The following is a 144,179-nucleotide window of genomic DNA, read 5'->3' on the forward strand; positions in this document are numbered from 1 at the left end:
GGTTTGTTTTCTTCTGCACATGTGATATGCCGTGAGGATGCAGATGTGGCCCGCGGCCTGTTTGCACACTGTAAACACACACGCAGATAAATCCGGCCCCTCTCGTGATGAGTACCAGACCGGTCTCTATGGCAACCGCTCTCCTACGGCGGCTCGGCTGCAGTGAGGGGAGCCACGCCCACTCTCGCCTCAGACCTGAGGGCGGAGTTTGTAGCTCGAGTGATTCATCTTGAGAAACGGAGACGATCTGTGCGCACGGCGCCGTGTTTACAGCGGACACGGGCAGACTGCAGACCGTGCGTGTTACCTGTGCATTCATCCACGGCTCTGCGACCCGCTCACGCTGCCTGTGCATCGACGGAGGGGGCATTAGATCCAAGGAGCCAAGCGACCCTCCGGAGCAACAAGGTCAAACACTCCGATCCCCCCCCCCCCCCCGGTTGATACGAAGGTGCATTACAGCCACCACAACAACGCGGTGCGTGTGTGCATGATTCGAGGCTGAGCAGGAGGAGGAGGAGGAGGCTGCTGCGGTCTGAACCCAGATTTTTATCCCTGGATATTTTCGACTCAGGCGTCGTGCCGTTCGCGTACACGGGCTGCGCGTGTGTGTGTTTTAATATGACACCGTGTGCTCCCCGCCGCCTCTTCCCATCCCGCGTCTGAGGGGGGGGGGTCTCACCCGTTCTCTGCCTCCCGAGGACCCTCCAGCAGCGGGACGTTGAGCGTTTTTTCTTCCAGCCATGGAGAGTGAAGATGCGGATTACAGAGGAATCCCCGCCGCTGCGGTAGCCGCATCGTACACCCCGACACGGCACTGTTTTCGGCAGGACTAAGCGACACTATGAATACGCATTTTCAGCCTAGAGGAATAAATCGGTGAATTTAGTCCGGAGCACGGTTGGACTCTCCCCACTAGGAAACGTGTGAGAGAGAGAGAGGGCGCTATCCCCGCTAGCCTGTGTGTAGTAACGCTAGCTTCTAGCTCCTTTAGCCGGCTAACTGCTAAAAGGTGCTGCCTGGGGGATTGAAAAGCGGTTTAATAATTCCGGCCGGGCTTCGCCGAGCCTTTCCCTGCCTCAACATTTTTATTCACAGGGTCTCAGGGGATTCACTCATTCCAGGAATGAGGTCTCGAACAGAAAGGAACCGCTTGACCTTGTTTTGGGGTCTGATGCTGGGTCTGTCGTCCTGCCTCCGGCCCGCCACCGCAGAGAGTAAGTAACGCTGCTCCACATGACCCGACCTGGTGCTCAGTCCTCAGGCTTCAGTACCGTTCACACATGTGGACTGAGGTCACTGTTCGTTACAGGGAAAACACAATATCTTAGGCTTTTTATGTTTCTTATATAGTATTGCACTGTAAATAGAGAAACAAATCTTTTTCTTGTGAATTTTTACATAAATTTTATAGCCAAATATCAGTAATATTAGGAATTTCTTAATATAGAAAAAATATGTTGTATCACAGTGTAATTATGTGGTTATAGGATAATATAATAATCATATGTATCAAGATTTAAACCGAAAATATTTGCATGTAAGAAATTAAATTTCATCTTAAATGGAAAAAACTGTTCAATATGAATTTTTTTTGATTGTACAATTTACGTGTGGTTAATTTCATGTTTGGTAAATGCTGTGTGTTTTCACAAAGTCACCTCGCAGTGCTGTAACTTAGTTTTAAAACAGACTGCCCAGATAAATCTGTTTTTAAGTGTGTTGGTATATACATGATACCGGGAGTCAGCCAAGGCCAGTCAAGCTTTATTTACACCACATTGTCAACTCTGAGTCATGGTGTGAGGAGGAAGACTCAAAACAAGCAGATGAAGAAAATAGGGACACAAATTCGAATTGAGAAATAAAAGAAACTTGGTGATTAAGTTCGGTTGGTCTCCTGCCCTACATCGAGCAAGATTGGTATTTATACTTTCACGCTGAAAACATTCATTAAAAATGTCGGCAAACATTAGACTGTGGTCGCTGGATCTGTTTGTACCAATAACTTTGACAAATTCATCTCTTTGGACGTTAAATTAGATAAAGAACTATAACACATACAAAATGTGAACGCATAGATAGATTTTCTATATACATGTTCTCATTTTTGGGAGGGAGAACTTGCTATAGAAGGATGGGGAAACCCAGTATTGATGTTTTCATGGTTTTAGAATTTTGAGGGACAGTTGAGTCTTGATTGGGCACTCTAGATGAATTTTCATTTAACTTTGAACTTTTCAAAGTTTCTGATGAGACAACCAGTTCTATGTATTCTTCAGTATGTAGGTGTTCTTTACCCAGGAATGTTCATGTCAATATTACTCCCTCAAGATTTAAAGAAACCAATGCACAATATTTGTCAAATGGCATCACTGTGCTTCTTCCTGGCAGTGCACCCCTCAATTATCCTCCTTAGCTAAACAAACCTGGGAACACCTTGGAAAAAAAAGCTCACAGCGTCTCTCAGCATGTAAACCTTCAGATTTAACAAATGTAAAGCTTCCATAGCATTGTGTAACCATCTGGATGGGTAGCCATGTTTCCAGCTATACTGTAAACTAAAACTAGGCTTCCTGATTCATCCCATTCACCGTGACATGTTGGGGAGGGGCGGGTGGGTCAGGGGGTTGAACCAGGGTCTGGGTTTTTAAATAGTACAAGCCAAAGTACATTCACAGGCAAAACAGACTAAGTTCTGTTGATTGGAAAGAGTGAGGAGCTTGTGAACTGTGTCTTATGGGGTTTACTGTTAGCCCAAGTGGTCACAGGACAAACCTGGGAAAAGCAGAGGTGTTCCCATCGAAATCCTACATTTATTCTCAATGCGATGTGGAGCTGTCTAAAGGTCCCTTGTGTGGCTAAACTTTGAGCATTCCTGCTGGTTTACTGTATCAGTTGGGACGAAAGAGCAGCTGGCAGGATCGGGTTAACCAGGTTCAGCTTGGCTACTGCACACACAACTTTGCAGATGTACCAAACAAGTTTGATCTGTCAGGAAGGATCTGGTTCTCATGCTTCCCTGTGCATTGCTTCTCACCTTGCCTCTCATGTGTAAAAGTATTTTTGAATATGTTCCCCCTCAGGCAGTCTGTCTCTAAGAGGATGGAAATGAGTAAACAGACTCGCTGCAGTCTAGTGGCAGTGAATGAAGCACCAGCTTAGAGGCATATTGCTTCCTATTTCTTGTCATATTGGGCTTCTGGTGGATTTCCTGCAATTGTCTGCGGACAGTCTGGGATCCGCAGTCAGCGGGGAAAGGTTATCAAAAGTAAACATATGGTCTAGAGGCTCATCAAAGCGGCAGAGATAAGCTTGTGTACTCAGCTGTTTTAAATGTGTCGTCGTTGTGGTAGTGCGATACCTGCTATTGATATTTTCATGTAGCCAGTGCACAAGATGAAATTTGATCAGAAGCTTTTGTTTGGGATTTTCACAAGCTTGGTAAGGAGCAGTTCCCATGAAAGATGGCCATGCTGGCGTTGCAGTGAGGCCACAGAGGGTGAAGCGTAGAGGCTGCGGTGATGTAACATCACTAGGCACTGTGTCTTTTTTACAGGCCTGGGTGTCGGGATTGTATTAACAGGTATGCAACTCACTCAGGGCTGCGGACGGTGTGCACTGACAAGTAGATTATAGAGAAAGACATGACCGCCATACCAGCACACTGCCTGCTTTAAATCACACCAAAGGAATTTTATAATGGCAAACACCAAAGGCTCTCACATCCTGTCTGGAGAAGATTTAAACACCTAAAGCCAATTAACATGCCAAATAAAAATAAAGGCCATACAACTTCAATGCATTTTCAGCAGTACACTGGTACACTACAAGCAACTAGCCACAGCTCTAGTGTGCTTTGAAACTTCTGCCACGAGCAGGGTTTAAGGAGGCCAACTTTGGGAAAGTTTATATACTGGTTCTATGCAGAGTTTACTGGGCTAAAACCTTCCCAAATTACAGAACACACTTAAATTGTTTTAGCCGCTTTTAGCCACTACTAACTGGATTTTCACAAATGTGTCTGGCTTTAATTTGAAATAGTTATCTCCATTTGCCCTTTTTCAGAGTGCTGCTGCCAAAGATATTGATATGTGCAGTGGCATTTAACTGGATAATATGTATAATATATGGATGTGGATAAGGAATTTCACATTTTCTCCCCGTGTTATGGAATGTTATATAACTGCCAGTTTTGATTTTTCCAAAACATATTAAGTATGAACTATAAGTCAATTTATGACCTCTATCCAGATTCCCCCCCCCCAATTCTAGTAAACATGAATTTAACATAGAATCAGCTTGTTTGGTATTTTGTCACTATTCATTAGCTGAGGACTTTGAGTTTCATGGACATCAGCATTCAGCAGATACTTGGTCTCTACGCTGGTCACAACCTGTGTGGCCCGTGCTGCAGGCGCCTGAACCTGTTGCTTCATAATTTGTGTGTAGATTTTATAACTTTATTCCCCAAAAAGGTTTGCAAAGCCCTGAGTCATAATGACAATCTTAAAGTTCATCTTCCCTTTCTCTGAGCTGTGTCCAGATCTGCTGTGATGTCAGATATATTTAATTTACTTTTCATACGAGAGATGCTGGTTTGACTTGCCACAGCTGAGCTGGGTTGTAATACATCGTCCCTGGTGTCATGTTTCAGAGCAGCTCCCTTGTACAGAAAAACCCAACATGTGCAATTACAATATGTTTCCTAAAGAAGAAGACTGCTGAACAGTGACTACTGATTACTCTTAAATTAGTTTTATCACTTACCTGCAGTTTATATGTGGGCACTGCCATACAACCGTAGTAGTGTAGAACAGTCACAGTTGAGTCTTTCCTATATGAGCGGAAAAATGTGAATATTGACCACAACAGAAGTGTTTAATTTAGTTAAAAAGTGTTAATGAATCATGGTCCAGCAGTAAGAAAAAAATGTAAAATCTGAACAATGTTTATGGAAAATATAGAATGGTGATAATGGTGTGTAGCTGATAAGTCATAGACCTGTGTCGTGTTAAACTACGCTTTCAGAAACTTGCCGGGAAAAACTTTCATTGCCAGCAGAAAGGTTCAGCGTGTTCTTTCGGAAATTGAATTAAACAGTTCCAACTCTGTGGCGTCTGAAAAAACAATATTTATGTTTTTGGAGAACTACAGATGTTCATATCGGCAGAACTGTCCGTGACTGATTTCCTACCATTTAGTCCTGCGACATTCACAGATTTGTACAATATTCACGTTCAACATCAGTCTGTACAGCATTCTTTGTTTCACGTCATTCCATTGCTTAAACTTTGGCATGTTAAATATTACACTATTAATTTAAAAGTGATGTGCCCATCCCTGGGACATGGCAGCTAGTGTAGGATTATGTACAGCCAGGAGTACAATGCTCTAGATTACGCTCATTAAACCTGCAACACCAGCCCTAATGTTTGACAATGAAAACTTAGAATTTGTATCCTGAGAATTAATCATCTTTCCTAAACCTTTTAGGGCCACATTTGTAAAGTAGAACTTTAGACCAGCATTAAAGTGGTAGTGTGACAACCTGTTAGCTGATTCGTATGAGTTTTCCATGACTCACTGCCCTGCAGCTTTGAAGTGTAAATCCTCCTCACTGTGATGTGCGATAATGGCCTCCATATTTCTGTGGGTGCTGCTGGGGCTTCAGGCTAAGTGTTGTTTAGAGTACACCACAAAAGTGGGAGTAAAGGCTGAAGAGGCAAACACTCCACCGATCATATCTATCATGCCGCACCAGACTTTTTCTGATGAGGGTCAGGATTATTTAAAGGCAAAAAAAGGGAGAGCAGTTTTTAATACATTTTTCTTTATGGTGGTTTTGGATTGGTTCATTTCTTCATCAAAATAGAGTCGGACTCTACTGATTGTCAAATTCAAGAAGTTCAAACTAATTTCAAGGGAGGATCAATGAATAAAGGTGGGGGGAAAAAGACTTGTATAAATGAACAGACCGTTCAGAGATACAGTGGTTTTGGAGAATTTTGAGTTTTTCCCATTGGATGTATCATACAAACTTGCATTACTTTTGTTTAGTGCAACCAACCGATTGAAGTTTTTCACTTGAACTGTAAAATGTTTCAACATCTGTGACTAAATGTGGTATTGCCATTCATGGTTCCAAGGTGCTATATTCTATTGACTAAAGTCATCATCTGAGTTTTCCTCCAGCATCAAAACATCTGTGGTGTTGTGACAACTTGAAGATGTGTTGTCAGTTCGAAATTTAAAGTTGTCCATAACTCTGGTTTACGTGACTTGAACACATTTACAACAGCCCTAGTGCTAAATAACATGCTAAAATAGGATTATGAAACATACAAAACTATATATTGTATACACAAGACATGAACACTATAGTTGTGAGTATTTAAACATGATTTTAGCATTAAGCACAAAGCTTCACACAGCTCTTACCAGGACTCTTTTTTTTTCATGAAAAATGTATTTGTTGGGACACTCCTCCACGATTCTTTCTGCTCTTTGTTTAACTTCTTTTCAACTCTTTTTTTTTTATTAAATCATATACTCTGTATTTAATCAACTTACAGTGTGTACATATTTTATGGATGATGTTTTTATGACAGCGTAGGCCTTTACTGGAATTATATTCTGATGGCTTCATAAAAGCCGATAATAAAACAAAAAAAGTGGGTCATGTTCGGTAGACACAAAACAACAACAGCCTGAAAGCCGAGCAAATGAACCTTTTTGCATTGTTAAAATACACTTGAATAGAGCACGACCCAAGTATTTACTTTGTCACACAATGTTAAGTTGGCATTGAAACAAGAACAGATAGGCAAACATGTTCTGTCAACAATAGCTGGGCTCAAGTGTACTGTCAATATTTAAGAAAGCTATTGGCTAAATACTTCTTTGTAAATATCAATATTTCTGAAATGGAGAATGTTTTGTGTATATTGTTACATTTAACAGTTATTTATTTATAGTGGGTCAGTATATGTTGAGGAATTAAGATAATTTGTGAGAAGGTGTTCTCATGCATCGCTTAAAAAGAAAAGATGTTGTGATGAGGAGACATATATATCAAAGAAACAAATATGAATGAAGGAAGTGGGTGGTTGGATGTTTATGTTACTCATCTTACCCTCTCCTTTTGTTTTTCCCTGCAGTCTGTGGTCCAAGCATCGACATTGGCAATGATATCAGTGAATTCAGGCGTTTAGAGAACTGCACAGTGGTGGAGGGCTACCTGCAGATCCTCCTCATCGGTGACAAAAACAACAATAATATCAACCTGGAACACTTCCGCTCCCTCAGCTTCCCCAAGTTGACCATGATCACTGACTACCTGCTGCTATTCCGGGTGTCGGGCCTGGACAGTCTAAGTGCGCTCTTTCCCAACCTTGCCGTCATCCGAGGACGTAACCTATTCTACAACTACGCCCTTGTAATATTTGAGATGACCAGCCTGAAAGACATCGGCCTGTACAACCTGCGTAACATCACCCGTGGTGCCATCCGCATTGAGAAGAACCCTGAGCTGTGCTACCTGGACTCTGTAGACTGGTCACTCATCTTGGACGCAGAGTTCAACAATTACATTGCCGGGAACAAGCAGTCCAAGGAGTGCAGCGATGTTTGTCCAGGCATCATGGAGAATAGTCCGCAGTGCAGAAAGACCATGTTCAACAACAACTACAACTACCGCTGCTGGAATTCCAATCACTGCCAGAAAGGTAAGCAGACTGTCACACATGAAAGCTCATTAGGGATTTGAATTGCAAATAGATTGTGGAGACAGTCTAACCTTTGGCCTGTTTTTGTAACTTTGGGATTGTAATGAACAACCCAGTGTCCATAACGGTGGCCTGCCAACGGTCACTTCAGTAGCTGTGTTTGTGCTGCAAGGAAGGAGGAGCGCAGAGGAATGTTGTTATATATAGCTCAGGTGTTTAAATCCTAGTTAAGAAGACATGAATAAAGAGCTAATCAAAGGTATCAGTGCTGACAACGGTTATGCCTCTGCCAATGTTGTTGTTAGTGTTCTGAGTATTAGCAATGACACTCATTGCCAGCATCTGTTTAATTAAATACAAAATTACTTATATTCTAGGTTGGTTACCTGAGGGAACACTATGTGCTGCAATTCTTTCAAAAGAGGCTGTATAGATCAGGTGTATAGAGACAGTTATTTTAAGCTATTTGGTTTAATAGAAATCTTCTCACCTGCATTCCCTAAGCAAACCGATTTTAAAGGAGCAAGTTGTTTGGTTTATAATTAAACCACTCAAGGCATAGTGAGTTTGAGGTATCCCTTCAATTCAGTGTTTACGACTGCAGTGTTTTCGATGACTTGTTTTGCTGGTGCTTTTCAGACGATGTGTTTTGGCTGACTGTGTGTGCGTGTGTGTGTGTGTCGGAATTGTTTCCCTGGTGACTGCGCCTTGCTGCAGACTCAGCATGATGATGTTTTCAAACTTGTGACATGAAACTGTCGCAGGACTGGCCTCGGTCGCATGCATGTACACACACATGCACGCCCGCACCGTCGTCATAATTTAAACGTAGTTGAAGCAAATACAATGATGCAGGCAGGCAAACGTAAACATTCAAATTACGGAGATGCAAATATCTCTAATGTACACGCATACACCTGGCCTGCTTTGTGCGTTGTTGCAGTGGCAGTGTGAGCATGCTGGGAACGAAATCCCGGGATGGAATATGGATGAAGGGATGTTAGAATGATGGAGGTGTCTTGAGGATGATCCAGGCGGGGTCAAGTGGAGGAGCAAAAGTTGGTACTATTTATTATTTCACTTGTCAACAGGAAAAAATGGAGACCTCTCCTCTTTTTCGTTATTTGTGGAAACTTTAATGCAACTCACTTAGAAACCTGTTTAGGTCGGTATGTAATGAGAGACTGGGAAGGGCAACTTAGACTATGCCGGGTCACCACAGTCTTGGTAATTATTGGGAAACACTGGACACAGTATAGTTCCAGATCATGTAACTAATCATCATAGGGCTGCTCGATTATGGAAAAAATCATAATCACGATTATTTTGGACAATATCAAAATCACGATTATTTAAACGATTATTAACATGTGCCCTTATTCTGAAGTCTATGCTTTATTTTTCTAATCACTTCCGGTTCCGGTAAACACCGATGACGGCTGCTTGTCTTATTCATCCGTGAAACCAGGATATCGGTGCCCGGTTATTCAAACCCTTAATGATGGCAACCCTACCACTCTCTGACTGACTGACCGGCGCAGAGAAATGCGGGTCCGGTCTGACCTGTCTGAACAGCCAGGCGGGAGCGCGCTTGAGAATAGCGGTGCGCGCCGCGGCCGCTACATGGTCTGCTGCTGCCCTCCCTGCTTTTCCACTCGCGCTGTTTTTTTCACCGCCGATCACCACACACACACAACTCGCCTCCTTCACTTTACAGCTGCTTGAGAGTGAGTGCCAGACAGCTGGGCCGCTGAATGCTTTGGGGGAAGGACTGAATTGCGCATGCGCGTGCGTCTCTTTCGAAAAAAATGCCAAATAATCGTTTCAACTCGATTATAGTAGTTTGGAGATCGTTTGATCCCATAATCGTAATCACGATAAAATTTTGATTAATCGAGCAGCCCTGAATCATTATATGGTTGATGACCTAGCGTGTCTACTATAAGTCCTGTCAACAGTTGTCTTCACAGCTACCTAATTATTGATGTGACTGTTGGTGTCTTCTTTCAGCATCAACCAAATGAGCTGGAATTCCTATATCGTCAACATTAAAGGTGAAGTGATAATGTGAGGAGTGAAAGTTGATCAAATATAATATTTGTATTAGCATTTTAGGCATTTTGTCTACGTATCTTTGTTGTACAATTGGTTAGGAGCTCAAGTGTAACAGTGTGGTGCCGTTTCCCCTGGTTGGAGGACATCTTTCTGTCTCCACGCTGTTGAGACTAGACTGAAACATATTGTTTTTCACAGTGCGGGGGTTTTGAAGGACAGGAAATAGATTTCAATATTATTTTTAAATAGCCAACTACTCACACTGAATACCTTGGGTGGAAGAACTTCTATTACCAGTGCTACTGCAACAGCTGCTGCTACTACTGTTTCCATTACCTCTGCCTTAACTAGTAAGCCATCTGCCAATTCTGCTACAACTAATTATATTACTACAACTACTACGTCTCCATCTTAGACTTCTAACAGTTACTTCTACCACTTGGTGCCACTACAACCACGGTTGACACCACTAGGCATGAATGCTGGGGCCACTGCTCTCATTCACAGTTGTTGTGATGTCCAAAAGACATTGCTACACTCAAGCTTCATCCATACTACTAAGAGTTTTTGAGCTCCTAAAACTAAGACATTTGGAAATGCTGTTGGCCCCATTTTAGATTGAAAACTTCAGGGCTTCATTGTAGTCTGGACGGGCAGAAACATTGCTTTCGCAAATGAGCTAGCATAGGTTACAAATAGGCGGAACACGGGCCGGGCCGGACCCAGATGCTTTTATTAGATCTTTAGTAGCATTTCTATTTTAACCTGCACACTTTCTCTTGTAATTATGGTAGTCTTATTTTAACCTGCACGGCTTTTTCGTCTTTACGGTAGTGAATCCTTGCAGCACATGTTAGTTTACTTCTGTCAGTGATCCATAGAAAGTAGGAACAACGTAAAAGGGTTAAAGCTGTTTAGTTGAGATTGTCTATATGTGATATGTAGTTACATATTAGGAAAAAAGAAGAAAAGGAGAAACTCTAACTACATCTTTCTATTTATTTTTTCTAAAATCAAGCCCTTTATTTTTAGATGATTTGTTTTTTATGCAAACCTTATTTTACTTGAAACAAGAAAATAATATTTATTTCATTTTTAGAGGTCACTTCAGTTCATCCGGAGTCAAGTAACTACAAGGCTACTTCAAGACAATTTCTTGATAGACTGTTAAACTTGAATTCACAACGTTTAGATATTCCTCGAAAGTTCCTTGAATTTTACCTTGGTTATCATTCATTTTATTGAAGGACAGCTTAATGTGAATTGATAGATTCCCTTTTACCTGAATGGAACAAGCTCTTGCACAAATTTTATTTAGGAGAGTTATGGGACTGTAAAAGGCAGATTAACAGTTCAAACTGGGCTGTTTTTAATTGGGAATTAATGCCTTGCAATGCATACTTTGTTTTTTGTCAGATTTGTTTGTATTTAAGAGAAGATTATTATATAAATGACTCAAACTTTTTTTTTTGGTGCAGCCTTATTTCTCACCCAGACATGTAACAATGCTGTAAGAACTGAATCAGAATCAAACACCAGACATACACGAGTACTCAGTTTTTACTTGCAAGGGAAATCCGCACCTCTGAGTAGGTCGCAGCCAACTTCAACAGAACTTCCCTACACAGTGTTTTTATTTGCACAGCTCAAAATTACAACACATCATTTGGGAGGGGTTTTAATTTCTTGATAACTCCTTCTCTTCGGGGTGTTGCTTTATCTGGTAATACCCCATTCTACATATAATGGATAAATAACCTTTATGGCTTCATTTACCATAACAGACAGTTCCTTAAAAATCAACTTTAGGCAAGGCGCAGCAGTGGTTAGTCAGGTGTAAGCATGTCGCACTGAATAACAACTCCTACACCAGGTCATATTCAGTTCATGCAGGTCATATTCAGTTCATGATAACTTATATACAATTATTCCAACAGAGATCATTTTAGTTTGGAAACATTGTTTCAAAATAAAAATATTGTATTATGGACCTAGGCTCTTGACTTACTGCTGCCAGGACAATTTCAGAAATGTATTCTTAGTTTTGAAAAAGAAAACTCGGCAGTTGAATGTTAATTGGGGAATTTATCTGCACCCACTATCCTGAGAGATGGGGTGCAGATAAATTCCCCACTCAGTCTCCTGGTAGCAGTTTGTTCCCAGTCATATCTCAGAACCTGACTAACTGGATGGGATAGTTGCAGGCAGGCATGGCTAATTTGTTTGTTTTCAGTTGGCATCCTTTTATCCGTGAGGTTGTCTTGTTAAGTCAGTTTAAATGGTCTAAATATAGAAGAAGTAGAGAATGATCCCGTGAAGATACATAAGCAGTCTACCAAGCTCCAGAGGGAGTGTGTCAGCCGGGGCAAATGGGCCATCGGTTGCCACTGCCGCCGCCTTAAAACAGAATTGATCTCAGACAACATGAGCTCCACTGCTGTCTGCACTGCAGAGACTACATTGTTGGGCTATTTATTAGGCACTTTATTGGGGAGGTCTGGTGGTAGTAAAGCCAGGCTTCATTAAAGTGACGAAGGCCGATAGCAGAGTTGTTGTGAGGGCTGACCACACAGTGCTGATTTCCTCAAGTTGTTGTCTGGCAGCTCTAGCCCCTGTAGATCAGAGGTTGTCTACACATACTTACTGTACAATCCTTTGTTAGTAGAACGTATCTTCAAAACAAGTAAAGCCTGTTGCTGCTTTTCTTTGAATTTTTGGTTATTTGATATTGTCGAGGGAATTTCACCCAGACATGTAACAATGCTGTAACAACTGAATCAGAATCAAACACCAGACATACACAAGTACTCAGTTTTTACTTGCAAGGGAAGTCTGCACCTCTGAGTAGGTCGCAGCCAACTTCAACAGAACTTCCCAAACACAGTGTTTTTATTTGCACAGCTCAAAATTACAAAACATCATTTGGGTGGGGTTTTAATTTCTTGATAACTCCTTCTCTTCGGGGTGTTGCTTTATCTGGTAATACCCCATTCTACACATAATGGAAAAATAACCTTTATGGTTTCATAACCATAACAGACAGTTCCTTAAAAATCAACTTTAGGCAAGGCACAGCAGTGGTTAGTCAGGTGTAAGAATGTCGCCTACAGCTTAGAAGCTTACTTCAGCATTTTCGAGACAGCACTGAAGAACAACTCCTACACCAGGTCATATTCAGTTCATGCATGTCATATTCAGTTCATGATAACTTATATACAATTATTCCAACAGATATTGTATGAATAGCAGCAAAAACTGTGACCACAGTTAAGCATATTATCACAATTGTCATCTGTGACCTCTGATAAGGCCCCCTGTTGAGCTTCAGTAGTCTTATATGTTATCTATTGTTTAAATGTGTGCATTGCTCTCTGCCTGAATGCCGTGCTAACATGAGAGTCAACTCAGAGGCATTTTATTTTCAGGCTCGGTCATTCGTCAGATCAATAAATGACATGGAGGGAAAAGTGCTAGGCCTGTTTTTGTAGAGTTGACACAAAGGACATGCTTTCAGCCTGAGCGCATTCATAAAACTGTTACAGGCAAAAGAGGGTTCAAGGCCTGTTTCCTTCTCCAGGAAAGTGTTGTGTTTTTCAGTTCTAGTGGCATTCTCCAGTGTTTACTTCCCTCATTTGTTGTTTGGAATCTGGTTTGGGTGTTTTGTCTCGTTCATAACTCAAAGGCTTCTTCCAAAAAAGCGCCATGTCTGTGCATGCTGGGACACAAACACACTGTCTCTTCACACACTCACACGCACACACATGCTCTCACATTGAGCAGCATGGGGGATGTTTTTCCGGTGCTTTGTATGGTCTGAGGAGATGAGAGCACATCATTAAAGTACAAAGTAGGTCTTCTGGGATTTACTGGAAGGAATTTTTGTCTTTTGTTAACCCCTGACAGAAGGGATTACACATTAAACTAGAAGGATTGTCTCCGGGGTTGTTTTTTAGCCTGCCACTATATTAATTGACCATACTTGACATGTCAGTGTTTGCTCATTTGTAGTCATTTAGCTTACGTATCTTCCTGGTGAGACAGTGGACCCCCTGCATTGATATTCTGGGTACACAAAAGTAACTTCGAGTCTACTTCATGTTTGAATGATTTATTTTTGTATCCTTGTTTTAATTCATTTTTCTATTACAACATGTATAAAATTGTATGTAGGCAAACAAATTATTAAACTGAATGCCTTTTAGCTTGTGGGGATTTAATGTTTCTTGGTTACTTACAGTGGTAGAATCCAAAAAACAGACAGACAGACAAAAGCATACACTACCACTGAGTAGGGATGGACATTCGATTAAATTGTCTCAATTGATCGTCGGCAGAATTAACGATCGATTTTCGATTAATCATTTATATTTTTATATTAAATTTCACTATTTATAGGCTATATTAAAATGCAGTGAAAATAGAAAAAACACAGCTTGCTTCCTCATTGAGATCTTTATTACAAGATGAACAACTCTTGTTGAAGTTAAACAGGATCCGTGCACTGGTTACACTTGAAAATATGCGCTGCTGTACTCTTAAGCCCCAATGAGAGAGCAGCAGCTAGCCGCTGAGAGCTAGCTCGATTTGACGGTTCTCGACCTCTCAGTCCGGTTGTTGTCACGTCCTAACTCCCGGCAGCCCTCACCCAGACCCGGGTCTGTCCGGGTTCCCTTCCCCGTGGACTGGACTCATGTGTGCCGACATGAAGCCGAGTAGCGGAGGCTAGCACCGGGCTTCTTCCTCCAGCTGCTAACATCCTCACTGTGCTGCGTTCCAGGCAACTCGAAAAAAATAATATCAACGAAATTCTTAATGATCAATAATCGATTAATTATGCCCATCCCTTACACTGAGTTTTAAATAGTAAACCAATCTCTGCTGTGTATTAAGCTTAAACCTGGTTCTAGGGATGCATGAACTTATTTCAGTGCCTCCGGAACCAGTTATCGAAACCCGCTTGGTTAATTGATGCTTCTTTCAGCTACACTTTCCTCATGCACTTTATACAACCAAAAGTCTGCAATGGAAATGTGCTCTATAATTTAACTCATTATTTTTCCTCTGTGACAGAGATTCAGGTGTAGTAGGGATTAGATATCAGCATTGAGTGTAACACACAGTATTGGTCCACCAGTAATTGAGATCCAACCAGGTTCAGGTCAAAATTCTACTCAGTCTAATTGGGTCAGGTGGGGTCTTGTTTTACTGCCCCAAATCCCATGTCTATGTGGTCAATATGTTTAGTATCTGTAAAGGTTCAAATGGACCTTAATTAATCAAATCAAAGAACTGGTGTATAGAATTTAAGGGAAGCTACATGTCCTTACCTCAGATTCTTACTTGCTGAAATCATCTTACCCAATGATGTCTCTCACCCAAGCCTTAGCCAACTCACCTTTCTGAGGTTCATTGTTTGAACCATGACGTACAATATGCTTTCTAGGCTAAGACAGGGTTCCCACGGTACCTGGAAACCATGGAAAACATGGAATTTATTTTTTCATTTTCCAGGTTTGGAAAAGTCATGGAAACTGAGCAAAAGTTAACACTCACATTGAAATTGAAACAGTTGTCCTGGAAAATGTTATCGATGTGTAAAATAGTAATATGATTAAACTATTGAGCACAGAATTAAGATGAATTTATTAAAACCCTTTACATGTGAACAGCTTTTCACTGTAGATAGAAATGGATGATCCCATGTTGTAGAACATGCTCTTGGCATCCTATCTGGTATATTTGATGTTGGAATTCGATGCAGGAAACCTGGTGATATGGACTTTAAAAGTATAGTTTCGGATTGGTGGACTTCGGGAATAATAACCGAGAAACATTACTCGCAATCTTAATAGAAGGGTCAAATACATGCATTTCCAGCCAACACGGGAGCCTTGACATCTACAGTGAAACTTCTTATGCAAGTTTATCCTCAAAATGTAAGTAGCTGTGTTTTAACTGTGTGGTAAACCTGGGTTTATCAACGTTAGTTAGTAAGCAGTGCAATCTTCCTAACTAGCTAACTGCAACTTGCTAGCTAGCAGCTTACACTATAATTGTTTAGGTAATTTTTACCTTGCTTTTAAAATACTAGAAGTATGTTTGATCCCCATCTGTATTTCACTCATTGACTTTTCCTAAAACCGTGTTATTCACCACATTTAGGGGAGCTTGTTTTGAATTTGGATTCATTAATGATGGTTAGCAAGCACATGCAGTGCAATCTTCGTAGTTGGTATTGGTAGTTAGCTTGCATTGCTAGCTAACTACCAATACATTTTCACATTAGGCTGTGACATTACTTCTATACTAGTTGACATGACCAGTCTAGTCTTGATACATTTTTTAACATTCAATCTTATATCTACTTTTAGCTATTTTGTGATTTTTCTTTTTTTTCTTTAAAAAAAATGATACTACTAAATAGGAACATTTGGGGTGAGAAAGCTTCAGGGGCCTATAGATCATCACTTAATATGGTACCTGGAAAACCAGGAGGTAGCATGGCATTTTTTTTCAAGGCAAGCGTGGGAACCCTGTAAGAAAACTGAAATGCTAGCATGAAACCATGGTTCAGCTTCATCCGGATCAAGGAGGGAGGCAAAGGACTGATGCAGCTGTAATGTAATACAACAAGATGAGTGATGTTAATAAATTATTTGTTATTCAAGTAAAATCTTTTTCAAGAAGCTGGAAGTCAGATCCATTCTTTTTGTATGCAATCAGTGAAATGGCATTAAGATCTTGTCCTTAGAGGATTGTAAAAACAGCTTTCCTGTATTAAGCTACAGCAACCAATCCCCAAAGAAGTTATTGATCATCACAACTAAAATCACAACAACTAGTCAACAACTTACCCTCACCAAGAGCCCAGAGGCTGTCAGGGCTGGTAATTATAGGGGCTGCTAGTAAACCAGGCACATCCATGACTACTTTTAGTGAACAGTCACACCCATCCCTGGAATTCCTGGAAGTGAACATTACTGGTTTGGCTGCGTCAAAGTGCCTACTGTAATTATGTGACCTTTAATTGTGCTCTGTTAACACCGTCAGGTCGGGATGAGCTGCGACCGGGGAATGAGATGATTCTCTTGTCTGTGGATTCGAGGTTGGTTGGAATTTGCCGGGAATAGTTTTTTTCCCCTTTTTTTCATCATTTCGCTCTGACGTGATCATAGGAGAAAAACAATAAAAGAGATGAAAAACAGAACATTTTGGCCCTGTTGGAGATTTTTTAGTTCTTTACTTAAGGGCTGTTTTCATCGTCTGTATTAATCAGAGATATAATAAGCTCCATATACTATCACAAATAACAAAAGCATGAACAGATGGCAATTTTATTCATTGATAATACTGTTCTTTCTCTTGTTTCTTACCCACAATATAGAGGGGTGTCCTGGAAAACCCAAATGCAGGTTTCGGATTTGAGTTTTTGTTCTAGTAACATAACAGAGAATCCTCCAGTTTAAGGAAAATTATCTTGAAGAGGTGTGGTACATTAGAACACAATAGTTTTGGAAATCTCACAAAAATGTGAATATAAAAAACTTCCAGTTTGTTGAATTCTGGTTGAAATTATAGCCTTCAAGGTGAGGGGAATCTTAACCTCTACCTCCTTCATCCTTTCCATCAAATTCCAGGGATATTTCTGCCTTCCCACACCAAGAAAACACTCTAACACAAAGACTATGGAATGTGGACAACTCATTCTGATGTCTGTGTTTGTGTGTGTCTGTGTGATTTGAGTCAACAAAATGTGGAATTCATCATAAAGCAATTGAGCTGTATATATTGTTCTAGAAATATGTATTCCATAAACATGTGTTATGTATGTGTAACTTGTAGCAATTAAAATGTTGGCAGTTGAACACCTTATAAAAAATATTTAATAATTAATGAGATCAAATAATGGATTTAATTTTAGCTTACAATTTCAACAGTTTACCCATAATGTTATTTATTTATTGAATCATTTAATGTGTACCTTTAGCTAAATATTTAAGCGTTTATTGCACTTTGTTTGCTAACCCACCCTCTACACATGGTGTTCATGAGGTACAGAGGACTCGATATTATACATTTACTTTTGATTCACATTGTAATTAACACTTCGGTGAACTAACCCTTTAAGCTACTTAGTTGAGGTACAATCTGTCCACATATCTCTAAGGACCTTTAAGTACCCCCGTGTTGGAAATCCCTACTCTAATCACCACTCTCAGACGCCAAAGAAATTGACCAGCATTCATGCTGCCTCATCACTCAAAAGGTATTAAAGGGAGATTTGATCTACAGTCTCACTAACTACAGTCCATCTTGATTTGATGTGACGAGGTGACAGGCAGAAGGATCTTGTGTGAAGTTTTATTGAGGAAGAGTCAGGGAGAGACACATGTCCAGCTCATCATCGCCAACAGGACTGATGTTCAGCAAGTGCTTCACCTGTGTTAGTGTTTTTTTTTTCTCTCCCAATGACCCCACTGTAATTATGCACAGGAAGCTTTAGACCACACATCTCCGGTGGGATGGCTCCTTACACTTGGAGCAGCGAGGGGGGATGAAGAAGAGGAGGGAAACCCAGAACACCGTATGATATTCTTGTCACTAACCGTGTGCAAATTACAGCTCTTTTCCTGAACTGAACAGCAGCTGCTTCATGTGATCACTTTACTTGTTCCAAGTATCTCATTGTAAAACCAATCTCAATATCTGATTCTGTTGAAAAGTGAAACCCCCCAACTACCCCTCCCCCTTTTTTTCTAGTTATTAATTCATTAATTTAATTGCAACAAGACCCAATGAAGCGGTCTCTGAGTCATCTAATTAGAATCCTAAAAGAAACGGGTTTGCACCAGCCAATGAAAACTATACCTCATTTTCCCGTTTCCAAGAATACTTATTGTTTCCATCCATATGCTGTGCAGGTTATTTAAACAACTTCTAATGGACACAATGTGATACAGTGGTACATTGTGTAATTTTGTTTGAATGTAGTGATTTTCATTGGTCATGGATTTTGGCTGCCCAGACACGGTCTGTTACGGTCGATGATGTGCTCACTCTTTGTGGCGGTCTGTGATGCCCAGAGCATTTTATGAGCCGTCTGTGTGTCAGGCCCAACTGATTGGTAGGTTTTGATGTCTCGGATCTGCTGGGAGGCTCAGGAGATGAACCGGACAGCACTGCTCAGCCATGTAGAGCTGTGAATGGACCGAATGAATGGAGATCCTTGTTCTGCTGAGGCGAATCAGCCTGTAGACACTAAGCACGCTACTGACTGACTGGTTTTCTGAACGACTGATTCACTGACTAAACCTTCACACTGACAGACTGTCTGCTTGTCACAGAACATGCTTTGTCCGGGACTGGAAACACTGAAATATTGTTGTGTTTTCTGTCCATCATCAACTTCTTGTTCTGCATCAGGATACTGTGTTGGTGTTGTTTCCCAAACGGGCCCGAGTACTAAAACACACTGGGAGGGCACAGAGTGCGTGGAGTCGGAAAAAGGGCAGGGATAACTCCACACTCGCTTGATCACACAGTCAGTCACACACATACACCAAACTTTGAAAAAAATAGGAAAAAGAAAGTAAGTCTGGAAACATCCATTACCCAATGTTTTCATCTGTTCTGAGTGGATTCTGTACGTTTAGACAGATTTGGATATTTCTGGGTGAACAGGGCAGCACACTAGTTAAAAAATAAAATGTTTGTTTGAGACGTTAGACTAGGGCCGAGGCGCATTTCAGTTCGGGCCTGTAGTGCACATACAGTGAGTAAGAGCTGAATGCTGATGAATGAAATGGTGCAGATCGATATTCTTTTGTTGGCCGCTCAGTTGTAACAGACTGTTTCATGGCCCTGGTTATTCTTTGTTAGTGGTGAGGGAGGGTCAGGGTCTAATCTCACAAAGTTGAGATTAAATATTTTCCTTTAAATTTAAGTGACATGGTAAATGTCTGACTTCAAATGTTTTACTTAGGTCTCCGTTATTATTACCTGCACCTAGGAGGTTCTGTTTTTATCTGCATTTGCTTCGTTGGATGAGGAAAGAATACAATACGTTTTGGATCAGATCTGGATCAGGGGGAGCCAGAAATGTTTTTGACTTTCTTTAAAATTCTTGTGAAATATGAAAACGTTTTCATTTAGTTTCAACATTTTGTTGTCTAAATAATCTCCTCAAACCTTGACTCAACAATTAGAAACGATGGGTTCCTCTCAGCAGTGTTGTCAAAGGCCAATGAGCCAAGTCCTGGAAGGCACATGCATGCGACATGTGCACTTTGTATACCTTTACCTGTTTTCATTCAGAGAGTACGGTTATGATGCGTTGTACCTGCCTGCTGAGAACTGCTGAACATTGCAGGAACACACACACACACACACACACACACACACACACACACACACACACACACACATACACAAACACACACAAACACACACAGAGACAGCTAAAACAGAAAATACCTGTGTTATGCTGAGTTCTGGCTGCCTGGCAAGGACAGTAAAACCTTATCAAGTCACCAGTCTGGCATGTTTTTTCTTGATGCTCCCAACGGCCAGTGCAACTGGTACACTGTGAATGTGTTTTGGACAGATGGAGAGATAGGAGAGGCGGAGTAGATCCATACACTGGCAACTAATTACCTAGACTTGAGATCAATAATCGAAAACACTGCTATACCCGGTATTTACGATGGAATACATTTCTGGTTAGGGCTGTTGGAATAGGAAACCAATACAGATTCCTATCTGTTCAGACATCCGACTCTCCCTGTTAACGTGGCACTGTCTCAGCCACCGAGTCGTTCTTGTGCTAAAGCCTGGAGCGTCATCAAAGCAACCCAAGTCTGTGTGGTACATCCTGTTCTTATCACCTCAAGGAGGGGGGCTGCAAATAAGGATTAACAATCGGAAAGGCTTTTAATTCTTATTCCATCAGCTGATCTCGGTGAGAGAGAGAGAGAGTGAGAGAAACAGCTACCTGCCACATCCACTGTTTAACCAGCTGGCAAGATATTTAGATCAAATCGGAAGTTCTCTTAATTTAGTTTTTCTTCATATTTGTGTGGGCTACTCTTTCAAGGCTGCTAGAATAAATAAGTTTAGAAAAGACACAGACGTTTTCCCGCCATCCAGCTGGTGACTGGTGTGAGTTTCTCAGCCGACCTTCCTACTGGGCTGGTATGTCTGTTTCCCTGAACGCCTCGTATTGGCTTCTTGACCCACAGCAGTGATCTTTATCCCACAGTCGAGTGAGTGCCCTGTAATGACAGAATGGACTGCAAAATGTACAAAAACTTTTTTACATCCAACCCTTAAGTTTCTCGTAACCCTTTCTGACTGAAGCAACAACACAGGAAATAAGCTTCACTTGTGTGGACGGATACATTCATAGATTTGCAGAACTCAAACATCCAAATATCTTGTGTTTTTTAATGATAAACTTTTCTGTTTGTGTTCATTTGGGCTGTCTGGCTCCCCCAGCTGGCAGTTGTGCGTGTGCGGATGTGTGTGTGTGTGTGTGAGTCTGTTTGTGTGTTTTCCTTTCAGAAAAATGTAATGCGTGAAATGGTGTTTTTAGTTTCCTCCTCTTCTACCATCTCCATCCTTAACTATCCTTCTCTATTCTTCCTCTTCTGTCCTCCTTACCACATCTAATTCCTCCTTCCATAGTTCATTCTATTCCTCATCCATGTACATTCTCCTCCTCTGCCCCTTCCTTTTCCTCTTAATCCTTCACCTCCTCCCCTTGAGCTGTAGCTTTGCATTAACCTCTCTCTTAAAGTGTAGCAGGGAGGAGACAGAGGATAAATGCTGGGATCTATTATGTAGGCGATGTACACTGTGTACCCATCTACCCCTCCACCTCCTCCCACCCAATACTGGTCACACAGGGAGGAGGCTTAAGATTAGCGGTTCCCAAACCGAAGACAGGGAAGATCTCCCTCCCCAACCCCTCTCAGCTCTCTACAGGCATATTGCAAAATTGCACCTTTCCAGCACAGCTTCCATCACCCCATGCAGGGGTCAGAGGGCGCGATTGGAGTCGGTGGGCGCCGGGCGGTGGGGGCTTCAAGCAAAGAAAGAACATTCTGTACCAGAGAAATGCAGCACTGGTTTTGTCCCGCTGGGCACAAACAGCCTGCTGAATGGTTGGTGGGACCACACAGTCTGAAGGGCCTGATTGGCTTCCGTGTCAGTCGGGAGGGAGCCCGGAAGGTCATCTCATGGTCACTGCCTGATGGTCAATCTTTGTCCAATGGGAAGCACAGTAGATTTCTTCTTCCTGAGTTCAGATCCAGTCACCCACTTTTCTAAATGGGAAAGAGATGTTACTGCTCAGTCACTGTATCAGATTTTTTAACCATGCATATTAGGTACTTCCAAGCAGGTGTGCTGAATTCAAGGTAGTTAGTGTTTGGTTAGAATTAGTATTTGGTCATATAAGTGTGGACAAACAGTAAAAAAAATCAATCATTTTTTCACTGTGGTATTGTTGCTCAAAATGGCTACTTTCATTTTCCCTGTCGGCCAACAAAACACATGAACGTGCACTGCCTGACAACTGCTAGAAGCTGACTTATTTCTACGACTCGCTCTCGAACTTCTGGCGATCATCTCTGCTTCAGTTGTGTTTGTCTCTTCACCTTATGCGCTGTCGGAACATGGGCCTGGGGCAGGCAGGTCGTTAAGTGACAGACGGGTACGCCAGCCAATCATTTTAATTTGGTCTGAATGAAACGATCGGTAGTGAGGGCCACAGACACCAGTATTTTAACCTTTTTTTTCTGACAATATACTAACCCTACCTCTACCAACACGTATCTTCATGAATGCATAATATGATGCACATCAGCAATTCGGCCAGAATCCATTCAATCCATGGCAGTAACGGTGGTACACGTTCATGCGCACAAAGATCACTCACACGCAACAGATCAGAGTGACAGACTAGTTCTCCGGTGAGACAAAGCACTGAACTGCAGCTGAAACTATGAGGTCTGACTGTCTGCTTGTATGGTAAAATTGTTATGGACCGTAACGCAAGCTGGCAGCAGCGCTGTACACTCCAAGTTAGAGAACTCTTATCAAAATATAAGAGGAAAACGTATGCCCAAAAATAATGGCATGAAGAATCCAATGCAAGAGAACTCTTATGTTATTATAAGAAGTGTAACAATGTTTTGGTTCATTCTCATGCAGGTTGAAGGACAAATTAGAATATGGCAGGCCGCCAGTCTAGATAATGGGAAACACTGGAAAACAACACCCATTGTTTTCCAGTGTGGAAATGCTGGTAATGTCCTAATGTGTTTAAAACGCCATATAAACAAAGTTTATTGTTATACATGAGAGCTGCAACAATTAGTAAATAAGTGGGAAGTATATTCCTGTAGGATGAGCTGATGGCACGCAGCTGTAAAGACATGTTTCCCCAAAACCACACTTCCTTTGAGTGTTGGGTTCCAAGTTATAGAGGTAAAAGATCAACCAGATGGTTGGAACTTTTCTTTTGTGTCTTAGGCCCTGGGAATGACTTCCTATTCCAATTTGACATCTGTTTTCTTTTTTCTGTTTTTGAAGAGGCTGTTCTTCAAAGGGCTTTACAGTCGGGCGTTCAGCTCTTTCAGTTCATGTTCATGCAAAACAAGAATAAGTTGCAGGTTCGACGACTAAAACACAGATTCTGGAGTCATTATGGATCAGTGAAATTGACTGTTGTTATTACAGTAACAGTAGACAAACCCTTTGGCCCTGGTGTCTTCCGTTTCTTCGACACAGCTAATAGAGGCAACATGTGGAAACGTGTCTCTGTGATTTTATCTCTCAGCATCCGACATGATTTGCCATAACTTATTTGCCTGGTTTCTCTATAAACACAGCCTCTGGTTAACCTAAGCAGATGACATCATGCAAATTACAGTCTTTTGTTCGTGGAGTTGTTTTTCATTCAGATATGCCTGCCCCTTTGTTTATGCCCTGCACTTTAATAACACACAAACTAAATTTCAAAAAGTGAGTTTCTGTTATTCCTTAGCAGTTGGTGTTTGTCTCTGTGGCAGTAGCAAAAGTGCTTTGAAAGAAACTTTACGCTCTGTGGATTCTTTCTCCGTTTCTGTGGTGGTAAGGGGCTAAATGGAACCTCTATCGTTGGGAGGAACTGCAGTTGAGTTCAGTGAGGCCAGCTCTGACCCAAACATAGAATAATTTACTTCCCTGCTCTCTCAGTTAAGGTGACAACTTGGGAAAGGAGCTGTTGTTGTGTCTGCTTGCTCACTGTCTGCATCATACTTGATTCAAATTCCTCTACTATCAAGACAAAGGCAGCCAGGAGGTGTGGCTCTGTTCCATACGTGGGTCAGTCCAGTGTTTTCCCTCTGTAGCTTCCAATCAGTTTTTCCTGTCATCAGTTACAGTATCCTCTTATTTAGAGGGACACCACAGCAACTAGAGGAGTTATTTGTAGCTGTGCTGGTTGGAAAACCCGTACCGGAGGGGCTTTCTCCCTGTGGATCTGGGATGAGCCTAGCACTGCACTACTGGGCTCAACACCAGCAACTGAGTTGGACGAAAGCTCTGACTCGCTGTTTGTTGAATTTGGTTTTGTTGGCTGGATTTTTCTTACACATACAGAGTTGTCGGTTGCCTATGAAGCAGTTTGCACGACTTCCTTTTGATTGTCGGTTTTTATGTGGTGCTTTACAAGCTCTATTCTGAGCTGGTACACATGTGTGTACACACTCATTGTCAGTCATTCTCTAGTAAGTCTAAATCATTTGTTCAGGACTGTAGCCAGCAGTGTCGTGCCTGGGGATAATGCATCTTTACTCTGTGTTGTTGTTGTTGGATTTAGATCACACGAACAGGGAGACTCAGGCAGGTTATCTGTAATACATTAAGCAGATGTGTATTTTAACTAGGGCTGCTTTTTTATTGTCATGATTAATTGAAAGTCTAAAGGATGATGAAAAATATCCATCAGCGACAAGTGCGACGTCTGTAGTTGTCTTGTTTCGTCCGACCGAAAATCCCAAACCCCAAGGAAAAGCCCATCCTTCCTGCTACAATAGATCTAGATCAACACTCTGAACTGATATTACAAAAAAAACATGGAGCTTCTAGCCTATCAATATTTATATAGCCTATTAACTGTGTTCTGGACAACAGTGATATGCTAATACTGCATGAAAAGCTGCCTCCCTAAGTGTACCATGGAGTAGTATCGAATGGATGTCCTAAAGTGTCTTACTGTCATTTATGATTTGTAGGGAAAAACATTAACTGATATATGTTTTTAGTAAATAACTCCCATTGTCTCTGTCTCCCTACCAGAATGCCCTGAGAAGTGTGTGCAGCGAGCGTGCACAGCGGACGGCGAGTGCTGCCACCCTCAGTGTCTAGGCAGCTGCACAGTCCCCCTTAACGACACAGCATGTGCCGCATGCTTGCATTACTACCACCAAGGACGCTGTGTGGCCAACTGCCCTCCCGGCACCTACAAGTTCGAGGGCTGGCGCTGCATCAGTGCCGAGCTTTGCTCCAAAGTCCACCTCCCAGAGTTCGACAGCTTCATCATCCACGGTGGAGAGTGCATGCCTGAATGCCCGTCTGGGTACACGCGCACTACACTCAACAGGTGAGCCGTAGTCTACCCTGAGCTAGGCTGGAATGGAGCCACTGGGTGGAGGTACTCTGAATGTTGGTCTGACATTGGCACCAGTTCCACACCCTGTCATTAGTCTTCATTCTTAAGTTTGATCAGGGCAAGAATAGAGTTTAATTCAACAGCTATGATAAAAAGATGCTATTTTGTTTATTAGAAGTTTCTGGTTAAATCTTGTAATCAACTGGCTGGTCCTGTGAAACACTCGACATAAACTTTTTCAGGGACAGAAATAAAAAGTAAAAGGTCATGAGAGACTTTAAAGACTGAAGTCAAGCAACGTGTGTCAGTGAACTGACGTACTGCACATTTAGCACCTCCTGTCTCTCACTATCACTCTCTGTCTGTCTCCAGTATGACCTGTACAGCATGTGATGGTCTGTGTGATAAAGTGTGTGAGGAGAAGGTCATTGACTCCATGGACGCTGCTCAGTCTCTCAAAGGCTGCACTGTTATTAAAGGCAACCTGCATATCAACATCCGCCGAGGCCGTAAGTACCGCAGCACGATACCACAACAACACAACACCTAACATTCCCAGTGTTGGTATGATAATGATGAAGACGTTATTCATCAGTTTCCTCTTGCATTTTAAAATGAATTGGGGTCTAAATCCCTTTTTGTATTTGTATTATCAAACTGCTAATCTAGAAATCTCCATATATGGTTCAAATATCTTTTGAACCATTCATCCTATAGGCTTCACACTTGTGAAGCCTATTGTTAAGCACTTTGTTGAATGTGGTGCGATTTGGACTTGAGATACATTCAAAATTAATACAATTTTAATAAACATACAAACAGCGCTCTCTAGCAGTGGCGGCTGGGACTGCACTCATAACTGTAAGTGACGTTGGTGATCACAACATTGTCTTCTGAGTAATGTGCGCTCTCTCGACAATGCCAACGACAGCCGATTCTGCAGTTCGCGGAGTTCGGTTCTGTGTACTGAGTCGAGCTTCACCGAACTCTTAACAAGCAGGTGAACAGCTCTTCTTGTTGCAGCAAGGGCACTTTCGTGTTCTGTGCTAGTAGAGGCAACGCCAGGATTAGCCCAGAAAGACTAGGAAGTCAAAGATGACTGCTTCAGGTTTTCTCAGTGGCTGATGCCCAGGTTTAGAGGGCAGGGCATTTATAGGGTAAATACAATTTAATAATATAAAAAAAGGGTGTAACACAAAATTGCTGCATTTAAATGAAGATTTATTCAACCCTAATATACTATCCCCTTTAGCAAATAAAAGTGTTTGAAGATTAAGTATGTGTTTGCCTAAGTAGATTGTGTTGGTTAAGTTGTTTTATTTTTTTTTAATCAAAAAACTAATAGGGCAACAAACAACTGAAGGGAAAAAACTGTAGCAGATAGAAGATGTAAATCAGATGAAGAGGTTTTCAGTATGTCTCTCAACAAATGCCTCAAATATGCAAGATCTATTTACCTCAAACATAATGGTGTCATCAACCGAGTTAAGTCAGTGATAAAAACTGAGTGTGTAAATTAGACCATATAAATAAGATGCGTGTATACACAATTAATAACAGGAGTTTGTCTGTTTGTATGTTTTAGACAACATGGTGGCAGAGCTGGAGAGTTTCACTGGTTTAATTCAGAGGGTGACGGGATACGTGCGGATCCGACACTCTCACACTCTGAGCTCCCTGGCCTTCCTCCGCAGCCTCAGATACATCGACGGAGAAGACCTTCTGGATGAGTACGAACATGCAGACACACACAGATGTTAATATATGGTCACACTCCTAAGTTACTCCTCTTTCACATTCATAAATTAATGAAAGAGGATTCCCTTGAAAGGGTGCTTACTCTAAACCACTTTCAGACATGAACATCTGAAAAACTCTAACAGTGGAGTCCATATCTTTTCCGAAGTTTGCCTTTCACATATTAACAAAGAAGCAGAAGATTATCCTTGTCAGACACCCTCAAAACAACAGGCAGGATGTGATATGTTAATTCCACTGCGGCGATCACTTGTTGTTAACAACACTTCAACTCTGGCTCTTGAATCTTTTTCTCATATCAAGTTTACTTCTTCATCTTTTGTTTTGTTAAATTTTGCGTCCGTCACAACGTGAGAAACATTATCATCGCTCACAATGAATCCTCCGGATAATTTCTGGCTGTATTCTAGCATGGGCTTATTCTGACATTATCCAGAGTTTTTGCTGGGGGATGGCAGGAAGAACTTGAGAAAATGTCCACAGCCTTTGTCAAGGACATTTTCCTTCTCCCATCCAACCCATCTGGATAATTTCAGCAGGGGCCGTATGGGAAAGCAGCTCTAGTGACTATTCTCAGCATCAGTCAGACTTAAAAACTGATGTTTTGTTGCAATACTCTAACAAATGTGAGGAAAGAACCTTGTGTTTGTTTTATAATGTGGTTGGTCAAGGCCATCACTGAAATGTTATTTTGTCTGTGAGGGTGCAGACTGGATCGAAGACAGACTTCCATGTTTTGGTTTGAATAACTATTCTGTCACCAAAGTATATAAAAAAAAACTCACTCAAGAATCTTGTTTTTAACTTGAACGATTATCAACTGCATATCCCCCTTTTTATATAAGACCTTGGATGCAGCTTTACTTAGAACCGTCTACAGAAAGGCTCTCTCAGGGTCATGGAGTGGCCATCACTCCCCTCTCTGTCTGCTTCTCCTTGAGCTCACAGGAATCTTAGCATCCCAAGGCACACATTACAGTCATTCCTGGATGTCTGGGTGTTACCCAATGACTCATACAAGCTCCTCTCCCCTTTTCTCCTCTATACCCCTGTATCCCCTCTTCTCATTTCCTCTGTAAACCCCCCCTTTCTTAGACACCTCATTGTGCATTTTTTCAATTAAGCACTGAAAATAAGGCATTGTTCATGGTGGGAAAATTGGTCCACAGCTTGGCACGAATTCCGATACACACATAACCTTAAGCAGAAACAGTACACAGTGAGTATAGAACTAAGAGACTCATTGTTGACTATCTTTCATTCATCCTCTCCTCTTTCCACCCTCCAGCATGTACGCCTTCCATGCGTTTGACAACCAGCAGCTCCAGTATCTTTGGGACTGGAAACAGCACAATCTCACTATCAAAACAGGAAAGCTCTACTTCAGAGCCAACCCGAAGCTGTGCAGGTCTGAGATCCGCAACATGTGGAACAAAACGGGTATCCATGGCCGCTTTGATGAGAGCGATTTCCGAAACAACGGCGACCGAGCCAGCTGTAAGAGTCAAATGAGCATTAGTCTTATAACCACAAACATGTGAATTGCTATGTCCAGTACATGTGCAGGAGATAATCTACTGTTTCCAAACACCTCCTGAGTCTGATGTTGCTCTGCACCATGTGTCAGTATTTACTGCATTACTCTGTCAACATCACTAATTGCTGCACATTTGAACAGAAACATATTGAAGTACTTGATTTTAACTGTGTTCCCACTCCCTCCTAGGTGAAAGCACTATCCTGACGTTTAAGTCCAACACCACCAGCAGCACACGGATCAAACTGATCTGGCAGCGGTACCGGCCTCCTGACTACAGGAACCTCATCAGCTTTATTGTCTACTACAAGGAGGCGTAAGTGTTTCAGAGTAGCCCCAGTCATTGGCTTCTGATCGTAGCAGTGATAGGAACTGCAACTCAATTTCCCCAGCTTATTTTTACACTGGTCAACAGGATTTCAAATGCACTGAGCAATAAATAAAATAAACAAGATAAACAGTGGGTGGCACAAAGTCTTAAGTTCATGTGCCATCACATTATTCGAGGAGAATATTACATAAAAGCACCTTAGTTCAATTTTTAATGAACCAAAGGAATATGGCAAACACGAAATTTCTCCTAATTTGAGCAAGATTTTTTTTCCTAATTGAACCAACTTTCTTTTCAATCAAAATTTAAAGTGCAAATAAAAAAACATGTGATGGAAACACCTGGTGTTTTATTTAATGCTGTTTAGGGTTAGATTGTCTCAGTTTTATACATAAACACAAGAATAAATATCAAAAAATTACGATACAATAACTACACAAACATTCATTGCCCTTTACATTCCAACACCTGGAAGTTGAATGCGCATCATGATGTCACTAAGAAAAGTGCAGCATCAGCTGTTAGACTGCCAAAGTAAAGACAAAAGAAAATTGGTCACCAGTTTATTTTTCGTCACTAAGGATTGGAGCCAATAATAACTTGTGTTAACTGCAGAGTCATTTGACAGTTAATGCTGATTATATCCATTCTTATTGCCGAAAAAAGATTCATGTTAGCAGTGGTCCGTGGTTTTTTTTATCTCTGGAAAAGGGGCTTATATTACATAAATGTAACTGATATTAACAAATTTAAAAGGTTCATGATTATCTATTAACCTAATTTCTTCTTCTTTCCAGGCCATTCCAGAACATCACAGAGTTCGAGGGGCAGGACGGCTGTGGCTCCAACAGCTGGAACATGGTGGACGTGGAGCTGAGGCAGGACAAGAACTCTGACCCTGGCGTTCTGCTGTCTGGTCTGAAACCCTGGACGCAGTATGCCGTCTTCGTCAAGGCTATCACACTGATGGTGGAGGACAAACATATGCCAAGTGCCAAGAGCAAGGTTGTCTACATCCGCACAAGCCCCTCAGGTAAACATAGACTGAGAGTAGAGAAAACACAGTACTATGTAAATATGATCCTAGAATGGCTGCAAATGATCTAGCGGCGCTAAAATAGTGAAACACTTTTTAACTAAACCTCCATTAAATCTCTCAAACTTTCATCGGGCATGAGTGTTGGGGGAAGGTCAGACCATTAGTAGTGTTAGGACGTTTTAAAATACAATTATATACTAATGGACATTATATTTCCCTTGTTGAACTGTGATATTAACAGACTATACACATGGGATTTTTGCGATAACATTCCTGGGTATAATCCAGATGTACTGTAAGGAGATGAGGAAGAGAGTTTTTAAATAAACACAGCTGCAACCCAAAGAGATGGAGAAAACCCCATTTACAAAAACTATAATACAATTAGGGTGCTTTAAACAAATCCAGCTGCAGTGGAAAGATGTAGCAGTGCTGTGATGTCAGTGAATCACATCTGCACCAACCCTGAAGGAGAGCGGTTTCCTAAAAGCTGTTTGAAGTCAGGTTTCTCAAGCAGCCACATGGTGACGACACTGAGGTCAGAATAATTTAAACTTTTATCTCTCTCAGCGCCCTCCATGCCTCAGGATGTGCGGGCATACTCTAACTCCTCGACGCAGCTGCTTGTGCGTTGGTCGCCCCCCATCGCACCAAATGGAAACCAGACATATTACCTGGTCAGATGGCAGCAACAAACCGAAGACAGAGAGCTCTACCAACACAACTACTGCTCTAAAGGTGCGCACATAGATAAACACAGAACTTCATCACTCAACTCTACTGCTCGCTGTGTACATTGGTCATGAAACACATCCTCCTACTCCTCCTGCAGATCTGAAGATTCCCATAAGGATTGCTGCCATAGGTGTGGGAGACCAGGAAGAGGACACCAAGCCCACTAAATCGGATCCTGAGGGGGGAGATAAAGGTCCATGTTGCCCCTGCCCCAAGTCAGTGGAGGACCTGGAGGCAGAAGCCGCTGACGCCTCCTACCGAAAGGTCTTTGAAAACTTCCTGCACAACTCAATTTTTACACCAAGGTAAGCTACACATCATCATTATCTCATTGATTAGCTAAGCCTTTTTTGTCTAAAAAAGTGATAACCTCATTTTGTTAACTAATTTTATGCTGTGTTGCTCACACACGTTTTTGTGCAATATCCCTATAAATTCAGTTAGCCATCAAGAGCTGTCTTTTGCCATGATATAATAATGTTAAGTGTTTAAAAAACAGAAACAAAAAGGGAGAAGGGTCCACCATAACCCTAACCAAAACTTTGAAAGGGCCATTCATTCAGATACAAAGCATGGTCCATGTGGAGATAATACGAATAATTAACTCCTTTTCTATTTAAGTACAAAAAAATGTAGCACACATGCTCCTGGAACAATTTGGTAAACGTTCTTTGCACTCTAGTCAAGTTTGGATGTTGTGGAAGTGGTCTGATGTCACGTTAGCATAAACTTTGCTAGTGTAAGTTCCAGTGTGACAAGATCAGTTGGATCTGTACGGTCATTTTATTCATGCCTAAGTATAACAAGTTTCACCCCAGCTTCTGAAATTAAGGCCAACTGGTGATGACAAAGGGAATATACCTCAGACACTCTGAGCTGAGGGATGATTTTTAGTAACTGTGACATCGACATTGAAATAAAACGCAGTAAACAGTCAAAACCTTCTCCCCTTGTATCTCCACCATTCTCTTCCAGGCCTCCAGATCGTCGGCGCAGAGATCTCTTTGGCATCGCCAACTCCACTCACTCCCGCCGCAACCGTCTGCACACCAACAGTAGCAATGTCCCTCCTCTCCAAGCCGCTGTTAACAGCAGCACCCTGGCTGAGGTGGAGCCAGCTGACAGAGAGTTTTCTTTCAGGGAGCAAGCTGTGACAGAGCGCAGGCTGCAGATCTCTGGCCTGCAGCCGTTCACTGTGTACCGCATTGACATTCACGCCTGCAATCGACAGGTCCAGCGTTGCAGCGCGGCAGAGTTCGTCTTCTCCAGAACCAAGCCTGCAGGTTAGAGAAGTGTAGCTCAACCACTGTGTGGTTAACAGTGTTGTTGTTTTTGTCATTTGGCCACAATACTAACCTTTTTTCCTGTGTTTTCCAGAAAAGGCTGACGACATTCCGGGCCAGGTGACCTTGGAGGGCCATGAGGACTGGGTGTTTCTGCACTGGCCAGAGCCGCCTCGACCCAATGGACTCATCCTCATGTATGAGATCAAGCTTAAGCTGGCTGCTGAGGTAAAACAACATCTCCACATCGTCACTCGCATCCTGTTTGAGGAACATTTATTTAAAATAAACCAAAATTTATCAAAGTGAAGAATTCATTTATTTATCAGATGGGTCCACATTTGAATAAAATATTGTTGGACCCATCTGTTTGACCAGTCATTTACTTAATGGATTAGGACGAATCAAAACTATCCTCTTGAACTTGAAAGACTTGTCTGCATTAACTGTATTTATATTTTTTATATAAGATGTCATTTTGATAGATATGATTTGTTGTGGATTCTAAATGAATGTATGCTTAAAGAAAAAGACATTTGATATATGTATCCAGTTAACAGGAGTGATATGTTTATACCTAAGAAACTTTCTTAGGTGACAACAGCAGGTTTGCGTAAATATTAACCAAGCAAATGGCCCAATGAACAAAGATGAGTCTATTATTCATCAGTCAGAGTTTACACCTGAGAACACTCTTAATTGTCATTGCCCATTAAAAATTTAAAACAGCAGGGCATGGATTCTCTTTTGGATTAGTCCAATAATTCTGTGCATGTAAGTTTAATTGTTTCTCTCTTTTCCTAACTGTGTGTGTGTGTGTGGGTGTATGTGCTTGTGTCAGACTGAGAAACACGAGTGTGTCTCTGGTCAGATGTATCAGGCCCAGCGTGGCGTTCGGCTTTCCAACCTCAGTCCAGGAAACTACTCGGTCAGAGTGAGAGCCACGTCGCTGGCTGGCAACGGCTCCTGGACACATGTTGTTGATCTCTTTGTAGCTGAACGTAAGACACACACTCCCTGCATCTGCACACTGCGATTCTCCCTCCCAATTTTTTCCCAGTTTTCTAATAACACACACTATGTGTAACACTTTAAACAGAAACAACAACAGTAATTAAAATGTTCGATCCAACAGGATATGAAAACGTCCTCTATGCTATGATCTTCATTCCCATCGCCATCATCCTCTTCATCTGCCTGCTGGTCACAATGCTGGTGGCCTTCAACAGGAAAAGGTGTGTGATTCTGTGTATTGTAGTAATATGTGTATAGAGCATAGTGATTGTTTCTTCACCCATAAATATCTTAATACAAAATGCATTCAAAGAAAACCTGTTGAAGCTGAGTGACCTCGCCAAGCCGAACCAAAGCAGCAGTCCTATAATAATATATATAATAATATAATAATATAAACACCAATATAATGTATATAACATAATGATATTTTTTAATAGATTGTTTTAGGTCCAGAAGATATTTTGGGTAGTCTCTCTTAACATCTATCTGCATATTCGGTTTATACAGATCAAACTGTAATAGACACCAAAGAAATAAACTGTAATCTTTTTCTTATTGAATCAATTACTGCTAAATTCAATTCCTACAGCCCCTGTAGCTTTTAAACTGAAATGATTCTGTACTATGTTCTTTTGGAAACGGATATCTCTGATGGTACTCAATGCAGATCCCAAAAGTATATAAGTATATTGTGTGAGTGTAAAGTTAAATGCAAGTGTGTATATTGCCAAAGCTTCTGTTTTTTTATTTGGTCAGGAATAGCGACCGTCTTGGAAACGGAGTCCTGTATGCCTCAGTCAATCCAGAGTACTTCAGTGCTGCAGAAAGTGAGTGAAATGTTAATGTGAATAATGTAGTGCACAGTGTTATTGTGTATTGTGAGTTTTAATACATGAATCTTTTCACCTTGTGTTCAGTGTATGTACCAGATGAGTGGGAGGTGGCGCGGGAGAAGATCGCCCTGAGTCGAGAGCTTGGCCAGGGCTCGTTTGGCATGGTGTATGAAGGCCTGGCGAAGGGCGTGGTCAAAGACGAGCCAGAGACACGAGTCGCCATCAAGACTGTCAACGAGTCCGCCAGCATGAGGGAGAGAATAGAGTTTCTCAATGAAGCCTCCGTCATGAAGGAGTTCAACTGTCACCATGTGGTACGTACACACCCAAGCACAGACATCCAATGACATGACATGCACACATACACACACACACAGATCACCCACAGGGATCCTTTAACATTAGGCCAGTGGATGTTCCTCCTCTTTGTCCTGAGACTTTTAAACCATTAGAGAATAAACAAATGTTTGAATCCACACATTAGTGTATTGAAGAATAAACATCAGTTTCTTCAGGGGACAAGATTGTGAGTCCTCATTGCGATGTGTTGTGTTTATTGCAGGTTCGTCTCCTGGGAGTGGTCTCTCAGGGTCAGCCCACTCTGGTCATCATGGAGCTGATGACACGAGGAGACCTTAAGAGTTACTTGCGCTCCCTCCGACCTAAAGAGGTACTGTCTGACTTATTAACTGCTTCTTCCAACTAGAGCCTCAATTACATTTCTGTGTCACAAGGGTTTAATAATTACATTTTAGGAACCATTGCCAATTTAGATTTTGTATTCTAAGACTGACCTTGTTCTTCACGTACAACTTACTCTTCTCTCTGTCTGTCTTTCTGTCTGCAGCAGCAGTGGACGAGCCTGTCTCTCCCTCCTCTGAAGAAGATGCTTCAGATGGCAGGGCAGATCGCTGATGGCATGGCATACCTCAACGCCAACAAGTTTGTCCACAGAGATCTGGCAGCCAGGAACTGCATGGTGGCTGAGGACTTCATCGTTAAGATTGGAGGTAGAGAACTGTAGGGGCATCAGAGGTCACCGTCACCTGAGAAACTGAAGAGGGAGGGAGTTCAAAGCAGGCCCATTAAGTGGAAATTAAATGGGGGCTACTTGACAACCAGACTATCAAGGGAACATTAATCCCAGATAGAGTATTTCATGGTTACAAAAGTGTGCCCCCGAACACAAAAAGACCTGGGGGAATTCTGCCAGAACTCTTCTATCATTTGAAAGTTGAGACCAGGACAGAAGTGAGAAAATGCTGGACCAATCCCAGTCGGGAGAAACAGACCCTATCTGCACAGATTTCACATCTGATGCTTTAAAAAGTTTACGTTTCACCTAATGTATTGTTGGCAGATTTCTCCCCTGTGCCTGGCTGTGATGCAATATAATCCATCCTCAAGGAAAGTTTCAAATTATAAACAAAAACATGATGTGAAACAGACCTGGAAATATAATATGGATCTGAACCCGTACAGGTCCTGGGTTGTACATCTAATCTTAGAGGTGAAGTGAACCTTCTAAAACCAGTGGTGTACATGTGTCCACACCTTTTCATCGTGTGTGACTTTAATACCAGCACAGAGTGATCTGTAAAGGATCATGCTTACAGTAATATGCCTTGGTTAATTACCTTAGTAAATGTCGCCCTCCAATGTAATATGGACCACACAACAGACAACATGTAGAATAACATGGAGATATTTACATCCAGTGTCTGGTTTGTTATGTGGCCAGATTTGCCTTTGTTCCAGTTTTTCACTTTTGTCTTTTTCACTTCTGTTTGTGTGTAATGTTAGATTTTGGCATGACCAGAGACATATATGAGACGGATTACTACCGCAAAGGTGGTAAGGGTCTGCTCCCTGTCCGCTGGATGTCACCAGAGTCCCTGAAGGATGGAGTCTTCACGATTAACTCTGATATTTGGTGAGCAGACACATACACACACACACACACACAGACACATATATACACAGACACATGGCTGCTTCTTTTTCTGTGTTAACTGCTTTCAAATCATATGATCTGATCATAACTGTGATAATGGAAGTCACACTCCTTTACCCCCTCCTCCCTCTGTCCCCCTGTGTAGGTCGTTTGGGGTTGTTCTGTGGGAGATTTCCACTCTGTCTGAGCAGCCGTACCAGGGTCTCACAAATGAGCAGGTGCTCCGCTTTGTCATGGACGGAGGGCTGCTGGAGAAACCACAAAGCTGTCCTGACATGCTGTAAGACACAAACACACACACTTCTCTGCAGAGAAACACATCAACACACGACTGACCTACAAACTACCATCTGGGCATCTTGTTTTCTTCTTCTCCACTAGTTCAATCATACATGACTTCTATTCATTCTCACAAACAGTTAAGCTTTTCTGCTGCTCCACCTCAGCCTGCGGGTCATTGGGATTTCCACACCACAGCCCTTCTGTTTGTCACTGTGCACTCTTGTGTTTTCCATGATGTGTTTGTACTTAATATGAAAGAGCCTGAGTATAAACCCACATCAAAAGAGCTGTGAACGTTGCAGATAAATTTGGCCACCAACCACAAAAACATTGAGGGTGGTGGAGTCATGAGGAGAACAAATGTGAAGCCACAGGGTTTGTTGTGAGAATAATGATGAGGGCTTGCTTTCAAAATCCACTCTCTGTTCATTTGAGGGTTCTCTAACAGCAATCACACACATATACGCTTCTAAACGACATCATGTTGTATGGCATAGTTTGTAATAGCGTACACAGTATCCACTTAAAGGCACAGTTTAACAATTCTGAAAATAAACTTCCTTCATTAAAATAATTGTAAGATAGTACCATATATAAAGTGCTTTACTATTTCAATTGTTGTGAACGTTGTGAGAAATTAATAGCTGAACGATGAATACAACTTTGTTACGTCACATTGTGTCAAACTAATAACAGCCGTTACTGAGCTGTCCCAAGTCAGTAGATTACATATTGTGATTGAACAGGGGGTCCAGTCCTGGAACTCACATGCAGCATGCTCTCCTGTAGGATATAACAGCAAGAGGAACTTGTTTTTTAGATTGGCCCACCTATGCAGGATTTCTCAGTGATCGTCAGTGTGACTATTACTGATGGAACCATCGTCAATGTGCTTGTGTGTACTATTTGAAATAAACACCCTATATATGGCCATCAATATTGATACTGTGTTAAGCTTTCACAAATAAATGATTATATAGTTAACACTGTAAGTTCACTGAAAGTAAAACTTTTAACCACAGATTCAATACTCTATCACAGAAGACAGGCTAAACCTAAAGAAGGTTTAGCATGTTGGTAAGAGGAGCTAATGTTTGTGTGTGTGTGTGCGATTGTGTGTGCCTAGGTTCGAACTGATGCGAATGTGTTGGCAGTTCAATCCTAAGATGCGTCCAGCCTTTGTGGAGATCATCAGCAGCATCAAGGATGAACTGGAGCCGTCGTTCAAAGAGGTTAGTTTCTTCTACAGCGCTGACAACAAGCCGACCGAGGAGCAGCAGGTCCACCTGGACAAAATGGACAGCATTGAAGATGTTCCTCTGGACCAACCTTCGTCCACACAGCCACAGCAATCCCTAGTCCCCCAACAGACCCCGCCCTCCCCGAGCTCAGAGGCTCCACCTGCCCCCTCACTGAGCCCATGCTCCCCTTCCTCTCCCTGTACATCAACCGCTGCCATGGACAAGCAGGCGACAGGCCAGCAGGCGGCCAACGGGCTGTCGGGTCCAAGCCTTGCAGCAGGGTCAGAGCTCGGGACAGGCGCGGGCGCCACAATGCGGCCATCTCTTGAGGATCTGCCGCCGTATGCACACATGAACGGTGGACGCAAAAACGAAAGGGCCATGCCCCTCCCGCAGTCTTCTGCTTGCTGATGGGATAGACACACCAACCAGACTGCCCCCTGCTGCTCTGCAGAACCTGATGTCACAGTGGGTGTGATCTTTTAAAAAAAATATTGATAATATAGATAAACACCAAAACCATCCCTACTATCTGGGCGTGGTTACTCAGAGAGGAGCAAAGACTCACAGGAAGTCGGAGGAACTGTTTCTGTTACTGTTAGTTCATGCTCTGCTGTAACTCCATTCACTCTTTTCAGATTATTCTACTTGAGGTTTCTACCAGCTGGCTGTCAGATGTGACACTGCCCTCGCTGCTGAGTGGAAAGACCAAAAAAAGAAAGAAAAAAAAAAGAAAAAAGACAGGAAAATATAAAAATAATTGGGGGAGATCCCTCTGTCTCTCTCTCTCTCTTTATGGATCATCTTATTTTATAAATCGGTGTTTGCTACTTTTTATATGTATTTCCAAACAGAAAGACAAAATGTATAGGCCTTTATAAACAACTGGTGTTTTGATCACTTTTGGGCGGGCATTATGGTGAAACTGTTAAGCATATCAAATGAAAAAAAAGATCAGCGTCTTCGTCTGTCGTTCAGTAGACTTGTTGCGGCAGGATGGGTCTCAGCATAATGCCAGGTCGACAGCCATTCTGCTGAATCTTAAACAACCAAGGGGAGAAAGGTCAAACCTGCCAAATTTGTTGCCAAAATTGTACTTTTTGTCAAAGGATCTCCTCTGCAGTCTTGCCCTGCAACACACCAGATGGAAAATGGAAGAAAATCAAAAGCACTTGGATTTGTTACCACACTGTTAGTTCATTTTTGATGACATGTCCCTCTACAGTCCTACACCACTCCTCTATTGCTGTTTGATACACACACACACATACTGTACTATATCAGATTGAAGTCATAGACAGAGGTTACATCAATTTATCTGAAATTCAGCCACATCCTGTGGCAAGTGCTGTTTCGTTACAGTTTAACTGCCAATACAGTCAATAAGTCAAAATAATTCAATAAAGAGGTGAGGACTGCAAAGGGAATGAAGCATAAAGAAGAAGATAAATATAAACACTAGATCTATAAAGGCGTTAGCTCCTTGTTCAAAGACGTCCTTGCTGTATACAAACAGGTATTTTTTTAGACTAGCCATTAGTCTCCAACATTTACAACATCTTTACGTGGGCAGATCATTTATGTACACACCAGTTGTTTTTGTCACTTTTCTAACTTTTGTATGGTAGGAGACATTTATCATGTACAGAACAAAGCTGCTATTCCTTATTTCTCTTGTGGTTGTAATATAGTTAATATCTATATATAAAAAGAGAACTCCTTCAGGTTGGATCTACGAACGTTTCCACTACAGTCCATTTTTTAATGCTTGTAACTGTATAAAGTGTATCTGACCCAGTTTCTTTTCTGTGTTTGCGTAAAAAAGGTATGACAATTGAAATTGTGTGTTTTCAAAACACCTGTAATGTCCCCTCCCATCTTACGATAGGACAGCGATGGTGCCAGCGGCACTCAAAGTTCTCATGTTCTCATGTTCTATGGGACACATTCGAGCTCGGTCCTCTAAGGTTTGGACTAGCCCACCTCAACCCATCATCATACTCGGAGATTAAATCGTCACTGCTGAGTCCCAACTAAATCTCAGGTCAGAGAGAAAAGTAAAATCCTTTTCTACGTTCTTTTTTGTGCTGTCATACCCAGAGACATTGTGTGTCTCATTCTATGTCCCTCTGACTGGGTTATTGCATTTTCTCTCATCATTAGGCAAGAGCAATCTTTCTTACATCAGCCTGACACCAGAATAGGGTTTCCATGGGTCCTTGCACTTCAATGAGTCTAAATACACCTGAATATATTAATAAATAATACTGTTAGTTATATAATCGAAATGGATCAACGAATTTTTTTTTTTATTTACTTTATTTTAATGACCCGTCATTAACAAGAAACTTTTAATGTTTGTTTTATAGTTCATATATATATCACTCAGTGGATAAATTAATTCAAACTTAGCTTAACCTTATTTTACACAAGCTCTGTTTTATATTTTTCAACTCCTTGTTTTCCTTTTTCATGGTCTCCCTTCAAAATATATTCTTTATATGTCCCTTGTTTTTTTCGCGTGTATCATTATTTGACGCTAAAGCATTTTAGCCAACACACAAATGTCAACAGAGTTAGCTAGCTAACTCTGTTGACATTTAAAATAAACATGTAAAATAAAAAGCTTTTTTTATTTTACTTGGTTTATTTCGATACATGCGTCATTAAATGACGAACAAAATTGAAGGAGACATGAAACACAAATTAAGAGATTAAGAGAATTTATGAAAACAAATGCACGATGCCTTCTTGCTAGTGTTAGCTAGCTAATTAGGCACATTTAGCTGCAGCTGGTTTGCTAGCTGAAAGCGGCTCTTTGTGTTTAGCTAGCAGTACTTTTAGGCAAGCTAGGCAGATGCTAGGCACACATAGAAATGCTGGACTTTATTATACATGGACACAGCAGTGTTGTCGTCATATCAGCATTGTTAAGTATTGTTAATATAGATGATTAAAAGTGTGCAAACTTAAAAAAGGAAAACTGACGTACTGGAGAATATAATGAGCAAGAGAAAGCTAAATAGGAGTAAAATGAATCATACTGAGAAAGGATTTGTATTTTCCTTTTACTTTCCATTGTGATTATTTAGATAACAGTATTATTGATGAGTTCATTGGTTCTAATAATATTTCATAAATTTGTTTGGACCTTTCAGGCTTCATAAAATGTTTGCTGCGTAAAAGAAACTGTGTTGAAGATACAGACTAAATTCAAAATGGAATTGAATCAGTTCAGAAGCAAGTGTGGACATCTTGTTTTTCTGAAGGCAAGTGCAAAAAACAAAAGAAGAAAAAACCCTGTCTGTTTGGATAATTTCACTTCCTGCTAATCAATGTTTCTCTTGAATCAAGGGTGCTGCTGGAGTAATCCATATTATTTATCTGTTTTCAACATATTAGCATGTTTGTAGAAGATTGCTGAAGTAAAGGTGGTTTGAGAAATGGGTGGAACTGAGAATTTCTTTGAAAATTGCTTTAGTAAAAACAAGATTTCGCACCCGAGGATGATGCTAAACCTATTAAACAAATCCTGGACATGTTCTGTTATTAGACAACTCAACCTGAATTCGACAAGAGAGCTAACTGAAGGTCCTATGTGCTGAACATCTAAGAGTGTATCAGATTTTATGAAGAGGTGTATAATCAGAGAGGACCACATGGAGTAGATTTGTCTCATTAACTTCAAAACGTTGTTTTTGGATTTTCCCAGCCCAGATGTTTTTGGTTATTTATGTTACTTTTCATTTGAAGTGTTAAATCACTGTACAAATTCCCCACAAGTTGTTTTTTCCTTCTAGTATTTGTATTTTTTTTTGCTATTTCGGGGGAAGGTTTCGTTGTTATTCCTTCAACCATCCATCTACCTCACTGTTTTGTTTTTTTCCTTTTTCAATCTATATAAATGTACAGAAAAAAAAACATTTCATCTCCGTTGTTTGGCTACAACGGTCGTCTTAGTAAGAGCTGTTGATAAGGTCAAATTTAAACCACAAACCAAACCATTCTCAGATCATTCCTAATAGAGAAGAAAAGAGTTCTGTAACTTTTTTGGTGGGGGGGGCTTATACTAGACTTAAAGGCTGGCTTTATTTCTCGGATGCTCGCCTGTGAGAGGCGGTGGCGTGTTCCTCCCTTGCAGTTAAAGCCTCCTCACCTCCTCCCTTTCTCCACACTCCCCTCTCCCTCTGCTCCTCCCACTACTTTGAAGTGTAGTTCCAGTTAGGGGCTCTCGTGCGTTGCTGTTACCTTATTACATGCATCGGTTTTCTGGTGGGTCCTTTGCTTGACGAGAAAATAGGTCTATTCTTTCTTTTTTAACAACAAAATGTAAACATGTTATTTTGCAATGAAACACAACTGAACTTAAATATAAACAAGCAAAACTGATACTTAAACTTTCAATTTAGTTTTTGTGTTGCACAAATTCAAGTAAGTCATTTCTGGCTACCATATGTTTGGATCAGGTGTGACTTGAGAAACACCTCAAGTGTGAGGAGCTGGATAAAGATGTTGTATTTGTTTTTGTTTTTATTACCACCATTACAGGAATTACAGGTACTGTTCCTTGTGCCTAGACCTGTTGCCGTGGTGATCATAATCCCAGAAAAAAACATCCTGACTATTCTCTTCTCCTTTTTTTCTTCTTTTTTCACGAGTCTTCTTCCCACCCTCATTGGAATCATTGTAATTTCAGGCTGGGAGTCTCAGTGATATGAGTCCTCCGGTCCAGTCCGCCCACAAAAGCAGACTGTGGTGGTCGCGTGGCGGTTTGAACTGACGTGAATGGGTATTTCACTGTTTGTGGTCTGATTTCACTTAAACCACTGGAACACCTCACAGAGCGGACTTCAAATCGAACAAATTTCTTCTCTTAGTTTTTTTTGTTACACCGATGGCCAATTTGTCACCAAGATTTTGATGTGTGTAAATTATTCATAGCCTTCCAGCTCTTGTGTTTCAACTGCAATGATCTGTTAGACAAAAGTCCAATTTTTGGTTTTCTTTTGTACATGCTGTTGTAAGAATTTTTCCTGTTATCAATATAATCTGAGTACTGGGGAAATGATTGGCTGAAGGAAAAGAGAATGTCTGTTTCTCTGATTCTTTTTTTTCTACATGAGATTTAAGATGAATAAAAATGTATGCAAACTGTTTCGCTGCTCATGTTTTTGTGAACTGTGTCTTCTCTGCACCAATGTTGCTACATTTCAACTAATGCTAGTGAGGGTAAAATATCCAATCCTTCATATTCAGTTTATCTGGTAGAGTTTGTGCAGTGCATTAAGGTCGCAGGGCAGAAACTTTCAGAGGCTGTGCAATGAACACACAGGGTGTACTTGAACCGCTCAAAAATCCCAGGCATCCAACGTTTGTCATCCCTAAAAACAATTTACAAGCTACCCATCTAAAATTCCATTTTGAGAAGTAGCTGCATGTTAGTGGTGTGCAGGTGTAGAATTTCTAATGCAATTCAGCTAAGTGACTTCCAAACGAGAGTACTGAGTCAATTGGATTACCAGCACAGCCCAATAGTGGCAGAGCTAAATATAAAACTGGATCTCCAACAGAAAGGTGTAGAAAGATGCAGAGAGATCCTATTCCAACTATGACTTAACATAATTAAGTAACTAAATATGAGTTTGATTCATTCACTTTGTAGCTTTTAGATCACATACTACAAGGTATTTCTTATACATTAATACGTTAACTATTTTGGTATGCAAATACAACTTGCCTATGCAAACATACTTATCTGAATGTAGGACTTACAAAACAATATGTCTCAAAAGGGGGAAAAAAGTATATTTCAAGCAAGTACATTGTAAAGATTGAGTCATAGATAGACATGTGTTTAAATTTTATCTTGAAATCCGAATTTTCTTATTAGTATTATCAATAAGATAATACATCAAAAAGAAAAAATTATGAAAATTTAAAAGAATTGAATCAAACAATAAGTTAATATAGTAGCTTGTCTGTGAGCTCATTTCAACAACTTTATTTAGTATGTTGGGTAGTTTCATCTACAAGCAAGCGTCATATTTTACATATTGTTTGTTTTGTACTAAATAAAGATATCAGTGAGGTGAAAGCACAACATTAAATTGCGTGAAACTGCACTTGAATACTTTTTCTATATAAATACGATGCATTCTAACGTTCTACCAGCGGGTTACAGCGAAGCACTATTTAGGAGAAAAGAGAAGAAGAAGAAGAAGAGTGACGTCACACGTTGTTGCTGCTCTACGACCCTTTACGTCTCGAGCTTCATGTCTTCTTAAAAGTACACGTCTAAATACAGGCAGGTCCCGAGTGTGTGTGGGGATTAAAATGAAATAAACACACTCCTACACAGTTAAGGTAAATAACTTCCTTCCTGTTGTTGAAAGCAAACGACTACTAGCAGCCTCTTAGCTAGCATGCTAACGGTGATGGGTATGGAACATGTCAGCTAACAGCCGACGCTAGCTACAGGCTACAGGCTGTTGGTGCTGCTGCTGCTGACGCTCACGTCAGCTCCTGAATCCGCTGTTAACTCCTGTAGCCACACAGATTGTGAGCTAAGCACAGGCCTGAGTTTAGTTTAACCTTTGCTCCGTTGTCTCTGCTGTGTGACGATGCTCCTGCTCTGTTCTCCTCTCAGTGATGCCATAGACGAAAGTGTCAGAGCCCAGGCTTCTCCATCAGGGAGGACAGAGGTCTCCTCAGCAATGGCAACTGAACTCCAGGAGACCATATTCATGGCCAAACAGGAACGCCACAAGAACCTGTTCCTCAACTACAGGAGCCTGAACGTCTTTCCCGTGGAGCTGCTGAAAGATGAAGGCCTACAGTATCTGGAGAGACTGTACATGAAGATGAACTCGCTCACTACACTGGTACGCACCCAGCAGGACGTGATGGTTTCACTATGTCAGACATCAGCAGCAAACGTTTTACCCAAAGTACAAATGAATAGACACAAATGTGCTTCAGAAACTTTTTTAAGTGAGGTAATGCAAGTACGTACTTGATTTTAAATATACTTTAATTACTAAAGGTAAAAGTATTGTTAAGTGCAGCCTATTCCATAATGCATTGTTAAAATGTAGTGCAGTCGAAAGTACAGATATCTGCTTATATATGTAGTGGAGTACAAGGGAAAAGTGCCTGGTAATAAACCTGCCTATGTAAAGTAGAGATACATGGGAAATGTACTGAAGTTCAGTAATGAAGTAACTCTTGTATTCACTGAGTATTTCTGCTCTTTCTCTCCCTCTCTCTCTCTCTCTCTTCCATTCAGCCTGACAATCTGGCTCAGAAGCTCCCCAACCTAATTGAACTGTGAGTGCTCGGCTCAGCTGTGTTTTTTGTGGAAATAATCTAAATAATTTTGTATTTTATTTTACTCCAAAGTGTTGCTACGTCCCTTCAAAGGCGTCCTTTGTGTTGTGTTGTTATTGTTGGCTGGTATAATATGAAAGGTGCATTGTAAATTTTGCCGGTCCCATACAGATGCAGATGTCAATTGAGAAGTCTTTGTAATTGCATCTGCTGAAATGATATATTTTACCTGGCTCACCTCACAGACATGATAACGAAAGACCTCACACTATTGTTGAACTTTAACCTATGAGATATGAAATTGCTAAGTCTAATTTACTGCCCATCCTAATCAGCAGTCCCTGGTATAAGAGATATTGTATCTTAATGGGACCTTTCCTCTTAATTGCATGATGAAACAGATAAACTGAATGGAAATCAGTTTGTATAGTAACAATTTTTTTTCTTTTCAAGGTATTTGCACTCAAACAACATAATGATTATTCCTGAAGGTAAGCACACCACACGTCATAATAACATTCCTGAGTCTACACTTATTTGTGTCATCTTTCTTTGTCACTTAGTTTTCTTCAAACAGCAGGTGACACTGATTTATTCATACTGACATGACACGATAGATATTTAAACTAGAGAAGATTATATTTGACTATTTTTATCTACATGTGTGAGAGAAGTTAGAAGAAGTTTGTCTGCTGGACATCATTTAGGTGACTGTGGTTTGATCCTCAGCTATTGGAAACCTGGCTAGGCTGCAGTCCTTGGATCTGAGCAGTAACGCCCTCCAGCTCCTCTGTCCAGAGATTGGCCGACTGAGGTCCCTGCGACACCTGAGACTGTCCAATAACCAGCTGAAGTACCTTCCTCCAGGTGAAAACCAGCAGTTGTCTGCCTTGTTTGTTTATTTCGGTTATGTCTTCTTCAACTGTACCAAATTTTACCTTTCTATTATCAGTATTGACTTGAAGAAGTATTCAGAAATAGTCTCATAGAAATTAATGATATCAGTTTGTATAATAAAAGCATTAAGACAAAAACATGACACATTTCAAGTGTCAAAAAAAACAACTGAATAAAAATGTAATGAACATGACATAACAGATGAATAAGATAAAAGCCGACATATAAACTTAAAGAAAACCATCTTTGTGTGTAGGTGAGTTGTATCTTGTCGGCCAGCAGGGGGCGACAGCGACACCAAAATTAAATGAGGTCACTGTCCTCAAGAGCAAGGTGCTGATAATATAATCTGTGAGAGAAGCAAATATTAACGGAAAGATTACAATTTTACCCATCTACCTTGAAACACTTCATCTCAAATGACAAGTTGTGTTGATCTTTGTGGTTTCATTACCATGAAAAGTCTAGTTTACAGATGTGTTCACAACTGTCTCTGTCAACATTTCTTTTAAATTGACTGAATCTTCTCACTCACTGTAAGTAAGTGTCTCTAGAACAGGACATTTTACTCAGAAACATCCACGTGTCGGCCTGGTTATCAGAATGTTCTTTCTGGGTTCCAGACTATTTAGCGAGGTTAGATGAAGTGAACTGATGAGCTGATACTCAGCTTATAAATGACAAAAGGCTTGAATGATCAAAGACTATTAAGGGTAATTCATATTCTAACTTTTTTGTATAAAAACTTCACTCCACTCAAGTTTCAAGCTGTTTTATTTAATTGTTTTAGATTTTTTTTCGATGTAGGAATCAGGTTTGTTAAGGTTGATTCAGTCTTTCTCTCTTGGGTTTGCCTGATGTCTCCAGAGATCGGTGATCTGCACGAACTGGAGACTCTGGACGTGTCCATGAATCAGCTGATGTCTCTACCACATCGTCTGCATCGCTGTTTGTCTCTACAGAATCTGACAGCCGACCACAACCTGCTGTGCCATGTTCCCCGGCAGCTCTGCTGGCTCCACCGCCTCAACCAGCTCTCCATGGCCGCCAACCGGCTGACCTTTCTACCGCTGGGTCCGTATAACCTGTTATCTGTCTGTTGCCATAGTGATGTAGATGAAATAAGCAGGGAAATGTGAATATACTGTATGTATGTTTCAGATCTGGGCAGATCGCGGGAGCTGCAGTTTGTTTTTGTGGACAATAACATGGACCTGAAAGGCCTCCCCTCATACTTGTATAACAAGGTCATCGGCTGCAGCGGGTAAGAGCTAACCTGGAAAACTGCACACATGCACTGGTTGAATGAAGGAGGTAGATTACAGAAAAGAGAAAAATGTGATGGAAAGGTCACGTGTTGCTTCTGTGCAGGTGCGGAGTGTCGTCGCAGGTGTTGGAGAGCGACCTGAGAGAGGTGCCGGGTAACGCGCTGAGTCAAGCTCTGGTTGGGTTATCGGCTGAGGTGAAGGTGGTTGGCTCAGAGACGGAGAACGTGGTTCCCCTGGAGGAGCTCGCCATGAGGACACTGCACCGCATCTACCACCACCGGCCAACAGGTGAGGTGTAAAGTCACAGTGTAGCTGTGCCTCAATTCTGGGGCCACATCTTTCAGGGACTTGAAGACCGCTTGTGTTACAGCGGCGCAACAAGACTGTCCCACAAATGTCTCCTACACATGCGGCCTTTCATACCCGAGAAACAAAGGCTTCAACGGGTGGATCCTTCTCGGGCCAACCCATCCAGGGGTTTATTGCGCCTTGGTGAAGTAATGACATTGGCAAGTTAATGTTTGAGTATCAATGCAGTCTATGTAGACTGCATTCTATGAAGGAGGCATCCCCTGATATTGGACACAGCTTCTGTTACCTGTGTGTTCACCGTACTGGCTTTTATAGAAAGAAGAAACATAAGCAATAAAATGACAGATTCCTTTAAGTATATATTCACTAAGTAAATTCCTGTGTTGTTGTTTTATAGACCTGAACTTGCTGCCTCCCATCGCCCTCCCAAAGAGCCTCCTGGACCTGCTGCAGTTCCCCCTGGGTCACTGTCACCGCTGCAGCCAGGCCATGTTCACCATCATCTACCCCAAACTATTCCCCCTCCGTGACACCGCCCTGGCAGGAGTGCACCGCAGGTTAGAACAAACATACCTCTGTTCCCCATTTGGATTTTCTACCAAAACAGTATGAATCTTGTTTTATATTTGCAAATTAATTCCTCTAAACTAACCTATCACACTCGGTTTCCTCACTTTTCTCTCTTCAGGACGACCGTGAGCTTTGTGGCCTATTGCTGCTCCAGTCACTGCCTCCGGACATTTGACCTCCAGGGTTAAAATCCCCTCATTCACCCGTTTACACATTCGATGAAGAAGGTGTTGACTGGGTGTCCAGCAGGTGCCAGATAAAGAGCTTGTTGTTTGTGTGGATCTTGAATCTATCTGTGTGCTGCATCAGGGCAGGAAGTCTGTGCTTGAAACAAAGAACCGCAGATTTGCAGCGTCTGGTGATGTTTGATGGATCAGATCATGGACACAGGACTCGTTCTGCAGCGTTTCAACACGGTAGACGAAGACTCAATCCGAGATGGAGCTTCTGTCGGGAGTCAAACTCGAACGATTGCACCGCTGTGTGTGTGTGGTGAGGGTCAAAATAATAACTACTGTGTGAACGCTGTGCACCACTGGGCTTCTGTCTAAAAACTAACAGTATTAAACTTAAGTTAACTCAGTAATTGGCACTTTTTAAGAACAAGCACTGTTTGATATTTGTGAAATCAGTAAATTCTCACACAGACGCATCCCATTGATTGGGGAGTCAATTCATATTATTAATATGGATTATTTGACTGATTACCAAGGACTATTTGAAGGCTTGTAATTTAAAATAATATGTATCTGTGTGATGTGTGTAATTTACAGCAGCGGAGAAGAACCTACCACATTAACTTTCCTCGAGAAGCCATGTGTCTTTGAGCATGTGACACTCGTCTCACAGTGACGTCTGAATTTATACACTCTGTCAACATGACACATTTCATGAGATCAGACTTATGGTCGTCAGTGTGACTTTATTTCTAAAATCTTGTCTCCAGTCAATAAGATGAGCCAAGGATTGGTTTGACATATTTGTTAAACGGATACCTGAATGTTGTCAAGTCTCTTCTAAGGCAGGTATCGATTTTTAAATGATGGCTGGTTTTGGAGCAAAAGTAAATATGAAATTTATATTTTAAAAACAAATTTTTCCATTACCAGCATTTAAATTTAATATCAGTGTAAAATTTCAGGATCCTACAAAGATTCCTCAGAGGCACCGTTCGATTCTCTCGTCGGACTGACGCCTGTGTGTTGATATTCATGATTGTACAGTGTAAGTTATCATTTGTTTTGATTGTGTTGCTTTTGGCAATAAATGTTGACTGTTGTTTGAGCTTTGTGAGTTTTTTACACTACAGACACAGTTTGTCAGGGAAGCTGCATGGAGAGGCGTTAGTGTGGCTGCTTTTGTATCACTTGCTCAATGTTAAAATACACTTACAAAAAAACCCTTGTGACACTTTCATTTCAATACATTGTTTTGTTTTCCACTCTGTAGCTAAATATCACATTCTAAAACTGGCCGTAAATAATTTTTGGCTTTTTTTAAGTTGCTAAAAGCTGATTATAGCAAGGTTTAAATGCATCCAGCCTTCGTCTATGTAACATTTATCTAGTTTACTTTTTCAATACTTCCTTTGACAAGTATTCTGATGATTACAAGCAGGTTTAGTTTGTAGCTCCCCTGAGAACCACTGGAAATGGTGTTGTAGGAGGAGGATGTGTGGGGTTGCAGGTCATGTAGCTGAGTCAACTAAGAAGTGCATGTTGCCTGAACTACTCTAAACCAACAGGTTAGTCGTTTACAGTTAAACTGGATATTTCAAGTTCACCCAACATTTCACTTAAATGAGCTGAGGTAATAAACCTCAAATCTCCTGGCAGTCCCACAGTGATTCAAACTTACAACCGCTTCAGTGTCAACTCGCTAGTGTCCCTGTAAACTGTCAGATATGTAAGTAACTGTAATTAAAGTGGATTGTTATGCGTCTGGTCAGGTTATCAGATCTACAAATTAGTGTTGATCGGTGTCAGTAGATCAGCACTAATCAGGGAATCTGTCCCCGAACATTCAGATTCAGATTCAGATACACCCCTTTAGAAAAACAACAATGTGTTTGTACCCAAACACTCAGCTGCACTTGCAGGTGGGTCTTTGCTTCAGCCCCTGACTCAGTCTTGTCTGCTGCTCCATTCGTCCTCTTCAGTTAGAAACACTCCTCTGTGCAGCCTCACCTGACTCGTGTCCTCAGTGTTGTTAATCGTCTACAGCAGCTTCTTGAGATTCAGGATGAAACATGAATGATGCATCTGAGGGGAGAGTGACACTAAACGAATACAAAGACCAAAGTGAGGTGAGACGCCTTGTAAACTTTAAGAGTCTAAATTTAGCACATAAGCCATAATTAACTGTGAAATTAAAACGTTCTGTGGTCAATAAATAAATCTAAAGGTCATGTTGTACATAGCTTTCTGGTGTTTTTTAATATTTCTGTACTGTTCCCTATTTTATATTTATGTTTATGCACAAACATACCACAGCAAATGTATTGTATGTGTAAATAAACCCCCAATTCAGATTCCCATCCTAAATGATCAAATTTAATATAAATGGATTGAAATTTTGACTTGGTGACACACAAGGGCTGCAAATTACAATGCTTCCATGGCATCCATGTTAAATGTGTCCAAACTGTAGAAGTCAGCTAAGGACAGAACCATTCAGTGCCGTGAAAAAGATCGAGCACTTGAAATATGTATGTCAGTGATAATGGAGGGCGCAGCAGAAAGGCGAGCGGCTCATTTCCCAAGATCGATGTGGCTTTCAGATGAGTGCGAGGCCGTGATCCGCTCTAGCTGCTTCTTCAGCTTCCCGCCCTCCCTCTGGGACTATCACATCTCCGCTGACTGCACGTCTGAAACAACACATGAGCATGTTCATATGAACACACACGCAATACATGATGGAGGTGTACATAAACACACAGGAGAGACGTACTTATTAAAGAGGAACACAACATGACCAACCTGTAACCTCCGCTGATACTATTCAGGGAAACATGATATTGTTCATCAGGAAGCCAAATGAAATTCTGTGCAATATACCAGCACCATGTGATCCCGTGAGTCCGAGGGACATGTTTACAATCCACTGAACACATGAAGGAAAGGAATCAAAGAAATAGAGATAAAGGTGTTTGTTCTCTGCAGTGGTTTCTTCCATATATTACTTATATTACCGACCATACCTCTATCATGTGTATATTCTATTGTATATTATCTAGTTGGGGCTCTCATTTAAAATTAGTCAGTACAATACATCATCCAGTAACTACATCACCTCAGATTTCCCCTATGTTTGCGGTGGTGGCAGAACTGCCTTCTGTTTTTCTGTTATTCTACACATTTCTAATGGAATGAGCTACAATCTGTCCCACAGCTGCATTTCTCCATCCCCCCCTGGTGATGTTTTTCATGATTCATATTATTGTTCTAAGTAGGTCATGTGTTGAGTTGTATTTATTTGCTGATTGTAAATGTCTCCTGTTCTCTGAAATCTCGGAGACTGCCTGATTAAATAATGAGTACTCTAGATATTATTTCTTAGGTCACACTGGTTTCAGTTTAAACATGTATGTTAATAAGGTCAATGAACTATGTGCACTCTACATGCTCTGCTTCACTGACACATTATGAAGCACCGTGTGACATTTGGATGCATCATGCAGTCCTGAAGTAATTTCCTGTGGTGAGTCAGGCCGGGTGAAGAGCGAAGGGGGCGGGGGGGCAATGGGCGAAGCAACAGACGCCAGTGGTGTTCAGTCTATTGTAGATAATGTGGACTGTGAAATGTCACAACATGAATACAAGATTCCAATTTCGTTTGTAGTTTAGTGAATTCCATTAGCACCTTCATTTCCCCACATTGATGTTTGATAGGACATGTGTGGCTTTCATTCCAGTCCCTGAGTGTGAGTCTGAATCCAAGTCACAAAAGAAGAGTGCGACTACAGTCCCCCTGTCCCAAGTCTATGTCCATTATGAATAATGCTACCGTATTAATTAATTAAGCTTTCAATAAAAAATCTTTATTGTCTGTTACAAACTAGGTAACACTCAGTAGGACAACTCAACAGTCCCGTTAGATTCAATCAGACTGTACATTCTCATAAATCCATGAATTATTCTTTGGGAAAACAGTGAAAGTGTCAAACGACGCCCTGTCTCACAATGTCTGGGTCCATGTCTGATGGAGGAGACAACCAAGACGTTAACCAAACACTCAGGTGCTGGAGCTTCCACACGTTTGTCCTTTATGAATATAAGCTACACATCAACCTCACCTAGCCTGGTTGAACAGCTTCTGTCTTATCATACATGAACCAGATGACGGACACGTGTATTCGAAAGTCGTGGTTGAGAGGCAAAGTACAACAGGCCAGCAGAGACATGTGTCTGGTCCGTGGGCGGCTCAACACTCAACTAACCTGATGAGGCTGCTGTTGTCTCTAGGCAACACTGTATGTTTTAAAGCAGCATTCCACGATTTTTACTGTTATAATGTGAAAAGGATTTTTTGGGATCTGCTTCAAAATTGCACAGGATTTTTCTTGACCTACACGGAATCCTCCCACCAAGTTCTGTTGGTTTTTGCTTAATCTTGCAAACAAAACAACAAACGGACAGGGGAGAGTCTCCAACTTCTGACTGTGAATGTTTGAGTTGAGTCGGACTCGAATCCTGTTCAGCTCCTCATCCGGATCTCTGCCTCAGGACAGCACATGAAGCATCTTTTCCAGAGCTCCTCTGTGTTTGCTCATAATTTACAGTTAATCAATCACACAAGAAATCAATCTCCAATTTATGTGAAAAATGGTTTCTTCAATGGGCTGGAGAAGATGGAGTAAACCAATCCATTATTGGAAGATCAGATCCACTTAAGATCGGATCTGGAAAGCAAACTGGATCCTCTGCTGTGGAAGAGAAATGTCTGCTGAGTGTTTCTCTGAAAACTGGAAAACAGCAGTCATGTCTCCCCGGAGCCGTGACGAGCGTTCATTCAAATGAGTCAAGTGACAACTGACGTGAGGTGAGAATCAGCCACAGACAGAGCGGAGGAGAAAAACCATCCCCTGTTCATCTGTATATCTGCCCCCAACCCTCCGTCGTTCCACAGCATGTCTGTCACACAATCTTCTCCAGAGGGACAGAAATAAATTAACGCTGCGCTTCTGACCTTTGACCTTGACGAAACAAGGTATCCACAAATCACATTTGTTCTCACTGTGGCATTGACTGTACACTTCAGCAGCACGAGGACTTGGGGCATATTTAGGTGAGGGAATGAATGAAGAAATCAACACCCTGGCTGGATTTGATTTTTCCAAAACACTGGATGTGATGCTGTGTTTGCCTGATGATAACAAGCCTGCCCACCACAGCTCATCATCCTGTTTTTTTTTTAGCTTGGCCTCACACTGTGTAGTTTTGGTTGTGCTCAGAATTCCCATCCCCTGCCTCATGGCACTGCGAAAAAAAAGCAGCATGTATTTGATTATGTAAAGTCAAAGACTCCAGGGGTAAACAGCTCTGCACGCGGAGGAGAATCTCAAAGAGCCTTTCTGCCAGGGAACCTCTCACACGGGTGCACTCTTGTGCACGTGCACAGTGTGAGGGCAGGCAAACACTGGGATGCATAATATTAGTAGGATAGCTGCACGCTCTATTCTGACATTCACGGTTCAAGATGAGCACGGGCTGAGGGGCGGAGCGTAATGTGAGATCATTTGATGTGTTTCTGAGATTAGGTCTGAGATTAGCTCTGCTCCTGCAACAGAAACATATATGATGTGTTTAAGAAACAGGTCTGAGATCAGGCTTTATAAATAATAAACAAAAAAAATTCTCATTTGTTTTATCTATTTCAAACTCTTACTTTATGTTTGTCTTTATTCTAACTCACCACACTTTCCAGAGTGAACATGACTCTGGACTTAAATTGCACAAAAGAAGAATCCTCTCAGTAATCGCTGAGGTGGAACTGCGCCTGGATCTGTGGAAACTGAGTGTGTTCAGCAGCCAGCAGGAGCCATCATGGCTCTGAAGCAGCTGAGCTGCCTCACTGATTATCCCTCCGACACATCTGACGTCAGAGGGCGCGGCCATTTTGTGAGTGCCATCAAATGCACACAACGAGACAGGAAATAAGACGTCTCGACCGCACAAAATAAAAGAAATAATAAGAGGAAGAGAACGAAGATGGGGAACACAGTAGTTCGTTTGTATCCTCCAGTAGACTACCCTGGAGTTAGGTCTATCTGCAGTTGATTTATTTAAATATGAGCTAAATCCTGAATATTTATATCAACCCTTATACATATTTAGTATATATGCAATAACACATCCTTCATTATTGTTTGATTGATATTAAATGACTCATTATAAGACTTTTACTGTTAACCCATGAATAATAATATTCTAGTGATTTTCTCATTAGCCTGTGTAGCCATCCAGTTACCAGAAACAGGGGGTGGAACTATTGAGAGGGGGTCGTTGTTGTTGAAGGACAGTTAAGAGAGATGGAACGTGGATCAAATTGTATCCCTCCCTGATATCTTGGTTTTCCGGTAGTTTTTTGACAGTTTAGATTTAATAATGTGTAAAGAGTTAATGTTTAGGTTGATATTAAATTACAGCTGTGTTTCAGTATCTGACTTCATTTGCAGCCTCTGTTAGAGATGGAGCCAGCCACACCATGTCATGGAGACAGTGTTCGCCTGTACACCATCTGTCCTGCAGCTGAGGCAACAGAGTCTCTGGAAATGTTTAGAAAAAGGTTATTTCAATTTTAGGCTTTATTTTGTTAAACGTGAACAGGAAGTGTGCGGTGTCTAAATCCGCCCAGTTTGACGCCTGGTTGTGAGGAGGACGGTGTGTTTCCATCGAGGGGGGTGCAGTCCCGTTAACGGAGCGGCAGGAAGGACACACGCTTCACCGAAACACATAAAGTACAGTAGAGAGAAAGCGGAGGAGAAGAGCGGAAGGAGCTTGAAGAAGCTTGAAGAAGGTAGGTTTCATTCACTTTATGGATTCATTGTTTGTTTTCGTCACTGAGACTACCTGGTAAAATCAGAGCATCAATTAAAGTTCGGTTTCTCCTCAAAATATGAGACTGTAAAATAAAAATATTTCAGATAATTTACCACGAGGTTATTAGCTGCTCTCTTTTTTCGTTTTCTCACACAGCTAATATGTTTGTTGCTGCTGTTATAGCTGTTTGTGTTAATCGTAGCACTGATTCGTTCTAAGGTGATATTACATGGAGTCATTTCTAATGGTCAAATCACTACTCATGTCACTGAGGTGTCAGTGCTAGTGCGTATGTTCTCTGTAACCTCTAGTTGCGGCGTGTTTTTGTGCAAGGAGGATGTGTTTGGATGTGAGTTTACATCCTAAATGAATTAGAGGATTAAGGTAGTTGTTTGTTTTAAGGATTAAATGAAAGGGTGGTAGAGCCTGTGCCCTCAGGCTGGCTGTGTCGCGGCTAAATAGCTCGTAGAGGAGTGAGTTGAGTTCAGCACCGCGGACAGCTCCAGCACACACGCAGACACTCTCTTTCTCTTTCTCTCCCTCTCTCTCTCTCTCTCTCTCTCTCTCTCTCTCTCTCTCTCTCTCTCTCTCTCTCTCTCTCTCTCTCTGATTTATATTAATAAAACAAATATGAAAGACGCCCCATGCCCTGCTGTTCAGGACGTTTATGTGGTTGTGAACGAGGCAGCTCACTCATGAGCGTCAGGAAAATAAACGTTGATCTGCGCTGGAAACAAGTGACACTATGGTCCTCTATGGAGGGTTTCATAGTGGATAAGGAAGGAGTTACACTGTATTGTGTGGCGTCTTAGTTTTGACTAAAGGACTAAACATGGTCACAGAGTTACTGAGGAAGAGGATGCTTATCACTTATGACTTCCTGTTTCCAAACTAAATCAATCAATCAATCAATCAATCAACCAATTTACCAACCAATTAACCAACCTATATATCTGTTCAAGTCTTTGCTGATCCATCTGTTTACATGTCTTCATGATAAGAATCAGTGATATAAGCTCTCAGGTCAAAGGTCTCAGTGCTGTTGTTGTTTGGTATGAGGACATCACGAGTCAGGCATCAGTTTTGTCCCTGTGTCTCCTTGAGACTTAAGAGACAAAGCATCATTTCACAAATGTGTTCTCAGTCAGTTCAACCTGAAAGGTTTCGTAACTGCATCCGTGTGAGTATGAATTCATGCAGTTGTGAACAAGATTGTACAAGATTTTATTGTAAGGTTGTTGTATATCAACATCAAATTGAGGTTGAATGTGGTGCAGTGATTTTAGTAAATAGTGGGAATGAGTAGCATCTTGATTAAGGATCCTTATACAAACCGTTGGCCCTCTCAACTTCCTGTTCTGTCTCGGTACCTGGTTTAATGTCAGGGAGGACAAAGAGCTCAGGCCGACACTTAAGTAGATCAGCACGCGTGTGTGTTTGTTTGTGTGTTAGACTTTTCATTTTGACTTTGTCGTTGACAGCCCGATGCTGTTTCTGACAAGGAGCAAACAAATAAATTCAGTTAGGGCAGGGAATGACCACATAGCCCTTCCATGATGGTTTTGAACTGGGGAAGAAGCTGGAAACCAAAACCTGATTGTGAAATCGGGGTGTAGCTGGTTTTGTAAATCTCTTGACTGCAGATTATTCCACTCTAACAGGCACCTCGAAAGAGCGTCACAGTCTTACTTTGGTGGGAAGATGATGTGAGCTGTGTGTTCACGGTTCTCCAGAGGTGAGACGCTGTGACAAACATGAAAACAGAAATCACTTTCATGGTGAGAAAATGGTTTCGGCTTGAACTGCTGTGCCCCCTCCATAGCACCCCTCACTCACCCCTCCATCACCCTGCACACAAACGGTGAGAGGTTACCACCAGCCTCCAGCTCCATCACCTGGTGAAAACATGCATAGAGTCTGAGTTACACACCTTTCTCTTGTCCCCTTAAAACCACAGTCACACATTTATCCTCCTTGTTACTTTCTCCTCCACTGCCCTTGTTGAATTTCAGAGTCATCAGCTATAAAAAAAAGATATATCTGATGTCTAAGAATGCATTGTCTTCTTTTTCACTGCATGTTGCACACTTATTCGGTTTCAGCAGATTGCATTCACAGTCCTTTCTTTTATACAGGCTCGTTCTGGATCTGCACTCCATTAAAACATAATAAAGCTCCAATAATGTACCTCCTTGTCAACATCCACTTATTAATGTCACTCTTTGTCAGCTTTAGTCAATCCCCTCTTTTCTTTGAGGGGGAGATGTTTTTTAAAATGGCTGCAGGATGTTTTGGTCTCACCCACGCAGTGTGTATTAAGTGTTGAGTCATTGTGCACAGAGGTGCGTGCTCCAGTCACGTAACTATAACTTGATGGAAACAAAGGAGACCTGCAGCTGACTTAACCAGCGGTGACATGTGACTTCAGTCGTGGAAGTACTTTATATTCTCCCCAATGATGAAAAAGTGAGTTACATAAAAATGTGCTGCATATGAGTTCTCTGTATTCAACCCAGAAGCAGCCAGTCACAATGAACAACAGGAGGGAAGGCTGCGTTTGCCTGTGTACGCCAGCACAAAGGAAAAGCTGGAATCTTTTATGGTTTTAGCCTCGACACAGGACTTCAAAGCCCTGACCTGAGACTCACTAGCCCCTCAGAAACTGTTTATCTTCTGTAGCTTAAAGGTCCTCTGTGGAGATTTGGACCACTAGAAGCTCTATGGAGCAACGTTTGTAAGAGGTTCTCCTCATTTTGTTTGTAGCTCGCACGTGCATGAGGAGGCATTTGCACACTCACAGCCGTGTGAGGGACACGATATACACATTTCTGCTGCTGGTTTGCCCGCTACGCAGCTGATTTACTTTGACAGTATAGTGCCAACAAATACAGCACGGCCCCTTTTGGTATACACAGCTGAGAGGGCAGAGAAACTTTATTTACAGGGACGTGAACAGACAACCACTGTTTCCCTTCAGGAACAAACGTGAGCGCGCACACACACACACACACACACACACACACACACACAAAATAGACACACACTCTGAATTATGATCCTTATGCTTTATTGACAAAGCAGTTCATTTCAGATGTTTGAATTGAGATGCACCTCTGTAATCAGATCTGTGGGATAATGATTTCTATGTCCGCTACACTCTATGCTCATTAACCCTGTAAATAATAATTATAAATATCAGTCCAAAAGATCCCCAATAGGTCGTATAATAATACATTTTATTTGTATAGCTTACTCAAAGGCACTTAACATGGTAAAAACGGTGACAGTAAAAACAAGGTAACATTATAGCAGTGATATATGTACCTATATCTTTTTTTATTATGTTCTCTGCTATACGTGCCTGTCACCACGATGTTTGTGTGAGTGTATAAATGAACAGCGTGTACGGTGCGGCGCGGTGACAGGTGTCCATTTGAATGTGTTCATGTGGGAGGGGAGTGGAGGAGAAACAGAAGAGAGGAGGGAGTGTTGGATAGTGTGTGTGTGTGTGTGTGTGTGTGTATTTGCGTGTAATCTAGGTTTTGTGTGTGTTTGTGAGAGCAGAAGTGAGACAGAGCGGCAGTGAGTGCCAAAGAAAGAAAAGGGAAAGCATGTATGAGCGAGGGAAAGTAAAAGAGAGGGAGAGTAGTCCACGTGTTATGTAAGTCTTGTGAGGCATCTCTCTGTGTATGTGTGTGTGTGTGTGTGTGTGTGTGTGTGTGTGTGTGTGTGTGTGTGTGTGTGTGTGTGTGTGTGTATTCTGTAGGCCTTCGGATTAATCCAGCAGGTTTTATCCTCAGTGAATGGGACAGTGGGGCTTTGCAGTGATTATCCCTGCAGGCCACAGATGATTGCTTTGAATCTCCTGTATATGTCCCACACTACCTCACTTCCCAGCCTGCATATCTATTTGCCTGCACATCCCGCTGCCGGTTTATTAGGATCATGCTGACACAATTTTATTGTCTGTAGGTGGCTATAGATGCTAAATGTGTAAAATGTCCTAATGATAATCCTCCAGAAACAGGTCCAAACAGTTTCAGCAGCTGTCGAGGATGTGTTCAAAGTGCATCTTCTTTCCTCTGCGACCCACCTCTGCACATTTCTATCTTCCCGCCTTCGTTTCTCTGGATAATCTGCACGTCTCAGTCCTTACCCTTCCGCTGTAGCTCCCCCCCCGCCTGTCTGTCCTCTTATAGATTATGTAACAAGGAAATGTCAGAAATGCAATTTGCTCCATCATCCCCCGCTCAGCCGAGAAAACCTGCCCCCTCCGTTTGTTTTAAGTCAAATCCTCTGTCACGGTGAAGGTGCTAAAGATCGGCACTTGCTGCCTGGTAATCACCTGGCCACCTTGTACCTTTTTACTCCATCACTGAATTAAAATATTGACTTATGTGGAAAATAATTTAAGATTTGGGCTGATTGTTGATGGTGTGTGTGTGTGGGGGGGGGGGGGGGGGGGTAATACAATCTAATATGCCCATTATCTTAGCATTTCTCTGCAAACTGGCTCAAATAGCATGCTCAGGCATTTAGATTTCCTGAGAGATTTTGCACAGCAGATTCCTCCCTGTGTGTCCCTCCTGTCTCTCCATAGGGAATGTTTTAATTCAGTGAGGCCATATGGTCACGGTGGGCGCTGCTCAGGGCAGAGAAGCAGCGTTGTTTTGTTCTACCTTGTTCCATTCACATCCAGCCACTGTGATCAAAATGGATGAAAAGTCTCTGTCTTTTCATCCATTTTGAAAGAGCTGTTCTTTGAAAATTGACATGCATCCACTTATTTACACTGAATGTTTTCTCTGTACCTTTTTTATTTTAGCTTAATTGATTTGTAAAATTTTATACACAAATTTTGAGTTTACATGTTTATTATTTCACAGTTGGAACAATCCTCTAATTCATCATAAATACAATGCTTCTCTTTCAGCCACTGTAGTTAAATATTACAGTTTTGTTGTTCACGTATCTTTATTTTAAATGTTTTATTATGAATATTTAATTAAAATTGTGACCAACTACATCTACTATAGATACATAGAATAGAGACGATATTATCGGCCCTATCGTTTCACTGTTTCAATCTCTAGATTGGAAACTATTGTGAGGAGGAATGGGAACAAATTGGGATTTTTATGCATCCAGAATTATTTTTTATTGGATTCATGACGAAGGCAAACTCACAGTGACATGACTGAAGGCTCCAATTTTGTGTCAGTGCAGATCAAAAGATGGAATCTAAATTTTGTTTTAGGCAGGGGCAATTATTTTTTATGTTACTGTGTGTGCGTGTGCGTGTGCGTGTGCGTGTGCGTGTGTGTGTGTGTGTGTCCGTTGGTACATGCATGGTTTATTAGCAGTCAGCTGTAAAATGGGGGAGGTACTGTCTGAATAGTTTATCCCTCAGGCTCCCATCATGCTCTCTGGCCTAGTCATGTCTTGGCATATGTGTTTACTGCTTATAGGTCAGCGACGTACAGTATGTTCTTGTGGTGTGTGTATGTGTGTTTGATAGAGAGGGAAAAACCAAAGACATGAGTGAGTGTGTTCAGTTATAGATGAGTTGTTTCCGCACATGCTTCAGGTCAGGTTCTTATTTAGCTAAATGACTAACCACAAACTGTAGTAGTGTAAAGGCCAGTGCCCGTGCTCCTGCTTCATTTGGCCCACGTCATGGTGTAAAACCATGGAGGTGTTATACATCAATGTGTAAAATGATATTTACATTTGCCCTGAGTCAAATGTCCCTTGCAAAGAAACATTACTCATTTGCTAGAGGATGGATTGAAAATGTGCTAAGCTAAGACAAAGGGCTGAAACCTTCCTGTGGTGTCACAGTTGTTTATTAAATGGTCGCTGTTTGAAGAAAATTAAATATAGTGCACCTTTAATCAGTTTGACCCTAAATCATCAGAGAAACAACTGGTGTGTTGACATGTGTAATGTTACATGAATGCTGTATGAGAATGAAGAGTTGATGATGTTATATATGAAGTGCTGCAGTCTGAATGTTAGGTTTATTTATTTTGATATATGATTCTGCTTAGTCCTGACCAAGCAGGTTTAAAATCAACTGTTAGGCTAACAAGGCATGAGGGAATTTGCAGGGTACAAGAGCAGCTGAGCATGTGTCTGTGTCTTTGTGTGTGTGTGTGTGTGTGTGTGTGTGTGTGTGTGTGTGTGTGTGTGTGTGTGTGTGTGTGTGTGTGTGTGTGTGTGTGTGTGTGTGTGTGTGTGTGTGTGTGTGTGTGTGTGTGTGTGTGTGTGTGTGTGTGTGTGTGTGTGTGTGTGTGTGTGTGTGTGTGTGTGTGTGTGTGTGTGTGTGTGTGTGTGTAATTGAAGGTTATCAGCCTTTCTATTTGAAGAAGTCTTTCTGATGCCGAAGAGTTGGTTCTGCACAACTGTGTGATCTGTTAAAGTTTATTGACTGCTAGTCAAAGTGGAAAGAGGTTAAACCAGAGCAGTGCATGTGTCAACTTTCAGTTTATGTAATCAGCGCATCTTTAGACTATTTTCCCTTTTCACTGTCCTTAAATATATTCAATAATCTCTATTTGTGGGAGATGTTGTTTGATTAGGACAACACCATCATGTGATGTTTGATTCATGGGGCAATACTTTGCCTATACACACTGTATAGACAAGTATTTGATGCTAAAAAAGGTCAAATAAAAATAAATACACCCACTGATGCATTATGGTTTTGTATTTATAATGCGCTTTTCTGGTCTTGATGACCACTCAAAGCGCTTTACAGCACAGTTTTACATTCACCCATTCACACACAGCAACTATTAGCAGCACTTTGTTGTTTTATGGGAGGCAATTCAGGGTTCAGCATCTTGCCCAAGGGCACTTCAGCATACAGATGGGGAAGACTGAGGATCGGACTGCCGACCTTCAGGTTGGAGGACGACCGCTCTACCCCTCAGCCACAGCCTCAGCCACAGACGCTGTCACATTAGTAATCAGTGACAACCACATGTGCATGGACAGTTGAAACATTTCTTCACCTTAATATGTAATGTTTTATTAAGGGGACTTGGGCTTTGTTTTCATCTGACTGTTTAAAGGGATTAAGCACCCAACGACATGAGTATTACACAGAACCCCCCCCCCCCCCCACACACACACACACACACTGCTGTTGCATTAATAATGTTGACCTGGCTCTATCCCGTGAATAATGAAAGTTGCTTCTGCTTTGATGTGTTGAGATGTTTGATGCTCGCAAAACCTATATCCACACACACACACACACACACACACACACACACACACACACACACACACACACACACACACACACACACACACACACACACACACACACACACACACACACACAGGGCCATGTCTGCCCTGCTGCTGCTCTCCTTCTCGCCCTTGAACCAGTTCTCACTGTGTGATGTTTTCAGTTTCTCAGTGTGTTAACCTCCTACCCATGTACACATGTATTCCCAGTGTGTAACTACAGTCTGCTCCTCCTTCAGTGTAAATGGACATGAGAGACACTGTCCTTATGGTGCGACTCTTTTATAATTACAGAAATTATTATAAAGTCATTATCGTGAGGTTCGTAGCTACAGCGTCGTTGCTGTACTAATTTCCATCAGCTAGATGGAGGGCAGGAGGTTAAGTCTGGTGCAAATAGAGGAGGGAGATGGGGACTGATGCACAGGGTTAACGTCTGGTTCCATCACTTCTACACAATTATACAAAGAAAGGAGAATTACAGAAATAGCACGAACAACTCTCAGTCCCACTGTGACAACCGCCTCACTTCCCATCTCCCCTCTAACCATTCCACAATGATAAATTCATGAAAGACTGGGAAAAATGCAAAATCGCCCAGATTCAGGTTAGTGCCTCTACAAATCCGTGAGAAACATACAACTGACAAGCTGACCTGGTTTCCGGGACTGATAGATTCTCTGGAAACCAAGGTGTCCTGATGTCCTACTTCCTCCACATACACTGTTTCATCTCAGCTGAACATGACGCCTGATCAACAGCAGCCTCTTCGCTTGAGGATGGAGGCAGTTTATCATGGCAGCCTGGCAGTCTGCTGCAGAGCATGTGTCCCGTCATATTTCAATATACCTGCCGGCTTTTTCTATAAATCTCACAAATTAGATTTTATGCAAACTAGTGTTTCCATAACAATCAGCATCATGACTCAACTTATTTTCAGGTCGATGTTAACAGAACATATACCTGCAGAAACTATGACACGGTCGTTGCTTTATGTATGTTTGTAATCTTTAGATTTGTTACTTACCATCTATCTAGTTTCATGTTCTTTGCTTTTCTTTGTTCTGATGCTGTCAGTGAGACTGTTTGTCTGCTGATTGCAATGAAAAGATCAGGTAATGAACGTCCAATTGGCCACAAGGCAGAGAGAAGTGTGTAGTTATGATCTGGGTGTTTCAGCCTCTGTTGGAATGAAGGGAGAGTGGTGTCTGTCTCGAATCACAGGTCTGTGCTGTAGGTCAGGAATTGTCAATGCTACTGCTGGCTTATCCAAGTACTATTCATTTTTTTCAACTCAACTGCTTTTCTGCAACGATCAGAGTGAAGTGTTAAATGTCCACAACTGCTATTATGCTTAATCGCATCCTGTTCGTACCAGTATTAGCGGTATCACCCTGGATTTACTTCTTTATCATCGGGCTGTAATGCGTTGCTAATGCATTTACACTCTGACAACACTGTAGAATCCTGCATTTTTCATATCAGTGTGTTATGAATAGTTTTAGTTGAGTAAATGCGAGGGTGACATGGTGGTAGCACTGTCGCCGTACCTGGTTTGAATCCCAGCTTGGCCTGGGTCTTTCTGTGTGGAGTCATACCTGTGTCTGCATAGGTTTTCCCCAGCTTCCTCCCACAGCGCAGAGACATGCAGATTGAGGTTAGGTTCTTTGGAAAGTCTGTATTGACCGTAGGTGTGAATGTGAGTGACTGATTTGTTTGTTTGTTTCTGTATGTTTGGTCCTGTGATACACTTATGACCTGTTAAGTTTGTAGATTGGCTCCAGCTCCCCCCACCACCCTCAAATGATACAAGGTGAAAAAAGTTGATGGATGGATGGATATATCGTTTTGTGACCAACGAGTGTGACCAGTCGAAAATGTCTTCGTACCATAGCTCGACTCTGTTTATAAACATGCTGCATTCACAGCTAAATTGTAGTGTTTTCAGGCTTTTCAGTGAGGAATTTTCCATTTGTATGTTCCTTTCTCTTTGTTGCCTGAAATAGCTTCTTATTGTTGCTGGATTCTTCTATAATTGTGGCTGTGTAGCTGTGTGTTAATCATGTCAGCCCATGAACAGTCCCCCTCTGGAGCTCTGCAGCAAAAAACACAGCTCTGTTCTACTGTCTACACACGTACACAAATGTGCCTGTAGCTCAAATGACATGATATGGTGTAGCTGTCCGTTGGGCTGGTACCAGACGGTTTTGTGGAAAGGAAAATATGTGATGATGGACGTGACAGACATGGTCCAAGGACAAACAGAGACAGACAAGGACATTCACGGAAACAAATTCAGACTTTTGAACCAACAAAAGAAATACAGAACAGATGAGAGTGTACATATTAGCAGCTGGACTTGTCACTGTTTACTGGGACGGCGCGGGATTAAGTCCAATTATAAAACACAACAACAGGGACAGTTCCCATCACTCGTTCTTCATCTAGAGAAAGTTTTTACTCGCTTTGCTCATCGAGGTCATGTTCCGACTCTTTCCTTCTCTCATCCTCTTTCCACATGGGCCTTCAGCAGCTTTTAACATTAACGCTATTAATATTTGGATCGATAATTCATGGGTGCCCTTTTAACGTCTCTGTATAAAATGCAATGATACTTTAATTTGTTTGTCTGTGGTCGGTAAGATTTCAGACCTATTGTCTGTTTCCAGGAAATCTTATCACTTCCTGTACGCCGCATGATTTGACCTCAGTATTTAATCATTTAGCTACAGACTGAATCAATGCTGTGGGGGCTCTTATTTATAGCTAAACATGTAGGGTATGGTATTATTACATAGATATTATATAATGTATACTCTTGTCTCGTTCCTGCACACACACTGTATATTTTCAGGGAGGGCATGGAAAGCGGATGACATGAAACAAAGAAAGCAAGAGAGAGGAGATGGAGTTAGAGGAGAGTGTGTGGGTACGGTGTGTGTGTGTGTGTGTGTGTGTGAGTGAGAGAGGGAGAGAGAGGGAGAGAGGAGAGAGAAAACAGTGGAGAGTAAATCCTCTTTCCCTGCTGACTTTAATCTCTACAGGCTGAGTTCAGGCCTTGCAGCAGCCGTCAGTCAAGAGAAGTGACAGCCCGCAGGGCCACAGGTGGGGGATGGGGACGGCCGGACCTTGCATTAAATCACCTCCACTATAATGTGTGTGTTTGCGTGTGTGTGTGTGTGTCAGTGTGTGTGTAGTTTTTTTTAGAATGTATTACCGTGAAAGTAACACGATGCGAGGAGCTTCTTGTTCTTCTTAGCCCTCTATGGCATTGTCTATCAATCAATCAATCAATCAATCAATCAATCAATCAATCAAGAATTCATTGTAATTTCTCCCCAAACAGTATAACTATGCAGTGAAGAATTAAATATAATTCCTCCAGGGCAGTGCAATTTCTATAGTATCTAAAAAACAAACGATTAGTCAAGTAAAATATTAAAACTCTACAAAACAAGAAGCAAGCAGTGTACAATAAGAGACCCATGAGCAAGACATTATGGCAGAAACAACTGTACTGTAAGTGTAGGTGACATTAGGTGACATGAAACAGTCTACGATGTGGGAATAACCGCAGAGCTCTGAAGTGTCAGCTGTTTGAGTCTGACTGCCCTTGGAAGGAAACTGTTTAAGAACCTTGTGGCCTGTTGTTCCACCACTCTGGTCCAGACTGATGATATCCAGACGCTCATGGTCTCCTGAGGCTACCACCTGCTGCGTTGCACTGTGAAGTCGACGTGTTTGGGTTCTTGTGGAATATTTCAACAAGTGGATGATTGTCAATAAATTTGCCAATGATTTAAATGACTGGTTTAGCACTGCTGACATTTCCACCAGCCTCACCTTCCCACTGTGGCTAGTGCAAATACAATGTTGGGTAAATGTTAGCATGCTAACATTAGTTAGACTGTATGTAAAGATGGACGATGTGTCTCTATTTTCTACCAGTGAACAAAGATAAAGCTAATTTCCCACGGGATTAATAAAGTATCCATCAGACAATAGCTAATGGGCTCCTAAATTGCTGTGCATTGATACTACTATTAACAGTAGATTGATTTGAGTTGTCATTGTGTGTGCTTGACTGCTTGTAATCATGGCTGAGGCTCTTGTTATAACACAAAATGAATCCGATTCATTTATGGTAAAAACAAATCAAATGTCAATGTCATCGAGCAGGAAAGCTGTGCTGGACAGCAGTTCAACCAGAGTTAAATGGATGTGAGTAAATGTAGCGGTCAGGAGAAACAAGAAGCTGTGCTGTACGTGTGACTTAACTGGAAGCAGCTCCACTGCTAAGCGATGACCAATCAATGACTGATCAATAACCCAGCAGAGTATTACCCGGGGCAGATGGATGTGGTGGGGAGAAGACGACACATAGAGCATGTGAGAGCACACAGTGAGATGACCAGTATTTAATATTTAGCTTAGTTTAAGAGGACACTCGGTTTTAAGGGACATGCATCAGTGGAACCTCAATCCTGTTGCCACTGACAACACGACCACAGCAATGCCGTCAACAAGTGGGCATGAAGGGAGCATTGCCATGGATATGTCTTGGTTTGCTGCCATTTTGGAAACTTCAAATGATTTTTCTAAAATGGAGCAGATGGCTGTGATAATAACCTGAATACATTTCTTCTAATGATCTGATATATATCTGTTCACACTTCATATGGTCTGAATTTTACTAATCTCTACTTGCGCCTGAGCAGTTTATTACTTTTATTCCTAAATCTGTGAATTTCATCTCGTGCGACATGAACCTTGTCTGCTCTGTGTGGTTCACATGTACAGGTATTGTTGCTGACTCATGACTTGCAGAGTATGTTGCACTCTGGATTACAGCATCAGCCGAAAGTCTAAAATGTAAAATGTCAACATAAATATTTTAAAGTTCAACTACTGTATGTACTGGGCAGAGCTGACCAAAAAGCACACACACACACACACACACACACACACACACACACACACACACACACACACACACACACACACACACACACACACACACACACAATCACAATCACACACACACAAAATTAGAGAAGCACTTTGAAACGGCAGTTTTTTTCCTCTCCCTCCATTTCCTTTCCCGGCACATGTTCAATTATTAATCGGGCTGACGACTCCGCTGAGATGGAGGCAGAGACAGACAGAACAAGCAGATACTTTATCAAATATCCAGCTGTGACTCCACCTGACCTTGTGTCTGCTCACCTCGTTGACGGGAAGCCATTGACAGATGCCTGAGACAGAAATCGAACTAACCACCAACCTCTGGAACTTTAAAAAGAGGCACTGGCTGTTTGTGCTTTTTTTATCCCCCAAAAATGTGAAACCATACTGTAGCATCCGTCTCCTGCTGCAGAGTTTGATCGAGTCCAGCAGTCGGGGGTCCCTCAGTCCCATTGCTGCACTGCACACTGCAGTGGATTAGATTACATGAAGCATTAATGATCCCCAAGCTGAAAGCTGCTGGGTGGTAACATTTATATCAGCGACAACACACGTTATAACAAAAACTCTTCAATATGAATCGTGCAGTATAAATAGAAGCGCTTCAGACACACAATCGAGATCTGATTGGAGCAGATCAGATTATGGTTAATTGTTCAGAGCGACAGCAGCTGCAGCCGCCGAGCGAGAGACAGAGGAATTAAAGAAACACGTGAGACTGGGCTGAGCTTTTCTTTGTCTCCTCATCTTCATCCCGACCAGCAGCAGCAGCATGTAGCGCTCAGCCTGCAGAATAACAGCCATCAATTTTTCATGGAGCATACCTCCAGGTCTGCTGCGTCTGGCTATATGAAAAACTGTCTGGCAGTGCGCCAGAGGAACAAAAATAGACCCTGTCTCTGTCCTGACACTTTATTATCACTGAAAGTGTCCACAGCCCCTCCTTTGTTCAGCTTCGTTTACTGTTGATCACTTTACACTGTAATTTTAGTTCAGTTAACACATTTGCTGCCCTTGTTATACCTAATGCGTTGGTGTTATTTTATTGTGCCATAAACTGTGAACAAGCAGATATGACAAAGCCATTTCCCACTGGTGAGCTCTGACAGCTCTGACCTTTTTAGGAACCATTTTAGGAACCCAAAGAGAAGCTCACCTGAGCTGAGCCGTAGTTCCAGTGTGAAATAGATGTTTGACAAGTGTTGACGTCAGGATTCAGACGGGGTCATGTCTGGTGTGGAAAGCTATTTGCTGAACCACAACAACTGTTACTGGGAGTGTTTGAAGTTGTGATCGCACTGTTACAGACCAAGCTGCGTTGAATCTAAAAGAGAATTCACTAGTTTTTGGATCAGAGCTGTGCTGCTTCTGTGATACATTAAGGATGTGTAACTATATATTTTAGTTTTTGGTATTGTTGGGGACACATTAAGTAACAGGCTTTTGTAAATGTAGACCTTGAAATTGCCTCAGTGAATAGTGTTTGTGTTTCATTTGAATAATTTTACTATAAAACACTATTTTAGAATTCTTGATGACTTGATCTATCTCTAGCTCCCTGGTTTGTATTTCATGTCATGTACCAGAGCTACTCACACTCAGCAACGCTTCCCTTTGTGTTGTTTTGATGCACACCAGCTAATCCTCTAAAGACTTTTACTTTCACTGAAGGTCACATGATGTCCATCAAGTTTCAAACTGTTTTATTTTAGAGTATTGTTTGTGTACTAACCTGTTTTCCTCTCTCTCTCTCTCCCCCTCTCTTCCTCTCTCCCCCTATCTCTCTGTCTCCATCAGTCTTTCTTGTCTAGATCAAAGTTCAACAGTCATCATGGCAGACGAAGCAGACATGCGCAATGAGCTGGCCGACCTGCAGACACGCGCAGACCACGTAGCTGATGAGGTACAGTTTAAGTCACACACACATATGTAAATCTGGATTTAAATGCATATTACACATATGAAACACACACAATGATACTGTTTGTTCAAATAATGAAAAAAACAATGATACATGACTCTCTATAAAATAATAAAACATTGAATTTGTCCTTCCTTCAAGCCAAAAGTATGTGTTTTCATTTCTGTTTAACTCCAGTCTCCAGTCAAATGATGATAAATGTGGTCATGAATATGATTTAAGAGATGTAAACTTTCCATAAAAAGTATCTCCCACACTAATATCTCTGTGGACATGCAGAATTCAGTGAGATGTAACCTGGGAGGTGCGTCTCTACTCAGTCAGTCAGTCAAACAATAACTAATTTGCACATCTGACGTCATAAAACAATCTATTAATTTTGTTTCTGTTGTAGCATCCTCTTCAAATATATATATATAAATGAACATGAAACTTACTGCATAAGTGTTGGGGAACATGACAAACCAGAAAGAAGAAAAACCGAGAACATTTGGTCAAAACTTTCTCTGCAGTCTGAACCAATTTTTGGTCTATGACATGACCATTATGCTGTGACATTTCAAAATGACCTGTTCTCATAAGGACACAAATGAGTCTCCCAAGCCTCCAGGCTGCCGCTCCCTTACTGTGACCCCCCTTTGGTTCAGTAATTTGTTCAGGATGTCTCCTTAATCAAGACTGTGATGGATTTTTTGGGGATAAGGGAGAACTTTCCCGTCTTTAATGAGTTGAGAGCAGCTCAGGAAGAGCAGATAATTCTGTGCAGCGGAATAATAGAGAAGCTCAAATGGCCTTATTAAACATTCATGAGGAGATAATGCAGGACCAAGAAGCTCCATGGAAGTAATGGGAGGAAACAAGAGGGAGGAACGAGGTAGGTAGGGGATGGATGGATGAATGGAGATAAGGAGATTACCAAGTAGAAACAGTGAAATAAGGATTAGGAATGAAATAGTGTTTGGTTAAAGAAATGGATGGGAGGATCATGCAGAGGGCAGGAAGTTCGCAAACAAAAGGCAAAAAATGAATCCTGGAGGAGAGAAGACAAATAGTCAAGGCTAATTATACAAGTCTAGTATCGTCTATATAATTCTAATATTAATATTATAAACCCATACTTCCATCTGAACACATTGAGATATCTGTCTCTGTTTCTGCTCTCTGGACTCTCAGCTAATCATCTTTCTCTCTCTCTCTCTCTCTCTCTCTCTCTCTCTCTCTTTCTTACAGTCTCTGGAGAGCACTCGGCGTATGCTGGCTCTGGTTGAGGAGGTGAGTCCGAGGACCAATCACATACATCACATACCCAACACAGCAGCAGCAGGGGAATAAACATGCTCACATTTGTCAACTGTTGACATCTATCCATACCGTACCTGGGCTAAGTAGTGAAGCAGTTTTTTCTCCCAGTGAACAGTTTAACTAGCTCTTCTTTATTTCTACAATATGTCAAAAGCTAAATTTTAAGTTAAGTCAATGATTTGTCCAAAAATAAAATGCCTCTACTTTTTAACCTGGTTTATACTTGACACAGATGAGGGCTAGAGAGAAATGGCATGTGAATGTTGCACATACAGTACATACTATAGCCTTAGACGGGGTGCATCAGATTGCCAGTCTATGACAGGGTTGACTCATAAGCTGCTATCAGACATGCAATGAACTCCGGACATTTTAACAAAACTGTTCCTGTCAGCCCCCTTGTAAAATGTCTGGAAAGTGTCTTGTAGATTTTATACGTCACGTCCTGCCTCCTGCATGCTCTACCAATGACACCACCTCATCTGAATGTAACAGACATTTTCCTGTAGTTGTGAACATATTCTTACGCAGACAATCTGCTGCTCCTCTTTACATTTGAAAGGCAAATGTCCAAACGCGATTTCATGTCTGAAAAGACGTATAGAGGCAAATAGCTATGCACATTCACATCCACACGAACATGCAAAGTCTTCAAATAACCTACATGTCTTTGGAGTGTTGGAGGAACCCTGAACCTTCTTGTTGTGAGGTGCTAACTACTGCATCATGCTGCCTTCCCTACAGATAATATTTTCACATTAAAAAAAGTATTCACTCATGTTTAAAATGTTCCCTTGTATGAAATTGTTAATCTCAGTTATTTGGGATGCAGGGAGATTTATTTTGAATGGAACTGTTGTGGGCACATATAATGATCATTCTGACATGGTAAACTGAAGCCAAATGTTCAGCTATTCACTGAAAGGATCAAAAGAGGCGCTTGGAGTCAGAGCAGCGTGCCCTTGTTGCACAGTAACCCACTGTAGAAATGTAATGATGGGATGGACAGGCAGGTGTCTGTGCTGGGTTGGTTCATCATGCTGGGAGCTGCTTTGTCTGAGATTTCAGCTGAAGAAGAAAGGGTTCAGCAAAGATATCTTTAATAGCCAGGTTACTTGGGAAACGTGGGGATGGAACCTCCTCGTATGTGGTGCTATAGTACAGATGTGCCCTTTTCAAGTCTTAGCTACCTGAGTGTCTCGAGAGGATGATTGTTTTTTTTTCAATGTTTGTTTGAAGGTGTTTTAGAGAAGAAATTGTGTCTGTATGTCAAGAAAAATTTGCATTAAGCTAGCTGTAAGTGCTGCCACTGATGCAGATGTTGTTTACATCAGCATGTGTTTTGGGACTCTAGTTTCCGTTACGCTCCTGCTGGCCTGAGAGACCAGCCACATGTCTAAATGAGGACCAGTCCTGCGGCTGACAGTGACCTGCTCAACAGACAGCCCTTCTCACTGACACTGACCTTTGAAGATAATGCCAGGAGAATGCCATTGGTTCAGTTCAACTGCTGGTCGGTGTTGTTATTATATCCAGAGGTGTGTTAGCTCGGAGTCTGTTCCCCTGGGGCACTCCCAGACTGTTGTTCTGGGGTTAAACACCAGTGAAAGAGAAAGAAGCAAACAGATACTGTGTCATTTATTTTCCCTCCTCTGTCTGACTGACGACGCTCTTTATCCATCTCACTTAGCGTCTCTCCAGAGAAATAGGCTCAATATAGACCGCAAATAGCCATAAAGCAAATGGATAATGGATGAGACTCACCATCTGCCTCCTTCTATAAAACGGTCTCAGGGTTCTTTTTTTCGGTTAGATGTTATAATATGCTTTTCTCAAAATGTCTTGATTTAATGAAGGTGAACACTAACTACGAAGATGTTATTAGTCATGAACTGTGGAAAGATGTTTAGAAAATGGGATCCGGACATTTTCCAGCGGTCACAGCAGGAGATTCTCCAAGTCAGACGCGTTCACAACAACAGGAAGATGTGCAGCACTTACAGAAGAGGTGCGACGTCTGGGTGCAGCGTGCAGACAGGACCCAACGTATACATTTAGCTGTTGCACTGAATTTATAGCTGGCTCCTGACGCCAAAAGTTCTAGAATCAAGACGACTTTTCAAGTTTACATCTTCGTCTGCGTTTGTGGCTCCTCTTTTTCATCCTGAGATATTTGTAATCTTTAGTTGTTTTTTTCTTCAAATTTTCTGTAGAAATGTCAACAGATCCATTAATTTGTGGAGAATCTTCCAGACATTTCCCTCCTGTATTCTCACATTAGCTCATTACTCTGACAGTTAGCCGAAAATGTTCTACAAGGGGGGCTGGCAGGAAAAGTTCCGGGAAATGTTCTGATCAAATGACATTTCTCAGATACAGCCCCTGAGGGGGATTTCAGGAATATGTTCATACCTCAGTGCTGAAAAAAGCTTGAGCTAAAGTGACTTTCGTTCATCAGTTTTTATTATCCTGTGTATAGACACTATTGGCCTAACATGCAGACATCCAGCTTTGAATTCATTTGGTGAAGCTGGTGATTCTGTTCCTCACCTTACTTACATTGAACCTTTCCCTTACACTGGAAGTTGTGAGCACACGCTAATGCTCCATGACCTCGTGTTAAACAGGCTTATAGTGAAGCTTACACTAATAGAATAAGTGGAGAGCAGTCGGGAAGCAGTCACACCACACTCGTCCAATCATCTATGTGAGATCTGTGCAGTGATATCCGCCTGTTCAGGCCTGTCCAGATCCGAGTCTTGTCTGCAACTCTATCAGATATATGCATCTGTAATAAGGTTTGATGCGTTGTAATGCTCTGCTGAAAGGCTATTAAAGGACAGTGATGGCATTTAGCCTTAGCTGTCTCGTGTTTCCGCTACGAAGCTCAAGCTCTGCCATTAATATTACCATTACCACGTATTATCATTCATTCATTATTAATGGAGGGCAAGAGGAGAATAAGTCCTACAAGCAGAGCATAGATTAGTCAAACTCAACATCACTTGTGTATTGGTTGCAAGGCTCAAGATGTTTATTTGAGCATCTAACCCGTCAAGATGTTAAAACCTCCAATTCTAAGCATATCACCATACATACCAAAATATTGAAGTAGTCATTAGATCTTTACCGATACCAATATGACCAATAACTATAACTAACAGATACCAAAAACAGTGGTGCATAATTGTTTGTTGTTTAAAAAAACAACAACCCTGCGTCTCATCCAATCTACTTTACACTTGCTGGATGGGTTGCTGGGTCCCCGGGGGGTTGCAGTGTCAACTGTCAAGTGTTTTATATGAGTGGTTGCCAAGACCCCAACCCTAAATCTATATATATTTATATCTTTAATATAATGTGTCCTTGTCTCATGTTAAGGTGTCCCATAATTCATTCTCTGGACCAGAGTACAAGATGACCTTAAGATGGCAGGGAATGTCAGAGTGTATCTGTATCAACCGGCTGACATGGTCACCTTGTCGAACGTATAAAATCTGCATGTCTTCTGATTTTGATGATTAAAGGAATTGTTTGTCCTTTTTAGAAATAAACTATTTACCTTTAGAGTTATGTGACTAAATCAATAGTGCTCTAATGTTTCTAATGTTCACACTGTGTAAATATGTCTCTATGGAGCTAGCTGCCAGTTGGCTTAGCTTAGCACAAACACAGGGTTAGCCTGCCTCGGGCTTTGTATTTATTATTAAGTAATAAAGTTGCAGGATGCCTCTCATCTTACAGGGGAATAGTCGTATTTCTTAAAATGTATTTGTAAGTAATTAAACAAATTATCATTCAGAATAATTTGTTGTAAATGCATAATTTACTGTGATGCAGCTCCTCTACAGTATTGTTGTGAATATTAAAATCTACTTTTTAATGAATTCAGATTTACTGATAAGTATTAACATTTTAAAAACGGCAAGTATTGGTGCATCAATAGAATTATCAAAATGAATTATATTGGGGATAAATTGACTTTGTAGAGCAACACTCTCATTCTCTTTTTCTCAAGACCGATCCAGAGAGGTTTATATTAAAAGTGTTATCTTCACTTAGAGCCTGCGAGCAAGAGAAATGAGACACTGCTCAGTGGCTCAGAAGGAAATGTGAAGAAAGTGAGAGAGATGGAAATGAAAAAGAGAAAGGCGAGGAGAGTGTAAGCGATAAACAGAGAGATAGAGAGATGAGACTGTGAAGGACATCAGCCCAAATCCAGTGTGTCCATGGAGCAGTCATCTGATTTGATGAGCAGCATCAGGCCCGGGGTCAGACAATATATTACGCAAGCTGGACATGTTATCACATTCATGAAGGCTGGTATAGGCCTTGAAACAGGTACTCTTTAAAGAAGCACACCATAGCCATTCTAATTTCCAATTTCAGATCAGAGATTTGATAAAAGTAATACAATGAATACATTTAATTAAGGCTTATGTTGGGACACCTGTCTTGTTCTGCCTCGTCTTGTAGTACACCAGTCAGATTTGACCACATTTGTGATTGTTTTCAATTGGGGTAGGAGAAACAAGATTTAAAGTCCAGAAGACATATTAGGATGGATATCTAGAAGATGTATAGTGCTACTCTAGACCCCAGGTAACGTGTTTAAATAAATGCCGACATTTTGGAAAATTCTACCACAGGTCACTTGTGAAATAGCTTATTAGGACATATAGTTGTGTTTTACTTTTAGCAGGCCTCATGTGGCTGTGGTAGCTATGACAGGAGCGATGCTTTTTCTTTTATCCATGATGGTTGCACAACCTTAAACCCATTTTTGCTTTGGTAAACATGACAACAAGCATCCTAACTGGAAATTTAATCTGTTCTTTCCAGAGGCGCTCCTCCAGACCGTATCAGATGCTATGAATCAAGGACATGTATGGTTGTGAGGTTTGAGGGTGTTTGGCTTGATTTGCCTCTTAGCCAAAGAGTTAGATGAGAAGATTGACACCTTTCACAACCATTATCTCACACTGTCATTAACTGCTATATTTTCCTGGAGCTGAAAAAGGTACATGGACACCTTTAATCAACTAACCAATCATTTGATTACTTTGATTCCACAATGTACGGCGCCTCTATAGATTTGTGTTTTCGTATAAGATGTCCCCTCGGATGCTGGTTGACCAATGGCAGGACAGCAGGTGGACATCTGGGTCGTTCTGGTACACTTGTCCCTACAGTGATTGAATTAGAATAGGAGACATTAGAGTGGATATCTCAGCGAGAAATCAATACCAGGCCACTGAGGATTCTGTCTTAATGTCGACAGACCTCCTGCGCTTTCTCTGTGTTGATTATTTATCACACTCTTCTTTGTCTTCTTGTCTTTGTTTTATTTTGTATAATTTCCTGCTCTTAACATTTTTTAACTGACGTTGATTGCTTTTATTCTAATGACTGTAACTGATACAGACACCAAGTTAAGTCTTTTAGCGACACCTTCAATTCACCAGAGGCCACCAAGGTTTTATTTGAAGACGTTAATTTTATCAGCCAACCAAATACTCAAATAGACTTCTTCACGCCACCACCTCTGCTTAGTACAGTACACTTAGTAAACCTATATAAACATAATAACTTCCTGAGCAGGTGGTGGTTTGAGTAAAAAGTGCAAACACAGCATCAGGTTCTTAATGGAGACGTTGTGACTCACTGCATCACAGCAAAGTGTGAATAAGGCCTGATAGCGTGTGTTTCCTTATGTGTCTGTCTGTGTGTGTGTGTGTGTGTAACTGGCCATACAGAAAGAGGTGATGTCACCGCACCACACGGTGCCAGTTGGCATGGTCAGATATCCTGTCCTGTGTAGTGTCCCTTGCATGTCTGTGATTTCCCATGATTCCATGTGGGTAAGCAAGCAGAATCCCTCTATCAGCAAACACTAGCTCTGCTCAGGCTCCCATGCTGAGGATTATATAATTATTCTTTATTTGTGTGCAAAGCTCATGTAATTAAAAACTTTGATGTGATTTTGTTTTACTGATCCCCAGAGAACTTTCTTCACACCCATTCAACATTTGAACTTCACTCTTTCACAGATCCATAACCATTAGAAAAAAACAATTTTGATTGATACATACATCAGTGACACGTTTAGATGGCTCCAACTCGGAACTACCTATCTATCACTGCTCCAAGAAGGTCAGAGCACTTTGATCCAAAATAGCTGGTGTATGAACCGAATGGCCTTTGGACTTTAATATCTGTTGGAGCAGGCCTCTGGATCGTGGAGAGCACAAAGCTGTTGTTTTGTTGTACGCACGGTGGCTAATGTGGTTATTGTGTGCTCACTGAAGTGTGTTATTACGTGATAAAGCCCTCGCACAGACACAGAAAAGCGAATTTGCATAGATTTCTGTGTGCTGTGCGCACATTCTGTATGTGTGTGTGTGTGTGTATGTTCTTTTGTTTCTGTACTTGTGCCAACTCTATAAGCCAAATCAGAATGTAACATTACTGGAGCTTTGTCAACAAATCTCTGGTACCAGCCCAGTGAACATAACAAATATAGCACATGCCATTTGGTGGATGAGTTTATCCAGAGAATCTGTGCAGAATTATCATGCATGAATATTTATGACATTGAGCAATTTTTTTATGCCTGAATCTTTCTATATGGATCATGTCTCTAATATAATGTATTTAAACAGCTGAACTGCAACAGCAAATAAAGTTTCATAGGAAGCATAATTGTGACTTGATTAAATGTTTTTATTTACATAATGAGGACAGGTCTTTAATTAATATATTTATGAATAAATCACAAGTGTTTCTCTGATTCTTATTTTTGAGTCGTGTTTAGACAGAAAACAAAGCAAATCTACCACGTTGACCATTGAAAGCTGGTGTAGGTTATATATTTCTGCCCTTATGGAGCAATAATTCAACAATAACCTTTCAGCATAATGTAAACCAAGTGATCTAGCAGAAAACGAAATGTCTGCACCTTCTCTATCCTCTATCCTCTGTTTCCTGTTTCTAATCTTTCCTGTGATGTTAGACTTTGACCAATCACTGGGCAGTTCAGACAGAGGGTGTTCCTATTGGCTGTTCTTCTAAGCAGCTGCACGTGCACGTCCCTATGGTGGAAATCCTACAGGAAAGCTCACTATTCCAGCCTTGGCAACAACTGCCAAAGAATCTTAAAAAGGAAGGAATAAAAAATTTAAAAATAGAGTGTTGGACAATAAGTGCACTAAACTGTATGTGGGTCATCTGTCACAAGCGTGTATGAAGCATGTGCATCTGCTGTCTTCATCTGGTGGGAGGGGCTTAGGACAGAGAGAGACAGAGAGAGAGAGAGAAATGTTATTGTTACACATTCTGGGATGACGATTAACGTATTTTTCTAGCGATCCCACAGACTGTAGTTTTGGGAAGGCTGCACTGAATCACCCCGAACTACTGTGGCTCAAATGCTAAAGAATACCACAAAAATGCAAAAGCCACACAATGGAAACACAACCACATCAGAGATGAGTGACAAGGGATGTTGACAATGAAATTAGCCTAGTTACTGCTGTCAAGTGCTGTCGTCTGTGAAAACCCAGACAAGTCAGTTTCTGCTTAAACTGAGGTGCATGGTACATGGTGCTTGAAGCACCCGGAAAAGTGGAGATAGCAAATGTGATTACTTTAGCTTTGTTATGGTTTTTGTACTTAATTTGCGTGTGAGACATCTCTGCCACCGTACCAACAACACATGTGAAGATGTTGGTTGCAGAAACTTGTGCACTTTTTTTTCTTCGGATAAAACATGAGATTGAATGTGTTTTTTAGTGCATTTTAGAGGTCACAGCACATGTTCTTACCTTTGGACAGAACCAGGGGAGATGTTTGCGGGCTGTAGCTTCATATTCATATGAGACCAGTATCAATCCTTCTTTTCAACCTAAGTAGTGCATGTCCAAAAATGTCAAGCTGTCCCTTTCAGGTTGACCCGTTCCCCCTGTGCCAGACAAGATCCGTCACCAGACAATCTAACCCCCCTCTGCAGTCCTGATAGCGCTGCTCTATTCTGCACAGTTGACCTTCACTGACCTGTCACATTTATTCTTCTTTTCCTTTCCCCCTCACTTCTCTTTGTTCTTTTCCTCTTTCTCCCTCTTTCTCTGTTTGTTAGAGCAAAGATGCCGGCATCAGGACCCTGGTCATGCTGGATGAGCAGGGAGGTAAGCTGGTAGGGAAAGATCCCCTCACACTGTCTCTCTTACATTTGCTTTCACTGGTAATCTGCTCGGCCGATTCTCTCCTGCTGCTGTATTACGCTGTATAATGGGAGAGTCGTCATCAGCGGTGCATCCGGTATAACACAGTAGAGTCCCAGTAGACACCAGGGAAAATGACCTTTATGGTTTAATAATAACTAAAGCAGGACAATAATTCATTTATTTTTAAGCTTTGGCCAAGTCTATATTATCTAACTTAAATGTGAGCTAATTAGGCTAACATTATTATACTGGATGTGACTGTTGAGCTAGCCTTCTGCTTTGCTTAGACAAGTGTATATTGAGTTAATATTATATGTTGATTATATTTGAGCTAATCTTATTACTTATAAGTCCTAGAACAAATAGATCAGTGTTTCTAACCATTCTCTCTGAAACCTGGTTGACATGTTTTCCACGCACCTGACTGACTGCGAGGTCAGAGGTCATCTGGTTATACATATATTTTAATGTTAGCCTTCTTTTGAGGTCAAATATCTGCTAATTGGACTGGTAACACACTTGCATACTATATTTTTTATAGTCCTCGACATCCTCTCCAGGTCTGCCAAGTCTTTGGCTCAGTTCATTGAGAATCACAGGAGCACTTCACTGACACATGTCCGTGAGTTTTCTATTGTCTCACAGAATCCTACTCAGTCCCTTGGTGTAACGTCCTCTGTGGTTCTAGGGGAGCTTTTTAAAGTCTGAAGACGTGACTTAAGAGACATCACATCAATCAGCAGTTCCAAGCCACGTTTGCCTGTCACCACTTAACTAATGTGTCCATTTGTTACCCGTCATCAGTGGTAATGGACTTTTTGGACATGAGCTATGTAGAGTTTAACCTAAGAGTGTTTTTCTTGTTCAGATTGCTTCACGTGTAAGATTTATTTTCACAAGAGTTTTTGAGTATTAAACCAAAATTTTGTGAAAAAATAAATTTGATATCACAGAAAATATTATCGAATGTCGTTATGCTACATTCTGCTACAACTTATAAGAACTGAGCTTAATTGCACCAGAATTAATTAAGTAGATATATTACACATCACTAAATTAAAATGTATTAGCGATTAGTTGTTAAATATTTACACCCAGAGCTGCCAGATGTACCTTAACTGGATTTTTTTGTGACTATATTATGATGAATCTGGACCTCAAATTTAACCTCACGCTTCATCAGTATTTTAAGATTTGATTTCCCGAAAGAATACCATATTTTACAATATCTAAACATTATGTAAATGACATTGGCTTCAACGTCACATAATGTTGGTCACATAACTAGAATTGGATATTTCCTTTCACTCTAAACTGCACAAATACGAAACATGGACCCATCTATACCTGCATTCACATAAAGTCACATATATGTTTATTTTCTAATCCACGCCAAAGCTAATTATGTAACTTCCTGTTAACAATGGTGATTGGCACTGAACAGGTTCTTTACACATGACTGCCTTTTTTCTGCCGAGCTCAGTTCTGAGCTGTCAATGCCACAACCCAATTTATCGAATCAGTAGTTTGAAAAGAAGTAGTTGCTACTAAGATATGTAGGAGGGAGTTTACTCACAAGCACAGCAGTGTATGTATAAAGCTGGTGCATCCAAATCCTGATGTTTTATAAAATGTGAGATCACACAAATGGATGATTTTAGTCATATGAAGTGTTTAAAGCTTTAAGTATTTTAGAGATTTAAATGCTTGACATCATGAGCCTGGACAGTGTGAAGAAACAGATAAACATGAACAAAAGAGGATAGAAGCGGGTAAGTTTGTCCGACCCACTAACAAGCTTCACAGGATCGTTTCAAAGTCCTATTTTAGTCTGGAGATTTTTGCTAAATGATGGAAGACTTAAGATAAAAATAACAGTCAATACCGGAAAGGGTATAAACTGGGACTCTCCGTACAGAGGCTGTTGTTTTCTGTGCAGATTAAAGGAACATTTATTGGTTGTAGCAGAGTATCTATTCATAGTGTGTGTGTTTCCTTTATATAGTTCCATGCATGACAGAGCAGCCTAATTGGCCTGTCAAAGGAACAGATAGCTGCTGCTGCCCCCCCCCCCCCCCCCCCCCCCCCCCCTCTCTCTCTCTCTCTCGTCTTCCATCTGGAGTGACGGCTGCCACCTTGCACAGGATGCCAGATTTACACACAGATTTACATAACCTCAGTTTATGTCCTCTATACCTGACCCCCCTCCCACCTGTCTATCTCTCCTCAGCCTTTCTTCTCTTCCTTTTTCTATTTCATGTTTCTCTTTTCTTTCCCACGATCACCTGCTCTTCCTCGCTTTGGTTGACCCCCTTTTCTCTTCTCTTGCTCTTCCTTTACCTGGAGATCCCTTTGCTCACATTACTGATTAAGCTGATTCTTGTCTTCATTCTTTCTATTCATCCTTTGCTCATCTCCTCCTTCTTTCTTATAGTTAATTACTGAACTATACATGCCTCTACATTATTTGTCTCTGACATATATTCAATGATATTCACATCAGGACTTCTCTAATTGCCATGCCTGTCGTAATTAATTGGACGTTGTCGAGCTGTAAACATGAATGTAACTGCCCTTTACACACACAAACACATATACACACACAGTTCATACATAGGAGGAGGGTTTGTCTCGCAGTGATGTATTACCTGCACTGGAGGTCTCACTGCAGCTAATGACTTACTCCCTGCCTGACTCTTACATGCACATTGACCCAAATTACACCTCAGTCAGGGCTGATGGATTGCAGCTACGCCTCACTGAGCTCATGCATGTAGCGAAATAATGGCTGGCGATGCTTTTGCTCGTAACACAAATGACCGGTTTCAATGCAACTCCTGCCGGTTGTAGATGTACAAGGAACATAGTTGATTTTGGTCCCTAATGATGACCTTTAATTGGCTGAAATGAATAACTGGAGATGGTAAGTTTACATCTCCATCACAGTTTGTCCCACTGACTCTTTTTTCTGTTTCTCTCTGACTAATGTTCATTTATGGGGCAACCAAATAATAGATTCACTTACACATCAGTTAATGACACACAGCAAAACAACTTCAATGCCTCATTTTCATCTTCATGATGTTGTGATTAAGTCAATTTAGCTGGCGGGCAGTTCAGTTTAAAGGTTTCGGTCTTGCAGACGAGTTAAGGTAGTCTTAATTTAAACCTTTTTAGGAAACGTGAAGAATCAAATCCAAGATCTGGCTACGATAGAAATGTTTGAATACATTTTGAGTCTTTTGTGCAGACATGCCTAAATGCGAATAACAATACAAGATGGAGATGTTAACACCAGGAATGCAGCCCAAATACAATAAATGAAAAATTGACAGCTAAGTATTACCAGCATTTAATTAATTCAATGTGGCTTAATGCCATAGCTGCTTAAGTTTCAGGCTCACTGTAGTGACTTCCTCTGACATTTAAATGGAACAGAGCTATTGATCCCGCTGTTAACACCTGTGCAAGTCAGCATGACTGCTGGGGAAATTTCTGGGTTTTGCACTCCGTCCTCGGAGGTGAGAAGGAGAGGAGAGGAGAGCAGAGGAGATAAGGAGAGGGGAGGGGAGACCCTTACATGATAATCCTCCGACGAAGGGGAGGAGACAGGTTAAATCTGGCCTGCAGAGATAAACGATAAACAATCTCTCTCACTTTCTCTCTCTAGCGCAGACCCCCTGTACTAACTTTTCCCACTTATATAGTTGTCTTTATGAAACATTTATGTTACTTTTCAGATGTTAAAAGCAATTCAGGATGTATCAGATGTAGAGGATGTTTTAGAAAGGAACATGTAGTTTTCCAGTCTCTTGTTTTGTAGCTGATATCACAGCCCCCTGTCAATTGAAGTGGGCATCAGTATGAAATTCTATAACCTATTTAATATCGTCTTCCAGATCAAATGAGTTGGATATGTAAAAATAAGTAAAAACACCTGAGTATATAATTGCAGGATGAGGTATGGGTCAGGGGAGAATTACATTTTGGTGCGGATACAGATCAGGGGGCATATCCAGGAATTATTTATCTTTTTTTCTAACATTACGAAAGAAGTAAATGGAAACAGCAGCTGCCAGATAAGTTCAGTGGAGTACAAGGTTTGGCACTGACTTCGGAAGGATGATAAATGTAGTAGAATTAAATTTAAATACTATGTTTAGATAAATATAAATAAAGTACCTGAAGTAGTTTTTAGGTAAATGCACTTAGTTGCATGCTGCAACTGATGCCAAGGTGGCCACTTACCTGATGTTGCTGATGAGTTCAAACAATGATCTACTGTGATGCAGCAGCTAACCCCAACCCTCATGTGTGACTAGTTTCTTCTGGAAGACAAAGTGGCCCTTTGCACTGATGGAAATGATTGCTATGCTGCCCTGTGACCATTAAAAAGCCATGGAGAGGACGTGACCTTGAATCAGAGCCTCTTCGTGGCTCTCTAGCCTCTTGATCACCTGAGTGAGGAAATGTGCACGGCTTCACGTGCCTGAATGATGCCGTGCGTCATGTTCATTTTATGACTTGTTAATTCCTTATTTCCTCTTTCTTCTTTAAAAATTTGAAATGGGTTAGTTTCCGGTTAACCTCAGAATGTGGGTGATGTGACTGAACATCATCACAGCCTTGTCTTTCACTCTCTCTGACATTCATCTCTGCTTTCATCGACGTGCAGTCGTATTCAGTCAAAGTGGCAAAGATAACATCAACTTCAAGTGCAGACGCAGCTGGAGGAAGCATGCTGCCACTACCACTCAGATGAAACACTTACTCAGAAAACAATTATGTTCCTCTGGATGGAGGTAGGAAACCAAAACATAGAATCATGAGGGAAAAAACACCTGCAAAGCAATAGATGAAGGAATCATTTGGTTTAAAGGTAATCTTCATGCTTGTTGCCTGCTTTGCCTTCTGCCTCTAGCCAAAACACCTTGCCTGTAGCGTAGAGCGCCAAAAAGCAACCAGTCAACTTTATTTCACTGCTCTCATGCCTTTGTCCCTACCAGAACAACTTGATCGTGTGGAGGAGGGCATGAACAAGGTGAACGCAGACCTGAAGGATGCCGAGAAAGATTTAAAAGATATAGGACAATGCTGTGGTCTGATATGCCCATGTATTAAAAAGTAGGTACCGGCTGGGAGCTGTGCGCTCTTGCCTGTCCAGTGCTGGTGGTGGTGATGGTGGTGGTGATGTCTGATGTCTCTCTTGTCACAGTCAATGTCTTTTTTTGTCTCTTCTCCTTTGTCTCCCCCCCTCTCTACTCCCCCTACCCTCCTTCCCTCCACCCACGACCTCCTCCTCTCTCTTCTCTTCTCACGTGCTTTCGTACTTTTGCTGGAAAAATGACAATGTGTTGGTAATCAGAACAACTGGAGCGCATCGAGGAGGGGATGGACCAAATCAATAAGGACATGAAGGATGCAGAAAAGAATTTGAACAATCTAGGACAATTCTGTGGTCTATGTTCATGTCCCTGTAACAAGTAGGTGCTGCCTGTGTCGCCCGACCGCATGTGTTTCAGTGCCTGCCTATACCTGCCTCTCTCTCTCTCTCCGTCTGCCTGCTTCTGGTGAATAGAGCATGGTGACCTGTGGTGTGAGCAGTCGGGCCCATAGCCACGACAACACACTCTCTGAACAGGCACCAGCACTGCATGCACGTGTGGGGGGTTTGTTTGCTTAAGGGGAGACTGATTGAGTGAAATATAGCGTGCATGCATGAACACTACACACATGCCCAACAGGGCCAATGCCACTTTTTTTGCTTTGTGGCCTCCGAGGCTGTGTCTGTCCTCAAAAGCCCTTCATTCCACATTGGATGAGAGATTCTCTTCCGGCAGGTAGCAGCATCAGCAGGGATCTTACAACAACACTCACCATCCCCCTAAACCCCACCCAGGCCCCCACCCTAACACCCTGCAGCGTGATGCATCATGCCGAGTACGACCAAAGGAGAAATCAACTCGCTGCCTTTTTTACCACATTTTGCAGCCGTTCGGAAATATATGGATGTTGCTTTTTTATGTTTCATATTAAATAATTGGTTGCAATAAATTAAAAGTAAGGTATCTGATTTTAAATTAATTATTTGGAAATTACTTGGTTTCGAGCTGCATGAGGAGATCAATACCACTTTCATGTCTACATGGCCAATATATAGGTGGAGCTAGCAGACAGTTAGCTTAGCATATACCTGCAGATTGACAACAGGTCATAAAGCTAGCTTTAGCTAACAAAATCCAATTAGCATCATCACGAAAATCCATTTATTAAAATGTATCAAAATCAACTCTCTATGCCTGCACCTCTGTCACTGAGTTACTTTATTGATCCCAGAGGGAATATGGATTTCATTACAGTCGCTTCAGCCAACAATATAAATATATACAGGCCAAGACAATAACAGTAAATAGATATAAACAATATAGGTAAGAGTATAAAATAAAAGTGCATTATAATATATTATATAAAATAAAAAGAAGCTGAGTAAGAATATGTAAGAAAATAATGCAGTATTATTTTTATTTCCTCTTCTTTTCAGTTTTTTTGTTGAGCTTACTGTCTGCTGGTTGGAGCTTCATATTGAGTGCATTAATATGAGAGTGGTATCTTCTCATCAAACCATAAGAGCATATAAAGCATATATCTCAATATAACATAATCTTAACTAATGATGTATTTCTTAAAGGTTCAGTGTGTAAGATTTAGGTGAAAGAGATGCATCTAAATGTATTAATTGTTGTTTTCTTTACACTAGAATGGGCCCCTCATATTGAATTGCTTTATATTTATATCGGGAGCGGTTCCTCTCTAAAGAGACTGCCATGTTTTTGACAGTAGCCCAGACTGGACAAACTAAACAACTTTTGAGTTTTTATGACAACTGAAGGCTACCACAGGTTCTCTTTCATGTGAGGTGAGGGGTAGTCAGCTGCAACATATTACTTCACCACTAGATATCACTAAATTCTACACACTGAACCTTTAAGTCTAATTGATTTTTTTTATTTTTAATCTTGAATGTATATTTTTATACATCGTTTATATATTTATATTTTGTACAATCTTTTGATATATTCAGGGAATTGTGAAGGTCATTCAAGTTATTAAGAGTCAAGCAAAATAACTTCAAAAGCAAAAACGCAGACGGAAGATACATTTAAAACAATGAGAGCAACTAAATGTCGAACTAAAGATGCTTGAGTTGGCTGTTCCCTCTCCTCCCTCAGGACTGTCTTACATAATGAAATATCATGCATGAGTTAGGCAAACTATTTTTATTCGAACACTCAATGGATTTCAAATTTATTGTTTTGCCAAACTCCTGCGTGATCTGTTCTCTGGGCCTAAACAGCCAAACTATGGCCACCGAGTCATGTCTGAGCTCACAACACTCTGGGAGCAATACATGTACTCTCTCTCTCAGAGCTATAGAAAACACAAGTGTTTGAGGAACCAACAATTAAAGGGCTGTATTTGGGTTATTTTGTTTCAATTCACAGAAACATATTTCTTAGTGCATGCTCTTGAAATGAAGTAATGCCTTAACGGTGCAGTATATGATTTTCTATGTTAGATGGGACCTTGAATGGTACTTTTTTGTTATACTTTTTCTTTGCCTTCTCTTTTTTACTACAGTTAGTATGTCCATGGAGTATAAATATCATCAACAGATATTTTAACAACAGATGATTCTTTTCTCCGAAACAGGGCTGAGCAGGATCTTGACATGTAACACATGTGACTAATCTGCTTTATTTGCATCACAGCAGTCATTTGATAAGAGATGGTGTACGTTTTAATAGAAACGACCTGTTTTTAAACCTTTTGTTTACTGTATGAAATTAATATTCTGGATTTCCTGCCTCCATTTGGTCCGTTTGGGTCCTGCTTCCACACGTGGGGGTTTTTGGGTTCAGATCTTGTCTATTCTATAGCTCTCTGGTCCTCCCCGTCATGAGCCACTCGTTATGTAATCCTGTGGTTATGTCATGCGCATCATCTGAGCTAGACTCTTTATACTGCAGTCCTGGGTCAAATAGCAGAGGAAAAAATAATTCTTGCTTGTTGTTATAAACTGTCTGGAGGGTCCGATGGGTGTCATTTACTGCCTCAAGACAACAATGTTGCATGTGTGCAAATTATGTTTTTAAAAATTATTCTCAATGGTGACTTCCATCCATAAGGCACTCCATGCATAACAAAACAAATGCTAAGAATTACATCAACTATTTGACTGTATGTGTGTTATCCTAATTTGCATCCAGAAATGAAATGAAGGGCTGATCAATGCTACTGTGTTAAATTCCTGCATGTAAAATGATCACATTCAGTTTATTTAATTTTAATTTTTTGGGGTTGGTTCTCCACAGTGGATCTAACTGTTTAGTTTTCTTTTAACAGATACAACATGTATCTGAACCTGTCACTCTCTACATGTTTCCCTTTCCCGTGTCAATGCCTCTGCCTTGCATGTGCTCTCACTCTGCATGTTTACATGTACTGAATGTGCGTGTGTTTGTGTCTCTTCTGGTCACTGTGTTCTGTGTTTGTGCTCTTCTATATGTGCTTGTGGGAGACTTTTCTGAGTCTCAATCACTTTTTAACACAAGCCACATGTGAGCTTATTATGCTCAGATTCAATTGATCTGCATGTGAGATCAATTATTCACTAACAGACTGCAAATGCATGTATATGACTTTTATCATACATGCCATGTTGCTTTCTGGTAGGCTGATTGGCTTGAAACCGTACTATACAATGTATTCTAAACATATATTCATGTATATGTTTCATAGTAAGTAGCTAGAAAACAGGCAATTCTATATACATACACAGTAACACTACACTGCACATTCACATGGCACACACTGTGGCCGATGTACACTTAAACATACATCCACAGTGCACCTAGCCTAGGTTACATCTTCAAACAGTTAAACAAGTGCACACACATACATGTACAAAAACAAATACATCTAAACACACACACATACACACAGTACCGAGACAACAGTTTCTCTGGCCCTGACTGAAATGTGTGTGTGGCAGGATTAAGGGCGGTGGCCAGGCCTGGGGAGCGAACCAGGATGGTGTTGTTAACAGCCAGCCTGGGGCTCGAGTGGTGGATGAGCGTGAACAGATGGCTATCAGTGGGGGCTTCATCCGCAGGTGAGTTTACTCTGTGTAGGTGTGGGTTTGCGTGTGTAGCTAGCCTGCTTACGTCTTTCTCTGTGCTTGTGTTTGCGCGTATTTGAGTGTGTGATAGTTTACAGCTACAGTGCTATATGAGGCTTTTCCCTTATTAGATTTAGACCTTCAAGGTAAAACATATCATTCACCATTATTGTATTTTATTGTATAATATGATGGTATGTTATTATTATGGACAACATATCAGTCACTTTCATACTGTTTGCGGCAGGAACAAAGCATCAATAAAAATCAAATCAATAATGATGTTAAGACCCTGACAGACTGAAGGAATCCTCAGAGTCACCGGGACACATTCAGCTCAGTCTGCAGCAATAAGTAGCCATGATTCATATTCATATTCATATTTAGAAAAAAATGTCAACATCAGAGCAAACTATTTGCAAATGTTAACTATTGAATGTTATTCCCCAAGTTTCCAAACTTTTTTGTTTGTGACCATCAAATCAAATTAAAAAAGGGCTAAAAGAATCTAAAGATAGAAAATATTGTAGATAATTCCAACAACATTTATGCCAACACACTGTGACACACTGACTACAATACATAACTAAAGCATTTTCAATATTAGAAAAAGTCATGTAACGTGCTGTCCATCCTACTGTATATACATATATATATATATATGTATATATACACTTGTTTTGTACCATATTGTACTGTACAGTTGCTGTACGACACTGGCCAATAATTAATCACACCTCCTCCTCCTATGTGCACCAGGGTAACAGAAGATGCCCGGGAGAATGAAATGGACGAGAACCTGGAGCAGGTGGGCGGCATCATCGGTAATCTGCGTCACATGGCCCTGGACATGGGTCAGGAAATTGACACGCAGAACCGCCAGGTTGACAGGATCATGGAGAAGGTACTGTGCAAGGAGCGCTGCATTTATCGACCACTGAATGGAAGAATATCACGGAATTTTTAATTCATGGTTATTGGTGGATACGAGTCAATTTTAGTTGTTTCTAGACAACAACCTCTCCAAGTTGTTGGAATAGAAAACAAGCATTTAATACAAAGTTGGAAAAAGATGGGGCCATTGAGAAGAGTGATTCTCCAAAATAAAATATACAATACAAAATATATTACAAAATATAAGTACACGTTTGTTGTATTGTAAGTTGCTAAATATTCCAGACTACTTTTTTAAATCGTGAAAGCAGTTATTAGCATATTGACATTAATACTTTCTTTACAGCATCAGATTTAAACATAAATAAATTGTGTTTGTAACACTATATTTCGAGGATACTGTAAGACATGATAGGCTTTATTAATCCATGAGGAAATTGTTGAAAAACCACAAAAGTACGTAATTTAAGAAAAAAGTAAAAAGAAACATACAAAACAACAAAGAGAGTCTTGCTGGTTCTGTGCAGATTAAGCCTGAGTTTGACGAGTTTGACACACTAATGGAGAATATTTTATTCATCCTTTGTCCATTAGCTCAGCATTTCTCTCTTTACTAACCTTACTCCCACCTCCACCATTCAGCACTGGCTTTAAAACTGTTACCTGAGCTGTGTCAAAACCTGTCGTGTTTCTCCTTTCAGGCCGATTCCAACAAGACCAGGATCGACGAGGCCAACCAGCGTGCGACCAAGATGTTGGGCAGTGGCTAAACTGCGGCGAAAAAGTGCTTTCATCCCCCTTTTAACCCCAGAAACCCTGAAACAACAACATCAACCAAAACCCAGTCCAGCACCCATCACCAATGGCGCCCACTTCCTTGGCTCAACAGCAGGCGCTGTGTAAATCATGCTTATATTGTGATACTTGTAGAAGTTTGCACATGTACACATATCATACATTCCTCAGCCCTCATTCCTCTCATCCCTGCCCGTCACCTCCTTCAGCCCCCCCCCCCCTTCTTATTACCGTTGTTCTGTGTTTTCAATCTTTTATGTTTGTTAGGAAATAGTAGTTCTGTCGCTAAACATCCACTCAAACTCTCTCTACACTGTACCAATGGTTCTTCTATGGCTTCATTGATTCTAGATCACGTGTCCTGTTTTCTTCATCGCTCTTTTTCTAAGCCTGTGTGTAATGTAAACTATATGTACAACATGTCCTCACTCCCTGTCAGAATTCTGGTGTCGTCAATGACACAATGTGTATTCATCAGTTGTGATGTGATGCTACATGATAGGGCCAAAGAAATTTGCCGTTAATATAATGGACATGAAACCTGCACATGTTCATAACCAAGGCCACTATTTAAATACAGATATTTAATGTAAATATGGAGCTGCTTGGATCTTAAGAACATAGTAGACCAAGGTATTTCGAAGTATTTGAGCCTCTTGGATGAAAATGTGACTGTTGGAGCAACCAGTATCGTGTCAACCCTATTGATGGAGCAGTATTAAAACAATTTGAGGCCATAGATTGTATAGTATGTACGTTTTCCTCAGGGAGCTAAATCTAACCATTCAAAAGCAAGGGATGAGTTTTAAATCGATATGTTGTCATTCACAAAAATTCATACATGCATCATATGGCTCTATGTATGGCTGAAAAACTGCGTTTGTGTGTTGTCTGATTATGAGGAGGTCTTAACCACCAGACAAATATTGGACATTAATCATAAAAGCTAACATAGTGATTGATGATGAAAAGGAGGTGGAGCGTTGCTAGGGATCATAGTTCAACAGCAATCGATCCCCCTGTTACACAAAGTTACAGGATATTTCTACCTATTCACATACCAGGCCAGACCGCTTTACCCATGTGTCAACCCGAGCAACTTCAAGTAGTGCGTTCAATGTGTTATGCATGTCAATTCACGGCTAGAAGACACTGAATATTTCATATATACAAACCAGAAATATCCTAACATGGCAACTGCATGCTACATATGTAGGCCAGGCCGAGGAGAGGCCCTTATTTATCTGCAATCGTGCCACTCTTTTTGTTTCATGTCTCTTTACCTTTTCAGACTGTGACCATCACTGTAAAATAAACCAAACCATCATAAATGTAGAAAACAAACCGAGCGTCCTTTGTATTTTTATGACACTAGAACACGGATAGTGTTCATATTGTGAGAGAATGATTTTCATGGTGGATCATGATGGTTACTTTGAACTGCAATGACAACTGAAGAGCTAAACTTACCAGATGAGCTGTTATAATGCACGCACACACATATTTAACCTGTATACACATTAATTCAGATATTGAAGTTTACAAAGGCCTTTTTTAAGGTGATTAATAATATTTTCACAGCTCAAGGGAGCATAAATGTAATGCAATGATACAACCTACTGTATTCACCCTATGCAAGAGAAAGTGTGCTCTCCTGTGCGGCTCCACATCAAGGTCAGAGGTCAGGGAGCATATCCTGACCACTGGTTTTAAAGGTACTTTGAACTAAATTACTAAAACATGCAACATGAACATATATTTCAAGCACCTGTCTGTATCTAGCATGGAAGAAAATATAAGAGCGTCAGAGAGAGAAAGAGAGGAAGAGACAGAGAGGGAAAGACATGCAGCAGCATATAACACTAATGGATATCTACTGTGGTGCCCTGGGCTTAGGACGGATTATAGTTTACCATGTGACGAGGAACACACACACTCGCACACACACCTCAAGTTGAATCAACGGCAGATACACACCACAGTGTAATCCACTATACCTTACTTACATCCGTTTCCCTGCTCCTCTATATATTTGTTGTGTGTGCATATTCACTCAATAAAAGTAAATGGTTGATTGTTAACATCCATCAACATTTAAAAACCATACATGGTTGTTTTTTGGTTTATTAAATACATAAATATATTTCTGCTAAAATAATAGTGTTTTGAAATGATCCGACCTTCTCCTTACATGCACTTATTTTAATAGTTATTTGAACTGGACAAATAAATCAAACAAATGTGTTTTGCTGTTAACTGAGAACTAAAATCTCTGGTTTGAAACAGGAGCTCCCCCTTCTGGTGCCTCACGTCTTTCAAATGGCATTTTTTTTTTACTTATCCAGGTGATGATGCTGAAGAAGAGGTGCTCCTTAAATTTAACATTTGAAAATTTGTTTATTCAGATTAATAACAAAAACACTATGACAACTGGTGTCTTGTCCCAAACTGGGGGAGTATAATGCACATAAATTATCCATAAGTATTTGTAATTATATGACATAGGTTGATAACTGATGATAATACTGGCTCATTACAGTGTTTTATCTGTTGATTGATGAGCACTGTCACAACCCAATTTCTAATAATTGTCATAGTTATTTACTTGTTCAAGTTAAAATTGATACAACACGACAGTAGGTGTTGCATTAAGAAGGACCATTTAGTCTTGCGAAGTACCAAACCAATTTCTCCCCATAAATCTTTCTGGCAATGATGTAATTCAATTATTGAGCGTTGATAAATTAAGAATGTGTCATGAAGTGACCTGACCCCAATTCTTTCATTAGACCCTCAAACTCTGATTGAAGTTAATCACAAGTCAAGATCAGTGAATATAGGACTCCAGCTGATATTGATAATAATAACTCAAGCATTGATAATAATCACAATAATAATAATAATAATAATAATAATAATAATAATAATAATAATATTATAGTTAGTATTAAGGTTTATATCTCGGTATAATATGATAATGCTGTAGATACTTTGTAACAACCACAGGTTATATACTATATATACACTATATATATGTATATATATATATATATACATAGTATATATGTGTGTGTGTGTGTGTGTGTGTGTGTGTGTGTGTGTGTGTGTGTATGTATGTGTAGAATGTATGTAAAAACAACCCATAAACAACCAATAACTCACCCACCGCTTCGGAAAACGGACCAATCAGCAGCTCGGACGTAAAAGGCTTCGACTCTCTCCGGTACTCACGTTACGTCACGTCGTGCCTGTCCGTCCCGTCCTGAGTCGCCCTCGTTAGCACCAGGACTGTTAGCATCCATATCGGCACCATGTTCCGAGCCGTGTTCCGTCTGTCAGCCGCGGGGAGCCGGACTGTGGCTCGGTCACGACCCTGCTACTCAGGTGGGACTGTCCGCTTCACACATGGCGTTGAAATCAATAACCGATGTTATGAAGAGGACTACTTTTGACTTAGCCGGCTAGCCGCTTAGCTTAGCTTCCGCCGCTTTGTGTGTGTGGGTGGAAGCTAACACAGGGTGACATTGACGTGTTCTCATGAGGAGAGCTCCTCGTGGACCGGACCGGAGTGTTGTCATGAATCGTTGCATCTCCTGGAGTATTTTTACTGAGGAGGCGCGACGCTGATTGGAGCTATGAAGCCTCGACCTTGTGACGACCCTTCTGGGTTCGTTCCTGAGTGTTAGTGGCTGCAGCAGTTCACAGGCTGCGGATAACAACACGTTACTAACAACCTCTGACCATGTTAGCTACATTGTTATACATGTACTTTCACAGGTTGACCCCCTGTTGTTACTGCCAGGGGAGCGTGTGTAAGATTTAATAAATGTGTATTGTGATAAATGTGGAGTTATTATTATGCCAGTCTTTAGCTAGGTGCATCATGGGATGTCATGCTATTTACGATATTTATGTTGGGTGAGACAGGTTATGGTCAATAACAATGTAATGCTTTCTATAATTGCGTCCTAATGTGGGTTAATCTTTTTTTAATCGGTTTGTTGTGGAGGTCACATGCACAAAGTCAAGTTTTGTTTGTCCTCTATCATGTACAACGCGTTAACAGACACACATCCACTAACCTGTGTAAGGCTGTGTAAGATGCTGCTTGATTTTATTATTATATTTTTTAGTTAGTTAGTAAGTTATATATTAGAACAAAACAGGAGTACATAGAAAGAAATGGCAAGAACAATAACACGCAGTGCAGGGAGAGGCAGAAAACCCAGTAAGCCTTTTTAAAGCCGCCACCTAAGTAATAGAGGTAATACAATGATGTAATATAAGCAAAGGATTTGTGTGTGTGATGTAGATATGTGTGCACATGCCTTCACAGCTGAGTTTAATATGATACCATGGTTCCTTGAAGCATTGAACAAGTACCGTTATTACTCCTAGTTTCTGTAAAGACACACTCTCTGTTCTGTATTTAATAGAAGTGCTGCCTCCTTTTGTGGTAGATCATTGAATAAGGATATGTACAGTGTGCTCTTTTAGTTTTAAATCGGTGAATCTGAATAAGGACCTGCAGTATTTAATTTTTCTCTTTTAAGAACAGCCTTATTAGACGTTTATAGAAATAATAGTTGTATCCTTAACTCACACTCAATGCCATATTGTCAAAGTTGGATGTTGCCTTCACTGATCTGAAACAATGTGTATAACGTTACTGAATATGTTTTTCGATACATTGAGTTTATTCAAAATTTGTATTTCTTTTGAATCCTCTGTTATTGTCAAAAATATGAATAGTCTTAACAATTTTGTATCACTTTGGAATGACATCACATTTGACCCTATTTATAACCATATGTATAGATAATAATAATTAGGAATCAGTATTTCATAGTCTCTATTTCTACTTCATGATTTTCAGCCCCACTGGCCTCCAGATGTTACTCCCATGCTAAGGTGGAAACAGATGAGGAGTTTGATGCCCGTTGGATCACCTACTTCAGCAAACCCGACATCGATGCCTGGGAGCTGAGGAAAGGTGACTGTGCATGGCTGATGTTTACGTGTTCTGAATGACGTGTTTATTTATCATTTACTTCGTTCACTCAAAGTTATGTTTCCAATTGCAAAAATGGCATTTTTATTATGTTTATGTGAACTAATCTGGGCATTTTCCAATACTTTCAACCTAAAGGCATGAACACCCTGATTGGGTATGACCTGGTGCCTGAGCCCAAAGTCTTGGATTCGGCACTGCGAGCTTGTCGAAGACTGAATGACCTGGCCAGTGCCGTCCGCATCCTTGAGGCTGTCAAGGTGAATTATACTTCCTTTTTGAGCTCACTTAGGGTCGGCCATAACCTTTTCTTCAGCAGAGAGCTGAAACTGATGACAGTCCCAGGAACAGATGTTTCAAATATGTTTTAAAAAAAATTTGTGATAGTGAATTGTCTGATACTAATAACTCTATTGCTCACCATCCAGTATGCAAATAATATGCATCACGTGTTTTGTTGATTTTGTGTGTGAATGTCTGCTTGTGTTTTGCAGGACAAAGCAGGCCCCTGCAAAGACATCTATCCCTACGTGATCCAGGAGCTCACGCCCACCCTGACAGAACTCGGCATCTCAACACCAGAAGAGCTGGGCATTGATAAGTTATAGACTGTCAAGGTGAGACTGAACTATATTGAACTGTTAACTTAGGAAGGTGATTATGCTTTTAGAAAGATACAGTAACTTGTAGACCCGGAAGTAGTGATGCTGTCCAGTGCTGTATACCTATGCTGGCCCTATTTGACTCATGAAATTAGATTAGAGGTAATATTGGGTATCTTTTGCTTGCAGCTGAATCAATGTTTTGTTCCTCCTTCCTCAGGTCATTTGATGTATAAAGAGATCCTGATTCTCTCCTGTCAGAAATGTCTATATTGTTGATTAAATCCATGCTTACCTGTTGTGTACAAAATGGTGGACCTAATAAAGAAAAACAATAATTTTATAATCTGACATTTTTCCTTTTCTCAATTTTTGTTCTTCTTATTCTATACGTCCAGTCCTTTATGTTAAAGCAGCCTGAATTATTGATGGTTGTGTTACATTTAATGTGCTTTGAGTGCCGGGGCTTACAATGGAATAGAGCTGCTGTTGATGTCAGTAGTTACATCTCTGCTTCACCTGCTGGCATAACGTTGAGTTATTAGCAGTCTTGTTGTTATTGGAGTGAGTGCAGGATGTATTAGCAACTAAAATACTTGTCAGTTGTGACTCAGTGTCAACACTCACTGTCCAATGTTTGACCCTTGTATAAGTAAAGTAAAAACAGAGTTACAGACAGAAACACAACATGAGAAAATTAAAAACAACTAAAAGTCAAACATAGGGAAATCCCATTTCAGCTTCTTAACCATGCCAAGTTTAAACAATGAAATCTTAAGGACTCTACCTCTACAGTGTTTGCTCTGTAGGCTGCTGGATATCTTATGTCAATAAGGAAATGCAAGCTGCAATGGATTTGGTAATATTAAACAGAAACACAAAGTTGTGTTCATGTGAAAGGTATGTTTAAAATACAAATGTGAAGAGGTCATCAACAAACTGTCAGAACAGGAATGAAGTAAAAGCATCTGCACCGATCACTCATGAGATCTGTCTTTGAGGAATGTGAAGCTTACATGTCAGCAGAAGAGCCTGACTGGTTTTCAGTCGGCTGGTAAAATGTATGATATAAATAGGATATTGACAGATCAGATATTCTAATGTATCAGCATATTGTCTTGCAAGTCCTGACATGAACACTTTTTTAGAACAAAATGCATAAGAGGATTTGGTGTAATTTAGAAATGGTAAAAATACAAACCTATATCTCTACAAATATGCTTTTGTACCAAATTTAACTTATTTCCATATAGTTCACCACCAAGGGTAAAACCTATTACTACCACAGATGGACAATAACCTGCCAGCATACATTACATATTAAATATGTAAACCATCAGCACATATATTTAAATTGTTTTCATGAGTGCCATCTGACCCAGAATTCAGGTATTGGTCAAGGTGTATACAGCAGCAGAATCAAACCCCAAGTTAGATGTATTATAAATCAGATCTGATAGCGATCCGGCACTTACAAGCATAAAATCTTGCAGATAATTTATGACAGATATTACCACAGACATATTCCTTATAATGTACAAGATGGAAGGTAATGGGATAGTTACACACTTTCTTTGGGTTGTGGCTCATATTGGTGTTCAGGCAAATGAACTGTGGACAAACTGAGCAGTTAAACACAAACACAAAAAAAGTTAAAACAAGCCAAGACACTTATCAGGAACTATGCTCAGTCAACATGGCGTGAATGATAGGATGACAATGAAACTGAGAGACATTCATATTATACACCAGAACATGCTGGGAAGTTGCAGAGCAGGAAACAAAGTAGGAAAAGATCATTGTCCATTTGATAGCCATACAAAAATAAAACAGGGAAAAACGCATGGACAAGAAACAGTGGAACATATATTATTACATTGTGAGAAATGAATTGAGATAAATTAGTTGTCCAATGGCTTTTAGTTGTCTGGTTTAATGGAAAAAACCACAGGCAACATTTATGTTTTTGAAAAAGAAATATATGCGTGTGTGTGTGGGTGGGTGTACAGTCCAGACGGTGGCGATAACGCGCCTCTGAGTCTGTTCTCCTACTCCCACTGAATACAAAATAAGCATGAAGGTGGGACACCAAAGAAGAAGAACAGAGGAAAGAAGGAGGAAATCCCAAAGAAGAAAATCCCAAAGAGGAGGCGGAGGAGGTGTCCCTGAGGTGTCCCGGCGGTGGGAGCTGTGTCGTCATGGCGGTGTGTTGCTGCAGACGGGGACAGTAACACGACCATGATGAACGACATCATAGAGGAGCCGGAGAAGGACACTCTGCTGGAGCCGCAGCCACAAGTTCAGTCGGTAAAGTCAGCTAACACACCAGCTAGCCCGGCTAACGCTAGCCTCTACTCACAGACTGACTAGCCTCGCCTGTGATTTTGTTTTTGACAGCTCCACAGATGAGGCGTGCCCACTTAATATTTGACTGTTACACTAAAGCGAAGTTTGGCTATGAATTATAAATGGAGTGACATGTTAAACATTGTTGTCTCTGCCTGGAGTTTTTCTATTTTCATAACTGCATGTGGCTGCGGAAATGTTTTTGTTTACCACTTGAGACCGACTTGAGCTGGATATGAAAGATCACACATTGTTGTTGATTTTAAAAGAAAAAGTTGTGGTCCTGTCATTTAGATAGCACACGGAGTCGGTGACTTGGCTTCTGTAAGTGAACTTAAACACAGATGTTTCTTGAATTTCTGCAACCCAAGGGGCCCAGTGGTGGAACAAGACCTAAGGTGGCCGATGGAGGCATCAGGCCGGTGGAGAAGAGAGGACCTTACATCATGTCCAGAGTTCCAGCCATCCACCTCAAACTACGTGAGCAGTATCTTGACTCATCCTAACCTATAACGCGTTGTTATTATTGTTTTTATGAATTCAGCTGTGGTGAATATTGTCGTACGTTGCTTAAAATGGGTCAGAATTCAATGTGTGGCCAGCAGAACCTGAGTCGTCTGACACTGAATGGCTCAGACGCCCTCAGGTTGCATCACAGTGTTTCTATGGAAAAGCTTTTAACTTTACATAATGTCGTTCACGGCTTACTTCCATCAATTTCATGGCCCTGATGTCTTTATGTCACGTTGACCTCAATGGACTGCTTTAATTTAAACTCAACAAATGTCTCCCTTACACTTCTGACTGATTACAGACTCAGACGCCAACATTTACTTGCATCTTCAAAACGCACTTTCTGCTCCCTTGAGGAAGTAATGCTGGATTTTGTGCATGGGTAGTCACCACAGTGTCAATCTGTCATGTGAGTTCAGAGAGATGTGTTGCATGAAGACACATGACAAATTCCACAGTCTTCGTTGTCTCTGTTCAAAACGTGTTCACGCTCAGTAATTGGCGTAAGGGAATGGTAATGTGAAATTGAGCTGAGTTTATACCAAAGTTTTGTTGAATTGAAAAAAAGAACTTTATAACCAGTTTTCATCAGTTTTAAGAAAAAACTTTCTGTTGAATTACATGATGTTTTGCGACCCTGATGTGCTACTTTTTTTTTGGACAAACTCCAGAGAATTGGGTCCAGACTTTCTCAAAAGTTTGCCTTTCACACATGCACATCGCAGCAGGATATTCAGTGCAAAGACGCATTCAGAATAGCAGCAAATCCTCTGCAGGAGGAACTCTGGAAATCTCCGGGGGTCAGTGCGTGTCTGAAAGTGGCGTTAGAAACCCCTTAGAGGGTTGTAGTGCACATTTCAGCAGGCATTCAAATAGACAATAATAAAATCTTGTTTCTAAATCCCCATGAGATTCTTCAAATGTAGTTATTGGATCAAGACTTGAAATTAAGTTTAATTGAGGTCAAAATCACTCGTGTGACTGCATGATTCTTAGGTTGTGTTGGGCGATATGGCCTAAAACAATTCGCAATATTTTGAGGCTATATCGCGATAAACGGTATATATCTTGCATTTGGAAATCTCCTCTAAATCCCTGTACAAATGTTAAATTAATAAAAGTCCACAGGAAGTGGCTAAGCTAGCAGACGTTAGCCTTTCTGATGGTCACTGAATGCTGTGTAAATTACCTTGTTTCGAGTCGAGTATAAATGTCGGGGCCTTCTGATCGTTGAGCAGCTGTGGATGGTTTTCAACTGTTCTTCAACAAAGTCACTGACCGGCTGCTTCACCTGAACACGCCTCAGATTTCACTGTGGAGCAGAGTGAGTGTTGGTGGAGCCCCGGGGTCTGTGTTTGTGTGTATGTAAACTTCAAGTCGTTTCGAGCACAGACACACACAAGCATCCACTCTCCCTTTAGTAAAGGACGCTCACTTTCACCTTCATCACTGATTCGTTAGGTTCCGCGTTCATATAGAATATGAACACCACTGTCAATAACCATCTCTAAACACTCGTCAACTCCGTGAGGCTCTTCACTTTCTTTCACTCTCTCCATACTCTCTTTCTTGCACGCAGGCGAGTTTTCTGGATGGGCGGGGGAGTGAGCTGTCTGCTGTTATACAGGCATGAGGGGAGAGAAGTGGAACTTCTGGTTAAAACATTCACTTGACAATTTGTACTTGATCGTCGAGATATAGTAATTTAATACATCTCCCATGGAACAAGCCACGATATATATAGAGCATATTCCATATATCGCCCACCCCTAATTATACAGTGCATTGAAAGCCGATGTTAGACCCATATTATTGTCTCAGTTTGCATGTGTATCTTAAATGTGTCTAATCCTCCCAATTTCTGCTAAGAGATACTACTACTTAGCAGGAAACCGATGGATTGCTTACTCCGGGTAGGAAATGAGTCCTTAGCCCAAGTGAAGGAGTTCAAGTACCTCGGGGTCTTGTTCGCGAGTGAGGGTACTATGGAGCGTGAGATTGGCCGGAGAATCGGAGCAGCGGGGGCGGTATTGCGTTCGCTTTACCGCACCGTTGTAACGAAAAGAGAGCTGAGCCGCAAGGCAAAGCTCTCGATCTACCGGTCGATCTTCGTTCCTATCCTCACCTATGGTCATGAGGGCTGGGTGATGACCGAAAGGACGAGATCGCGGGTACAAGCGGCCGAGATGAGTTTTCTCAGAAGGGTGGCTGGCGTCTCCCTTAGAGATAGGGTGAGAAGCTCAGTCATCCGTGAGGGACTCGGATTAGAGCCGCTGCTCCTTTACTTAGAAAGGAGTCAGCTGAGGTGGTTTCGGGCATCTGGTAAGGATGCCCACTGGGCGCCTCCCTTGGGAGGTGTTTCAGGCACGTCCAGTGGGGAGGAGACCTCGGGGAAGACCCAGGACTAGGGATCCCCCCGTCAGAGCTGGTCAATGTGGCCCGGGAAAGGGAAGTCTGGGGCCCCCTGCTTGAGCTGCTCCCCCCGCGACCCGACCCCGGATAAGCGGATGACGATGAGATGAGATGAGAGAGACCTTGTTCTCGTTGTGAAATGTGTTTTGAGGGGGGTTTCATAAATGTTGATTGCTACACTGAGCTGAGAATATTTTTTCTCATTTCAGTGATTAACTTTGGGATTGTTCGAGGCTTTACTAATAATATAGGTGTTTTTTGGAATTGCATTATAGTTTCTCATAACTTCTGTTTTTGGGATTATGAATATCAACTGATCGTTGTATAAGCTAATAAATAGGATGATTGTCCCAAAATATTAGTAATGATATGGTAACTTGGGAAACATGGTAAATGATCTGTATTTATATTGAGCTTTTGTATTGTCTGTTTGACAACTCAGAGCGCTTTACAGTACAGTTCATTGCCACACACATTTTTACAGTGCAACTATGGGCAGCACTGTATCTACGAGAACGAGGCAGCTGTCCCGGGCCATTCGGGCTTCAGTTTCTTGCCCAAGGACACTTTGACATGCAGAGGGGGAAGAGTGGAAACGAATCGCACACCTTCCAGTTAGAGGAAGACCGCAGCCATTATTGGCTGTTCCTAGCTCAATAAACCCACATATGACATTTGACTTGACCATTACCCAGTCTGTCCTTCTCAAAACAAATAATGTCTCTTATTCTGATTATTTGTAGAGAAACACAGGGAGATGGCAAGAAAAGCACTGAAGAAGAAAGCCCTCTCACCAGGACCTCCGGTGACGCATCAGCCCAGACAAGGAGTCAAGAGGTGAGGAGACGAGGCCTGAGGGGTTAAGAGGAAGCTGCCGGTTATCATGTCAGCATAATGCAGGAGAGGCTTGTTTTGCAGCAATTTTTACCTTCTGTTTCTCTCTTTTTAGGACGGTGAAATATAACAAGGGGTACGCTTCTTTGAGTCAGCATGCTGAGGACACTCTGGTTGCACTGGACTCAGACAGGTAAGATTACACCAAGCATAGTAGTGATACTGTTGGAGAATGTCTACTATATACATTAAATTGAATCTTAGGCAGTTTTCTGCGGAGGATCTCTGGAGAATTGGGTCCGGACTATCTCCGCAGTTTGTCTTTCGCACATGCAAAACACAGCAGGAGCTTCTCTGCTCTGATGAGTTAAAATAATTTAATAAAATCCTCTGCAGGATTCATATTCAAGTGAGAGGTGGTGCAGCAGGCAGAGGCAGGAAGTCACAAGATTTTGCTCAGAGCACATTGACGACAACATCAGCTCTTATAACCACAAACTATCATGACATCTCCATCGGTGTCTTCTATGTGTATGTATGTGCACTCATGACCACAACGTTCCGCAGATGGAGCCCTGCTGATAACTCCCAGAGAAAGGGTAACCCAGTATTTGCTTTTAGAGCCCCCACATTGTGGAGCTTACCCACATTGAAGTTGGACTAATTCTCTAGCTTTTTTTAAATGCCACCTTAAAACTTTTCATTTTATGAAAGCCTTTACAAATGGTGGACAATGGCTGTTATTTAGACTGACTATTCCCATTTGTTTATTTATATAATTCTATCGATTTTATTGTTCTGTATTCTCTGCTTGTGTTCTATTGTTTTATTTTAATTTTTTTCTTCCTTGTAAAGCACATTGTAACATTGTTAACAAAAGTTTATTAAAATGTTGTTATAATAATAGTTATTATTATGATACTTGTGTAGGCAGGAGAAAGAGGAGGCAGTTTCCTTGTTGTTTGTGTTACTGGTTTCGACAGATTTAAATTCTTTACATCAGAATGACAGAACCTGTCCTACTTGTTTGTGCAGTGATGAAGAGATCGATTTTGAGCAGTATTCCTCCGGATACTCTTCAGCAGAGGTGAGTCAGCCCCATGGCACGTTCTTCAGATGCACTCAGATGGCTACAACTGTGTGGTTGTTCCAAGATTTGTGCGTTTTTTTTTTTGTCACCTATACATGTTCAAAGATAATTTGTGCTTCTATCAGGGCTTTGTGTTTTCAATTTGGCACTTTTGTTTCTTTGTGACCTCTGTCTGATATGAGTACCATCAAATGATGCACATTAAAAAAAAATTATAAGTAAGGGGTTCAAATGGGCCAGTAATAGAAAACAGTACAGAGGAAAGATATTTATCATGTGTATAACTGTACATGATAGCACAGATAGGACTGGAGCTAGATCTTGTTTGTGTTTGTATTCATTCATACATAGTGTAAGAATCATGTATACCGAGTTACCTGTGCAGTGTGCATGGGGAAAAAATGGGCCTCTGGCTGTTTCTTAACCTCAGATATGTCGTTAGAGTACTTCATCTCGAGTTTAAATTCAGTTTTACCTGTTATCTCACATTTTAGTTGAATAACTGAAAATTTGCATATTTCCAAAACAAACACACTCAATATGTGTAAAAGGTTCCTGGGAAGGCTCAAAATCATAGACACCGATAGATGACAGATGTTTACTACCCAATTTAACCTTCATACTAACAATAACTACCAGATGACTTGACGTACTGGTAACCTAACTTGAAACCAAAGTCCGGTCAGTCGCAGAGAGTTATTTTCTTCGTTAGTCGACTAAACACCTTTGTAATAAGGTTTGATTCAAAAGAACAGAGACCGTAAACAGATGGACCTCAGTGAGTTGTTGATCAGGTTCAACCAGGTTACTCTGCGATGACTGTGTGTCACCGAGGTTCCCTTTGCTCTCCAGGTCCACCCTGATTTAAGCAGGCAGCTGCTTCAGGATGGCTACCGCCTTGACGAGATCCCTGATGACGAGGACTTGGACCTGATTCCGCCCAAAGCCATGGGCTCCTCCATGTGCTGCTGCTCTGAGGGCCCGTCTTGCTCCATGCAGTGACGCTGCTATCCGGACTCAAACCCCTGCAAGGTTTTGGTTCCAGTTCAAGTTGCTGTCTCAAGTCACTGGTGCCTGAGGCCTTCTTTCTAACCCAGCTCCCCCGCTGCGCTGCCTGAGGACTTCCAGCCCTGAAGCCAAAACTCCTGTTGATGCAGGACTGCGTGCACCGAAACGCTCAACCCACAAGAAGTGGCAGATGGATGTAAGAAGAAGCCTTATCCACTGTGACCCCAAAGCTCTAGCTTTTTTCTATTTTCCGTTTATCAACCTACAGGAACCATTACTATGCCTCTGAGTGGGAGAGAAATTCATCATTTGGGACACGTCTGTGTTGATCCAGTGCAGTTCTGGATACCGTTGTTTCCTCTGGTTAACAGGTTTAAACACGACATGGTGTAATGTGTTTGAATGAATATGATTTTTTTATTATGTCAACTTACTGTTTATTTGAAGCAACTCAAATCAGCCTTTACATTACCTGACTACTTGTAAATTAGTTTTTTTTATGTCTCTGTCTTCAAAAATATAGTTTGATTTTTATTCCAAAATGAGATGACCACCAGGTATGACATTATTATTTGACCAAAATAACCACATCAAACAACAGCGGAAATATTATGATTTTCAATCTAATCAGAAGACTGAATTGAGATAGGATGTGTTGTGTTGGGATTGACTCTACTTCATTTCTCATAATAATAATATGATTTTTTTTAGGTAGTATCACTTGCTGAAAGAGTTATTATTATTAAGAGGTTAGAATAGAATAAACCCGGCACTCGCAGATAATCGAAAGCCAGGATTATTTTGTTCTATTAGTTTCCTATGATCTGACTCTTTGTGTCTAAACTATGAAAATAACTCATGATTGTTACATGTTGTCTTTGAGTAAAATACTCTAACAAAAGTCTTACAAAGTGAAAAATCCATTGTTGGATTAATACCTACACTTAACCAAAATGTCACACACGTTTAAATGACAGAAAATGTAACCAAATAAGTTACTGAAGTGCTTTGACAGAACAACTGATATTTGGGCTGAGTCGAAAGTAGACTTAAAAAAACTACAAATATATCAGGGTTCTAGTTAAAGTCACCCTAAGACATATATGTATGTGGTAAGATGTTTGTATGTTTAAATTCTAAAATGTTTTTTGTTTATTTTTACTTTAGAAAACCAATTGTCATAGATTTAAGTCAAGAAGAGGTTACTGTTTTTGTGCCAAGATTGATATGTAGCATTTTAAGAGTTACATCACATCCTGGACAGGATATTGATCTGAAATGTGTCCACGTGTCTTTGTGGACACCAGACCAGAGTCTATATTAATTTGTTGCCTACATTAAAAACAAATAGGTTTCACTTTCAAAACATTAAAACCAGATTACATTAGAATGGAAGTAAATGGCTACCTCTGTTGAGAGTATGTACAACTTTATGAACAACAATTCATATCCTTCTTAGTTTGTTACTGTCTGTTTTTGTTTCTTACACAATAGACACAAATGTGTGCCTGAAATGGCCGTCTTCATAATATTATTTTTCCACTTAAAACAATCTGTTGAGTCATGTTACAACCTGTGTAATATTAGACTATTGGTGTTTATTTTGAAACTGAGCATTAACAGAAAATGTTTAATGTCAGAGCAGAGCAAGTGACGGTGTTCACTTTTCAGGGGATGTTTTTGTGTAAGAGTGTGCAACCACTAAGTAACTTGCCTTTCACATGCATTAGTAAAATATAATACAAATAAAAAAATGGAAATTGCACAACTGTTGAAGTGCACAGAGGATTTAAGTCACAACAAATGTGTGACCACTGTTATACTTGCACCACACTGTCTTAGGCTGTGATGTTAACTGTCTTATGAAATGATGTAGCTGACCACTTGAGGGTTAAAACCGGAAAGAGTTTGACATTGTTTGCTAGAAAAAGCTGCAACCGTGATCGGTTCTCTGCAGTGCCGGGATCAACTCTCTAATCCATCAAGTCTTTGCAAAGAAAACGCCTGACGTTGAAAAAGTTACAACATTAACATGAGCAATGTACTTTATGTCTATGATTGTAATGTGGGCCATTTAGGTATAAAGGCTGATTCTACACTTAGTGTAAGTGTAGAATCAGTGATGAAAAGTGTATCAACCCCTGCAGCGCCCGGATCTGCATGATGTTCTTCATGTACATTCAAATATTGCACTTAACACCAGTGGTCAGTAGCAAGTACACTTGACTCACCTGTACTATGCAACTATTGGGACAATAATAGCATAAAGTGTTATTGAATGCTAGATGCGATAACTTAAATTTGTTATTTTATGATGGTGAACACTAATCTTTTTTTATTTGATTGTACTGTGCATTGGTTTGCATCATAAAAAAAAATCCCTTATCTAAAATCCCTTGTGTTTTATTCTTATTATATTCATTAGTATTCATTTTCATCGATGCCTGTGGGCAGAGGTCATAAGTCAATGAAGCTTTTCCATCATTACAAATGAGCCGAGTACATTATGAACGTGGCAGTTGTTGGTACCTCAAGGGGGCAGCATGGAGCTACGATACAGTCCCAATAAGATTATAAGAGGCTTCTTCCAATCACACTACAGCACTTTATTTCCTTTGAACATTACATCATGATCACTGCCATGTTGTGCAGCATTCACAGAAAGACGCAATACTGTGAGTGTTGGAGAATTTAGTGAGGTAAACAAAGTACACTTCCTGTTATAATATGTCTTTAAAACAAATATCCATTCCCTGATGACATGGATATCAATGATACACGTCTATGTATAGGTTAAGATATTGAGGTAGACAACATATATGGTAGCATGTGAGTAGAACCTAATTCAAACACCTTTTAACTATTTTACCGGCTTTAGGTTTACATTTTTCATCTTAACCATGTGGGGTAGAAGGCGCCTCACAGGCACATAGACTAGAATAACAAATTAAAGAGTTTGAATGGATCGGGCGGAACTATTGGATGAAGAAGAGGTGAGGAGGCCACTGGGACTTGTTGCTGTCGCTGGGCGGGCCCACTGCTGCTGGTGCGCCATGCGGGGGGTGTCAATCGAAGGGGGAGAAACACGACGAGTGAGGGGAGTCACCTCAGCGCTGCGCGAGATATGAGACCGGGCCGCTCTGCTGTCGGTGCCTGTTCCGCTCAACAAGAACTCCACGAAGGCGTCCGCGGGGCCAGGAGACGGGCAGAGTGAGCCGAGAGATCCCCCTGAGCGGAGGAGAAGAAGAAGAAGAAGAAGAAGAAGGAGAAGAAGAAGGAGAAGAAGAAGAGGACGGAGGAAACCACAGGAGCGTCTCTGTCAGTCGCAGTCTGCGGCGCGTGCACACAGCCTCTCGGCCGCCCCCCCCCCTCCTCGTGCGTGCGCGCGTGTGTTTACAAGTGTGCGAGACGACCGCCAGGAACGAGGGAAGGAGAGGTAGAAAAAAAAGAGGAAGAAGGATAAGAAGAAGGAGGAGGATAAAAGCCAAGGAAAGGAAGGAGGGATGGTGGACAACTCCAACAGTAGCAAGGCGCAAATGGTGAGTCGCGGTGCCGCTCGGCGTCTCTTCACCTCTCCCTCTGAGCTGTAGTCACACGGGTAACGCAGGAAGAGTTATTCAACTTAACGTCACATTTTCTACAGGAGACAGAACCGACTTTCCGAGCGCATTCGACCTAAATGGTGGGTTATTCTTTACGTTTATTCTACAACCTCACAGCGACACGGCGGTGTGTTCTCACAGAAGTAGCCGACATACATTAATGTGCTATTAGCCGGTTTGTACGTCAACTTATTCCAAGAGCTGCTGCTCCGCGTACGTTATCTGCGCATTTTGAGGATGTGGCAGGCAGCCAAATGCGGAAAAGGTGTACTTTTCCTTTTTTTCAGTTCGAGCTGAGCTGGTTTTACTCTTCTGTTTAGGTTAACTTGTCCAATAGTCAGTTTATCCTCTTTTCCCATTTAGCGGACACTGAAGTTATGGGCTGGTTAGAAGCAGTTTATGTCCCCATCGGGTTAACTAGTTTTCAGCTTTAGCTCCATGAGTGACCAGTTTACAGTAGTTACTGTAGTTGAGCATTTCGTCTCGACAAATCACCGTTCTCCTGTTTGATCAACTAAAGGAAACACTTCAACTGAATTTAAATCTCCTATTTCTTGTTGTATCATTTATTTTTTCGTGTAGTCGGCTCCTATAATATTAGTATATCGCAGCTCTATATGCGTGGACTCACTAAAACCTTCAACGTTTCCATTAGAATTTAATTTTTTTGAAACATTGTAGTCTTTCCTTTGTAATGAGCCTGTTGACATTAGTTACTGTGTCATTGATTATTTCGTTATTTTTTTTACACACGCTCAGTTGATGGTTTTAGTTTAGATGTAAATGTTGAGAGCTGAATCTTCCAGGGATCAATGCACATTCATTTTCTCCTTCAACGTTAGCAACTAAAGTTAAGATTTATGACTTTGGTGCTGCAGATTTTCCAACTTGGTCAGTGGCACGTAATCAAGGTCCTATGGTTCCAATGTTGACTATAGTGATAGAATGTAAGGAGTCATAATTTTGTAGATTTTTATTATAATTATCCACATTTCACCATGTGTCAATATGTTACACTTTTTTTTGTTGGAGGGGGTGGCTGCATGTGCCTAATTCCATCCCCTATAATGAGATAAAGGGGTAATTCGATTTCCGTATATGGTAGGTCATCCATGACTCCTTCTCTTCCTCCTACAGCCCAGTATGTCACAAGAGCCTGGTGTGGCCTTTCCTCAGAGCACCTCTACAGGGGGGATGAAGCTGGAGGCAGTGATGGAGCAACTCCAGCGCCAACAGCAGGCTCGACTCGAAATGGAGCGCAAGGAGAGGAAGCTGCGAGAGGCCCATATCATGTATGCCCAGCAGGTTGCTGCCCAGCAAGCCATCCTGGCAGCTGCCCGGGCTTCTGGGGCCACATTCATGGGCAAAAGCCTGGCCGGAGTCATCCCAGGAGGCGGGTTGCCTCCCCGGGTTTCCAATCAGAGCAGTGTGGACTCCGAAAGAGAGGATGATGAGGACAGAGGCCGTGATTCTGGTGATGAGGATGACGACAATGAGATGATGGAAGGAGACGAGGGCAGTGATGAGGATGAGGGAAGTGCCAGTGGTCTGGAGTTCCTCCGCAAGCAGACCCTCGCTTTGCAGCAAAGCGCCTCCCGCATCCCTTCCCGTCCATTTGGCAGTTACTCTGCTTCGGCCCCCCAGAGGGCTGCGTCGCCGCCTATCAGAGTGAAGCAGGAACCTGACGAGGGCCTGTCTCCTGCGGGGCCTCACTCAGCTACCTCTCCTAATGGACAGGCAGACTGGGGTTTTGAAGATCACTTCAGACAGGTTAGTGCCCTGCCTTGGCTCCTTGTCACACATTTCCCTACCTATTACATTAGTTCCTGTTATGGTCTTTTGCCAGTTGTGTCACTAAACCCCTGCTCATGATTTTGTGTGTATTAAACCAGGATTACTCCATCTAGAATGTCAATGCCCCCCTCTCTCAATAACACACTCTCTTAAAACGCTTTCTTTCAATTTAAAATGTTTATGCAGTCGCAAAAAAACGATGTTGTACAACCTTTCATTGTCCACCACTCTCCCTTTGAGTGTTCTGTTTGATTTCCCAGTCTAGCCTCCTACTGTGAGTGACTGCTTAATCTTGACTGTTGGACAAACCTCTCCAGCTGTATCTTTGTGAAACACTTCAAATCTCTGCGGAGGGTTGACCGCCAATTGGCTTTTGTGGCAAAAAATCCTCGTAAGTGAGTCCTGGCAGCAAGCCAGGCTGAGACGTAATGTGTTCACGCTCACTAGTTCTCTCCCTCTGCACTCGCATTCTGTGTGTGTGTGTGTGTGTGTGTGTCTCTCTCTCTCTTTTCGATCACTCTTGGCACTTGAATCAGGCTGTGCCTTGGCTCTGATCCAGGTTGCAGAGTCAGCCTGTGCAGGCAGCGCTGCTGCCGCTGTGAGGCTGTGGGTGGTTGGCCGGGTGAGCACGAGGATTTTTGTTGGGTGGGAAAGTTGGATATAGTACACAGAAGCAACCCCTTGAGCCCCCACCCCAAGAGTTTTGGCTGTGTGCCAAGTGCACTTTCTTTTGAAGGTAAATATTGCCTCAGCACAGTGTGCCGGAATGCCAACTGAGAACCAAGCTGAGCTACATGTGGTTTAGCATCATACCTTGACACATAGCAAGTTAAAGACAGCTCAACTGCCTGAGGATGATATAAAAAGCCTTTGTTGCACAAGAGTGTGCAGTGTCAGAGGACATATCTGTGCTTGATCACTGGGCGGAGGGTGCAGGACTATCATGTGTCTGGATTTTATTACTGTCTATTTAAAGGCAAATGTCTTTGAATGGTGGTTCTCTACACCACATTGCCAAATTTAGCCGTGGTGCATGTTCATTAGGTGCTGACACGCAGCAAATATGAATGGAAAAAAACTCATATATAGTAGAAAAAAATTAAGTGGATTACGCATAGGCCATTTAATTAAACATACAATTGTTAATTAATTAATAATTAATTAATTAATTAATTAATATTTTACAAATAAGTGAGTTAATGGGTGTGCTATATATGGCATAACATTACTCCATACAATATGATCACTGTATGAAGTGGAGTTTCACTGCATTGGCTGCTTATTGTTTCCAGTGGTGTTAGAAAATAGTGGGGGGGGGGGCATTATTCTGTGGGCTTTGTGTGAATGTTGTCAGCGCAGAATATCACAGCAGCAAAGTTGTAGCTGACCAGTGCCCTATCTGTGGCCTGGCGTCTTTTATGAGGAGAGGCAGGCTGAGCTGGGGGGTTGGGCAGGCATTATGGGATGAAAATTGGTCTGGCCTTTTTTGTTTCCTCTCTTTTATCTTTCCTGTCATTATGTCAGCTCTGCAGTATTTAATGACTGCTCATCTCTTCAGGCAGTTTCAGGTTGCACTGCTGTTGGGGGAGGGGGACAGTGGATTTTTGATGTCATTGTCTTCAAGGGGCCAGAGACAAGCCTGGCAGATGCCACAAATACCGAGCTCCCCCTGTAATAACAGGGAGAGCACATTTATTGCGTTCTAAAAGTAGTGCCAGAGAAAAGATGACTGTCTCAGGAGACAAATGTATGTAAATCCATTTACATTAACATTTGCATTTCATATAGCCATTCACACTGGGTGGATTCAAAGCACCCTGTGTGTGTACGTTGTGGCCACTCTGATCAGAGATACTGACCTGGTGTTGAGTCATAGCAAACCTAGTTTTTAAAATGACACAAAAAACACTAATAATGTCCATTTACTCATTCATCTAGAATTCAATGATTTATGGTTCTGAGACAATGTATAGGACATGTTCAACACAATGTTGCCCATATATACAATGAAAAGACAGTGTATAGCTCTGTAGCAGCACCTATTTAAATTAAGTGTTATTCAGCAGCAGCACTTGACTGACAACCATTTGATTGGTGTGACTTGTCGTCCTTTACTCCCGAGTGTTTGGGGTGTATGTGAGTGGCGAGGGTCCATACAGGTCAGACTGGGGGTTGGACGGACATGGGTAACCAGTGTTTTCATGTCAGTGATGTATGTGTGGTGACCTCATCCTTGTCTTAAACAGCAGAGTAAATAATTGTCAAACAAGGGGACAGACAAAGCCGTCACATGGGGCGGACAACTGGCCGGCCTCAGCACTCTGGCCTCCACCATAGTGGGACAGAGGCTCTATGACCTCTGTAATCCCCCCGCCCCCTCCTGCTCACACACACGTCCACAGACCCCTATGCTCCTTGTGATCGTTGCTCTGTGATTAATTGAGTTTTAATCGTGCCTGCAAAGCACAGATTGTGTCTTATGTCCTATACTGGTGTGATTGCTTCCGTTGGATCGGCTGGATGTAGTAACTGAGCAGAATTCTTTGGTAGGCTACAGGTGGTGTGTGAATACCATGGCTTTCGCTTACAAATTATACTTTCTCAAGCCATTTGCTTCTGTGCAATCTGCCGTTTGACAAATGAGACAAAATGGAGACTGAGCAGAGCATGTCTACATTTGCATGGCTGTTATAACAAAGGCAGAGTGATGACAAAAGCGCAAGACATAGAAAAGCGATACTCATACTAGCACTTCTGTCATCACATCACAGGGCTGAATTGTAGGTTTTAGGAGTGCTACCAGGCATGCAGCCAAGTGTTCAGTAGATGTGTGGGTGGCCACATTTTAATTGTTTCTAAATGGAGATATGGTGCTCTTGTGTAATGATCTTGCATCACTCACGGAAGAAAATAACATCATGAATTGCACAATATGTTTTTTCTTTTTCTTAGCTTTTTATTGTGTTACAGCCAAGAGCTTAGATGACCAACTGCAAGCTAATGTATTTACCAGGCTCAATTACAAGGAGCTGAATAATAACCTCCTGCATGCCTGATAAGATTAATAGTTTTTCATTTCAGTCTGAAGATTCTGAAAACCGGAAAAACCGGAAAACCTTTTCTTCAGTCTTTTCAGAGAAAGTAAATCAGTGCAGCAGGAGAGCTCACCTTTGTTTTGTGGCAAGAGAGAAGAAGGTAGATATAGTCATGACTTGAACTTTTAACACCTTAAAAAAGGTGGCCAGTGGTCCAGTTCAGTTTTCCGGGAGTGACTGGGCATCTGTATCTGTTGAGCCCTGCCATCACTTGCCACCCGCGAAGCCGCTGCTGCTGCTGAGATACTGAAGGCTGCCTATCTGTTGGGCCAATGCTGTTGCATAATTTAGCTGTCGCCACAGCAACACGCCAGCCAGGAAGTGGGGAGTTACACAGCTGCAGCGCAGAGATCGATAAGAAATGTTTGTGAGCTTTTAGAAGCAGAAATTTTACATTAATTTTTCATGGATCATTTATGATAAATGAAGAGGATATTTGTATTTAGTAGATAGATTCAAAGTTTTCATTTTGGCAGTGTAATGTGGAACAAATGATGACGCAAAAGTGAAAAGAAAAAGTAAAGAATACGAATAATAATAGGGGGGGGACACATGCACACACATACACACACACATACGTAGAAGACGCTCTCTGCCTGATGTGTATCCTGTACACGCCAACCTGACCTGGTTTCTGCTTTGGGAGGGTTGTGTTGGTGTTTCACATACCATAACTGTCAGTGGGTTTTAAATGGTGTACTTAGTCTTATTCCGTTTACTGGACTTCCTGTTATGCTGATGTAATAAATCTGGAATTACCATCTGATCCCTGTTTGTGCAAACCGCTTGCAAATGGAGGTAATTCAGCTGAGGTGCATTAAACCATGTGGCAATGCAGTAGAACAAGTGTGAGACCTGTATTATAAGATATTTCCCAACTGTTGAGCTACACAGGAATTGAAGACCTCAACAATGTTTTTTTGATTTCTGCTGTTAAAGAAGACAGCAATGCATTAATCTGACAATGAATACATTGTTCCACCTGGTTTAACTGTCCAAGATTCAGACAATGTTAAAGTTAAACAATAAACAATAAGTCAGCACATCAGTTATTGTTTACTTAAATTGAAATGTAAGGACTTTTGAGCATAATGAGGAAAAGTTGACCAATAAGCCACTGTAATAGAAAAAAAATAAGCTTCGTAAACCAATATAAAATGGGGTTCCTTAACGTTGTGTGTCAAGGAATATAGACTTTTTAATTTAAATGTTAGTGTTTTCCTGATGCAGAATCTCTCTTTTCATTTTTCATGTCCTCAATTCTGCACCAGGTTCTTTCTCATCTGGTTGACTTCATTACTACAAAATTACATTACCAATGACAGTTGTGATTAGTGGCCTTGACAGTAAATGGTTAACCTAATTTCTAAATTCCCCCCCTTAGCCAAAACACTGATCTCAATGCAGATTAGGTTGGTTAAGGTGTCTGATTGTTGTTGTATTCTTCATCAAGATTTCAACTAAGCTGCCATTTATGTCTCAGTTCTTGCTTTCATGTCTTATAACTGTTTAATCCGAACAACTTCTACCATTCAACTTATATTTAAATGTATTCAGGTTTGTGGCTAAACCTCTTCACTTTTTATGCATTCAAATTCCTTATCACATTCATAAAGCAAGTGTCCATTACCAAGTATTCTGATGAAAATTCCTCCTTCGAAGAAACAAGATCCTCTGGCTAAAAAGTCCAAATGAAGAGAGAAGGCCAGACTCAATATTGGTCTGGCTTTTCTGAGATGGTGAGAGCTGCTTAACAGTTTGCTGTACTTGATTTGGAACTGGCTTTTCTTCTCCTCACCATCATACGTAACTCAAATCTTTCATAATATGTTTCATGTTTTTGCATCAGTGAGCTTCGTGAATGGGCAAAAGATCATTCGTTGACTAGTGATATTATGAATTTGTCTGGCAAATGTAGTTCTTTGCGGGGGGGCTCTCAGGGAATCTTAAGTCAGTTGTGCTTCTGGTTGTGTATTTAGTGGAAGCTCTTGCTGTGCCTTACAACACCATGCTGGGACCACGAGTCTGGCAGTGTGGCAGAAAAAGCATTTGCTTTGATCAGAGATTTAGTTTGCATTGTGCAACTTGTAGTGGCAGTGAATATCATATATACAACCCCTTTCTCACTGGTCAAAAACACTAACACCAACTTGCATCTGGCTTTGTCTGCAAAGCAAATGGATACGATTGGTATTCACTCCCAGGTCAAATGACTCTGCTGTAGACATGGGTTTTAATCAGCTCCGGCTCTGATTGGCAGTGATAGAAACGTGCCACTTGAGTGAACGCACTAATTTGGCAGACCAGCAAGGTGAGAAAGCAGTTTTGGTGTGTTCAATTATAATGCACCGGGGGGGGGGGGAACTAGAGAGGCAAGTACTACTGATACTGGCATTGGGTAAAGGGTCAATCTATATGTTATTTTTTAACTGCACATACCCACTAATGTTTCTGTGAAAGAGGTATACGTAAACACACATTTTAATGTAAAAGTTGCAATGTGTTAAGTTCTAAATAATTAAATAAGAAATAAAAGCTCTTCATGTTATAAACAATTTTATTTTTGGCATATCCTCCTATTAAATGTGAAAGTTTCAAAACACTGTTTTTATGGTGTGTTTTTGTAGTTCAGAGTTTTTTACACACTGAGGTGAGCTGCAGTGTTTACATATTCATTTATACGGTGCATTCCTCTGGGACTTCTCAGTTTATGTTTGTAGTTCGGTGCTGTGTGAAGCTTGCTTTGCCTCATTAACAGCCGACCTCGGATGGTCGGGTTGGCAGGGGGCGACTGGGCTTTCAAATCTGGATTGCCCTTTTAATGGCATTTTTCTGATTGATGTTACTCTGCTTAATGTGGCCCGACTGCTATGGCTATGGTTGAATTTGTGTCAGGGTTGAAAATGAATGGCGTGCTACACAATTAGAGTTGTGCAATTATAATTTTCACTTCCAGTTTCCAGTAAAGCTCTAGTATAGGCAACATGGGAACATTTAACTTAACTAAAATTGTCTGTTGATTATAAATAGCAATGCAATTTTTTTCCTGAAACATTAAAAGTCTGTATATCCTTATCACTACGTTAGAATGTAGTCATTTGAAAATCTGGGTAATTTTGCTGCATTTGGCCTCCAAATCCTACTGGTGAGAATTTTTGCACCCAAGTGTTTTTTGAAAGTTTTTCTCTTCCAAATGTCAGTTTATCAAAGGTGTAACAATCCTTGTATAGAACAAGCTTCATTTTGTGCTGACCCGCACTTAACAGCCATGTGTGGAAGATTTCCCGTGCCCAGAAATAGAGGTATTGAATTTAGTAGGGAGATGAAGGGGGAGGGAGAGGCAGGAGGAGGAGATGCTGTGTAAGAGGGGTTTGTGGTCTGGCTCAACACTACTACACTGCCCCACCCAGAGGAAACATTCCAGACGGAATTAAAGAGTTAACTCTTCAAACAGTGAACATTCCCACCGGGGGCTCTCAGCGAGAGACAGGGGGTAGGATGGGGGTAGGTGGGTGGGTGGGTGGGTGGGTGGGTGGGTGCGTGTCCGTGTGGTAGTTGGGATCCTGATTGGTGATCTTTCATTTCATTTCACTCAGTGTCGCAGTGGTTGTAAACGATAAAAGCCAAAGGGTCTGAATGGGAGGAGCTGGATGGGAGGGCCCACTGGTGTAAGCAGAGACACTTTTTTATTTGTCTGAGCCCCAAAGGGCACATCTGCTGCTGGCAGACGGGAGGAGGCTTCTCTTGGTGAGACCAGTCCTCTCACCTCTGCCACATCACGGCCTGGTCAAACAGTGTGAACTGCAGTCTGTGGTGATGATTCCGCGATCTACAAACCAGACTTTATGATTTAGATTGTCAGGTTTTTTACTCTTGGATTAATTGTGCTGGAACCTTAAGGGGATCTTACAGTTCATCAAAATGAGAAATGTTTTAATCTAATGGTTACATTTTCACCACACAGTCATACTCTTGGTTGAAATATAAACCACAAAAAGCATGAGATGGAGAATACTTGGACCAAGCCTCTCTCAAGTGGAGCTCTGTGGTCCTGTGGTTTGAAAACATTTAGAGTCTTGCATTTCAAAGTGTTTGTGCCACACCGCTACAGAGCGATACATTTTCATCTCAATGCATTTTTATGGCATTTTGAATGTGTGAATGAGACTTATACGCCATGTCTTATACATCTTTATATGCATATTTTTCAAATGTGGATGCACATCCTAAAAATGTGAACAAATAAAAAACTTGTAAAGCTCTCTTGTTAAGGTTTTTTTTTACCAGTGGGAAAGGAGGCTTCTGATACCACATTTACATTTTAACTTGTCCAGATTTTTTTAATTTAGAAAAGACATTCATACTTCTCTCATAGTAAGGCTTTCCCTACTCCACATGTATCTCTTTGAAGCTGCTGTACTTTGCGGTAAAATCCAGAAAATTTACTACTGAGTTTATCCAGGGTTTGCCTTTCACACATGCACAACACAGTGGAAGGTTCTCTGAACAGACGCGTTCACAGAAAAACAATCCTCCGTTATTCAGGCGAGTGGTGCAGCTGACAGAGGCAGGAAGTGACATATTAACTCCGCTGCAGAGATCACGTAATTATGTTTGCAGCTCCTCGACTCCGTTAACTTTACATTGTTGTTGGTCTCTTCTACGTGTTTGACACCACGTTTTCACAGAGTGATTTTTGTTTTCGTCGTTTTTTTTCATTTTTGCATCTGTCGTGTGTTAGAAAGGTCATCCAACCCCCCACTCCCTCCCGGTGAACCCAGTAGGGTATCCCCTGCTGGGTTCACACATTGACTTCTCCTGGATCTCTACAGACATTATACTAGGAGGCCAGTTGGATAAAGTCCGTAGAAACTGTGGAGTGTCTCACTCTGACATTTTCATTCAGACATGCATCTACTCCCGAGAAAATCTGGAGGAACTGCGAAGTCCAGTGCATGTCTGAAAGCAGCTTTGGAGATAGAAACCAGCTGTATTGACGTTTGGGTTTATTGTCTGTATTTCCGAGAGATTTGCATATGGACATGCGCAAACTTATGGCCCTCTAAGATGTGAGTGTTCCATACTCCTCTTCAGATCCCACTTTACATGCACCAGTCCCCCGATTAGCAGAAACATCTTCACATGAGGAAGGAACATGTCATGCTCCTTTCAACAGATCCATTTCCTTCTGCTTTGACCATGTGTACCTGTTTGGAGTACAAGGTCTTCCTGTCTTTGTGTGAGAAGTGTTTGTGTTACAACTGAAGTAATCACTCCTGCAACATAATGCAAATGACTTTTTGTATGACCCCTCATGCGCATTGTCACTGAGGACTACAGTTCTCCTCTCCATTTAATTGAATTGAAAGGCAAAAGTTCTCACATTTAAATGCAAATGGGGCATGTCCATTAGAGTTGTCTAATTGACTTCCTTGCTTCTAATGGAAACTGAGCTACTGATGCCTGTTGTAATTTGATCAGTTGGTAGTGAAACCACAAGTCCCCCTCCCCACACCATTGCTGGTTCCATTCCTTCTTTACAACCACTCCCACCCAGCATATCTCAACACCTGCTCTTTAATGAAGGCAAACAGAGGAGAGGGGAATAGCCAAATGAAACAAAGACATCCACCAACGCCTTTGGCAGCTGCAGGGAAATAGACCCAAGGTCATATGACACTGTTCAGAAAAGTCTCCTTGAGTTTTATATAGTCTTACTGCATATAGTGATACATACAGTGTAAATGTACAGTATATAATTCTGTATTGTCATGTGACTACTGTGTGCTGCATTGACCCCTGGCACAGTATGTGAGGTCCTGTTGTCCTTGTACCATACATGGTCTATTATAGACTGTATATTGAACTGGTCCATATTCGTACCACTGATGCCAAACTTTATTAAATGGTATATATATTTATATATCGCTTTTCTAGTCATGATGACCACTTAAAGTGCTTTACAGTACAGTTTATTGCCATTCACCCATTCCACACACAGTCATACAGTGCACCTATGGGGAGCACTTTTTCTATGAGGGGCAATTTGGGGTTCTGTGTCTTGCCCAAGGACACTGCGGCATGCAGATGGGGAAGACTGGGAACGAACCACCAACCTTCTCTACCCACTCAACCGTCCCCTGTACTTGTTATTTACAAAAGGGATTTTATGATCAAGATGAACATGTGAACTATCACAGTGCATTTTGTCTAGCACAAATATTTCACATATAATCTTTTAAGGTATTGGAATACTGTCAACACCACTGACTTGAGCTTCATATCATTTTATCTTTCTAGTTCTATAACAATACACTGTTGGTATTTTTTAAATGGAAATTAAATCCTACTCTTTACAAGGCCTTGTGGAGTGTACATGTTGACATTTTGCAACAGAAGCCAACCTTTAAACCAAGCAGCTGTACAAGCACTTTGTCTAAGTGAAATTGTCTTAGACTGGTTAAATCATCATACGAATTGGAAAGTTGCCCTTGTTGTTTGTTTCTTGTTTTCAGGACTCAGCTCTATACAAATTTTGGTTTGTATCAGAAAAAATATATATTCTTAGGTCCAACACATTGATTCCATATAAAGTGGCATTGCTTACATAACTTTTCCCATTGGCACTGATATAATGTTGACATTGTCATACCACAATTCTGTAACTCTTTAGCACTAAGGAGAAAAGGCGTTGGTGGAAGTAATTTGCTTAACCTATGTAAAATGTTTTTTTTATGTTAATTGAAAAACCTGAAAAACAGGAGCCTAGTATAGGGAAATAGTAGGTTGACCTGCAGTTCCTAGGAAATACCTGTCAGTGTCTGGTCTTTGATACCAAATTATGGCTGTACTCTAATGAAGAAGACTAATTATTATTTGCTGTTTTGGGAATTTCATGACAGATGGATATCACAACAACAATTTCTTTTTTTATAAAGGATGTACTGCTTTCATGGCCTTGCAAATGCTGGTGATACTGATCAGTGGAAAATGGCCTGACTTGCCCAATCTAAAGACCAATTAGATGGGAGATTTTATCAGGGACCTAAAGCAAAGTCAGCAATTGTGTGTATGCATTTCAGCCACAGCCGTCTCCAATGAAAAAAATTCAGTTGAAAAAATGAATTGTCTCTTTGGGTTCTGGCCTCTGGCTTTGCTCCTTGTAGAAAAGGCCATACGTTGAGGAGGTGTGGATGTGAAGAGTGAGAGTAGCCTATTGTTAGTGGCTTTCTTGGCTGTCTTCTGCAGTTGGTTTGGCTGAGGTCCAGGCTGGTGTCAGGGGCCTGTAGGTGCTAACTGGGCCACTGTGTCAAGGCCCTTGGGTAAACACAGCAGCTGACTGGGACCTGGCACAATGCCACACGGAGTAGTAGGAGGTGAAAGAGACGCACAAGGCTTTTCTTTCTCTATGACTTGCCTGCTTTTCAAATCTGCACAGTCACTGTGTTACCTGCCAAATTCCCATGTAGTTTATAGTAGCAGCATGTGGCTCGGTTGTCTGCCAAGTCTTCAAACAGAAGCTGAGCGTAATGTTTCGCTTGTAAGAGGGGAACCACCAGCAGAGGAGGAAGAAAGAAAAAAAAGTTCTTGGCTGCGGCCCAGGAAACGACACATTACACTCAAAGCAATGTATTCTCAGCTCCGCTTCCAACATTTACATTCAACATTTAGGGCTATGCAACCCCCAGAGCTGCTCACTTCCTAAATCACAATCATCAAAAGAAACTAACAGTAAGACATGTCTGTCAAAGGCTCTGGCTAGTTATCTTAAATGTTGTTCCAGTTTACTGACGGCTTCATTTATTCATTCATGCAAGTAGCTGTTTGTTTTTATGAAAAAGGAAGACATTCATCACACTGTTTTTCATCTTAACTCAATTATTAGTTTATGTATTCAGCTTTATAGAGGTAAAGTATTTGACAGTTTGAGATAAAAGTGTAACCTGTGTTAGATGGATATTTCAATGGGTGTCATTCGCACACACATTGTTGGACTCACAACTTGTATTACAAAAAAGCCACATCAGTTCTCTGACCTGTAGCTAATCCGGTTAATAGACAATCACGCTGTGAATAGAACTATGGACCATGTCAACTGCAGTCGATAATTTCAAAAGTCACGTTAGTAAATGATTAAAGAGTGGCACAGAGAACTGAATTATTAACAGCTTTGACTGAACTGAATGTAGTTTATTTTCAGAACTATATACTGTTGTTTATCAGAACTGTTACTCTATGCTTAAGTGTGATGAGGGTTGGATTTTGTTTATTTGTACAACAACAACAACAACAACAACATATAGATATAATTTGCTGAGGTGTCAGTTTAAAGCAGGTACTGATTTTGCTTCTTGTTGTCGGAATTTTACATTACGCGAAATCGGGTCACAAGGTGACTATATACTGAACAGATATCAGTATATTAATGTGGAACTTGGTCCCATAATGTTTGTGGTAGATTTGGTGGGATGCCCCAACCCCCAGCAGAGCCGGCCTTGATTAGCCAGCCATCTGGTCAAACAAAGACATCTCAGGTTTTCCTGCCCTAAATGAATGTGATTAGAAAACCTGAGGAAGCTCCAAGCTTTCAGCATAGGGAGAATTTGTGATCAGATGTTTTGGATCAGAACTGATTGCAATAAGTATAAAATGATTGACACAAAATTGGAACAGGATCTCATACATTTGATGACAATATTGTTCTTAGTCGATCATTCAAACTAATTAGATAACAAATGTGATCTTCCATTATAGCCTGGTTAAAAGTAATTATTTCAGTGGAACATAGGAGCTACATAAAATTTCTACTGGCATGAGAGAATGTAAATCATGTACTGTGCTAAACTCTGTTAATATGTAAAGCATGTTTTAACTCAGTGTGTCTTTGCATTTATTGGTTTAACTATTCTCAGTACATACATGCATCTGCTTTATCTGTTTTATTACATTCAGTACAGCCTGTTTGCTCTGTTATCTATATAATATCCCCTACATCTACAACAACACAATGTCCCTATATGATAATCATTCATGATTCATCAATCATCAATTTGATCTAATCTGGTCATATATACAGCACCTCAGGCATGTCCTTTTATTGAATGGACAAATATAACTTAGAATATTAAGATTCAATGGCATTTTTTATCCCGCAGCTCTCTATACAATCTATCAAGTGTAATAATTTGTCTACCTTATCCTTAAACAGGATTATGCTGAAAGGAATACCTGGATTATGTATTGTAATATCTGATTGTAAACTTTGTAAACTAAGATATATATATGTTGGTATGTGTTAATAATTAACTGATGATTGGTTAATCTCTGAGAAGGATCCGTGATCAATAATATATAATCCAACAATTTGCAATGTTGGATCAGCTTTTTCTTTCTGCAGCTAAAAGCAACACGGCTCAACATGAGCAACAGAACGTGTGATGCAGAGTCCCAAGTGGTTTTCCATAAGACATGAACTCAAAATATAAGGTGTTGGACATAATCAGTTCACTGGCTGTCACTTCTTTTGGTGTTGCTCCCTTTCAGTATATAAATGTAATCCACCTCCAAAAAAAAACCTTCTTTCCAAATTCCCTCTTGACCTTGCTCATATTTTGAAATAAAAGATCAGCACATCGGAAAAAAATAGGACGGGTGAAGACATTTGCTGTCTAAGGCTTTTTTCTTACAACAATTTATTTTATGCTCCCTGCTAACTGAAACTATAATGTCTGAAAGACAATTACTGATAGTAACATCCCTTTGAAGAACATATGAATGTTTAAAACTGTTATCACTTACACTTTGAGCAGTGTTGTGCAGTTGATTCAAGCTTGTTAGCTTAGCTAATGGCTCCCAGTGGCTTCCAATGTAATGCAAGCTTCATTAATGGTCCATATAAATACTTTTCTAGCTGCATACACGTACAGTGTTGAGTTACAAATAACTGTGTTCTCATTTTCACACCATTCAAAAAGTGTATGACTAATGATTAAAGAAGTTTAAGATTACTATTGCACATTGGCTTACATTTTAAAGCAGGCAACCTGATAGCTGTTGGCTAATAGTGGCTGCATGATGTTTGCATAACTGTCCCAGTCATGACAATGGAATGACACATGACCTGTTTTATTTTGGCTCAATAATTCCCACACTAATCATGGGTCTGGTTGCTCAGTCAAAATTTTGGGGAATTTCTTCTTTTTTTGCATGTCCAGTAGAGATGTAGTAGCCTTTCGGCCCCTGGAGATGAGCTCCAGATGCGTGGCGAGCTGCACCATCCAAGCTCGGGTCCCAGGGGGGTACTGGCCTGTCAGAGGTGGAATGCCCCTGCACACTTAACGCTAGCTGAGAGGAAACAGATACCTCTGGCGCTGAATGGAGAAATCGCTCCCTATCGATTAGACACTACAGAAAGCTGTGAATTGCGCTTATGGTTTGAACATTTGATACTGTAGATTCAGAGATATAGTCATAACACTAACTTCTCTGATGGAGGAGACACGGAGAGTAATGGGACTGGTTTATAGACATTCTCCTACCTCTCTGCCCCTCTGCCATACGCTAGACAAATAAGTTATTTACCCATCCGATTGCAGGCGTGGTGACCTCAGTCATTTCATTTGTATATAAATACAAAACCATATGTAATTAGATGTGATGTGTCTTAATAGCAGTGAAGGTTTTTTGTTGATTGTGAATGTATCAAGTTCCCAACGCTGTCAGTATAATGAGAATGTATATAAAGGGCTATCAGGTCTGTGTGATGTCTCCAGCTGCCATTAGCATGAGGGTGAAGTGGATGTTTGCTCTTTGAAAGATGTGAGATATGCAAGGTATTTTTAGCCAAAGCTTTTAACCGAACAGTTCATAGCTGTTCTGAACTGTATGCAGCAGTATAGCTTCTCGCTCAAAGCTGTATTGATTATATACTGTGTTTTAGTGAGATAATAAGAACTTTGTATATTGGAGAAAACCTTGTCATTGTACAGTCCAGAGATCAAAACAAATAACATCAAATCAAATTATATGTGAGGGGGCACCAAGGGGGCCTCATGCAAGTCTGGGCATAGTTTAGTTGGAGAATCTAGATTCTTGTGGGCCTGAAAGGGTTAACCTAGGGAGTACTGTATGTGGCGGCACAGATGTAATTCACTAAAATGTTTGCTCTCCTTGTGAAAGGGTCTTTGAACCAATGAGTGTGAACTTCTGGCCACACCAGCCTATAAACGTTTTTGTGTGAGCGAAAGGGGCCAGCTAGTAATGTAATGGGGGATGGGGCCTCTGCCTGTGGAATGTGGTGTCTTGGTGAAAGGGCTGGAGCTGAACAAATGCAGTCAGTTTATTTGGCAAACCAGACTTGCTAGTCACCAAGACACATGTTTACCCAGCAACTGAATATACAGATCCACCTCTTTTTTTCAGACATAGTTCTTTCTCAGAGAGCCGGACTTTATATAATGGTCTATTGGCCAGTCACAGACAGGCACGAGCATTGGTGTATGTGCCTTATTTTACAGTACAAAATACATAAAAATCAAAGAGAAGAAAAGGTGCCATTTACCATTTTACCATTTACAGTATCACACTCACATGGTGACACTCTATATATTAAATAATCCCTAATCAAGATTTATGGGAAAATATCCTGGATTTTTCAGATATTCAATGTGTTATGGGCTCGACTATATATATTCATTGATGACAAAATAAGAAAATATCACCAAAGGTGATGTGTCGTTCAAGCTCTACTTTCCCGTTGTCTTCTCTCTAACTCTCTGCATGTGAAATAAAAAAATAAGATGAGACGAAGAAGTGCATTGATCCACGTCACTCAATTATTCTTCTGTATGACTGTCTGCCTGCCTCTTTTCAATCTATCTTTTTACCTGTGACACCCCACCCCTCTCTTTTTTGTGTTTCTCTTTTTCAGCTTTGTAATTGGAGTGATTAATGGAGGGAGGGGTAGTCATGCCTGGAGGCCTGTTTTTCAGTGGCCTGTTTAGAAGTGCAGCACGGCTGAGGCTGGGCAGGTAGCAACATGCTGAGCCCTTGGACATTTAGCCCCCTTGTCCCCGCCACTTGTTGTATGTTTCCCCCAAGAGCAAGAATCCTCTTCCAACTACAAACATGACCGGACATTCAGAGACAGGCATGCCCCTGGGTCCTGTTCTCTGCTGCCGACTTGCTCTCATGTGATATGTGACCTTTTTTATGCTACATAATAATTCTCAATGAAAGCAGGGAATAACTAGTGATCTGTTCGGAAGTACAACCTCCACCATATGTTCCAGTGTGGCAGTGAGATTTACTTCCCTCTCGTTGCACATGGAATCACGATTAGCTAGAGTTTTTGTTGGCGGTAGCGGATGGCCGGCTCACCATGAGATCCTTTACAGTAGTTAGCAGATAAAGGACGCCATCCGCTCAGCCCAACTCCCAACACACCCGCCCCTCACCCACTGCCCCCTCCCTGTGGCAAGAGGCCCTATAAATGATTCCTGGAGTCCCGCAGAGGGATCAAGGCCCCAATTATTTGATTTGGATTAAAGATTGCTGCCCCCCACAATGCTCGTTTTTACAGGCATGCTGAGAGGAAGCAGATTCGCTTTCGGTGAGAGCACGAAGGCGATTTCGCAGAAGGATTTAAGCTAAAGTCATCAGGGCTCTTGTTTTCTAGTTTATAGAAAACATTTCTACTACTCTTCTCTTAGCAAAAAGGTGTACAAAAACACATAAATATCTATTATCTGCCACTACAGTTTATTTTAAATTAATTTTAGAAAAAGCCGAGCTTGAGTTTTGAATTCTTTTAATAAAATGTTTTTATTCAATTGTATAAAATAAGCAATAGTTGAACTATTAAAGAAGCATGTGGGGTCTTTTCTAACTATTCGCCATTCATCACAGTTGTTGGCTGTGATCCAGATTTCTACTGGGGACCTTGATTATGATTAAATTACTGCTGCTGTGTCTGTTTAAAAGATTTCCCTCCCTGAACTGTTTTGACAGGCAGCAATTTGGCAAAAAAAGACTAGTCCAGGATTGAGATGTTAAGAGTACCTGTGGGATGAGAGGGGCTCTCCTGTTATTCTGAGGTCCTGTTACTGGTGTACAGGAATGTTGGTGAATTTCTCTAAAGCCAACCTCGTTTCTGTGTGCTTGGCAGAGTTTGCACTGAGCACTGCAACATTTGGTAACTCTTGATTTACTGCCTGGCGTTGCTATAGGGTTTTTGCTTGTATGTGCATTTATAAAGGATTGGTGTGGCTGTAAGTGTTTACACTGTTTGGTTTTGCAATTGGATGAGGGTTTCCCATGGAACTCTTCACAGTGTTTGTCAAAGTTAGGGTGTCCTGTTGGAAGTTAGGGGTTAGGTCACCCTGGGAGCAGTCATACTGCCCTCATCGCAGTGTTCCTGGCGTTATGCTAGATGACTGAGGATGATGAGTATTGACGTGTGCTGTGAGATTGCGTCCGGAGGGGGCTGGGGACTTCCCTATGTTTGCATATCCAGGGCTATTGATTTGGGCCCACTGTTCAATGGCTGTGGCCCAGGGGACTTGGTAAGCAGAGTGGAGCTGTGCAGGGCGGTACAGAGTGCCATGACAGTATCTCAAAGTGGGAGAACAGGGGTTAGCGTCATGGCTGAGGCTAATAGGGCACTAATATGGCAGAGACATGTGTCTCTCTTCTTCAGGGCGTGTTTATTCTGTGGGATCACACCAACAGGCTGCAAAACAACTGGTCTACTTTACATTTCAGATGATCTATGGGGGCCAGTTGGTTTTCCAAGTCATAAGCTTGTTAAGTATAGTATGAAAATGACCTACTTTACATAAGTTTAGCCCTACCTACATAATTTGGAACAGGCTTCTGACCTTTTTTAAGGCATATGTGGAAATTCACTTGATTCAGTTTTTGTCCTGATGTTATTATTTTGAGATTATTACCAAAGTGAGAACAACAAGGGGAGTTTTTCCTCTGCTCACCGGCAGCTATTTAAACCCACCCAATCTCCTACTTGAAGGCTAAAGGCTAATTCGTGTGATGCTTTTATTAAGAACAAGCCCCTTCATCTAATAACAGCTCCACTATCAAATTGGAGAAGTGCTGTCAACATCCTGAACAATCAATGCCATCCATCCCCCACTCCCCAAGCAGCAGCCATTAACCCTTCTTGTTCCGGCATGCCTGGCCTCACTAAAATGGTGGCTATAGTCCAGACATCTTTCTATAATGGCTGCGTAGAATTACCCCCAGGCTATGCATCAACATTCAAGTAGGAGTGTGTTGCGAGGTTTGTCCGATGCAAGGTTATGCAAAGAATGTCAACTTGCTGTAGACGAGGGGTTGTCCTTTTTCAACCCTGTTGCTCTCTAAATACAGTGTTTTATATGAGGACTAGCAAAGAGACATGGTGCTGCTAAGTGCTGCTCATCTGAATTAAGAAAAAAAAAGTCACACCTTATACTTATCCCTGATTTGGCGCAGCGCCAGTCAGTCACGTACGGCCATAATATGATTAGGCCACCCACCGCCTGGCCACTAAACCTGCTAACAGCATGAGAGAGAGACAGATAGGAAACAGTGGCTGCTTAAATATATGAAAACTTCTGTGCATCCACCTCCCAGCACACACACATACACACTATCATGCACAGGCATAAAACCGCAGACATGTGTAATATAGTAATTTCATTAGGCCGTATGGACATTTTAGGCTGCAAACATACACTCTCAGATGTCTCACTTTACGACTGATTAAATGTAAAAAGAAATCTAGACTGAAGAAATACAGGCACTTTGTTTATAACCATTAAGAGACACAACCGTCATTTTATATTATTTAATTATGACTCTGTTGTGGCAAGCCGAGCCTTTTAAGTCTCTGTCATGAATGTAAGAAGGGTGTGGGAATGTCTTTTTTTTTTTTTTGAAACAAGTAATTTCTGGGTGGAGTGCTGGATGTGATGAAGGGGCTGAGGTGACTGATCATAAGGAGTGGTCCCAAAACATCAGAATCCACTCTAACTTGACAAAAACAACATAGTGTTAACATTCCTCAGCTGACCAAGGTCCCAATTCAAGAGCCAACATGTCTATTCTTGATAAACGGCTTCCATCTTCCAATTACTGTGCTTTTTTTTAACCAGCTCGAGAAGCAGGCAGGTTTTCTATAGATGCAGTTTAAATATTTTGACAGCGTCTTTATATCTCACATCTCTTGGGAACAACCACATTTTAAAGTAACTTCCCAGATGTTAATGCTATAATAGACATTTCTTGCATCGTGTGACAGAACTTTGGAGAACTTCTTGCTTTGAACAAGCGTCAAAGTTTTGGCCCCTGTAACGACAATTACCACACCATGAAGAAAAATATGGCTACTATCAAAAAACACTCCACCTACACTCAACATAATCAATATTCCTTCACATCTTTGGAAGATCAGTGGTTATTTCTTTAGCTTGACAATATGACACAAATGGTCCCAAACTTGCACCAAATCTCATGTCTGACCGGTACCTCAGGAACTGTAGTTAAAGCAGAGGTGGGGATGGAGCCGTGAGCCAAAGTCTGCCACTGACTGGACAGTGTTCTGTCACTTTAGACCTTTGTTCTTTGTGGATGTCAGGAACACCTTGACCCCTGCCCTCCCATAATACAGAGTGTCCCTCAGGGAGGTGTGTGTGTGTGTCTCTCTGTGTGTGCGTGTGAGTTTGGCTTGGATATAAACACATTTATATCCAAGGCCAGTAACCCTGCTCCCTTTACTTTTGAAGTTCAGATTCTCAAGTGGTAAGCTGTAGTGTATGGTTCGTAGTCATTCTGTTTGGATAAGAGCAACTGTTGAAAAATGTATTCAACATTAAATATCTTCACAATGGATTGCGCAGGTCATTATGTTGTTAAAAATAGTTAAATAGATTAGAGTTTTTTGAGGGTTTATCAGATGAGACACTTTCTACCTGCTTTAAGACCGTTCTTTTGATATTATTATCACTGGAATTATACTAAAGTGCAACATTAGCAAAGCACATAAACTTGCTTACAATAGTGATGGTTTTTCCCATGCAGCTCTATGGCTCCTTGTTTCATTACTGGTAGTAAGATAACAGATTGTCAACCTCTGGCCCATTGAAAAGGGAACATCCAGCGCTTATAAAAGGTGCCAAATGCAACAAAAAATAATTCATGCAACAGCAAGTATTTGAGATTATACATGGCTCCCCCCTGAATTATCTTGTGCTATAATCATTTATAATGGTTAAAGGTTAACAGAGGTGGTCAAATTGTGTGCAAAGGTCTATAAGGCCTCCAAATGTACCATACTGTATATTTAGCTTCACATGATGATCCTGTTGTAATCTCTGTGACATACTATAGATAATGTAAGGTGACAGCGACATGTATTTTTTGATAAGGAATGAGTACATTCATTTTCAACACAAGCTACCAGCTGAAAAGTCAAAAGCAATTTATTTTTAGAGAATAGCAGAGTGTGGTTAATTAAAAAACAACTATAGTTTTTCATAGCAATAGAAGAAAACATTAATAACCTGAATCTACAGGTTCACCTTATAAAATTGTCATTTTGTAGACATTTTAGTTTTAATTTGTGAAAGAGGGTTTTGGCTGTTGTAAATTGCAAGTAACGCATTCTATAACATCCATCTTCATGCATGACAGTATTTCAAGGTGGGAACACAGTTTAAACCTGCAAACACATCGCTGTTGGTTTGCAAGTCGATGGCTGATGAGTATTTGTTTGGGGAGTATGAATGTTGACAAATGCCTCACGTACAGAGAGTGAGAGAGTGAAAATGACTTGCTCTCAGGGGCCTTGACAACCTTTGCCCCCTAGCTCTTGTTTCAGTCCATGTAATTGCCACTGACCAATGGGCTCCTGGTTGAAACTAGACCCTGGGCTGCAGCCATTAACATCCCCCGCCAAACGGATCTTGTTTTGATTCCTGATGCTTTTATAGGTTTTGTCTCTAGGAGACATTCCTGTTCGGCACATACCGTGCACCCCTTTCTGCCCCTATTTTCCTTCCTTCCCGTCTTGTGGGGCCATTGCCCCACCCCCCTGTACTCACAAACATGCACACGGCCACGATCAGCCTTTGCTCATGTGTGTGTGCACTCGGGCTACTGACCAGCCTACCCTCCCCTGGCCCCTCCTGACAGCCAGCTACACTCCATGAACTTGGCCACCCATCACAGCTGCGTTAAGATTGAAGGATGGGGGGCCCTTGCATCCAGCTGGGTCGGAAGACATGGGTGGGGGCAGGGAGGGCCAGATGCAGATGGTTTAGGTCAAATGGAGATGTTTGAGGATGAAGGGGGAGGGTAAACGGGAGCTCAGGGGCACAATAACTCCAGAGGTTGCTCCTCCAACCCCTGGAATAATACATTCTCTGAGTCTGAGTATATATTAGTTTTCAAATGTTTGTGTTGCAGAATGTTGGCAGTTGTGGTCACAAGTGTCTTAAGTTGCTCAGCCCAGTATTAAGTTTCTGAGCTACTGTCAGTGTCAACCTGACGGGATCTTTGCAAATGAAAACACTTAATTATAAATGAAGGGCTTCAAAATCCAGTCTCAAATATAATACATTTGCAAGTACAGTGGAAACTGCTTATATAGTGATAAAGTTTTTCCCGGGCGAAAATACTCACTATATAAGGTTGATTTCTATAACCGCATTGCGTAGCTTCTTTATGACAGTCCCAAAACTTAAAAAGAAGGCAACATTGTGCACTCCCATATGCACGCACATACACCACCAATGATGTATGAAAAAACCCAAATCAACACTGTAGGTGGATTACTTGATCACTGTAACCAAATGATTTAAACAGCATTTGTATAGGAACGATTCTGTCCCAAGCCTTTTGATCTATATAAACGTTTGATAATTATATCTGTGCACACTAAGCGGTTTCCACTGTACCTGTAGTGCAACCAGTGGAACATCCCCAGTCAGTAGCAGCTAGGGAACTTGTTGCATGTCAAATTTATTTCTCTCCTCATTGCCTGTCCTTATGATGAATGTCGTAGATAATGACAAGAGCCCACTAACAACTTCATCCTCTCTATCCGTGTTTTTTTACTGACCATATCCATGTTGTATCTCTTTTTTGTTGTAGAATGGCAGTGCAGGTTGGGCGGATGAGGCCGACAGCAGCAGAGGGAGAGGAGAGGCCTCCAGAGACTTTGCAAAGGTGAGCACTTGGAAAATGTGATCTCTGAATGGCTTCAGTCATGAGACAACCAAAAAAAGACAGCTTTCCACCAGTTATATAATAGAAAGACAAATTTTTATGAAAGGTGACGTAGTGGAAATTGTAAACAAATTACCCTTTGAAACAATCTCAAAACATAGAGCTCTAAATATATCTCCATGAGACTGACCAATGTGTCGCCTCACCTCCTCTGTTAAGTTGCACTTCAGCACACCACAACGATAACAGCCAACGGTCAGCTGGCCATTGACATGCGTGTACACTATGTTCTGTACATGTGTGATAGGAAAGAACAATTTTTAACTTCAATGAACATTGCAGAGACAAAAAAACGCGATATACCACTGTTTTCGAGCAACTGCTAATATGATGAAACAATAAATATATGTCTGATGTACATTTTCCAATCAAATATTTTCCTTTACTTTTCACTTTGGAGTTGTCGGCTAGACCTATACAGGGAAGGGTACTTAAATCAAGATAAACTGCACAATGCACTCCACTGCATTGCGCTCCACTTGCGGAGACAGTGTTTTATGTTGAATGGGCTCAACGGTGCACCGTGGCAGTAATAAGTAAGACTCTATTTTGTCTTTCAGTTGTATGAGTTGGACAGTGACCCCAAAAGGAAGGAGTTTTTGGATGATCTCTTCACCTTTATGCAGAAAAGAGGTAAGCTAGAAAGCCAAGAAATCCTATTAAGCAGCACTGCATGCCACCTTCTCCATATCAAAGATTTGTTTTCCTTATATTCCAACCCAGCTGTTTAGCATTCACCTTATGTTGATTTTCTATGTGGTTTAAAGAAAGTTTCCAAAGTTTCTAAATCTTAAGACTTTTGTGGAAAATTTGTGTCAGTGAGTTCCTGATGGAAACATCTGGGTTTGCTCTATGGTTTCAGATTGAACATCATTTAAGAAATTATATATTTTGCTAAATAAATACTTTTTTTCCTTGTCTCTTGGAACATCTAAGATGTTTAAAATCCTGCTGATGATCATTTGCAATATGAATTGCAGTGCAGGTTTGTAATAGTTGCTAGAGAGATATCAGTTGGAGTAAATTTATCACCCTCTGTGTGTGGAAAAAGCAAAAACCACATGACTTCCATTTGTTAAGAGTCATTTCCTGTGTCAGCAAGAGTGGGGGGTTGTTATATTTTACAAGGCATCTGGGATTTCACTATAGATTGAATGGTTTAGGCATGCAACACAACTGGTTTATATGGCAATACAATCGTCAGAACCCATGAAAACAGAGCAGAGATGAAAGTACAAATTCCTCTGTGTCTTTGGTCTTTTAAATGTCCGTGATCGTTGTGTGCTGTGTCACTGATCAACTCAAAAAACATGCTGTAACTCTCACTGACTAAGAAATCCTTTACTAATTCCCCTCCCCAGAGTAAAGGCCTTAAGAGGTCAGCAGGTGAGATCTGCCTCTGCTGATCTTGTGGTTGTGCAGTATCAGAGCCAAGAGGATATGACAGTGGTCGAACTTATTTAGTTGGCCAACAGCTGTGGAGGCTCAGCTGACCGCGTGCTGCTTTGACACTGCCCACAAGACCCCTCTGACCAGGGCAGCTCAAGCACTTAGGCTTTATCAAACAAATCTGTTACCAAGCAAGTTACGTGGCTTGAGCAGTACCTCCCACGATGAATCACAATGTTATCACAGTGCTGCATACTTCACATAATGCTTTGGTACGGCACTGTAAAAAAAAAAAGATAGAATTTCACCAATGAATCTAAGGTAAAAATGTGCACAGTTTGTTTGGGTAGATTTCATTTAATATTTTGAGTAAAAAGTACCTAAAGGCAACAGCTATGGAACACTAACAGAAATAAGTTAAGTTTACCTAAAGTAACATAATACAGTACACAAATAATGACCCATACAAATTTAGTAATATTTCATCTTGATTTTTTCCTATTATTAATAATTAATAAATATGACTGGCTAACCATTGCTTAGTCAGGGAAGGGAGATTTACTCCACAACTTGTTTTTAGACACAACAGCTGGTATTGATCATGTCAACAACTTTTAATCAACCAAATCATTGACAAATAAAGAGGGTAAATGTGGATTTCGGGGCCCTGCCCCTAACTGTCAGCACAGTCCTCATGCCATTAAAAGCTTAAATTGATCTATAGTATAGTATAGTATATGTGATCAATCAGTCGTATTTAGTAATACGATGTAGTATTTGAGTTTAATTTTTTACACATTTTTGAACATGGTGTGTATCATTTTTTACATCAAATGTGCCTGAGTAAATACAGAGAATAGTCATTTAGCTTAATTTGTTCTGGAAGGGAACAAATGAAGGGAAGGGAACAAATTCCACTTGTGTTGTCATGCTACCAACATTTTAACTTTGATACATCTAACAGATCAGAAACACTAAGCCGACATTGGACAATAATACTTGGCATACTAGACATGTAACTCCAAACTACGAGCCCTATGTAGCATACAAAATACATATATTAGGAAATCTTGAATATTACAATTTTATAGCAATTGGGTCAAATGTTGTATTATGTATTAAAGAGCTTCCCTGCATAATGTGTATGTATTATTCTATAAATATTACCACCCTCCAAAATCCTTTTTTACAGTGTATGATGTGTGATGATTGTCTGTGAGTATGTGTGTGAGTGTGGTTCATACTTCATTATGTTTAGTCACAGGCTATGATGAGTAATGATGGTGTAGGTGTGTGGCTCACTATGTTTTGTCACGTTATGATTGGTGATATGGTATGTACAGTATGTGAATGTGTAAGTGAAGCATAGTTTGTTTTGTCATAAAGTGGCAGATGATGGTGTGTTACATATATTTATTTGAAGGACTCTGTGTGCATGTGACGTGCATGTGTGGATTCATGTTTCTATATATATGTTGTTAAACTCATATCCACGAGAGCAGCAGTATCAGCTTCAGATCGTCTAGTCCGGTCCCAGCACCAGCAGGTCTTGTTTGCTGGGTGATGAATTAAGCTTTGGCAGAGAGAGAGAGGGAGGGACAGGATCTGTCAGGGCCCTGTTAGCATCTCTGTCCAGTGGCAGACGCTGGGAGCAATTGGCTGACCCTTTACTCACGCTGGCCAGACAGAGAAATCCATCAAGCTGACTAAAATGCCACCTGACAGGAGATAACTGGCTGATTACAGCGCAACTCCTCACTTTGTTTTCACTACATTTGCATTAACTTAAAAAGGCAAAGAATAAGTTGATACTAAATTATTTCTAAAAAGCATGTGTTTTTTTTCATTGCGTCATTGTTGCATCTTGACCATGAACACATGAAATTAATTACTTTACTGATTTTTTTTTTAACTTAAAAATCTAAAAATTACGAATTGGTTTGTAAAACTTTCCCAACTTGAAGCAATGACAACAAATACAAAACGCTGGTTGACCTTTAACTACAGTATTCGATTTTGATCATTAGAGCTGTCGTCATTTATGTTAATTTTAACTTGTTTAGCTGAATTACATTTCCAGTGTGACTCACAGTAAGTGCAACTGGAAGCGACATGCATGGATCAAGTTCCTGTATCATCGTTAGAACCAGTGACCAGTAGTGAGGGAGTGCAAGGGTCAGTGCTCAACAGCAGTTTAACAAATAGCATTGCATGCTCATCCATAATAGACAAGTTTGAGGCAAAGGAAAAGCAGATGGTGAGAAATGCTAGTAGTTTTTATTTGAGTTATTTGAGTTTATTTTGAGAAATTAAAGGGTACCATAAAACAAGTGAAAGAAAGGGGAAGAAGAAACAGCCACAGCCACTTCCTGCTTCCAAATATGGAAGCAGGAAGTGACTTTGACATTATTCCTGACATTAAAGACCTGATGCAACCATTGTCAAGATGGTTAGGATATAATTTCACCCACTCTCTACAGATTTTTTTCACCCCTCCACGAGAAGAGAGGCACTTGGCTAACCTCTGTGCTCTCTCAAACTCTAGTCTTAATCACAGGGAACAAATTGCTTGGCAGGATTCCCTATTTGCTGTTTGAGTGCTTGAGTATGTGAGATGAAGAGCAAGCCTGGCTAACTCTTCATGCTGGCACCCTCTAATTACTGCGCGTTTACCCCTCTCTCCGATTCACACCATAGATGTAAGGACAAAATTATAACCCTCTATTTAAATGAAGTAGCCTATAGGAAGCCTTTTTAATTTAGTGCGCCTTTTATGTGGGATTTCTAAGAAAGCTGAATTAAAGGTGGCGATATGGAAGATATATTAATTAAGATATATATGGGGAAAGTATAAGCTCATTTTGTGAAGTCGATTGTCAGGTTAAGTGAAAAGCAGTGGAGTCTGTGGACAGAGAGACAAATGGTGAAGTGCTTTTCCCACCTCGTCGTGGGGCCTCTAGACCTTGAGAGGAAAGCAACAGCGGAAGGAAAACTTACAAGGGATTCCCATTTCCTGCCTGTGCTCTTCAAAACAGGCACGTGTGTGTGTGTGCATGCTAATGTGTGTGTATGTGTGTGTATGTGTGTTAATGGTTGAGGAATTTTAGCAGCTGCCCTAAATCCTTTCTGTGAGTAAAGGGGCCCATTGATGGGCTGTGCATTACAGAAATGGCAGAAGACACACATACAGACCCTCTTTTCCATTCCCTCCTTGGCTCTTTTTTTTGTTTGCTACTCCCTTATTATATAATATCATTGGATGCCCAGAATAATTTTCACCCTTATTTGTTTTGTGGTGTTTTTCGAGGAGCTCAGCCTTATTCAACAAGAGAACCTCCTGCCATTATTTGCTATTAAAAACATCAGCTACCTGACATGTAAATGTAATGTAAATGCAATCTGGCTGCTCGTGTTGGAAGAGTGCAGGTGGAGAATATTAGCCTTCATGAGTCACACCAACATTACTGTTCATCATATCCATTACAGGTTTTGCTGTTTCACCCCCACTGGGAGCACAAAGAAAAGCTTTGACTCTGGCTCGACGCCATTAACCACCTCAAAGATTTCGATTAAGCAGATGGGTGATTGTTTGTTTTGGTTTGACACCCGGCCACTTTCTCATTTGAGATGGGGGTTCGGGCAGGAGGTGAGCTTGTGAAGAGGTAATCCAGGAGAGGGGCCAAGAGAGGCTGCGGGAGCTACGGGTGTGCTATAAAGACAAAAAAAAGAAGAAAATAAGAGTGATGCAGCCAACTGCCTGTCAGCGCTGTCCACTTGAGATGATTAATGGCCACAGGCTGTGATGGACAGAGGCAGAGAGAGAGAGAGACTCCTGTTCAGTGAAATCACCAGTCAAAAAGGGAGGGAGGAACAGCGGGAAGAGACAAGTGTTTTAGCTCCTCGTGCCCCAGCTAGAGCCTCACACGTCACAGACCGCACAGGCTAGCTCCATCCCAGTGTGACACTCTTAACCGGTGGTGTAGATTCAGCTTAAGAGAGACCCCATGGTGTATCGCTGCTTAAGAGTTATTTTAGGGTAAAATCCTCATGTACGAGATTTAGCTCTGTTAATAGTAATAAAGGGCTAAGCCGGACTTGTCTCTGTCATTAAGTCGTGTGGTCTTGATGGAGCCTGGGAACGTGTGATTTGGAGGGAGACATAGGAGGGGAGATGGTAATGAGCATAATTAAGATGTTATTTTTCCTTATCTCCACAGTCAGGGGAACTGCACTGTTTGTTCCTGTCAAGCATAATTGAGGCCGCCAGTGATGTTTCCATGGGCCGTATAGCAAATGGGAGTTTGTAGGGTTTGGTTTGATCTACAGTCTTAGTTGTGAAAGTCAATCACTAAGTTTAATTTGGCCATGTGAAATGTATGTTCTTTTATTAAATCAAAGCAATATACATTGCCAGGTTATATTTTTGGTTGTTTTGTGATGTGGCCTCCCAGCAGGACATGAGAGGAAGTTCACTAACTGTAACCCCGAGACCAAGAGCTCTGTCCACACCAATTACACCATGAATGGGCTCTAGGGGATCCATGTATGCATTATATTACTCCCCGGTCAGCGTCACACTGGCCCTCGTAACAGGCGGGCCCTCTGTACAAACACCACACCACAATAGGAACATTCTCTGGCTCTTTGATACGGCCCCCTTTTCCTTTAGTTAACACCCCACAACTTCTGGAAAATGGCAGCAGCTGGTTGGTTTAACAACAAAAACACTGGCTATTGTGAGCAACATTTTAGATAGTGCTGTATAGCAGCTAAAATGATTTTCATTCTAGAGCAACCTTTTGACCTTCTGCTTTGTCTGACAGTTGTTAAGCAAGTATAATACGTTTTATCTCTAATCGGCTCATTACAGATGCAAGTCTCAAGATGGATGTAGTTGTCAAGAACCGAGAAGCATGTTTTACATAGAATGCACCAATAAATTGTAGTTGGGAAATTGCATTTTGTCTCTGTCTTTTGCTCCTCCTTTGCCCCCACCCCATTCTCCTTCCCCCTCTGTTTATTGTGCTACAGTTACAACCACTGAAACTTGATAACACCATGGGGGATAGGGGCGGAGGCCCGTGCTGTGGCCTGTTTGGTGAGTCCAGGGGGAGGAGGGGCTGGATTAAGGGGCCTCCTGTCCAACACGGGATGATTAATGATCTCCAAATAAGTGGGGGCCAACCTTTTTGATAGGGCAGCGCCGACGGACGGCAGACAAGGGAGTGACAGTCGCGTGTCTCTATGTGTGAAAAGGGAGAAAAGAGAGCGTGAAGAATGAAGAAGGCAGACGTGGAAACCACAGGGGACAAGGGCAGACAGGGTGCCAGGGTGACTAAAAGGAAGTTAAGGGAGGCATTGGCCAGCTTATGTAGATACAAGGCCACGCTCTATCATTTCCCTTTGAAAGCACCTTGTCAGTGGGCTGGAGCTGACCAAGCTCTCCAACCAAACAGAAAGATAATCAGGTAGAACTGGTAGCAAAGGGCCTTTACTCTCAGGAAAGGGTGGGAACCCAAATGATACAGAGATTCCAACCACTGCTTTCTAATCATTGCCCCAAGTCAGACTGCGACTGTTCTTATTGGAGACATCCTGCCCTGAATTTGTGATCAAAGATTTTATGGTCACTGTGTTGATTTTTTTAGGCCTGAGATTATCTTTGCCTTTGGTGAACTCCACCCGTCGTCTGGCAAATTACAGCGTTTAGGTAGCAAGCCCATCTAAATGCTTATGCCCTCCTCTTCCTTCAGAACAAAAGGAAAAAGTAGTTTCCCTGATGTTTTTCTGAGTGGGTGTGTTATAGAGCAGATTCAAATCTTGAGACTGTTTCTACTTTGTGTTTTTGTTGGTCTTTGTCTCTTTTCCTCTTTCTGTCTCTTCATCCCAACCCCCAATCCGCACAGCCTCCCTGTTATTTCCTCTGTCATTTAGCCCTGTTCTAGCCTAGGATTGCCACTGTGCTGTCTATCTATAATTACGACCATACTGTACAGGGATTTGAGACTCTAAGCTGCAGAGCTGGGAGATTCTTAATCACCATCCTCATAAGTAACTGAGCAGGGACGACTACGACAAGTGTAGGCCTCATGCTTCTAAAGAGGTCAACGGTCAGGGTAAAAATATCACTGGCTATCCAGTTCATCCATGCATCTTGTTCTGTCTTCGATAGAAAACTAACACTGTGAAAAACAGACAGGGCATTTAGACAACATTTTTGGAAATGTACATGTTCAAGAATAACACATCACTACAGAATGGATAAGGGACTAGAGAGTTCAAACACAAGCTGTTGCATACAAATTGACATTGCACACAAAAAGTGTAATGTTCATCTTTTATGAAATTTTAAAAACTAACAATATGAACTAAGCAATGATATCAAAATATATTTAGGGCAAAAAAATATATACAAAAATATTTTCTTAATGGTAGGCTGCACAGGGCAAGGGTGCAAAGAAACTGAAATTGAAATTATGCAGTTTTATCAATGAATTAATACTGTCGGTAGAAAATATTCAAAGCTACATTTTCACTTACATTTTACATAATGTTTAAGTAATGACTATGTTGACTTTCCCACTCACTTGTGTCTTTGTGGGGACTTGGTTAAGCTGTTCCCACATGCAAATCTCCTGTGATCTACAAATTTCCCAAACTTGTGCTACTCTGCATATCTGCCTGTCTTGCTTCTCCATCTGTGTCCTGTGTGTGCTCTTAAAACAATGTTTCCTGGCCCCCACATCCCTGTGATGGATGGTATGAAATACATTACAGCCCCCAGAGGAGCCCTACACCAGTACAATAGCCCTGAGCTCACTTCCAGTGAAGGTCTGCAGCAATGTTGCATAAGCTACACAGTAAAAGATACAATTGCAAAGGAGCCTAACGGAAAACAAGTTACTTGATTTGAGGGAAGAAATGGAAGTGAAACACGCCGACACTGATGCCACCCTGCCAGTGCCATTTTAGTTGCTGTGTATCGTCTATCGTGTTACATTCTCCATTCCTTGGTATCTTTTTCTGTTGTGTAAGGTTCTACATTTTTAAAACTTCAGTTTTTAATGTAGTAAATTGGGACTCCTCTTTTTTACTGACTGTTTATCCATATTTAATCTATTGTCTGTAATTCTCTAGATAAGCATATTGTGCTCTTGACCTAATTTTAAGTCACTCTGCATTAAGAGCATCAGCTAAATCCCTGAAAGGTAAATGTAGGACCCACTGTCATGGATTCCAAATGCCAAAAGTAATTAGCATTGATGGGAGTTAAAAATTCCCTAGATGAGTGCACAACCCCCCCCAACAATCGCTTCCTCAGTTTCGACATATCCCTTTTTCTCCTCGGCTTATAGCAGCTGATGTCTACAGTATTGATCGGTGGGGCTGGGCCCCAAATGGGGCTCGTCAGCTGATGACTTTATCTGTCAGTCCGGGTGTCCATTGATTGAAGCAGTTAGCTGTGTTATAAGGATTGCTCGAAGGAAAAGCGAGCCCTGTCAATGCTCCACCTGCCAGTGTAGACATCACTGTCACCCACTTACACGTGAAAAAAGCAATACCAGCAGTTAACTGACACCAGTGTTGGATAGAGACCTTAGAAACATTGAGGAGATAGCGTAGTGTCTGATTTTTTTTTCTTCTTCCATCTATGCATTATACAGCCTCTCTCTTTTTTAAATTATGTTTATGTTCTAATGTCTTTGTCGCTCAACCATTTGCTCTTTGTTTTTGTTTTAAAAGCAGAACCTTTCCCCTGACTGGTTCCTCCGGCCCTCATTTGTTTTACCTGCAGTTTCTAGCTACGAGTGGACAAAGTTCAGTCTGACCTCCGTAGCTTAATCAAAGCCAAAGCCCCTCCCTCTATTATTCACACAACATACCATTGTCATGTTGCTGTGACATACATTCTTGACATTTCTGTAAAGATCAGAGTTGCCTGTTTACAAGACTTGATCTTCTACTCAGATGTTATAATAGAGCAGAGGTCATCCACTATATTTGACAATGCTGTATAGTTTTAAATCGTACTGCTCAAAGACATTCACATGATGTCATCTGTCAGAATAGGTTTTCTTATTTAGTGTTTGAATATCTGAAACAACAATCCTAAAAATGTCACATAATAAGACTTTCTTAATTATGTTTACACACCAACCTGCTGTCGAGAAGGGCACTTTTTTTCAAATACATGTTGGAACTGACTGTGTACATTTGAGTGTGTTCATGCTCACTCTTGAGTAGTTCAAGTTGTGGATAGAAAACAGCTTTGATTGGCCTTTTCCTAAATGACTGAAACTCATAATACAGGCCTGTGTCATCAGTGTTTATAACTGCAGCCAATGTCAACAAACATTTTATCTCACCCTCTTCGACAAACACACACTGTTACTCATGGTTTCTACAGGTCCGTTACATTCTTCTGTGCAATAGGTTTTTTAAATATATTTCTACTGCTAACCTGTTAGTTCTCGTAAAAAATTACATTTAGACCTGACCCTGATTTATGATGTAGACTTGAATTTAATGGATATGGTTCTAAAAGGTTAGGCCGGGCCATATAAGTTGATGTAATACTTGTGCATTGGGCAAGCACATTGAGAAGGTAGAACAAAATTGTTGTTACACAGTTATTAAGATTAATATTTTGTTGTAGCAGTAGCAATAAAAAAGATTCAACCGTAAAAAAGCCCCAGCAGAACTGTGCAGTGAGGGTGGGAAAATGCTCTCTCTGAACACATTAGTGGTATTAGTGGCGTTAGTGGTTGCTGTAATGTAAATAAAGTGTACGAATGAGGGGCATAAGACATGAAGTTATTGGAATATTTAAATCAACCCCTCACAGTGAGTCAGTGCAGCGCAATAAAGATTTTATAATCTCATTCATTTATCATAGAGTTAGTGTGCAGAATGCTGGTGTCACGATAACACTCAGCACTATCTACTCCGTTGAGTAGATAGTGCCTCAGCCACCTGCAGATTTTCACAGATCAGCTAAATGTTTACAGTAGATAAACATTCACAGATACTGGTTGGTTACCTTCAAATATGGCTGCTGGGTGAAGTAACTTAACCACTTGACATGAGAAATAGCCTGGAGCTCTAACGCATTGTATCCGAAACACAAGTCAATGGTTTTTTCCTTTTTTACCAAACACAAAACTGGGCAGAAGGGAGGGTATTTCACCTTCATGGCAGACGTCTATCAGACCTCCCTTCAACCATCAGATCAATCCCTTATTTTAATAATATTCAATATTTGTCTGTGAATTCCCATCACTAATTGCAGCATTTCACTTCTGAATTTGCTTGCATTATTTCCTCTTTTCCCCACTAGGCTTGTCTTACTGTGGAGGAAAACAGCTGTGATCTGATGAATAATGAATTAATATATAGGGAGAGCGGGGTAATGTGGGACATTTTTTACATTTGCTCCCCTCTAGGCGAGCTAAAATGATATATCAGTAAAATTTACACATTTCCCATTAATTCAGGATGTTTTCTAGCAATGGAAATGATCAGAATGTCCTCAGGACAAAAGGAAGTGAAAATATGATTGTTTTAAAAAAAGTGGTCTTGTGTCCCACTTTACCCCAGATACGGGGTAAACTACCATAACAACACATGTTGTAATAGTTAAAATCCCGACAGCTAGATTGACAACCACTAATATCGGACTAGTAACAGAATCATGGGGATTGGTCAATTAAGCACATTTATGATTATTATGATTCATGTGATCTCTTGCACACCCTAGCTTACCTGCACATTGTTTCTCTGTCCAATTGGCAGGGACAGGGATATTGTTTTTCTCTGCGTATTCAAATGCCAGTTCACGGCACTTAACTGGAGCAAGGCCATGGAACTGGTCAGCTAGTTGTTTCAAGTGTTTGGCTCCTCCTCCATCTCATCTGTGAATATTCTCTTTACCTCAGCTACTGCACCCCAGGCTACTGATTTTACTTTCCCTTTCTCTTTACTTTATGAATCTTTTGAGGGTTGTCTTATCAATATTTCTATCCCTTCCAGCTATTGTTAAGGATTTCTTTCCTTGCATGACCTCAGCGGCTGCACTCTCCATCTCTGCGAGGGGTGTTTGGCCCCAGGTTGTCTTCCTGGTGTATAGTTTCTTGGCATGATGGCTTTTCTACAATGTTTATGACATTAAAAATAAAACATATATAATGTAATATAACATTAAAATATGTTTAAGACTAAACTTAACTTGTGCTTCATGGTGGGGTAAAGTGAGACAGTGTCTCACTTTACCCCACAGCATTTGTCCCACTTTACCCCACAGCCACAATTTTAGAAAAACAACATCTTTTATCAATTCAGGCTAATCTTCAGCTAGCATCAATCACATGGTTTTATATGTTGGAAGTTCACCAACATGTATGATATAAGTTTTTCTACCTGAATCAATTTGTTTTGACACAAAAGTTGATTAAGTTCCAAGCAAGACAATTTACTTTTACATGCAAAAAACACATTTTTGTGAAAAAACATACTTTCCACAGCACCAGCACCAACTTCTTCTTCATGGCAAGGGGGGAATGGGAGGGGCTTGAAAAAATAATGGTCAAATGACCACAAATGTGTACCGTTGCCTAGGTATCTCACATTACCCGATATCCCACATTACCCCGCTCTCCCCTACAACTCTATGCAAATAATATTGTTGTGTCATTTTTATTAATATGAAGAGACATCCTGCATGGTAAATCAAATAAAAAAAATCTTCGTATTTCCCGTGTGGTGTACGTCTCTCAGATGTCTCCTCACGTCACCTCTGTCTTTCAGAGATACTTCAGAAACAGAAAGAGTAGTGACCCGGAATAACCAGTAGTGACATCAGCCAGCTCACCGTTCATCCACCTATCCACTCATCCATCGCTGTATCAGCCCGTGTTGATTGGGGTCTGGTTAGTTGATCTGCCGGGTCTCTGGGGATCGAGGGGACTTGGGTTACAGTTGGAGAGGCCATCTCACTTTTCGCGCCGTCCAACCTTTTCAATCCCCCTCCCCCTCTATATCACCAGGTGACCCATCTTCATGACCCAGGGAGAAGGAGTCATGTTTCTCTCTTCTTTTTTCGTTCTCTCTTGCATTCTGTGCACCCTTCTCGTTTATTTTCTGAAATGCTGTGACTGTCAGAAAGATGAGGGCTGAACCAAACAAACAGTTCTTTGAACGTCATATGTATGAGATTTATTGCAAAATTGCACTTGACAAACATCTAATCATGTGGTTGAAGTTCTAATAGTATCATTATTTGTAGTTTGACAATCTCCCCTGTGTGAGAACGGCTCCGGCTGAGATTTACAGCTTGGGGCTGTTGTATGGAATCTCGCCAGTTTCTTTTCATGTTTTACACCACAGGCTGATGCAGTCGACAGTGCACAGAAGACAGCTCCTTAAATATTCTGGCTGCCTATTCGCTATAATCATTTTTACTAAGGAGCTACTCGCTCTGTTTCCTGAGTTATTTTTTTTAATGAGATGGAGGGAAGACTGAGAGAATGCGAGAGGAGAAGAGAATCTGGTGCTTAATAATTGTCCGAAAATGACAAGTTCAATCTGAAACGTGTTTATGGCATTAATCAGTCCTAGTTTAAAAATCTGGTGAAGGTGTTTCTTTTCTTTATCTCATCAATAAAGGGAAACGTATGCATGTGAAAACTCCATACACGGGATCTTTGGTATGTTCAAATCACGTGATTTGTACATGTGGCTTTACTAGACCCAATGTTGTGAGAAGGACTGCCTTTTTATTGCTTATCACATCTTGGTTAAGTATAGTCGAATCCAAGTAATTATTTCTTTGCCTTTGTGCCTTGCCTATCTCCCTTTTTTTGTCTCTCTGCCTTCCTCGCCCTGTCAATTCACATTAATTGCACTTTATTGACATGACATGAATGAAACCTATACAGCCAGCAGTATAGAGCACATCGATCCAACATATTATAGACTTTATTAGATGACTGTTCCTGCCTTCCTATCTCTCTGTCTCTACCAGCTGTGGCTGGAGCTTCATGCTTGGAATAGCGATGTATCTATAGGGTAACGTTACAGCGTTACAACACTTGATATGAATTGGTCCATAAGGCAAGTGGTGGCTCTGCCTGGACTAAAGATAGTAAATTCCATACACTCAAGGATTTTTTACCTTTTATGTCCCTGACCATGCATCAAAAATAAAACAAACATGCCCCTGCGTACAGCAGGGTCCTCGACAATATGCTGCCCCGACATTCAAACATATAAAGCCAACAGCCAGGGGGCTGTCCGACATAAAGTCAACTTCCAGCATGTGAAGCCCAGACACTCGTCTCTCCTGTCAATGTCCTTCGGTCCCATGCAAAATGAAGGGTTTGGGCTGTTCTGTAGTGATTTTCTCTAAAAACTAATTCTATATTTATCTTGTATACTTTATTTTATTTATGTACGTAAAAAACACTATACAAAAGCAATATATTCAGTGTTGCAGTTAATGCAGTCAAAATTTAATCTTCTTGACACTTGTTAATGCAGGAGGCTTTGTTGACAGTGAGAACTATACTCCTTTAGGATCAGAGTTTCTTACAAACAACTGTTAAAATGAGTGACAGGAATGTACTCAAAAGGAAATAAGGATATAGTCCTGACCAGAAAGTTTGGTCTGATCCGGCTTGTCCATTTGGTGATTGTAGTAAGGAGGGAGGAGGAGGAGGAGTAAGGTGTGGATGGGTGGCTTGGCTGTGGGTGCTCTGAAAGGACTCAGACACTGCTATGAAGCCAGGGGCTGTTTGTGTTGGCTGACAC

At 41.1% G+C, this 144,179-nt stretch overlaps 6 protein-coding genes across 9 annotated transcripts in view; all 6 read left to right on the forward strand.

The window, feature by feature from the left end:
- Positions 1 to 276: 276 nt before the first annotated feature.
- LOC128444947 (insulin-like growth factor 1 receptor) lies at positions 277 to 42,602 on the forward strand. Of its 2 annotated transcripts, none has more exons than XM_053427669.1 (21): positions 277 to 1,217; positions 7,161 to 7,727; positions 25,125 to 25,428; positions 25,810 to 25,946; positions 27,023 to 27,167; positions 28,484 to 28,692; positions 28,922 to 29,048; positions 29,861 to 30,096; positions 30,673 to 30,840; positions 30,935 to 31,142; positions 31,813 to 32,120; positions 32,215 to 32,348; positions 32,962 to 33,121; positions 33,256 to 33,355; positions 33,894 to 33,964; positions 34,055 to 34,284; positions 34,533 to 34,640; positions 34,818 to 34,980; positions 35,774 to 35,903; positions 36,070 to 36,204; positions 37,333 to 42,602. In XM_053427669.1, the coding sequence occupies exons 1-21, from the start codon at positions 1,127 to 1,129 to the stop codon at positions 37,856 to 37,858; spliced, it is 4,257 nt and encodes a 1,418-aa protein (XP_053283644.1). In that variant the 5' UTR covers positions 277 to 1,126; the 3' UTR covers positions 37,859 to 42,602. The 2 variants fall into 2 exon arrangements, with proteins under 2 accessions (XP_053283644.1, XP_053283649.1); XM_053427674.1 differs by having other exon boundaries at positions 34,821 to 34,980.
- Positions 42,603 to 43,660: 1,058 nt separating this feature from the next.
- Positions 43,661 to 49,104, forward strand: lrrc28 (leucine rich repeat containing 28). The gene is made up of 10 exons (XM_053424111.1): positions 43,661 to 43,810; positions 44,094 to 44,328; positions 44,733 to 44,773; positions 45,227 to 45,264; positions 45,503 to 45,640; positions 46,538 to 46,744; positions 46,832 to 46,934; positions 47,042 to 47,226; positions 47,648 to 47,807; positions 47,939 to 49,104. The coding sequence occupies exons 2-10, from the start codon at positions 44,161 to 44,163 to the stop codon at positions 48,006 to 48,008; spliced, it is 1,110 nt and encodes a 369-aa protein (XP_053280086.1). The 5' UTR covers positions 43,661 to 43,810; positions 44,094 to 44,160; the 3' UTR covers positions 48,009 to 49,104.
- Positions 49,105 to 54,730: 5,626 nt separating this feature from the next.
- Positions 54,731 to 89,369, forward strand: LOC128439935 (synaptosomal-associated protein 25-A). Its single transcript, XM_053422469.1, has 8 exons — positions 54,731 to 54,837; positions 68,880 to 68,985; positions 70,234 to 70,275; positions 78,440 to 78,488; positions 83,893 to 84,010; positions 87,580 to 87,699; positions 88,465 to 88,609; positions 89,301 to 89,369. Exons 2-8 carry the CDS (start codon positions 68,914 to 68,916, stop codon positions 89,367 to 89,369), a joined length of 615 nt encoding a protein of 204 aa, XP_053278444.1. The 5' UTR covers positions 54,731 to 54,837; positions 68,880 to 68,913.
- Positions 89,370 to 92,616: 3,247 nt separating this feature from the next.
- On the forward strand, positions 92,617 to 95,358 carry LOC128437737 (cytochrome c oxidase subunit 5A, mitochondrial). The gene is made up of 5 exons (XM_053419979.1): positions 92,617 to 92,778; positions 94,271 to 94,387; positions 94,544 to 94,665; positions 94,900 to 95,022; positions 95,228 to 95,358. Exons 1-4 carry the CDS (start codon positions 92,706 to 92,708, stop codon positions 95,011 to 95,013), a joined length of 426 nt encoding a protein of 141 aa, XP_053275954.1. The 5' UTR covers positions 92,617 to 92,705; the 3' UTR covers positions 95,014 to 95,022; positions 95,228 to 95,358.
- Positions 95,359 to 97,091: 1,733 nt separating this feature from the next.
- On the forward strand, positions 97,092 to 105,602 carry fam219b (family with sequence similarity 219 member B). The gene is made up of 6 exons (XM_053419393.1): positions 97,092 to 97,314; positions 97,725 to 97,833; positions 101,022 to 101,115; positions 101,228 to 101,305; positions 102,148 to 102,199; positions 103,055 to 105,602. Exons 1-6 carry the CDS (start codon positions 97,246 to 97,248, stop codon positions 103,202 to 103,204), a joined length of 552 nt encoding a protein of 183 aa, XP_053275368.1. The 5' UTR covers positions 97,092 to 97,245; the 3' UTR covers positions 103,205 to 105,602.
- A 374-nt stretch (positions 105,603 to 105,976) lies between these two features.
- Positions 105,977 to 144,179, forward strand: part of LOC128445888 (AT-rich interactive domain-containing protein 3B) — a 51,076-nt gene continuing 12,873 nt past the window's right edge. For 2 of the 3 annotated variants that reach the window (XM_053428777.1, XM_053428785.1), the window contains exons 1-4: positions 105,977 to 106,749; positions 107,950 to 108,582; positions 129,852 to 129,926; positions 130,547 to 130,619. In XM_053428777.1, coding sequence (XP_053284752.1) covers positions 106,714 to 106,749; positions 107,950 to 108,582; positions 129,852 to 129,926; positions 130,547 to 130,619 — 817 coding nt within the window. In that variant the 5' untranslated portion in view covers positions 105,977 to 106,713. The other variant, XM_053428794.1, reaches the window with a different exon arrangement.

Source organism: Pleuronectes platessa, chromosome 1 (assembly GCF_947347685.1).
Source record: "Pleuronectes platessa chromosome 1, fPlePla1.1, whole genome shotgun sequence".
NCBI classification, from domain to species: Eukaryota; Metazoa; Chordata; class Actinopteri; order Pleuronectiformes; family Pleuronectidae; genus Pleuronectes; species Pleuronectes platessa.

What these genes read in the sequence shown, in the direction of transcription:
- LOC128444947 (XM_053427669.1), top strand. Translation starts at nt 1,127, where the DNA reads ATGAGGTCTCGAACAGAAAGGAACCGCTTGACCTTGTTTTGGGGTCTG. An exon ending in GGAGAAGACCTTCTGGATGA is followed by an intron (nt 27,168 to 28,483) that starts GTACGAACATGC and finishes TCCACCCTCCAG; the next exon opens with CATGTACGCCTTCCATGCGT. An exon ending in CATCCGCACAAGCCCCTCAG is followed by an intron (nt 30,097 to 30,672) that starts GTAAACATAGAC and finishes TATCTCTCTCAG; the next exon opens with CGCCCTCCATGCCTCAGGAT.
- lrrc28 (XM_053424111.1), top strand. Translation starts at nt 44,161, where the DNA reads ATGGCAACTGAACTCCAGGAGACCATATTCATGGCCAAACAGGAACGC. An exon ending in CATAATGATTATTCCTGAAG is followed by an intron (nt 45,265 to 45,502) that starts GTAAGCACACCA and finishes TTTGATCCTCAG; the next exon opens with CTATTGGAAACCTGGCTAGG. An exon ending in CTACCACCACCGGCCAACAG is followed by an intron (nt 47,227 to 47,647) that starts GTGAGGTGTAAA and finishes GTTGTTTTATAG; the next exon opens with ACCTGAACTTGCTGCCTCCC.
- LOC128439935 (XM_053422469.1), top strand. Translation starts at nt 68,914, where the DNA reads ATGGCAGACGAAGCAGACATGCGCAATGAGCTGGCCGACCTGCAGACA. An exon ending in CAGACCACGTAGCTGATGAG is followed by an intron (nt 68,986 to 70,233) that starts GTACAGTTTAAG and finishes TCTTTCTTACAG; the next exon opens with TCTCTGGAGAGCACTCGGCG. An exon ending in TGCTGGCTCTGGTTGAGGAG is followed by an intron (nt 70,276 to 78,439) that starts GTGAGTCCGAGG and finishes TCTGTTTGTTAG; the next exon opens with AGCAAAGATGCCGGCATCAG.
- LOC128437737 (XM_053419979.1), top strand. Translation starts at nt 92,706, where the DNA reads ATGTTCCGAGCCGTGTTCCGTCTGTCAGCCGCGGGGAGCCGGACTGTG. An exon ending in TGCCTGGGAGCTGAGGAAAG is followed by an intron (nt 94,388 to 94,543) that starts GTGACTGTGCAT and finishes TTCAACCTAAAG; the next exon opens with GCATGAACACCCTGATTGGG. An exon ending in GCATCCTTGAGGCTGTCAAG is followed by an intron (nt 94,666 to 94,899) that starts GTGAATTATACT and finishes TGTGTTTTGCAG; the next exon opens with GACAAAGCAGGCCCCTGCAA.
- fam219b (XM_053419393.1), top strand. Translation starts at nt 97,246, where the DNA reads ATGATGAACGACATCATAGAGGAGCCGGAGAAGGACACTCTGCTGGAG. An exon ending in AGCCATCCACCTCAAACTAC is followed by an intron (nt 97,834 to 101,021) that starts GTGAGCAGTATC and finishes GATTATTTGTAG; the next exon opens with AGAAACACAGGGAGATGGCA. An exon ending in GTTGCACTGGACTCAGACAG is followed by an intron (nt 101,306 to 102,147) that starts GTAAGATTACAC and finishes TTGTTTGTGCAG; the next exon opens with TGATGAAGAGATCGATTTTG.